We start from the raw sequence: 144,179 nt of genomic DNA on the forward strand, positions 1-144,179 counted from the left end.
AAGTAGAAAATGAAAGTAACATTTTCATTGGTTGTCAATTCCAACAATTCAGATGTGTTTTGTGAAGTAATTTACCTCACGGTATTTGGAGAGGTCTACAGGCTAAATGGCTAAATGGAATTTCAATGAAATTTGTGAGAATGGAAGGGATTGTTATGTAGTATGAGCTAATCTATATTTGGTGAGAGTGTCTCTAGTCGTTTTTCTGTAAATTACTTTCCCGCCTTTTTTTAGGACCGCTTTCCGGGAAGCGGCCCGGTTAGCGAACCTTAAGCGTCACGGTAGTCCACCATTTTGTGTTTCGGTCGCATTAAGATACAAGATGGAGGGCAAATAATGTTTAGAATGGGTAGAAGGGGTCATGGTAGACTTATCTTGACCCCCTAGGTTTTCTGAGCGTGGCTGAGGAGGCTTATATGTGCGGAAAAAAAAACTTTTTTTTAAAAAATTCCGCGAGGTTAGCTTTCGGTTAGCGAACCGGGTAGCGCTCCGGGGAGCGAATTTTGTGGAAAATTAGTGAAAAAAGTTAGAGAAAAATAATAATTGTGAGTGATCAGATGTAGGGTAGCTCTGAGAAGAGCTTTTGGGTTTATGGTACATTTAGGTACTTATAAGTAGGTACCAATGCACAGTCTTAAATTCAGAATGAAAATTCTGTTGCCCTCATCTGAGAAGTGAACTCCATCTCCTCTGTAGATATCTTGCATGTAGTAACGCAAGTTATTGTTGTACAGAGAGCCCATTCCATGGTCTCTCATGTAAGCTGAAACAGATTTGTTTACATGCTTCCTCGCTTTCTCAATTTGTGGACAAAATTGGTTGGACCACCTCCATTTCTGTCTTTGGCATATATTGGAATATACCAAGGCAGTTTGAGGAAAAAGTGCCATTAATTGCTCAAAGGTGTCCTTTAAAAGCATTTCCAGACCTACCCCTGTCAAAGTGCCCAAATCATTGCCTCCACAGTGCACTATTAACAGGTCAGGTTTTGGCAAATGCATAAAGGTTTTCATGGAAGAAAAAAAATATTAAAAAAAAAATTATCAATAAACATCTAAATATATTTTGGGATTTAAAGAAGAATACATTTTACAGCTACAGATGTTAGCTTTTAAAAAACCAATGAAATTCACAGAAAAAACCATAGGTTATAGACCATATATAGTTAGAAATTTGCATTTAAAAAACCATTGAAATTCAATGAAAAAACCATAGGTTATAGACCATATATAGTTAGGGATTTGCATTTACAAAACCTTATTTTACTCGCATAAAACCATTGAAATTCCATATATAGTTAGTTGCGCTAACTATATATCGCGCACCCGCAATCCACTGCTGATGATGTCACATATTACATCATTCATGACATGGTCAGTGACATCACTGATGACATCACTGATGACAACATCCAGTGACTGTATGTTTCTGTGAAGTTAAAATATGTCTTACATATTGAAGAATGAGTGGATGTATAAGTGTCTGGATGAAGGATTTAGTAGGTGCATGACTGACTGTATGAGTGAGTGATTAAATGTGTCTCACTGAGTGCATGGGTTAGTGACTAAACTGTCTTAATTTGTGCATCATTATGTCTGTTGTTCTGTAAACTGCTGCATGTGTTGATCAGTAGCTATATGAGTAACTATATGGATTATTGATTGGTTGCCCAAGTATTTGTATGGGAGACTGAGTGTGTGTGTGGGTGGCTGGGAGGTGTATGACTCTGTGCATAGATGTGTGAGCAGTTGATACACTAGATGTATGGGTTCAAAAGTGCATGTGGAAACAGCTGTATGGGCGGTTGACTGTGTGCATGAGTGTATTGGTGAGTGAATGGATATCTCAGTGCTACATGTCAAAGTAAGTACATATGTAAAACACAGTACATGCGAGAGTTGACATATATAAATTACTGTGTTTTAGAGCCAGTGAATGTGTGAGTGGCTGCCTGGATCATTGAAAACTTGTATCAGTGATTGTATAAGAGAGTAAATATGTGTTAGAATATGTTTCAATAAGTAAGGTGTGTATAACTGTATAGTTGACGAAATGGAGGTGTGATTGATTCTTTGCATGACTGTCTAGGTGTATGAGTAACTCCATGGATGAGTGACAATCTGTGAGTGTCTGTTTTCACTGAGTGTATCTAAGGTTATATCAGAGTCTGTAGAGGTTCATCGTATTAACACATGAATGATGTCATCTGTGATGTTGTCAGTGATGTCATTTGAGTTGTCATCAGTGATGTCATCAGTGATGTCACTGACCATGTCATGAATGATGTAATATGTGACATCATCAGCAGTGGATTGCGGGTGCGCGATATATAGTTAGCGCAACTAACTATATATGGAATTTCAATGGTTTTATGCGAGTAAAATAAGGTTTTGTAAATGCAAATCCCTAACTATATATGGTCTATAACCTATGGTTTTTTCATTGATATATATATATATATATATATATATATATATATATATATATATATATATATATATATATATATAATTCATGGAAAAAACCATAGGTTTGAGGCAGGTAATAGTTAGGAAAGATCATTTAAAAAACCTTAGAAATTCACTGAAAAAAACATAGGTTTTAGGGGTGTTATAGTTAGCTGGACATTTCACTCATACAAAACCATTGAAATTCCGCCGTTATAGTTAGCCGACTAAGTATAACTCGCGCGCCCGCAACACACTGCTGATGATGTCACATATTACATAATTCATGACATGGTCAGTGACATCACTGATGTCATCATGCACGTCACAATCAGATATACCTCATCATACACTAGTATAACCTTTGATCACTCACTGTAAAATACAGAGTGCCATATTAGCATATTTCCACATTTATTTTACTGATAAATATGCACTCATGACTGAAAGACTGACCCTTTTCACTCATATAAACACTCTTAGATGATAAACTATACACAACCTCCATATTAAAATGTGCACAATATGCCTCCCTGGCATTGTGGCGGGTGGTGCTGAGTGCACCGCCCGCCACAATGTTAGGGATGCAGGATTTGCCCGCCACTGTGGCGGGTGCATCCCAATGGCACACACGGGATCCCCGGCCTTATGGCGGGCGGTCCCGTTGGCTGAAATGTCCCTAATACTCCGCGAACAGGGAAGGAATCGCTAACAACACTTTCAACAGCTTACAGCCAATCAACATTAAGCTTGGGAAAGTCCTCCTTGGAACATGTCAGCAAATCAGATGTCCCTCCTACTCCGCAGAGCGAAATGAATGGCTGACAACACTTCTACTTTCAATAGTTCACAACCAACCAACATAAAGCTCAGGAAAGTCCTCCATACAACATGTAAGCCAATTAGATGTCCTTGCAACTCTCCGGAGCAGAAGTGAATTACAGAAAATACTTCTACTTTCAATATTCCGCACCCAAATGAACATTAAGCTTGTTGTTGGAACACCTTAGCCAATTAAACGTTAAATGTGTTCCACGCATACATACAGAACACGCCGCCCTACATATTAATAAATGTCCTGTAACAAAGTGACTGTATCCGTAACAAAAGTGAACACTGCCTAATAAAAAAACTTTATTACACAATATATGAAAGAAAAGCCGCAATAAGCTGCATTGTTGTTTTCCCGATATAATTTCCACAGCATACTGCAACCCCCTCCCAACATGAGTGAAGCCCTGGGACTGTGGGGGCCCCAGTGAACCCCAGCTATTATTTTTATTATATTTTCCACTGACTTCTTCTACGACTAACGTTTCCTATGGAAAAAAAATTAAACTCCAGCACAGTAACTGTTTCGATTACCAACATAGTGTGGTGAACTTCTAACCTCTGTGCTCACTTAAGTGTTCCATGAACTGTTACTATGGTAACAGGCAGTAAGCAGTTTGGGGGTAGGGTTGAAAAGTACTGGCTGTACAGAAACCATTATATTTACCCAGGATCCTCTAAATGACAGAAAGGAAAGCAAAGTAAAACAGAACACTGTGTACCAGATTTACAACCCCCTTGCGCCACTTTCGCGTCCAAGGCCCCTCCCTGCAAAATTGGAAGTGTGGGGGACTCAATGACCCCCCTCAAGCCCCAGGAACCACCACCCCCGGGGATTTGTGTATTGTGGGAAGCAGACTGCGTGGCCCTCCGCCTGGAGCCCTTGATGGCCCCGGGGACCGCCACGCCCCAGGGCCAGCTCCTGCAGTGTCCTGGGGTGCCTACCCCGGGACACTGCTGTTTGCTATGAGAGGGCGGGAGTCTTGCGGCTCCCGCCCTCCTTCACCAAACTTAGTTTGGATTTTGAAAGACAGAGCAGTGAAATCTGTTCTCCCTTTCAAAACCCAAACTAGATTGCTTTTCCACATGCAAGTTAGCATCTCCCCATGTGGAAAAGCAATGCCGGCTCCCAAAGGATGCGGGGAGCCGCGGGACTGTGGGAGAATTGTGGCTCCCCCCACGGTCCCCAACATTTTTTATAAGACCCAGGGGATAGGGTCCCCGGGGATATTAGAAATTACTGATAGGGGCTATTTTTTTAACTGTAAAATTAGAAGTCAAGCACCCAGCGCAGCGCGGCCCCCGCTGTGCACGCGCTGGATGCATGACTCATAATCTGTATGGTGCGCGACTCCAGCACCTTTGATGCACAACTTCTACGCATTTGGGAGCCGGCATTGCTTTTCCACATGGGGAGCTACTAACATGCAGCTCCCCATGTGGAAAAGCAATCTGATTTAGATTTTAAAAGAGAGAACAGATCTCCTTGCTATGAGAGGGTGGGATGGACACCCCAGGAGCCGGCCCTCCCACAATACATGAATCCCCGGGGAGTGGTGGTCCCCGGGGCATTGAAGACCTTAGAGCCCTCCCCCCAACCAATTTTTTTGTAGCCCCGTTGGGTAATGGGGCCCTCGAGAGGTCCAGGAGGGGGCCACGCAGTCACCCTCCCACAATACATAAAGCCCTGGACGGAGGTGGTCCCAGCGGCTTTGGGGACCACCATTTTTCTTTTTTTTTTTGCCTAGAGGAGTGACAATTTCGCCCCCGGTATTTAGCCCCTCCGGGGGGTAATTATAAAAAAAGCTCTGTTTTATTTTTTATGTTAGAGTACACGCACCTGCCGGGTCTTTTAAAAAAAAAGAAATTGTGGGCCCTGGGGGTCCGCCTGGGACCCCCTATAGAGGTCTAGAGGGTAAAAGTATTTCTACCTTGCCCAATTCTACGTTTTGCATACATATTCCACTGACTTCCTCAGCCTCGCTTCTACCGAGGCACAAAATGTCTGCCAACAGTTCCTGGTTCCGATGTTGACAACCACTTGACAGCCAATTAGCATTCAGAGCGTGATCGGAAAGGTACGCTTATGGTACAATGACAATCCGTGCCGACTCCGCGGATCCGCCGCGCCCATAGATATATAAATGACTTTAACTGTAATTTTCTCAGTAACTACTTAACAGATCGACACCATTTAAGCAAAAGGCACAAGTCTGAACTGAGGACTACCTCTCTGCCAAATTTGGCGTAATTCCGTTCAGCAGTTCGGGCTGCAGCTGTGGCTAAAGGTCCTATGGGAAATTGCATTGGGAAAACACGTTTTGGGACCCCCTTTTTTCTCAGCCCCCGCTTGACGAATCACCCCAAAACTTTCAGGAAAGGAGCCGAACTGAGCTGTCCAAAAGTTTGGACAATTTCGCAAAGATTCATCAATTGGCGCCAAAGGTATTGGCAATAGAATGTTGCGTATTTCCTATGGATAATAAGTCCTAACTATAACTAGCTACCGGCGACCACCAGTAGGATATATATATATATATATATATATATATATATATATATATATATATATATATATATATATATATATCGGGAACTTCGCTGCTTGCACCAGGAGACTGGAGGTGAAAGAAACGAACCGGACCCAAACAAGTATTTTTAGCGTGTATTTTATTTACTCTTCGTGCAACCTCTCGTCCGCCATGACGCGTTTCGGGCCCTGGAGCCCTTGATCACATACATATATATATATATATATATATATATATATATATATATATATATATATATATATATATATATATATATATATATATATATATATATATATATATATATATATATATATTATATATATATACACTGAAAAAACCATAGGTTTCACACCAGTTATAGTTAGCTGGAAATTTTACTGACATAAAACCATAGAAATTCCAACGTTATAGTTAGTTGGACTCACTATAACAAGCGTGCCTGCAATGCACTGCTGATGACGTCACATATTACATAACTCATGACATTGTCAGTGACATCACTCATGACATCACTGAAAATAACACTTTTCATTGGTTCAGAACAGTTTTGTTTTTCCAAATGATGAAAGCCCCCACCTTTTTTCCTCATTCTCACTTTGTACTTTGACTGAGGAAGACCTGTTTGCAGACCTATTTGTAGTGAGAAATGACTACAGTAGCAGCAGCAGCAGGAGCATCTCAACCACCACCACAACACCACAGTGGTGGTGAAGAAGAAGAAGAGGAGGAGGAGGAGGAGGAGGAGAGGCAGTTCCTGCCTGAAGATAATACCCCCTATAAACCAAAGGAGCACATTATCTGGGAGTTTTTTTAAATCCAAAGGGGCCTAAAGAAAGTTAATGCTCCAAAAGTTACATGTCTGATCTGTGGCACTGTACTTTCCAGGGGGAACCCTGCAAAAAAGTATTCATTTGGCAACAATACTATGATTCGCCATATGCAACGCAGGCACCCCAACAACTATGCTGCGGCAAAGGTCAGAGAACTGACAAGGAACCCTCCCCCATCTTCTCGCAGCACCTCCAAAAGTACACAACCCACTCCATCGGGTCCAGAGACAAGGGAGATGGTCCCAAATATCCAACCCCAGTTTGGAGATTTTAAAATTGTTTGTAAATTTTGCGGGACTACAATTTGCTATGGAGAGCAAAGTATCAATCTGATCAACCGTGCAGGAGGCAACCACAACTGCAAAAAGAAACCTTAATTTTTTCCTGATTTTTTTTGCTCCAGTTGAGCCGTTTACAATTCCCTGTTTTTTGTTTGTCCCCATAAAAATTACAAAAAAAATATTAAATTGTTCATAAAAGCCTAAAAAAAGTAAAACATGTTCCAAAAAACAATAAAAAAATATAAAACAACAAAAATAATTTAAAAAAACAGTTCTTTTTAGAACTACCTCCAATTTATAAAAAAATGCTACATTTTAAAAAAAATCTGTCATTCTTTTTTCCCCATGGTACGCTCCCCGGTACGCTCCGCGGTTCGCGTACCGGGCGCTCCCCCTGCGAAAATCGAAAAAAAAAATCGACGCCAAAGTTATTTCCAATAGATTGTTGTGGATTTCCTATGGAAAATGATCCTAACTATAACTACCTACTGGCGACCGCCAGTAGGAAATAGATATATATAAATATCAGCAGAAAATCGTCAATCATCCATCAGAAAGACGACAGCGGACCCAAACTTGAAAGTGCTATATTTTTATTGTGCTGAACCCCGCACCTCCGCCATGACGTGTTTCGAGCCCCAACGGCCCTTGATCACATCACATGACGTGTATATATATATATCCGCAAAAACTCCAAACACCACTTCCAGGTCAAACAACGTCAGACCGGCGAGGAAACATAGGAGACGGACCACCAAATGTGCTTCATAGGATCTTTTATTTGCAGAGAAGCCGGTAGGCAAGAGGGCACTACGCGTTTCGGGCTAGGAAAGCCCTTGTTCACATGCAAGTGAGCCAGTTTCAATTTTTTAATTTTATAAGCTGTGCACACCCAGTTAGCCCGCCCAGTCACATGGTGTAGGTTTTGCATAGACATAAAAGACATACTTCTCCTGCGAGGTACTGCATATCACATTTTTCCGTTTTTTTAAAAACATTTCATTACTACATATTATTACTACATATTATTTACATACAAAATGATATAAATATAATGAGATGTCACGTTTTTTTTAAAAAAGACCATAGGAAAAAAATGCAGATTTGCAAAACACGGTATCACATGATTAATTTCAGGATAAATCCTTATAGATAAAACCGTGAAAATGTCTGCATAATGTATTGACAGTGACTGGGAAATTGTAGGATTATTTAAGGTGCCAATATATACAATTTAGACTGGTTCCAAGCCTGCGTCTAGTGGAGTGTATTAAAGTGCATAGGGAAAAGAGGTAGATGAGAATAAAGTGCTGAATCCACATGTTGCAAAGTATCTTGTACAATAATTGCATAAATGCAAACAGTAAGTGATAGGACCATGTCCTTATATATATCTCATAAAATACTGTAAAAACAATAGATACTTGATAAAACTGCAATGTGTAAAATTCATTGTTGCTAAAAACACCCCGTGTAAAATACAGTGCTAAAAAGTGTACAAACATTTTTTGGGATAAAAAGTGTATACAAACTATTATACAGCAACATTTACAACATTTGAGGAAGGTGAAGAGTTACATCTATCAATAGTAGATTGGCCAACAAGGAACTTGACTGGCCAAATTCATAGCTAGTTATATCAGCACCATTGTAAATCATTTGGACTAGAGAATTTGGCCCACTAGATAACAGGGAACCTGACTATCTAGGGGAAAGAACATCAAGATTGCATAAATGTATTCAAGACTTAATATAACCGCTGAGGGACATATCAAAGAAAATGGCGAAGATCCTCAGTAATGTTAAGCCCATTTGGCCATTTACTGTCAAATTCAAGGATCATTCGTGATTCTAATTGTCTGAGTTTGAGCTCACGGTTGCCACCACGTCTTAGTTTGGGGATTGAGGCTATTACATAGTAAGATAAGCAATTAATATCCTTACTATGAGAGCTCAAAAAGTGACGTGTAACCGGGTATGCTGGATCTGAATGCAGAATGGCTCGGATATGCTGTAAAATTCTGACATGTACAGGTTGTATGGTGCTGCCTACATAATTGAGGCCACACGTACATGTCAGAACATATACTGCATATTCTGTTTTGCAGGTATGCTGGCCTTTAATGGGGATCTCAGTGTCATTAAAGGGGGTTTTGTAGTGTGTCTTATTATTTCCGAACTTGCATGCCCTACAAGTAGAGCATATCCGGAATCCCTCCTTAATAAGCCAGTTTTGTTTGCATTTGAGCTCAGGACTGCTTTGATCGAGCACAGCACCCATACTAAGAGCACGTCGGAAAGTAACCATGGGTTTATTAGGAAGCATATTTCCTAATACATTGTCCGTTAATACAATAGGCCAATGATGATTCATGATTTGTCTTATTTTATTTTGTTGGCTACTGTAGTTGGTGATAAACCTGGGACATTCCTGTTTGGTGGTATCTGTTGTCTCATCAGGTAAGTTAGTGGTTTCAGAAGGTGTGCTTAACAGGCTAGCCCGGGTTCTGTCTTGTGATTTTCCTAACGCTAGGTTAAACATTTTTTCTGTATAACCTCGGGCTTTCATACGACTGCGTAGGTCATTGACACACATCTTAAAATAATTAGTACTGCTACAGATTCTTTTCAGCCTGAGTATTTCACCATAGGGAATGCTTTGGATAGTATCCCTAGGGTGCAAACTAGAGGCATGAAGGGTGGTGTTGCCTGCAGTATTTTTGCGATGGAGAGTAGTTTGCATTCTGCTGTGTTCATCAATGTATACAGTTACATCCAAAAACTCTGCTTGTTTATTACTTATTTTAGACGTAAACCTGAGGTTGTATGGATTGTCATTGATAGCATTTATAAAAGCATGGGCTTCTGTTTCATCACCTTGCCAAACTAAAAAAATATCATCAATATAGCGAAGGTATCGGACAATTTTTTCTCGTACCCATACATGATGCGTGACGTTGAGGACCCGCTCCTCCCACCAGGCAACGTGCAAGCACGCATAGCTGGGGGAGAGCAGGCCCCCATAGCCACGCCCCTCAGTTGCTTCCAAATCTCTTTGCCAAATAAAAAATAGTTGTTGTACAAACACTACTCTATTAAGCCCAGAATCACTTTGTTGTGCTCATAGAAATCAATTGGCCGATGGCCCAGAAATGAGAAACTGCGTTGATACCATCTGTGTGTGAAATGCTGGTATATAATTGTTCAAAATCTAAAGTTATTAGTAGCATATCATTCTGCCATTCTAGATCTTCTATTTTAGCAAGAAAGTCTCCAGTGTCACGTACATAACTAGGCAGGCTGCTTACCCACTTTTGTAGAAAATAGTCCACATATTGGCCTACTCTTTCTCCACAGCTGTTGATCGCAGAGATGATCGGCCTACCCGGTACTGGTGATTGTCCTTTATGAACTTTGGGAATCAGGTACATAGTAGGTAAAGTGGGATGTTCATTGAGCATAAATTGATACTCTTCCTCTGAAATTAGGCCCCCTCTTCGATGTTTCTGTAGGAGTTTATTTAGATTTTCATTAGCCTTAGTGTATTCTTTATTTGTAGATTTCTTGTAACAAGCTGGATCCGAGATATATATATATATATATATATATATATATATATATATATATATATATATATATATATATATATATATATATATATATATATATATATATATATATATATATATATATATATATATATATATTCACAGAAAAAACCATAGGTTATAGTGGATATATAGTTAGGAATTTGCATTTACAAAACCTTGAAAATTCAATGAAAAAACCATAGGTTATAGGCCATATATAGTTAGGAATTAGCATTTACAAAACCTTATTTTACTCGCATAAAACCATTGAAATTCCATATATAGTTAGCTAACTATAAGCGCTAACTATATATCGCGCACCCGCAATCCACTGCTGATGATGTCACATATTACATCATTCATGACATGGTCAGTGACATCACTGATGACATCACTGATCACAACATCCAGTGATTGTATGTGTCTGTAAAGTTTAAATATGTTTCACATATTGAAGAATGAGTGGATGTATAAGTGTCTGGATGAAGAATTTAGTAGGTGCATGACTGACTGTATGAGTGAGTGATTAAATGTGTCTCACTGAGTACATGGGTTAGTGACTAAACTGTCTTAATTCGTGCATCAGTATGTTTGATGTTGTGTAAGCTGCTGCATGTGTTGATCAGTAGCTATAAGAGTGGCCATATGGGTTATTGATTGGTTGCCCAAATATTTGAATGGGAGGCTGAGTGTGTGTGTGGGTGGCTGGGAGGTGCGTGACTCTGTGCATAGATGTGTAAGCAGTTGATTCACTAGGAGTATGAGTTCAAGAGTGCATGTGGAAACAGCTATATGGGCGGTTGACTGTGCATGGGTGTGTTGGTGAGTGAATGGATTTCTCATTGCTACATGTGCAAGTAAGTACGTATGTAAAACACAATACATGTGAGAGTTGAGATATATAAATAACTGAACATAAGAGCCAGTGAATGTGTGAGTGGCTGTATCGATCACTGTGAGCTTGTATCAGGGATTATATAAGAGAGTAAATATGTGTTATTATATGTTTGAATAAGTAAGATGTGTATAACTGTATAGTTGAGGAAATGGAGGTGTGATTGATTCTTTGCATGACTGACTAGGTGTGTGAGTAACTCCATGGATGAGTGACAGTCTGTGAGTGTCTGTTTATACTGAGTGTATGTAAGGTTATATTAGAGTCTGAAGAGGTTCATTGTATTATCACATGAGTGATGTGATCAGTGATGACAAATGAGATGTCATCAGTGATGTCATTTGAGTTGTCATCAGTGATGTCATTTGAGATGTCATCATTGATATCATTTGAGTTGTCATCAGTGATGTCATTTGAGATGTCATCAGTGATGTCATCAGTGATGTCACTGACCATGTCATGAATGATGTAATATGTGACATCATCAGCAGTGGATTGCGGGTGCGCGATATATAGTTAGCGCTTATAGTTAGCTAACTATATATGGAATTTCAATGGTTTTATGCGAGTAAAATAAGGTTTTGTAAATGCTAATTCCTAACTATATATGGCCTATAACCTATGGTTTTTTCATTGAATTTTCAAGGTTTTGTAAATGCAAATTCCTAACTATATATCCACTATAACCTATGGTTTTTTCTGTGAATTTCATTGGTTTTTTAATAGCAAATATGAAAAGTTTTAAAATGTCAAGTACGTGATAGATAAAAACATTTTCGTATTTATGCACGCTGATGTGCTTTGAACGCTGCCCCCCCCCCTCCCCTCTTTTGCCTTAGTAGTACTCTCTCTTTGCAGATACAGAAGGGTAGTTAACGCAGGCCTTTACCCCCGTTGTAATCCGTCGTACCTCCTTGTCTCTCCATTTGATTGATTGTTGTCCAAGCATTTACTGTTTTAGAATTGGTTCTCTTTGGATCATTCTCTATTTACAAACAAGCACAAAGTCGCAATACTCTGTTTATTCTTTGCAGATAGTGAAAAATCGTGTAAAAAAATAAAAGTAATCGAGCAAAATCAGTAGGCCACTAATTGGATCTCTTTTTGACCTCGCTAAAATAGAAATATTAGGAACAACCCTTCTTGAGAAATACGAAAATAGTGAGATGAACTGAGCTCCACACCATGAGGGCTGCAAGACAGCTCGGCTCCATCACCCATCCCGCACAAAATAATGACAAACCCTATGCAAATATTAAAAATATAGACAACACACCAGCAAAGAAACAGGGTAAAACATTTTATTAAAAAACTATTTACATAACGTTGGTTTATAAGATGATGTCAGTAGTGGACCGATGTGTGAATAGATCGAAAACAGCACAAGGCTCCAAGATCCGGATAGCAAGCTCCTGGATGTTGGGTGCCATAGTTTAGAGTTCTGAATTTCAGCCTTTTTCAATGCCTGTGCTTTGTTGAATCAAAATGGCGGCTTGACACAAAGCTGACTCAAGCGTTGCTACTGATGCTATGCAGACCAAAACTGGTTTTCAGTTTGTACATTTTTCTAGATTTTTCAATCCAAGTTTGGTTGACTTTGTAGAACGATGGCTTCAGATTTTCAACATACGGTGTGGTGGCGCTCACTGGGAGGGGGCGCTTCGCTCCTGCCCCCTCCCCAAGTAAGATTTTCATACGTGAAAGTACGTTAATGGTTTTGGTCCCTGAGATGCTTCGATGTCACTACCATTCTCAAATAGCATAAGTTCTAGATGTTGGGTGCCATAGTTAAGAGTTCTGAGCAGCGCTTGTAACACTGTCTGAAGCTTATTTCCACCTACTGCAGCTTCACTATTCTCAAAGTAAGTGAGTGTCGTTTGTGGACCTGACTGCATTAGAAAACAATGTGATATGTTACCTTCCTAAACAGCTTGACGGAGGCCCCTGAGGGGCGCTGTGATGGCCATGGACTCGGAGAAGACGCTTGGCTCCGACACCCTCCCCAAGTCTTATAGCACTGGTGTAGCCTGAGATCGCCCCCGACATAGGCGGCCGGCTCCCGGGGTCCGGCGGTACTTTTTGCCTTTTGATGACTCTTCAATTCTGGACCTTGTCCCACAATCCGTTTGACCTGAAGACAAGCTGTAGTGGGGCGCCCCTTTATCGTTTTAGTTGCTATTCCGCCCGCTTTTGCTACACTGTGCCTCTTCCGCCATTCAGCTGTTTTCCGCCCGCTCTTGCGACTACAGCGTCTCGCTCACCATGTAGTTGAGATGCGCCCGCTCTTGCGGTGCAGCGATAGGCGGCTGCCACAGGACTCTCAAAATGGCGGCCGGCTCTTCGGTTTTGGGCCTGGTCCACTAAAATGGCCCTGGGACACCTTGGAACTCGGACGCTTGTCTGCTAGGGCTTGGGTCCCATTCTCGAAAAGCGTCCCCTCAGCCGTGAAGATTCTACAAAAGTCTTGGGGGCCTCCGACTCCCGCAGGCTTCTGGTGGGGAGCGGCTGCCATGATTGCTCGTGGAATGGCCACGACGGAGCTACGAGATGGTAGTGGTCTCATGCTGACGCCAGCTTTAGTCTGAAACATCCAGAAACACTGTAGACTACCAATTCGATCAGTTCCGGTAGCGCCCCAACATGACCCGGAAGAGAAGAACTTGCCCTCCCCTCTTTGACTGATGGTTCTTGTTGCCTGTCCCCTCTGTTGTCATTTAACAGAACTTTTTGGACTGCTGAAAGGGGTTGTGTTCTGAACGCTGGTTGGTGGAGACATTTAGACTATATTCTTGACCTACGTTGTCGCGTAATGCGTTTTATGACACGCCGCGTTAGCGCACCCGGAAGTGATCCGAGGCGCGGCGCGCAGCGCGTAACGTAAGCATAACAGGTCATGTGACTTGTTAATAAAACTTTTCATTGGTTCATTTTACTTTTGTTAATTTAATGATGAAAAGCTTGGTCATATGACCTAAAAATTACGCTTTTTATTATTTTCGAACAATATTTTTTTTTCAAACATATGTTATAATATTCCAAGCTAATGTACTTTCCCGGAAAATTTACAACTGTCTTGCAAGTAAAATATATTCCTTTTTCGAGAAAAAGGGCGTTTCTTCCTTCCATGACGGAGCCGTTGAGTAAAAGAGATTCGGCCTGCTGTCTTAGTCGCCGATACGCCTGATTATCAGATTCTTATCGATCACTTTATGTTGCAGACATGAAAAACACAACTGCCCTTGACCATTTATCTTTACTGCGTTCCTACATATTATACCTTTTATCCGTCATGTAATTGGACTGCTTTATTTCACTTGCCTTTTACTGATTCGAAAACAGTCACTAAAAGTAAAAACTTTACAAATGAAAATACTACTACCGTGTTTTGTTTTAAAAACCTTTATTGTGAAAATGTCAGTATACAAATACGGGCCTATAACCACGTGGGCCGGCCACGGAGCAAACTCAAATCGTATATGATGAGGAGACATTTACACTGTAGAAGAACGTAACGAGCGGGCCATTAGGTGACAAGAACAAAGGTGTCTAACAGTTGCGGAATCGGTGGACGTACATTTTGTAATTAAAATACGACAGGGCCACTTACAATAACATTTTCTAGATATACATTTGCGGGCAAAGAGTTACGAGTCCCATTTATACCGGCGCCATTTTGGGCGAGGCCGGGCAGGTCCAAGATATAGTCAAAATGTCTCCACCAACCATCGGCCAGACCAGAACCCCTTTCGGCCCTTTATGTTACAAGATGGTGTCTTCCATTCAGAAAATATTGGTGGCAGCATTTTGAAAGGAAACAGAAACAGCCGTTCTCCTAGTGAGTTTCACATTGTTACATTTAGGAAGAATGTTGAAGAGTAGTATGTGGAAAATCTGAAGCCATTTTTCTACAAACTCTCAATCAGACTTGGATGGAAAAAAAAACCTGAAGAATGTACAAACTGAAAACCAATTTTTGTCTGTATAGCACCAACAGTAACGCTTGAGTCAGCTTTGTGTCAAGCCGCCATTTTCATTCAATCAATAGCGTCCCCCTGCACACATTCAGGGACCTGGTCGTGTCTTCAGATGAAACGCATTGTAGGAAAAGAAGCAGAAAGGAAAAGGAAAAAAGTTCCGCCGGACCTAGTGAAGCTGCAGCAGGTGCAAATAAGCTTCAGACAGTCTTACAAGCACTGCTCAGAACTCTCAACTGAGGCACTCAACATCCAGGACTTGCCATTCGGATCTTGGCGCCTTGTATTTTTGTTTTGTTTTTGATGGAGGGGAAAGAACAAAAAACAGACATTGAAAAAGGCTCAACAGTGCAGGGCGCCTTGTGCTGGTTCCGACCTATTCACACATCGGTCCGCTACTGACATCACCTCATAAACCAACGGGGCACCCCACGCCGACTTTCGGCGCAGCATTGTAGGATGGCCACACCAGTGCGGCAATTTGCTGGACACCACCTCGGTGCCATCCAGATCTCGGCGCGTTCATTCATTCAATAGCGTCCCCCTGCACACATTCAGGGACCTGGTCGTGTCTTCAGAAGAAACGCATTGTAGGAAAAGAAGCACAAAGGAAAAGGCAACAAGTTCCGCCGGACCTAGTGAAGCTGCAGCAGGTGCAAATAAGCTTCAGACAGTTCTACAAGCACTTCTCAGAAATTTCAACTGAGGCACTCAACATCCAGGACTTGCCATTCGGATCTTGGCGCTTTGTATTTTTGTTTTGTTTTTGATGGAGGGGAAAGAACAAAAAACAGACATTGAAAAAGGCTCAACAGTGCAGGGCGCCTTGTGCTGGTTCCGACCTATTCACACATCGGTCCGCTACTGACATCACCTCATAAACCAACGGGGCACCCCACGCCGACTTCCGGCGCAGCATTGTAGGACGGCCACACCAGTGCAGCCACTTGCTGGACACCACCTCGGTGCCATCCGGATCTCAGCGCGTTCGAGTCACTGTGCCGGAAGAGTAACCGGAACTCAGCTGAACACGCCGTCTTTCGGCGCAGCATTGTAGGATGGCCACACCAGTACGGCAATTTGCTGGACACCACCTCGGCGCCATCCGGATCTCGGCGCGTTCGAGTCACTGTACCGCAACAGTGACCGCAATTCAGCTGGACACGCCGTCTTTCGGCGCAGCATTGTAGGATGGCCACACCAGTGCGGCAATTTGCTGGACACCACCTCGGTGCCATCCGGATCTCGGCGCGTTGTGCTGCCTTCGGCCTATTCGCACATCGGTCCGCTACTGACGCCGCCTCACGTGCCAACGGATTTTCTACGCTTTTTGTAGCCCTATGTCGCATAACAGGTCATGTGACTTGTTTATAAAACTTTTCATTGGTTCATTTTACTTTTGGTTTCCTAAAGATGGAAGGCTTGGTCATATGACCTAAAAATAACACTTTTCATTGGTTTAGAACATTTTTTTTTCCCAAACGATGAAAGCCCCACCTTGTTTCTGGATCATTCAGACTGAAGCTGGCGTCAGCATGAGAGCACCACCATCTCGTGGCTCCGTCGTGGTCATTCCGCGAGCAATCATGGCAGCCGCTCCCCACCGGAAGCCTGCGGGAGTCGGGGGCCCCCAAGACTTTTATACAATCTTCACGGCTGAGGGGACGCTTTTCGAGAATGGAGCCCAAGCCCTAGCAGGCAAGCGTCCGACTTCCAAGGTGTCCCAGGGCCATTTCAGTGGACCAGGCCCAAAACCGAAGAGCCGTCCGCCATTTTGACAGCCATGTGGCAGCCGCCTATCGCTGCACTGCAAGAGTGGGAGCAACTCCACAACATGGTGAGCGAGACGCTGTGGCCGCAAGAGCGAGCGCAACTCAGCTAGATGGCCGCCACCTGGGGAGACCCGTTCACGCCGCCTCAAACCCCCCCCCCCCCCCGGGCCGCCGCACGCCAATTTTCGGAGCAGCATTGTAGGATACCAAAACCAGTGCGGCAGTTTACTGGACATCACCTGGGTGCCTGTCGTACATGTTGTGTCAGCCATGTGACACTGGACACAGACCGCTACTGACGAGGCCTCCCCCCGCACCACCCGGGACGCCCCACGCTGTTTTTCTGTGCTGCATTGTAGGATCCCTAAACCAGTGCGGCACCCAGGCGACATCACCTGGGTGCCGTCCAGAACTCTGCACGTTGTGCTGCCTTGGGACTATTCGCACAGCAGACCGCTACTGACGAGGCCTCCCCCCGCCCCACCCGGGACGCCCCACGCCAATTTTCGGAGCAGCATTGTAGGATCCCTAAACCAGTGCGGCACCCAGGCGACATCACCTGGGTGCCGTCCAGAACTCTGCACGTTGTGCTGCCTTGGGACTATTCGCACAAAAGACAGCTTCTAACCATTGTTGCTTTTTGTGTTAATAAATGTTTAAATGTTTTTAGTTTTTGTTCTGTTCATTATCGTTAAAAGTTAATAAAGTTTTATAACCTTAATTTGTTGGAGTGTTATCTATTTTTTGAAAAACGGGTGAATGGGGCCTTGAATCGGGTTATTGTCATGTGTGGGCTTTGGAAGTGTGCTGCTGCAGGATCGGACATTTCAAACTCAAATGCACGTTCTTTTTCTTACCTTTCCGAAGCATGGAGCGCAATAGCAGGCAGAGAAAGGGTGATGCACGTGTTGAACACTACCTGACCTGGCAAGTTGCTGGCAGTGCCCCCCCGCCCGCTCCTGAAAGAGGGCACACACACACCGCCGCCCCGAGTACTTCACAAATCTTTAAAAGACCATGCGCTTGTTCATGAGGCTTAAATGGTTTATCACCTCTTCTAGAACCCCTACATCGACCCTCTGACGTTTCATGGAAAAATTACCATGTAACACAATACCAAGCCCTGTCAGCTGAAACCCCCAAGGAATCGTGGGGCATATTATCAAGGGGGTTTATCTCCGCTTTTTTGGCTTTAAAAACCATGAAAGCGGAGATAAAATTATTTCCCTATTATCAAGCTGTCGCTAACACCAGTTAGTGACACCTAAAAGGAGATAGCGACCATCTTGGGCCCGGCTTTGCATGTCAGTGATACTTATCACTAATGACATGCAAAGTGGCGTGCCAAGATGTTAGCGACTGGAAACAGTCCCTAACATCGCTACCTTCTATTACCAACTTTTGGAGATATTCGCGCTAAGCGCGAATATCTCCAAAATCTAACACCTGCCCTGAGCAGTTCTTAGCCATGTTATCCAATGGGAGGTGGATAACATGGCTAAGAGCATTTGCTCGATAATACATGAATATCGCTGACTTTTCTGCGATAATAGCAAGGTTTATCTGCGATAAAAATCGCCGATGTGCGGCGATAATTTTTGTCTCTAAACAAGTTATAGACAAAAATTATCGCTAGTTGTTCGTAATATGCCCCCGGGTTTTTGCTTGCAGAAATCGGGAGGCGGGAGACTAGCACTGAAATCAGTACTCACACGCCTGAATCAGGAGGATTGGCATGTCTGAATTCTCTACAGCTGGGGCCATAAACTACATCCGCAGGGGTAGGTGATAGCCTGGGACCAGCCTGGCATCTAAAATGGCTGCCGTGCACGACAAAATTGTGGCATTCGAAAAAAGGCAAGATGGCGCAGCCGCTGGAAGAGATATATCAACATATATCAGCCTCCTCAGCCACCCTCAGGAAACATAGGGGATTAGGATATGTCTCCCGCACCCCCTTATACCTAGTACTTTAATTAACGAAGCACAAAATGGCGAATTCCCGTTTCGCTACCAGTTTGCGGCCCAGTTCGCGGCCCGTGAAGCGCTTCTACCGTGAAAAATCATTTTTTTTTTATTTTCCCCACGGGACCCTTTAATAACCCCAACAACATTCCTAGGGGGTCAAGAGGGGGATACCTTGCCCCCTTTCATTAAATTCCCCCTTAGTTTTTCACCTTTTCTTCTCTCTCGATCCTACCGAGAGACAAGATGGCGGCCGCTCCGGACTGTCACGCAGCAAAAAAAAAAAAAAAGCTCACGCACAGCCGCTGGAAGAGATGTATCAACATATATCAGCCTCCTCACCCACCCTCAGGAAACATAGGGGATTAGGATACGTCTCCCGCACCCACTTATAACTAGTAATTTAATTTACGAAGCACAAAATGGCGAATTCCCGTTTCGCTACCAGTTCGCGGCCGCGCTTCTACCGTGAAAAATCATTTTTTTTTTATTTTCCCCACGGGACCCTTTAATAACCCCAACAACATTCCTAGGGGGTCAAGAGGGGGATACCTTGCCCCCTTTCATTAAATTCCCCCTTCGTTTTCCACCTCTTCTTCTCTCTCGATCCTACCGAGAGACAAGATGGCGTCCGCTCCGGACTGTTTAGAATGTTGACAGACACCGGAGAGCCAATCAGCTTTCTGCGCGCAAAGTTCCGATAAGCGAAAAGTAAGCGGACCGGATCGCTGCCCAGAGCGCTGTTACAGATATATATCTTGGTTTGAACGTTAATTTCTCAAAAACTACTGGAGCACATATATTGAGACCTAGCAAAGGCACATCGGGCTAACAGTCCCTACAATTTTGCCAAGTTTCGTGCAAATCCATTCAGCCGTTCGAGCTAAAAGTGAGTCCAACCGCCCTATGGAAAAATGAATGGGAAAAACGCGTTTTGGGACCCCCCTTTTTTCTCAGCCCCCCCTTGACGAAACCCCACCAAATTTTCAGGGGCTGCTCAGAAACAAAATGTGCCATTTTCCTGAAAATTTCAGCCGATTCCGTCCACAAACGCCAAAGTTATTAGACATAGAATTTTCAAAAGTCCCATAGGGAATTTATCCTAACTATATATACCTACTGGCGATAGCCAGTAGGTAATATATATATATATATATATATATATATATATATATATATATATATATATATATATATATATATATTTATATATATATATATATTTATGCACAGGATTCACCAAAAACAGCAGCTTCATGCAGAAAAAGACGAAGAGCGGACCCAAGGTTCCTTGTGCAATATCAAGTGACTTTATTTAGGTGCCCAGCAAGTCCGCCATTAAGCGTTTCGACCCCAACTCAGGTTTTTATTATTTATATTTATATGCACATATTACTCATTTAACACAAACTTCAAACATTTACTGTGTTTAGGAACATAAATTCCAGAATGGATCTTCGTGCAAGAGTAGAAAAAAATCAAGTACATCCACCTTTTTATGGGAAGACACATTCTCATAGTGTGCCCAGGTGAAACATGGGAAACTTTCACAAAGTTGAAACATATTTGTCCAGCCTTTTTATATTTGGAGTGTAAAATAGACATTCTTAAACAAGGCTTAAACTGTCACGCCTGCCAGTCCTCCGTTTAGACCGCGCTGCATTTCTGCACGCATGCGCGAGGGTACGAGTCGGAAATAAAGGCCTGACCTCCCCGCACTACGTGGCTTCGCGTTCTAGTGTTTGTTGTTCCTCGCGAGCACGTCACTTCCGTTCGAGCCGTGCCTGTTGTTTGGTTCCGTTCCGCATGATGGTTTCTCCTCTCTTTGACATCCGTTCCTGATTCTGCATTGCCGGCCACCGTTTGCTCGGTCCTCGGCTGTTTACCTGTACCCTGTTTGCTCCCAGTTTTCACCGCCCTGTAGTTTCTTTGAGTCCGAGGCGGCCTCCCTTGTTACTGTGCCTTCATTCGAAGCTGTCCCTCAGTGCAGAGCTGTCACGTTCCTGAGTTGGAGGTCCGTCTTCCCGACCCTCGTGGGGGCTCTCGGCAGGGGTATTCATGGTTCCGCCCGTCGGCCGGACACTTAGTAGTCCCGCCGGCCGGCTGGATTATGGAGCGTCTGTCTGGGTACCTCTGAAGGATTGTGGGAGACGTAGTCAGCCAGGTTCTTTTCTTTTTGTTATTTTCTTTTCTTTTTGGACTCACTGGTACTATTTGAGAAGACTGGCAACCGTTAGAGTACGTGGGAAAGAAGACCGGGTAAGGCGCTATTGCTGACATCGCCATCACTGACGGCTACAAAATCACCTGCAAGGACTGCACCGACTGACCAGGAGGAGGCATCGCCATCATCCATAAGAACACCCTCCAACTGACCATGCACTCAAACAACCCAATGACAACCATCTTGAACATGGACCTTGAAATGGTTATTATGTAATGTTTTAATTGAGTAATTGTTCTTTCATTTACTTGAGTTTAATTTCAGATTTTTATTTATATTTTGTATAGTATAATTAGTAATTGCTAATTTAGCAACGTGTTTAGTTTGTAAGGGAATAGGGTGAGAAATTATTTAGTTTTATTTATTAATTTTTGTTATTTAAATATTTCATTTTTAAATCATAATTTTTTTTATGAATATCTGTGCAACAGTAGGGATACCATTGGATGTCAGGGGTGTAACATTTACTATTCCCAATCCAGTCTTTGCAACAGAAGAAAAAGTGTTGGGCTCTCAAGGAGTACAATTTACTATTCCCAATCATTGCACTTCAGAGAGGTAACATTCACTATTCCAGTCTGTGCAGCAGTAGGGAAAGTGTTGGACTTAGGAGGGATAACATTTACTTGTCTCATTTTAGTCTGTGCAACAATAGGGAAAGCATTGGGCTACAGAGAGGTAAAATGTACTATTCCCGCTCCAGTCTATGCAACAATAGGGTTAATAGCTCACTTCATACACATAACATACATGAAACACAACACTAAGAATGTAATAAAGATCTTAATATAAACTTTATTAACTAACCAAAAAAATATAAAAATATAAAAAAACAATTAAACAATTAGCATCATTATTAACCAATTTAATAATCAATTATCAATCAAAACAAATTGGCAATTATGTATTGCTTAAGTAACTTACCACGCTATACCCCACAAAACCTAGCAGCCCATACTTAATGCCATAATCAATTGCTAATAAAATTTTAATTAATACATTAATATGTAATCATTAATCAATCTGTTCTTAATTAAGAATTATTTATTCATTACTTTGTTAATTACCAATTAACTTTTCACCCTATTTCGCTACAAACTCACCAACCTGCACAAATAACTTACAAAATATAATTACAAAATAATAATCAATTGTATAATAATAAAGGGTTCATAAATTGTTAATTAATTACTACTTAATTAACTTCCCACCCTGCACCCCTACAAACCCAGCAACCTACACCTGATAAATAACTTGGTAAATGATGTAGATAATTATTAATCAATTAAGTATTGATAATAAATGTATTATTATTATTAATTACTTAATTATACTTAAATGACTTCCTACCTTACAAACTCTACAAACCTAGCTACCCACTACAAGAGTTTAAATTACTCTTATAATTAAATCACTTAACTTTACAGTCTATATTTAAAAATAATATATATAGAACATAAAGATATTTAAAAAACAATATTTTTACAACTATATTATTGAAAAAAATATTTACAACAATGATATTCTTGAAAACTACGGGGTCTATTAGGATGGCGGTCTGAAGATCAGCCTGACCGCCATGGTAGCGGAATAGACTGCCCGGGAGGACAGCGGCATAACCGCCGGTCCAATTAGCATGCTCCGCAGTCGAAATCTGACCGCGGCGGAACGATCGCAGGCATTAACATTGCAGCGGTTGCTGCTGCCAGCAGCACCACTGCGATGTGAAAAGGAGCATGTCATGCATATCACTGCACTGCGTGGTAGGCACTGCACAGTGCCTGTCACCTGGTACAGGGACATAGTACCCCCCCAATGCACCCAAACACCCCCTCAACACATGGGCCCCCGGAGACATTCTCCGCATGCCTGTCCATGGCAGTCCCACCGCCGCGGAAAGGCTGGCTACCACCGGCATCATAATCAAGCCTGCGGAGCCTGGCCCTGCACCGGCACCATTGTAGCGTTCCAGTTCCGCCCGCTAGGCAGGCGTGCGGACTGGTACCGGCGGAAAAGTGGCGGTGGGAAATCTCACCGCCGCGGCCGTCACCACCATGCTAATGGGACAGGCGGTTTTCTGGTTTGCGTTTGTGGGCGGATGTCCGCCGCCTGTCTGGCAGGTGGCCACCACCGGCCCTGTGGCGGCCATCTGTCCGCCATACTGATAGACCCCTATATTAATAATCCCCCACAAAAAAAATCAATATTCTTGACTACTATATTTCTGCATTACGATATTGTTTTCACAATATTTTTTCTTGATATTTCTGCATCCAATATGTCTAACTCAATATTTTGTCCGAACACTACTTTCTATTACTTTAGGGAGCTTTCCAATGCAAATCATAATTTGCTTTGAAAAGTAAATCTCACCACAACAGTTTGCACTGGGTTTGCATCACGTTGGGTCTAAATCACATTTTGAGACCGCCTACCTTTTACCGTAATACTATTTTTAAAATATGACTTACATATTCTCAGTGTTTTCAGTCACAGGATGGGACTTCATAGCACTATAAATGTCACTATTCACCAGTGCACCAATCAGAATTTTGTTCTGTGGGTAGTTACACAAACAGAAATCTGCTATGATTGCATTAGCGAACTGAGCTTTCATAACATAAGGCAGTTGTTCCCAACAATCACTTTTATATAGTTTCCATATTTTTGTATGCACTTCAGCCTCTCAATGAACTGCAAAATATTAGGGCAATATGTATGACCAAGTCATGCACTGCAGCACAGCAAGTCACCTTGCTGTGCTGCACTGCGTGACAAAGAATGGGCAGGAATGCACCTCTTTTTCATAGCAATAGGTGCATTCCTGTCTTTTCCCCTGCACTGGCACTGTTTGGCTGCCTAGTGCCAATGCCGGCACCCTTGCCTGCGTTGCGTTTAGGATTGATTTTGTGCAGGCCCCTTTCTTCACTAAAACAATCCCCTGAGGATTTTTCCTCTTTCTATGTGTACTACTGAATGCAGCACACATAGAAAGAGGAGATAACTAGGAGAAATAAAGATATTTCTCCTTGTTACGCCTCACCTGCAAAGGTGTAGGTTTTTGGTTCTGGTAAATCTAGAAATACATCAAAATCAATGCATGTTGCGTGGGAACACTCATGCAACACCAATGGAAATGGCTCCATGGCGTATAGTAAACAATGCAGCATTTTGCACTGCATTGCTCAAGATTTAAGAAGCCACTCAGGACCGCATAAGATGGCCTGGCATGACTTCATGAATCTAATTTTTAATTTGTATCGCGCTTGCATGAGCAAAGCACAGGGGCTTGTAAATATGCCCCTTAGTATGAGGCTGTCACTGAGGCACCATCTTAAGTGCAGCTAAACAACTATATAAATGGTGGAGGCTGCAGCTGCCCAGATTAAGACACATGATGGAGGAAATGGGGAGAACACTTCTCTTTAGAAGAAGAAAACTTTCTGCAATAATACTTGAAAAGAAAAAGCTGTCAGACACAAATCCCCTACATGTTGCATATGCTAACAGTGACAACGGGAAGGAAATTTCTCTTACACCTATGAAAAGGGGCATTTAACCCACATATGCTGACTTTCAAACTCAGTCTAGAATTTGACTAGCACCAGTAAGTGACTTTTGTGGGAAAAAAAATGTTAAAAAATGTCTTATTTCAAAAATACTTAAAAATGATACCATCTCTACACATGCATTAGAGACTTCTAGAAAAAAACAAAACAACTGTCTCTTTGAGGAGAACCAATGAAATACGAAATACTGTTGTGCAGAAATATATATACATATATATATATATATATATATATATATATATATATATATATATATATATATATTACATACTGTCACCTTGTTTCTGTGTGCTTATGTTTTTTACCTAATTTTAATGTTATACATAAAATTCCTGAATTTGAGTGTCCATATTATGTTGCAGGCTTGTCTTCCTCCCATTTCACTCTCTAATAAGGAAGAGGGCTGGAGACAGAATTGTAAAGTTAAATTTGCTGTCGTCAGTTGGCAAACTATGAATTAAATCATATAAGAACTGTGCCACTGATCCTAGTATATTACTTTAAGATTTTTAGAGGGGCTATGATTGACAGATCTCTATCAGAATCACAAGCTTTCACCCCACTGTGGCAAGACAAATGGCTGCAAAATATATGTATGTCAAGAAACACTTGAGGGATTATAAAACGTAACATGTCACAGAAAATGTTGGAAACTGGTAATCAGGGCCATTTTCTTATGCAGTGTAGAGGAAGTATTGCATCTAGTTTAATATTGTGCTCAACTCTACAATGATATACCTTTTTTAAATCTAATTCCATGACATTAATCAGGGTATTAATCAGGGTATTTCATTAATTGACTTTGCATAGAAAAAAAAGAGTACAGAAATACGTGTCTCAAAAGTGTTATTCATAACAAAAAAACATTCAAAATCTTATGTTACGCATGAAGCACACAGATGATTATAATTTGCTCCGTTTTTTTGTAACAAACTCAGGGGCATATTATCAAGCCTGTGCGCTAAAATTATCGCCGCTTTATCGGCCGAAAACGGCCGATAAAGCGGCGATAATGGGCTTGATAATATGCTCTATGGAATTCCAATCGAAGCCCATGTTAGATGTCTTCACATCTAACATGTGCTTCGATTGGAATTCCATAGAGCATATTATCAAGCCCATTATCGCCGCTTTATCGGCCGTTTTCGGCCGATAAAGCGGCGATAATTTTAGCGCACAGGCTTGATAATATGCCACTCAGTTTTTTACTTTACATTTCTCATGCTATGTTTAAAACCCAGAGGTGTAAGGTCCATAGTTTTAAATGACTTGATAGACACAAAGCTTCTGTTTGCATCTATCCAATTTTCTAGTAATTTTCTAGAACACACAAAAACAAGTAAACAAGTTGAATGTCATATGCTTATTGAAGGTGAAGTCACAAAAAACGCTCTTGGGAAGAGTCACAGATGTTGGACTAAGTTGCTTGGTCTAATGTAGCAGGGTGATCAACACCAACGAATTAAAGGTTCAGTGGACACATTTTGGCAAAGGGTTATAAAAGGAATTATCAGGCCAAATGGGCAACCATAGTAATCAAACATGACAGGCACATGTGTGGCCTTTCTTTAAAAACTTCATAAACATTACCTGTAAAATTATGAATATTTTTAATAAAGCTGATTATAAGAACATAAACAAGTTAGTTATAAGCAAGAATTAATGTAAAGATGAGAAATTGAAGTTTTCCTACACATGACAAGGACTCTCCAGCGATTGTATAAATTCAACGCCAAAGCAAGATCATCTCTTCGCTTGGCTGAAGGAGATGATAATTGTAGTGAATACTTAGGGCCAGATTACGAGTTTGGTGGTTCGCGGACTGTCATATTGGTGGTGGTGCAGTGGTGGTTTTCATGGTAGTTCCACCCCCATGAAAACCGTGGCAGAGAGAAAATAAAGTGGGCCCTACAGGGCCCTCTTGTGCCTCCCGCCATGTGGATGCAGACAGGGGTGCATATCAAATGCCCTCCACCTTTGTGCATCCACACCAGATGCTGCACGGCAAGGAATTTACAGTCAATGCCATGAAGGAACTGTTTTGAGCATTCCCATTGCGGTGCTTGCCCATTTTTAGAGGCATCATCGCGGGAACGCCAAAACCCATCCCACCAGCCAGGAGGTAACTCAATCTAGCAGGTGGCCCGACCATGGCTTTAGTGCACTGGGAGCGTGGCAACGGTGTACCGCCCGCTCCTGCTTTGCCAAAGTCCTAATCGGGCCCTTAGAAGCTATTCTGGGGTATATTCTTGCTTTTCAGGGCTAACAAATGCTTTAAAAAAATTCAAGAAGGACATTTTTTATCTATGTGGGACTGTCTATGGGCGACCAAAAAATCTCCAAAGAGAAAAAGGTGAATTGGACTCCATGACCACAGAGTTCTTATAAGCGTCATATGTCTCTCCTTCTGTGGACTCCATGCTACTCATGGCGCATCAATAATTTCCTTAATCACATTTGCTGTTTTGATGTATGAAGTTGGAAATCACTTTTTTATACTATTGATACTAATGCTCAGAGCTGCCAGCTTTGCAAATAGCAGTTTACTGTGGCATGTGGTGCAGAAGCAACATGTACAATGTTAAACAAAATGAAGCTGAAAACATAATTTTCATACTATTTACATTTAGACATATATTTCATTACCTACTGCCCTTGCAGAAAATTGATACATTAAAACATCCTAGAATGTGTTTCTTTTTTGTTCGAGATTCATGAACAACTAATGTAACAGTTGCTCCAACGTGTTGGCAAATAGTAGAAATTTAGGGCTCCATTAGGATGACGGGCGGACTTTGCCCGGCCGTCATCCCATCGTAAATCGGGACCGCCCGCCTAAAGGGCGGGGGTTCCGACTTTGGCATTAGGATGCGCCCGCCACAGTGGCAGGGGCATTCCTCAAATTAACATTGTGGCGGGCCGTGCTCACTGCACCGCCCGCCACAATGTTAATGACAAATGCACGCATTCGCATAATCGAAGCGGCACCGCGCGGTGCCTGGTGCTGCGATTATGCAAATGCAGGGGGGTACAACAGGTACCCCCCGTGTGCCACCCCCCTTTGGCTGTCACTCTGGGGGCCCACAGGGGCCCCCCGAGTGAACACCGCATGCCTTTCCATGGCGGCATTGCCGCCACGGACAGGCATTGAAAAATGCCTATTCTAATATGGCTGGCGGTGTCTGATAGACACCGCCACCATGTTATCACTTTTCCGCCGCGGCCGCAAGGCGACCGGGGCGGAAAACAGGCGGGCAGTGTTTCCCAGCGCTGCGGTCCCCTCCGCCATTGTAATATGGTGGGGGGAATGCAGGGAAGGATGTCGGGCGGATTGCCTCCGCCAGGGTGGCGGTGGCCACCACTACCCTGGCGAAGGAAATCCGCCCGACATCCTAGTGGAGCCCCTAGTTGTACTAAAGTATTTTGCCTTTTCAAACACTGTGATTTACAAAACAAATGGCCTAGTGATAGTAAAATACATTTCAAATACGTACTAACCCAATTTTGCCATTAAGAAAATTGTTTCCAAATCATAGCAAGCATTGGCGGTGCCAATAGGTCTCACCGTATATTGGAGTTTAGTATATAAAAAGTATCAAAGAGTAGTGAAAGTATTAAAGACCCAGACCGCCGTAAAAGAAAGCCCAATGCCCCCTGGTACACCCAGTCCCTCACTGAAAGCCACCTCCAATGTAGGATCCTTGAAAGGAAATGGAGAAAAACTTACGACGAAGCCTCTAGACTACTCTACATCCTACAGAGGAAACTTTATCTCTCTGGCATTAAAGCGGCCAAAAAGGAGTACTTTACCAAAGCCATAGAGGAAGCCCAGCAAAAAACAACAAACAGTCTTCTCCATAGTTAAGTCCTTCACTCATCCCACTGCCCTCCTACCCGAAATTCCTCCATCCCAAACCTTATGCAATCAAATTGCTGATTTCTTTATAGATAAAATCGCCAACATTCAGAAGGATTTCCCTCAACCCCTTACCACCACCCATGATGCCGTCACAATTCCCTCCACTCTCGGCAGTTTCTCTCCAGTCTCTCTTCAACAAACTCATAAGGCTATCTTGGCCTGCAAATCGGGAGCCCCCACGGACTCATGCCCCCCTAGCATTCTTCACCATCTCATCGAGGCTGTAAATCCTACGATTAACGCCATCATCAACGAATCCCTCGAATCAGGCATCGTTCCCGATGACTGGAAAAAAGCCATAGTGAAGCCTCTAATGAAGAAGCAAAACAAATCCCCCACTGACCTCACTAACATGCGCCCAATTTCTCTACTACCCGCACTAGGCAAAATCACGGAGCAGCTAGTATACGGCGAGTTAAAAACCTTTGTAGAGAGCAATCACATTCTGCACCCCCAACAATCAGGGTTCCGTTCCGGCCACTCCACTGAAACCGCCTTGATTTAATTATCTGATTCTATCAAGTTCCTGCAGGATGAGGGGAGACAGGCTGTACTCATCCTGCTCGACTTAACAGCAACGTTCGACACCATCTCGCATGCCATTCTTATCAATAGAATGCGCGAGACTGGTGTGTCAGATACTGTGCTGACATGGATTACATCGTTCCTGTCCAATAGATCCCAAACGGTTTCGCTAGGCCCCTACCTCTCCAGAGAAAGACCAATCACATCAGGAGTCCCCCAGGGGTCCATACTTAGCCCTCTTTTTTTTAACATTTACATGGCCCCCCTCCTCGCAGTGATAGAATCCCACGGAATCCTCGTCACATCGTGTGCTGATGACACTCAGCTTGTCGTCACCATCGATAAAAAATGCACGGATGCAGCCCTTAAATTTAAGAATTGTCTCTCTGAGGTTTTTCTACGGCTGAATAGAAATCACCTCAGATGTAACAGTGCCAAGACTGAGATTATACCCTTAGGGAAAGACTTGTCCTTTTCCCCAAAAGACTGGTGGCCCAAAAACTCAGAAGCCCCGCCGAGTGCTGTTTCCTCGGCACGTAATCTAGGCATCCAATTCGACGCATCCCTCAGCTTTGATGATCATGTTCGCACCACTGCTGGGTGCTGTTTTAGCCTCATCAGAACACTGAAGAAATTCTTTGACTTCCTCCCCATCTCAGCCAGAAAATCAGTCGCGGTTGCTCTAATCCTCTCCCGACTTGATTATTGCAACGGACTAATGGCAGGAGTGAAGAAGTCCACCCTCAGGAAACTGCAAAGCGTTCAACACGCGGCGGCCAGACTCGTTCTTAAACTCCCAATAAGGTCCTCAGCCTCAGCAGCCCTTAACACCCTCCACTGGCTACCTCTTCACAAAAGAATTTTGTTTAAACTTCTGCTCACTGCATTCAAAGCCACTAGGAAAACAGGCCCCCTGTATTTCACTAAGCGCTTTATGCATTACAATCCCACGCGCTGCCTGAGATCCTCAGGAACCAACCTTGTCGTTATCCCAAGATTTAAGTTAAAAACGCAAGGGGGGAAAACCTTCTCTTTCCTAGCAGCAAGAGCTTGGAACAACCTCCCCGTTAATCTCAGGCTAGCTGATACTGAGAGCCACTTCAGGAAATTCTTGAAAACCTGGGTATTTCAGCAATCCGACTCCTCGGTTTTCACAGCCATCTGATTCATTCATCACTACGTTTCCTTTTTCTGCACGCTCAGCGCCAAGATGCTCCTTCCGGAGCGATAGCCGCGCTTTACAAAATCCTATAAATATCAAATATCAAACAAAGCCACAGAGCTTCTTTAGGTCAAAAGGGAAGTCAGACTGCAGTTATGATAAGGATAATTGCTAACAGATGCACATTTCTGTAAACTGGGGCCATCACATGCTACACAGTGTAATGGCCAAACTAAATACTCACAAGTGAAATCGCCAGAAGGAGAGAAGGGAGGGACTTTTACAACCCAACACCAATACAAAGGCTGCATTTTTAAATGGCAAAGCCAACAGCCAATAGAAAGCCGTTATTTTTTTAATATACATAGAATACAATACAACATGCCTTACAGACAGCGCAAGCCCCGTCTCAGCTCGAACTAAAAACAGGTTAGCTACACATACGGAAATGCAATTTGGAAAGGGCACGAAAGAGGCGTTCCTTCCAGATTTCAAGTCAGTTTGATACCTATCAACGGTTTACTACTATAGTTCCAGTTGCTAACCACTGATCAGTTTACCTACTCTGAATTTCGGGGTGGTTGGGGGGGGTTCTCTTGAGAATCTGGATGAAAGCATCAGGGGGAATTAGCAGCTGTCCAGGGGCTTTTTTTCAAATCAAATCTAAGTATAATGTGCATTTACTGCCATCCAGTCCTGAAGATGTATATGCCCTTTTGCCTCAGAGCAGAAACGACATGACTGTCATTACTGTCTGTAGATCATGTTACCACTAAAACAAACTTGGGCAATTTCCCAATTCCAGTTAGAACATCCGCACAGTCCTTTTGATCTGAAATTGATCATAAAGGGGCCTAAAAATCACTAAGCAAAGTCTGTGAAGACTACACAGAAGGTGGACATGTGCTGGTGGGTAATTAAGATTCGGGTAGGGTTTCTTCAGGGTTGCACTGGCTTCATGTCCACCTTGTCATTCAGTCAGTACCATGTGTTTATTTAGACATTAGTCTTTAAAATATGTACAGAATACAAAACATTTGCATAAAATGAACTATTACTTAAAAAGTATAAAATCGTTCCAGCTAAAATCATGTCTAGAACCACGACTCTTAACTTAAAATTCCATTGGATATGTACACCAATAAAATGCTCAAACATTTTCTAAAAATGAATTCACAGACAACAGAAATTGTCCCAGAGCACAGGATACATCTAAAAATCATGTGTCCTAGTACATTGACCACTTGCCACCTTTCTCTAATCTTGTACTTTTGTAAAATTGGTTTCAGAAATCATTTTTATTTGCGTAGAAACCACAAGCAATCTAGTAAAATGTGCAAACGCCTTTCATATTAAGACCACATTTACACATTTTCTTCTCATCCAAAAAAGGGCCCTGCACTTGAGAAACTTTCTCAGTGACCAATTTATGTTAAGTCCGTGATCCATGTCATCCACTGACACATATTCAGTCAAGAAATGCCTTCTCAGCTTAGACACCATAGCATTTAAAATCAGACTTTGATGAAGATTCATATTGTATTCAGCCAGTTAGTGGCATCAGGCCAGGATTTTTCTATTTCTGGAACAGCATGTTTTTCACCTTCCTGTTCATCTGTAGCCTAAAGAAGGCAAACACTTGAAACTGCTGGAACATGGGCCAACTAAAAATTCATGTGGTCCACCACACTCAGCAGAGTAGAAGGAAGATGGATGAACTTTGATAGGGCTGGTAGGGTTTCTCAATTGGGCAAGTCATTTGGTGCAGAGAAATTGATTTAATCAACTAGTGTCTAGATTGCCTTTCGTCATTCTGACACAGATAAAATGTGTACCATAATACTGTCCTACAACAGCCCCCTATACTTAAAGTGCCGTGAATGTTAAGATTTGTTGCATTTAGGGCCACAATAAAACTGAGGGCCCACTTTAAAGTTTGGCTGACAGTTTACATCATCACAAATGTGAGGGTTATCCAGTGCACCTTATTACAAGTGCATTATATATCCATACTAATATAATAAAGAGAAAGCCCAAACCTTTGAGGCGGGTAATCTCAGGAACCACAGCACCAATCACAACACCCAATATAGCAATAGAAAGGGCAGTTGCAGCAGAAGGATATAGGCTATGCAGACGCCCACCATATACATTTAAAAGGAAAAAGAACCGTGCCATCAAAGTAGTCCCCTGTGGGCATGTCTGCGTTGTGCTGTGGGCGTGTGCTGGGGGCGTGACAAACGCTGGGGGCTTAGCAACGCCACCACCCTTCTGGACAACCTGGCCAATCTCGGACTCAAACAACTTGTGGACACCCCCACCCATGTCGCCGGACACACGCTTGACCCTATCTTCACATCCAGCAAGCACATCTCCTTCCATCACACCACAGTTCTCCACTGGACGGACCACAGCTGCGTTCACTTCAGGTACAAAACCTCCCTAACCCACAATCGCCCTCAACCTATTCCTCGGAGAAACTGGAACAAAATCACCTCCAACCAACTCCTCACATCACTCAACCAAAACCCTCCCACCCTCCCATTGGACCCAAACCAAGCAGCCACTAAACTCAAGCAATGGATCACCCATAGTGCTGACGAATTAGCACCCCTGAAAAAGCACCAGATCAATTCAACCAGCAAAAAGGCTCCCTGGTTCAATCATGACCTTAAAAAATCCAAGAAACTATGCCGCACTCTGGAGAAGATATGGAGAAAAAACCCAACCTCAGACAACATGGCCTCCCTCAAGTCAGCCACCCGCATACACCACCAACTGATCCGATCCGCTAAGAAATCAGCATTCAAGGATCGTCTCGACAACAACACTCATAACAACAAGGAACTCTTCAACATCGTCAAAGAATTCACCAACCCCACCGCAGCATCTAACGACATCACTCCCTCCCAAGACCTCTGCAACGCATTATCCTCCTTCTTCTACAACAAAATTGCTGACATCCACAACAGCTTCGAGAATTCTCCAAGCGATCAACCCTCCCCACACCCCCCTGATCCTACTCCGCCAACTAACAACCTCAGAGCCTGGAACCCAATCACCACTGAAGACACCATTCGCCTCATGAACTCAATCCACTCTGGCTCGCCCACTGATCCTTGCCCCCACCACATCTTCAACAAAGCTGACTCCATCATCGCCCCACATCTCCGTGATGTCATCAACTGCTCGTTCAACTCTGCCACCTTTCCAGAAAGCTGGAAACACGCCGAACTCAGCGCCCTTCTGAAGAAACCCACAGCAGACCCCTCTGAACTTAAAAACTACCGACCCATATCCCTCCTCCCATTCCCGGCCAAAGTCATAGAGAAAGCCGTCAACAGCCAGCTCGCCGCCTTCCTTGAATCCAACAACTCCCTTGATCCATCTCAATCTGGATTTCGAGCCAAACACAGCACCGAAACCGCCCTCATTGCAGCGACCGACGACATCCGAGCACTCCTGGACAACGGAGAAACAGTGGCCCTCATCCTACTTGACCTTTCCGCTACTTTCGACACAGTCTGCCACAGCACCCTTATACATCGACTCAGCAACATCGGCATACAAGGAAAAGCCTTGGACTGGATCATCTCATTCCTCAGTGGGAGAACTCAGAGTCCGACTTCCCCCATTTTATTCAGAGGCCACCGAAGTCATCTGCGGCGTACCTCAAGGATCCTCACTCAGTCCCACCCTCTTCAACGTCTACATGAGTCCTCTCGCCTCCATCGCACGTCAACACAACCTCAACATCATCTCTTACGCCGACAACACCCAGCTAATCCTCTCCCTCACCAAAGACCCCAACACCGCCAAAACCAATCTTCACGAAGGCATGAAAGAAGTAGCCGAATGGATGAAACATAGCCGCCTAAAACTCAACTCTGATAAAACGGAGGTACTCATCCTAGGTTCTTCCCCATCAGCTTGGGACGACTCCTGGTGGCCTTCCGCACTGGGCGCAGCACCCACACCCACAGACCATGCACGTAACCTTGGCTTCATCCTAGACTCCTCTCTCTCGATGTCCTGACAAGTCAACGCCGTCTCGTCTTCCTGCTTCAACGTACTTCGCATTCTCAAAAAGATCTTCCGCTGGATCCCCCTCGAGACAAGAAAGACTGTCACCCGCGCACTGGTCATGAGTTGACTGGATTACGGTAATACACTTTATGCCGGAATCACAACAAAATTACAGAAAAAACTCCAGCGCATCCAAAACGCGTCAGCGAGACTCATATTAGACATCCCGCGCCAAGATCACATCACCAGACATCTAAAAGACCTCCACTGGCTTCCCGTTAACAAAAGAATTACTTTCAGCCTTCTCACCCACGCTCACAAAGCCCTCTACAATCTAGGACCCGAATGCCTCAACACTCGACTGTCCTTCTACAAACCCACCCGTCAACTTAGATCGTCCAATCATGCCCTCGCCACAGTCCCGCGCATCCAGAAATCCACCATGGGTGGCAGATCCTTCTCCTACCTGGCTTCCAAGACATGGAACTCACTCCCCACTCACCTCCGCCTTACTCAGAACCACATCTCCTTCAGAAAAGAATTTAAAACCTGGCTTTTCGACAAATAATGAACCCCTTCCCCTAGCGCCTTGAGACCCTCTGGGTGAGTAGTGCGCTTTATAAATGTCAGAACTTGAACTTGAACTAGGTACGTTCCACCCTTCATGCCATGTCTCATATTGTGTGCTAATCCCACCCTGCTCCCTTTAAATACCCCTGCATCCCATAATCATAACCCACCATTACTCCTTAAAATACCCCAAAACCCTTAAACACTAACCCATCTTAACCCTATAAATATACCCTGTACCCCAAAAACCAAACCTATCCCTAAACCCTAAAATACCCCTGTACCCAAAGAACTCAAACCTAGCCCTGAACCCTATAAATACCCCTGTACCTCAAAACCCAAACCTAGCCCTGAACCCTATAAATACCCCTGTACCTCAAAACCCAAACCTACCCCTGAACCCTAAAAATACCCCTGTACCCCAAAACCCAAACCTAGCCCTGAACCCCAAAAATACCACTATACCCCAAAGCCCAAACCTAGCCCTGAACCTTAAAATACCCCTGTACCCCAAAACCCAAACCTAGCCATGAACCCTTAAAATACCCCTGTACCCCAAAACCCAAACCTACCCCTGAACCCTAAAAATACCCCTTTACCCCAAAACCCAAACCTAACCCTGAACCCTAAAAATAACACTGTACCCCAAAACTATATCTGAACCCTTAAAACACCCAAACACCCCAAAACATATACCTCAGTACCCCAAAACATAGACCCCTATACCCATACTTACCATATCCAAACATTAAAAAAAACATGCTTTTACCACTCATGCATTTACGACGAATTTAATTGTAAATGTATGCGTGGTAAAAGCATATAAAATGTAATGCCATGCGTTATAAAGGCATTGCGGAGTCATGGTACTTTCGTAATGAAAGTATGCGGAGTGATGGTATGCGGAAAGAAAGTGGCGGAATAATGGGGGTTTACCCTCCCCCGGTAAGTACATTGGTGGCACCAGCAACATACTCATATTTTTCACCACCCATTTGAAGGGCAACATAGATCAGTTCTGATGACTTAATAAATCCCAAAAGTTTTTAAGATGGCATTCAAGCACCCCACCTGTTGAAGTTTTATCAAAAATCGCATTTTGTGCAGAGATTTGTAACACCACAGTGCTGGGGTTTAGTTCCACTACTCATTTGACCAGGTCCCAGCAGTATGTACTCCTGTCTACCGAAAAGCGATGTAATCCTCAAACAAAATGGAAGCTGGACTGACTAAACTGACAGTCATACTATATGCATACTGATCCTCCCCCTTGACTCCATGTATGGTCAAAAGAGGTAGCTACACCAATATGCATTCTTTCCAGTAAAATGTGTAGAATTGGCCGTGAGGTGACAATTAACTATAGGACAGACCTCTAATAAGAAAACCTGCTTGCTATGTAATCTCGATCTACAGTGAACAACACTGGCCTCACAACATTCTAGTCAGCTTTATTTAATAAAAGTCAGATTGGTGTTAATTGTTGCCTTCGTTCCTAGCATCTAGAATTCAGTATACACACATTCTTGTTGTACATAGCCTCCTTACATCCTCATTGGCACATGAAATCACAGTAGATGTTGGAACACCCAGGATAACGTGCTGCATCACTAAACACTCATAAGGTGCCAAAGGCAAGATCTATTGGCTGTGACAATGCTTGTTTTGTAAGCACTGGGACAGTATGTGAATTGCCCAGAATCACAGAATATTGAGGCGACATGTCACATACTCTCCCAATAAATTTTAATGACAAATAAACCTCTGTATGAATTATTGCCGGCTTCTCTAAATTACACAAATTGCTTTATTAATGTTTACAAACTCGCTAAAAGAGTTAGGCTGGATTCATTCTCTGGGTGCTTAAACCTCGTTCTGCTCTCAGTGTCCCCGTCAGTCACATCTCATGTTGCCTTTCCCTGCAAAGGTGTCGTCTTTTCAGCAGGGCCCATCCCCCAGTCTGGGAGTTTCCTGTTCAGGTGATTCCAGCGCACTGGCCTCTTGACGGGCTAATGTCCCCATTGTTATGCGGGAAGGTGCATTTGCATACCTGCGCCTGGCCATCCTGAAACCTTACAGTTTTTTTTCTTTAGGCAGCCTGTATTATCATTCCAAGGGGCAGAGGAAAGGCTATTCAAATCGGGTAAAGTGATTTCCCTTTGAGCAGACTTGCAAAGTCGTTTTTCAAACCATTCATTTCAGGGACTCTGTTTTAAAAAAAATCACGTTTCAAGTAAGCGCGGAATGTTCAGTAAAGTCCAAAACATTATGCAACGCAAATTTCCAACAAATCGTACATTACTGCTCCTGATTTCTCCCTCGTAGGAGTCGGGGATGCTTCAAAACCCCTAGTAATACCACTGCAATTTAAACTCAGCACTAGTACAAGTTGTGGAGGGTAGCTATGCGCTTAATAAAAACGAAACACAATTTATTACTGGTGTGTACATGGGACAATTGTTTTCTGTGCCCCACACGAACTGTTTCAAGGTGAAAGTGCAAATGATAAATACCAAGTTCTGTCCTTTTCTTGCAAACACGCTTCCTTCATACCAATGTAAACTCTAATCTCATTTAAACGCAAAGGGCACACATATCTCATCCCAAGAATTTTTACTGGCAGAATTTTAATCAGGAAAAGAATGGGGGAAACATACATTTTGCACATTACCTCATCCCTCAGTTCTAAGTGCAAAACTGAGAACAGTGAGCACATTACTCATCAGTAATTACCATGCCCCTCGCGTGATTTATTTATAACTTTTTTTTATGCAGCATGCCTCTTATTGAAGTGGCATATTTGTGCACTTTGCAAACAACAAGACAAAGCAACAGTATTTGCTCTTAGATTAGCCCTCACATTAAAATAAGAGCAATAGGTTTAACCATTGGTTAAATTGATATGATTTCAAAATGAGTGCTGTGCACTTCAAGAATAGAATATTCTCTTTCTCCCTAAATGATATGTGTTTAGGATTGTCCAAACTATGAAGTGTGTTTATATGTAAAGTGCAGGGATGAGGGGACAACGGGCACAACGGATGCAATAGTGGCCAGCCTGACAGCCAGTACCCCAGCGCCATGGTGTCTGCTGCATCTTACGAAGCACTACCAAGTATCCATGTGGCAATGTAGAGTGCAAACCTAGAGCAATTGAGCTTTCAGCAAGGGTGGGAGCCCTACCTAACGATCCTGGATCAGTTACACTGAATCAGGAGGTTTGTGGATGGTGCATCCCATCATGTGTAGAAGTGGTGTTCTCTGAAGAGATGTCAGGAGTGTGTGCTCCACAGAAGGCCACCAGTAACACCCTTAACCCCTTCGATGCTCATGGCGGAACGGTTCCGTCATGAGCGTCGGTTGGCCTGTGCTCATGACTGAACCGTTCCGTCATGAGCCCGTTGGCTCATTAGAACGTTCAGCACAGCGCAGGAATCTGCGCCGCGCTGATGTGGTTAAATACTCAGAGGTTACTGTGTTTTTTTTCAGTCAAAGCAGGCAATAGGAACAGTACTCTTAGGTGATTTTCCATTGTTGATGCTTTCAACACTAATGGATGCAGTGAGACACCTGGCTAGAAAATGCAGAGCGGTGTGCCTTGAGCGCTCCTGAAATTTCAAGAGTGGCTTGAAATGCAGAAAAAAGAATGGTCTGAAGTGATGTAAGTCAGAGGATATGAAAGAGACACAGCACAGTTGGCCATGCACATACAGTCTAGTGAAACCTAGGCTATTGCGGAGACAGGATAAGACCACTTGAAAATGAAAGAAGCCCACGCTGGGATGAAAAGCCTGAGGGTGGGATGCTATCTACAGGGTGGCTTTAGAGCGGTGCAGTTGGTGAAGCCACACCTGGCGCTGAGCTCTGGGGCTTTGTTTAGAAATTAGGTATGAGCTTAAAAGCACCTGCTGCAGAGTTCTTTGTGTGTACATCAGTTTTCAGGCAACAATAAAAATGTCAAGATAACTGGTGATTAATCTTTCTGCTGGAGAGAGTTCAGAGTTTTTTCTAGTGGTAGTTTTGATTCATCTGAAAGTAGAGCAGAGGGTTAATATTGGGGGTGGGCATAACTCGCGTAATTAGTGTAGCGTAATCAAGCGGAATTATCTGAAAATGCTGTGAGATTAAGCATAATTACGCAAAAAGAGTAATTCTACGTTTATTGCTATTTCATAATATAAAAATACACCCTTGTGTCCAAAAATGAGCATAAGAAATCTTTTTATGTTAAGAAATAGTGCTAAATACAACAGAACACGAATAGAAAAGGAAAGGAGTGATCATGCTTGCGAAATGTGCTCCTGGGGTAGGTTTTTCAAAACATTTACCTCCCCCGTATTTGGCACTATTTCTTATTGCCAAATGCCCCCCAAACAGCCGTAACGGGCATGAACAGGCATTTTGTTCTAAGCAGTAGCGCTAAATGTGCTGTTGCAGTTGGATTTTCCCTCCAACTTACTCCCAGCTTCTAGCGCTAAATTCCATTTTGGACGCAAGGATGCATTTTACATTGAGAAATAACACTAAATGCATCAGAACACAAATAGCAAGCTCAATCAGCCACTTGCACTCACTAAATGTGTTCTCCTGGTAGAATTGTTTTTCCCCAAATTACTCTTAGTTACGGGAGCAGGTGTAATTGCATTATTATCGGTATTTCTACGTCAAAGAGTACCTACCAAAAAAATGGATTACAAAAATTACTCTGATTAGCATGATAAAAATTATGCCCAGGCCTAGTTAATATGCCTACTGCAAAGAACGTGTTCCATGCAGACAAAAGGATTGTATTTTATATGAGTTGCTCAGTGGATAACTGCTCTTGTTGCAGAGATCGTTTTCTTACTTGCAGTTCATAAATTACTATCTTAAATAGCACAGTGACCAATGAACTTTCATCAGAGATGCATGCAAACTGTATGGTATAGGTTAGAAAGTTATGTTTTCCCCCAGACTTTCATTATCCTATTATTGCTAAAATTGGTTTGTTTGGATAGTAGTACATTTGGATTAGAAAATCGTATCCAAACCACTGTGGTATGTTTTAAATCCTGAGTTTGTGTGTGTCCAGAAAAAACACTCAATATATGACATGCGATTCCTACACCTCGTAATACTTAGTGTCTTTTGTAGCGTGTGATGTATAAGGCTCTGACAACCTAAACTGGTATGAGTAGCAGAATAAAACAAATGCATGTGAGAGAGGGGCTATGGAGAGATGAGGGGCACATTTGAAGGGTTGTAGTGAGGTCATCCATGCAGAAGGAGGTCATGGGGTGGGGGCACCAAAAAGACTGTTGCACCAGGCACAACCAGCACTGAAGTCAACTCTGGCTGGCTAGTCCACCAGAGGATGGTCAGTCTTTGAGTGAATTGACTTTGTCATAGCGCAAAAAGACAAGGCTCTGAACACTGGGCCTGAATAGTCCTCTAAGTTCTTTGCAAAACATGATCAGAATCATTTACTTTATATCACAGTGCAGTGCACCATCATTCTTGAATTGAACATGGCAATAGTGAAGTGTTCCAACTCAAATAGATTCAAAAAATGCTCATAAAACCAAAAGAAATTTCAGACACAAAAATACTAAATTCAATAGACACTTTATCTAAACAGCACCAAAGCGAGCAGAGGATCATAGCATTGCCAGCGTGTTTTTAGCGGCTCACCTGCTTTCCAACTAGGCGTGACCTTCAACTTCTCGGCGCACCCACTTCGCGGGTGCCCCATCGCCTGCATTGAGGAGGGAACAACTTCTGCTGCTGGGAAGACCACTGAAGCGGTAAGGAGCAAGCGGAACCGGGCGTGTGGCTGCAGCGGGGCTGCGAGCGTGCAGGGACTTCAATTCCCAGAAGTCCCTGCGAGACCGACGGAGAGCTTCCGGTCCGCTCTCCCTGCTGGCCCGCCCCCCGCCCTCCTGAGGCTTCAAATTAACATCACACTCCCGCAGCGCGGGACGCAGCCCGGGCTAAGACTGGGCAAAGACAGGGCCGTTTTAGGCCGTTAGAGACCGTGTAAGACCGGACCGGGCCTCTTCTCTTGGCTTTTCTATTTTTAGCCTCCGCAGCTAGTACACCCGAATTCTTTGTTTATATATTTATTGAAATTTCTTTCCCCACAATGTCTTCACGAGAAACCCGGAGCAAGGCAACTAAGACCTCTAAAAAAGCAACAGGCACCTTAGATGATTTTATCACTAGGACCAGCCTCTCCATTGATAATGAAATAACTAAACTCCAGCGTAAAGTATCAATCGAACTCGAATGTGCTAGGAGGCTCTCAACTGAACTTGCGCTCAAGAAAAAATCCTCCTTAGGCAGCATTGCTACCTCCAAAACTCCTGAACGCACTTCCGGCCCAAAACCAATTATAGCCCTAGCCGAGGTGCACTCGATAGTAGAGGCACCAATTCCTCCTATCAATCACGATCCACATGGGCCTCCGGCTAGGGGCGAGCCAGGAAGCCCACTAGAGTTGATTGTCTTAAAAGAGAGTGTTGAGGTCCTTTCACACGGGGCGCCCTGCAAGTCACCAGCAGAGACGATGCCTAATATGAGTCCTTCACTTATTTGTAGGTTGCCAGTTGAGACAGAGTCTACTAAAAATAAATCACCCATCAAGATACCTTCCAAGCACAAACGAAAGCGCAAACATCTCACCGCATTTGCTAGGAAAAAAGCAAAAGTAGCACTAAGCCATAACATTAAGGGGGGTACACCAAACATGCCTACTGTAACACCTGAGATCCCTGTACATGATGTAGCGCTAGTAACTGCAGAAAATACCAACATCAGCATAGATGAGCAAATCTCTATTGCTATGTCTGATCATCTAGTTAGTGAGGGGCAAAGAGTCTCTTGTGATATGGTAGATCAAGATGGCGGAAGGGAAGAATTTTTAAAAATAGTGTGGGAGACGCTCAAGAGGCTACTAAAACCACTAGAAGTTAGGTTAACTGGTATTGAGAACCAGCTTCTGGAAGTAGAGAAAAGTGTTATCACTCTCTCAAGCATAAGTCTCAACTATACCGAAGCGCCCACAGCTACCCAGCAAGCTTCAGTCTGTGCCCCGGGTACATCAACGAATCTACATACTAACCCATTGGATGTGCAGCAAAAAAAGGTGGGGGTAGCAAGCAATTCAAATATTAACCAATCAACTAGCACTAAATCTCAATTGAATCCAATCCCCTCAACTTCTTCAGTTGCTAATACCACTAACAAACCCATGCAGAAAAATCAGGTTCACACAAATACTTCCCAACTGCCAATTTCTTCTTCTTCTCACTCGTTTAACCAGAGTGTATTAGCTCCAAGTAAACCTCAATCCAATCCCTCTGTTCACCCATATGTTACCTCTGCAGGCATTCAATCTCAGCCTGACAAATCCTTTTCAAACACCACCCATAAGCCAAACCACCAGGTTAGTCACACCCTCAATAATTTTAGAGGAGGGTATATAGATTTGCCACCAGACGCTAGTCCATTTGTAGCTGTCCTCACAGGGGTGCCAGAATTGGATAGTCAATACGTAGAAAATTTTCAATCGCTAAAAAATAAAGTGATTTTTTGGCTAAATAAATATAAACCCATTCCTAACCAGACGAAAAGTAAGATCCTTATGGTTAGGAGGGTCCCTTGGGTAGGGCCTACGGCCAAAACAACCACGGGTGATTGTATTGTCATATCCTTTGAAGAACCCCAGAGTGCCGAACAAATCTGCAATTGGAAATCATACGGTGTGAATCCTCCTATTGAAGCCAGACCCTTATCTTTTTTTTACCCTCCACCCAGAACTATTCATCATGGCCCAAGGTGGAACCCTGTCAACCAGTGCTATGGCAGTGCTCCAAATTTGGCTAGACATGGTGACTATAATATGTGGTCTGGCGCCCCAAATTTGGCCAGATATGGTGACTACAATATGTGGTCTGGCATTCCCACCTTCAATAGATTTAGTTGTCTAGATGCTGTGGATTGACTTGCCACTATGCCTGACTGTATCCATGAATTATATGATATCTTCTGCAGATCGGGCAAAGGCAATTCTAAACCTAAAGATGCCCCACAATTGCACGATGACCAGACTAATAGGAATTTGACGCACAGGATCACTCCAGATCTCCAGGAAATGGAATCATCTTATAAAGCTGGAAATGTTTGTACAATTGAGTGTGGACATAATGGGAGATTAGTTAATACAGCTAAAGTAAACGCAAAGGCTCCAGAGAAAAATATAATGAATATGCAGGTAGATGGCTTATCTAACCAGTGTGTAGTCAACCCTCCCCCTGACAATCAGAGTACTGCTCCTTGTTTACTCATTCTATCATGGAACATCGCAGGTGTCTGTAAGAACTTAAAAGACCCTGAGTGGGCAAACTATATTGACACCTGTGACATTTGCCTACTACAAGAAACTTGGGCTTTAGAAATTCCTCACCGGGTAGGATATAAAACCTACGGTATCAAGGCAGCTCAGTCTGATAGAGGAAGACCATCAGGGGGCCTATTGATTTGGCTAAAAATCACCCTGGTTATGCGGGTTGATGTTGTTGATACAGGTTCTCCGGATATTTTAATCTTAAGGGTTGTACCATCATGTGGAAAAGAATGTTACATCGTTAATGTCTACAATAGACCGACCAGTCACTCCAAGGTGTCAACAACACTAGAAGCCCTGGATCTCCTACTGAAAAATGTAATTGGAGATACCCCGGTCATCTTGGGAGGGGACTTGAATTGTAACTTCGAACCTGTCTTGGGAATCTCTGATGCGTTCGAAGAAGAGGACATTGCGTATAACATCCCCCAGCTTGAAACCACCAAACCTGTTAAATACTCAACATTGACCAGCCAACTATTAAGACTTACTGCAGACCACGGCCTCAGAGCAGGTAATGGCCGACTCCCATCGGACCTGCAAAAACTCCCTACCTTCTCGAAAGCTAAAAGCAACTTAGACTTCATACTTGTCTCTGTTAGCATCTGGCACTTTTTGATTGATCTGAAAGTAGCAAGCAGCAGGGGGGAAAGTGATCACTACCCCGTGGAACTTTACATCAATATGAATATGGTTAGTGACATCAGTTTATCCTTAACTGAATTCCATGTCAGCATATGTGAGGACGTCCACATAAACAACAATAGACGTGCTGTAAGATGGCCACGTGTTTTGGCGGATGGGAATGCCTTAGCACTGGTGTATTCTCTTTTTGACCAAACATTTGCACACATAGCTGACCACGCCTTCCTTCCGGATCATTTTGAATATTTTACCGCTCTACACAAAGTCTTCTTTTCCGAATTAAAAATGCATCTATCAAAAATGCCGAGAAAGAAGCAGCAAAACTCAAGAGTGGCCAATCACGGAAAGCTATGGTATGACCACCTGTGTAGAACTGCAAAATCAAATCTATTATTTGCCATTAAAAACAAGTCAAAAGATGAAGTAAAACTTGCAAGGGTGGAATACAAACGCACACTAGAAGTGTCCAAAAAACTTTGGGAGGAATCGATCTGGGCCGAAATGCTAACCGCTGCGAAAACTAATGACAATGTTGGCTTCTGGAGGCTAGTGGCTAATGGGGGTCATGCTGGGAGAGCTGTGAAGGATGTATTCCTGGACGAGATGACCTGGGTAACTCACTTTTCAAATTTGTACAAACAATACGATAGTGACAGCCAATGGAGCTTAAGATCCCCTCCTCCCATCGAACCTCTCAACTTCACATTGGAAGAGACAGTAAGGGCGATCAACGAACTTAAAAACTCTAAAGCCCCCGGTCCGGATAAAATACCGGGGGATCTTTACAAACATGAAGTTGACGTCTGGGCCCCCTATGTGAACCGTCTGTTCAATGTTTTATCCTCAAACTGTAATTTTCCAGACAGTTGGCGGGCAGCGGAGGTTGTGCTAATTTTTAAAAAGGGAGATAGACAGGTACCCTCTAACTACAGACCAATTAGTCTGATGGACACGCTCCAAAAATTATACGCTAAACACCTGTTATACAGGATCAATGACTGGCTTGAATCCTCGAACATTATCTCCAAATTTCAAGCTGGTTTTAGGAGTAAGACCAGCACAACAGACCAAATTTTTCGATTTTGTTGTTTGATTTGGAAATATGTACAACTGAAAAAAGGTCACCTTTATGTAGCTTTCGTTGACCTGAGGGCTGCATTTGATTTAGTCCCACGCAGCCTACTTTGGAAAACCCTACAAGAAATAGGTTTACCAGGATGCCTCTTAGCCCAAATAGTTGCGCTGCATGCTGATAACTTTGCAAATATCAGGTGGGGCCCAAATGGCGAGCTGTCACGTAACATTCCCATAGAACGTGGGGTTCGCCAGGGATGTGTCCTGGCCCCTACCCTGTTCTCTTTGTTTATTAATGATGTCCCAGATTATCTAAATGCTTGTGTTAATGATTCGCCGCAGCTCAATGGAGTCAGGGTGCCTGCGCTGCTTTTTGCAGACGACACTATCCTCTTATCGCAAACAAAAAAGGGGCTTCAGACACTCCTTAACTCCTTCGGCTGCTATTGCCAGACAAAGGGCTTGGAAATCAATGCAAATAAAACCAAATGCATGTCATTAAATCCCAGTATACCAGACAGAGGGTTCTTGACCCTGAGTAGCCAAAAACTAGATACTGTGGACAACTTTTCCTATTTGGGTGTTGTACTTGACTCCAAACAAAGTTGGAAACCCCAAATTGAGAAAAGTAAGATAACATATGCCCAAAATGTCAAACCAATCCTTTGCAGAATGAATTCTAGTACAAGCAAAAGCGTAACCCCGGTTTTAGAACTTTTTAAATTTAAAATACAATCTGCTGTGCTATATGGAGCAGAGATATGGGGCCCATGGTCAAAGAATAGCTTTCAAACACTGGACAATAAATTCATGCGGGCTTCTGTAAGGGTTCCTAACAGTACACCCCTTTTACCACTCCAACTTGACCTAAACTTTAGAAGAACAGACCACCTAGTTATCTTAAGGCCATTATTATTCTGGGTTAGGCTTTGGACTACCCCAGAGTTGATAGATTATAGAAATGGTCTGCAAGAATTAATGTCTCTTGATTCTTTTAACTCTATCCACTGGTTAATGCACATTAAAAAATGGCTTACACTCCTGGGCCTACATTCAATGTGGGAGACTCCAGATAAAATGCCTACTTTTTCTAAACTAGTAGTCAAGCGAGCTTTCTGGACCCACATGAGTAGAGAACTAGTGGATGGAAGTAGTGCTGGCTCCGCAGTTCAGGCTTTTTTATTATTCAAGGATGAGTTCTGCTTTGAAACATTCCTGGACGAGATAGAGCCACCCATTGCAAAAACCCTTTACCTAAAGTTTAGATATGGGATACTTATGCTGAATTACAATACCGACAGATGGGCACAAAAAAGATTGGGAGCTTCAACTGTCAAAACGCAGTGTTGCCCTATGTGCTCCAATGACTGCTTTGAGAATGAGGTTCACATGTTTTTTGTTTGTAACGCATACATGCAACCTAGAAAGAAATGGTTGAAACCAATGTGTAACCTCTTAGGAACTAGATCCTGTTCAATAGCTTTTAGGATCATGAAAAGTAATCCAACACAGTTCATTGTATTTAGTATAAGTAAATTTCTACATTCTGTCTACATAATTCGCAAAAAACAAGGTCATTGTCTCTGAGTTGGAAAAGTGTATATGTTTACATAACCCTTATATTTGTAACATTTTTTAACATAACTTTTTAAAAAAAAATTTTTTCCTTGAAATGAAATATACTGCATGATTGTTCCTAAAGAATGAATTGTAAAAGTTATTCCCTCCCCAATACTTTTTAAATATTGCTATTCTAATGTTTGATTTTTATGTATGTATGTGACTTTTATGGTCAAATTGGCCGAAATAAAGTAATAATAATAATAATAAATTCAATAGCAGCATCATTTAAATAAGTTTTTATGTAGAGAAAAGTTTAATTTACATTTAAAAGATATGGATAAATAAATGATTATGGAGCTTTCCCTTTGAAATGTGCATCCTTTCTGCTGCTAGTATTTGCTTCTGGTGAGCAATGTGTGTTTAAATGCAAAGTGTGTTTAGGACTGCAGTACCACCTCCTGCCTACAGGGGCAGAGCGAGCAAAAATATAAACACACTTGATGAAACACAGGTCCCCACAAGGCAATTTTTTCAAAAGTTGTAAAAATTGACACAGATGTTCCTGAAGTCATTTTTAATCATTTAGAAGACATTACCTTGTGGGGACCTGGGTTCAGGTCCCCACAGTGCAATCAAGTCCCCACAGCGTGAGTGTGTTATCATGCCCAAGTCCCCACAAAGATAGTAACACAAACACACAGCGAGCCCCCCACACACACAGAGCCACACACACACAGCCACACACACACACACACAGAGCCACACACACACAGACACAGAGACACACACAGAGCCACACACACACAGAGCCACACACCCACAGACCGACCCACACACAGAGCCACACACACACAGAGCCACACACACACACACACACAGAGCCGGACACACACACACACAGCCACACACACACACAGCCACACACACAGAGCCACACACACACACAGCCACACACACAGAGCCACACACACACACAGAGCCAGACACGCACGCACAGCCACACACACACACGGAGACAGACACACACAGCCACACACACACACACAGCGCCAGACACACACACAGACAGCCACACACAGAGCCAGACACACACAGCCACACACACACACACAGACACACACACACAGAGCCACATACACAGAGACACACACACAGGCACAGAGCCAGACACATACACACACACACACACACACAGCCAGACACCCAAACACAGCCATACACACACACAGCCACACACACAGAGCCACACACTCACAGCCACACACACAGAGCCACACACACACACACAGAGCCAGACACACACACACAGCCACACACACACACACAGAGCCAGACACACACAGCCACACACACACACACAGCGCCAGACACACACACAGCCAGCCACACACACAGCCAGACACACACAGCCACACACACAGAGCCACATAAACAGAGACACACAAACAGGCAGTTTTGATGTATCATTCCGCCTCCACTTCAGTGATTGCATTGAACTGCTTGAGGCCTGCTTTACAACTATATTCCTCACCGTCAGCTGGCTCTGGCTACCTCTGGAGTGTAACGCGACTGGTGCTCATATAAAGAGCTCCGATATTTTCGGATCGAGTTCGCCTATATAAAACTGCAAAAAAAAAGTGTGGTGCCCATTCACTGCTTGTGCGTGTGCTAGCATCAAAACAAGCATTCTGGAAACATGTGCTTGTTAATGTTCTTGTATGGCTAGCTGCTGTTGCTGCATACTCCGTCACGTCGCCAACAGGCGGGTTAGTAGAAACAGCACATCAACCGGGAAATGTTCAGTCTGGAGGACACACGCGAGTGTTGCTGCGCACTTCGACATGTGCCCGATGCCTGTAAACACTGCAAGCTCTGTCGCGGGGTGAGCTCGCGTGCTCGGAGCACGTTTTGTGGTTCCTGGAGCAGGTCTAAATCCCTTCCTTTCTGCAGCGTGCATCCTAGACCCCAGCTGCCCACAGCAGAGGAATGTCGTCACGGGGGTGAGCCCCTGGCTCCCCCCGGCTCCACGGGCTGATGGTAATGCCGGGTGACACTAGATAAACAGTTAACTTGGGCTGCAGAGATGGAGTTAATTATCCAGTGAGCTGCACTGAAAGCTGCCCCACCGGGGGCGAATTATTTGCTGCTAGATCAGAAGATGGAAGGGAGGTTGGGGGAAGGGGAGGAAGTGATGCAGATTCGTAGAGAAGTATTAAGAAGAGAGCGAGAGAAGAAAGAAGGAGAGAGAATGTAGAAAAGAAGGAAATTTAAATATAAGGGAGGAACCAAGAAAATAAAAGAACATAGGTAGTCAGATAAGGACTACAGAAGAAAGGTCGGATGAGAAAAGAAGGAATACAAAAAGTAGTAACAATGAAAGAGATATGTAACAGTGCCAGATTAAGACGGGCAGAGACAGACAAATGAAAACAGCAGAGAAGGGCGGGGGTTATCCTTTACACTGCGTATATATTGACAAAATGCGTAGCAACATTTTTTTTTATGGGAACTTGTAAACCGCAGACTTGGGGGAAAAACACGTTTTTCGTGTATTCAACCTGCTGTCCAGGTTTGTTCAGCATATTCTTTGTTCTTTTTTTTTTTTACGATACTCGAAATACTTATTCCCCCACCGCAGTTAACTTTACTGGTTGGGAAAACTGTAGATAAATGTGCCTTTTAGTATTAAATCTTTTTATTGAAAGCCAATACACCGACCAGTGCTTTTGGAGCTACAGGCCGCACAGCGACCAATCAGTTGCTGCATCATCATCAACGTAAGTGCCATACAGTGTATGTTAAACACGGCATGTCGCCTACAACCCATCTGGGCCGGCCGCGTTTGAAAGACTGGGAATCATTCGGTCGCAACAACAATGCATACAGTATATGAACCCCCCCCCATCCCTCCCTGCCCATCCCCCACATATCAGTGGTGGTGGCCAGAGCAGCACGGAGGGAGCCCTAGTTCTGGGGTGCTTTTTTGCGAGGCTTTGTCTTTGGCTCTGGTATTGGTGTGTCAGCAAGATGCAGCAGCCGCAGGTACCGGGGACAGCTCAATTCCCTGAATTCCCCAGTAAGAAGTGTCAGAAATGGCCGCCAGAGGTCTGCAAATTCGTCCCCTCTGCCCGCCGTGGTCAATGAAAGCTTCTCCATACCCAGGATGGACCAGAGTCTGTGCAGCCAGCCTGTTTGCGCCGGCGGTTGAGGGTCTCTCCATTGGGCCACAATGTTTTGCACAGCTGCCCCTAACGCAAGCGCTATCAGCCTCCCTCGCATAGATTTCAGGGGGTACATCAATGCGTTGGGTAATCCCAGTATTACATAGGCAGGGAATTGGGGGAGCTGGGTGTCCAAATGGAGATCTACTAGGTCTAGGATGGTGGTCCAGTATTGCTGCAGCCGTTCACAACTCCACAGCAGGTGTTCTAGTGTGCCTAACCCTCAACAACCTCTCCAACAGCGGTCGCTGACTTGGGGATCCCAACGGTGTATGCGTTCCGGTGTGTGATACCAGTAGGTAGCCACTTTCGTGAGTGTCTTAGTGAGGCCTGTGTGGTAGGCTGAGTGACGGGCCCTGTGATAGATCCCCTCCCACTCTTTGCGTGTGAGCTGCCTGCCCAGGTCTTTGTCCCACCTGGCCTGCCCTGCACTATAGGTGTATATGTTTGTGAGCAGCAGGTGCTGGTATGTGTCCGAGAGCAGTTTCTTCTCCGACGTGCGTGTCAGTAGCCATTTTTCATAGGGTGTAAGAAAACGCTGCGCTCCCGGTTTGATCGTCGGCTGTAAGACCCAGTGCCGGACCTGTAGATAGGACATGCGATCGGTTTCTGGTATGCCATAGGCCTCCTTCACCTTAGGGAAAGGGAGGATGCCCTGAAGGTCAAACATATGGCCTATCTCCCGACAGGGCGTGGTTCGCCAAGTCGCAAATGCCTGTGGATCTAGGCCCGGGGTAAACTCCGGGTTATCGAATATCGGTGTTAGCGGGGAAGGAAAGGAAGTGAGGTCCCTCCGGACCGCCACTTTGTCCCACACGTCCATGACCGTGCCAGTGATATATGACGCATATAGATTAGGGGGCCTATGGCGCTGCGGTAAGAAGGGCACACCCTGGAGTGTACGGCCAGCCACTGCCTGGTCTTGAAAAAGCCAATGCTTGCTGGACTCCAGCTGGTACCACTCCACAAGCATGCGTAATTGTGCCACCTGAAAGTACAGGGTGAGGTTGGGCAGTCCTATCCCTCCATGCGCCGGGGGAAGCGTGGCGATCAGGTGCTTAAAGCGGGAGTGGCGACCATTCCAAACAAAGCGAGATAAATCAGCCTGTGTTTTCTGGAGCCGTAGCGTCGGGGGTGCCTGAGGAAGTAGCGAACAGCAGGGCCCCGGAAAGGTAGCGTGCTGGGGGCAATATGCTACGTTTATAGGTGCTAAAGGGGAATCAGGGCAGGGAGCCACGCAGACCTGCAACTGTTCTGGTCGCCATCTTGGCCACGCCCCCCTAAATGTGCATTTTAATGGTAACCCAAAACTTGTGCTTCTAGTAACATTTTGCCATTAGCAATCTCAGGCTGCCCCTTTCCCCGGGTCATTACGGTACTGCTGGTCTCTAATCAATCCTAATGTGATGGCAATTGGAGTCCCTGGTGAAGCCTTCTGGGGTTTCCTGTAATGGCTATACCATATTTTCGTGGACCCTCTCCTTTAACCTGAGATGCGAGAGGGGCAGACCCTTTCCCGCTCCTGATTACTTCAAGATGTGGGGGCTGCGGCGGACAGAAGGATAATGACACGTGGCGAGCCAGATTATTGACATGTGACCAAAGAAATTGAGAGAGTGAAGGGTTAAAACAAAGTGGAGAAGAAAGAACAAGCCCCCTCGTTGCCGGGGTAACCCTCAGAGTTGGCGCCAATCCCAGCTCAGCTTGGTGCTGACGTCGACGGACTCTTGGCCCGGTGAAGGCAAACAAAATGCTCTCTCGGCTCCCGGGCCGGCAGCGGTGATTGGGAGCACACAGCGCACGTTCAAAGTGATATGCGCGACAAAAAAATCTGCATTTCAAAGCCACTCTATAACACGCTGCATAGGCAGGCACATGCACGGCCCCGGGAGTCTCCCTCGCATGGGGCTGACTCACTCCTGCTGCAGCGGAAGGAGGGACAGGGACGTCCACATGAAGGCAGCGTGATCCCTAAATGATGCCCATTCAAAGAGCCCTTGGGACAGCGAGCCTACAGCGTGTCTTGCTCACGCTGCCTGCACGCCTTTTGTCTGTAAGCCCCGTCCTATTCAGACCGGGGGCGTGTTTTTCACTGACAACGTCACAGGTAGAACAAAACTAAAAAACACGCCCCCCAATTCGAAAAGGACGGGGCTTACAACCAAAGAATGACGTAACTGAGACCTCTTCTCCAATGGCTGGATGCCGTTTAGGAGTCCAGCCAATGGAGAAGAGGGGCGTGGTTAACCCTCGCTACTCAGAGTCATTAAATCTCGCCAGCATGTGCGCAGCCTATGCTAGCCTAGACCTAAAAATCCAATCAGTAGCACTGGAGCTATGCAATTTCAGAGATGTATTGGTAGTTATAGCACCTAAAAGCCAGTTAAGCTGTTTGGAATCAACGTGATGTTTTTTTTTATAGTTGTCATTATATTATGATGAAATATAATTTATTTTTTATTAATTCTTCATGGTCGTTTTATATTTTTGTATAACGTTTTTAAGAATGTATTATAAATGTGTTTTTATGTGAATGATCATTAATTGGTCAAATAAAATCACTACTATTTATATGCATCATAATGAATCCTGGATGGAAATATTGGCAAGATATATTTGTGCGATGCGAGGAAAAGAATCCAAAATTGAATCCCTAGTTTTATGACGTTTCAGTAATGTATATTTTGAAGTTTCTCTGGATGCTGTGTTTCGATGACAGAGAAACAAAAATCGGCAATAGCGCAATTAGAAAAAGTCCATAGATTTCATTGTGTATGACCAAAGATTTTATAGCTTGGTGTAAGATTAAGATGGAGAAGCCTTAGGTGTCAACGGTTACTGTGCTGTTATAAAACTGTCGAAAACACATACACTGGTACTCTCAATTTCAAATTAAAGAAGTGCAGGTACTTAGGGGCCGATTAGGATGGGGGGAAGCCCGCCACCGCCGGCCAGGAGGTGGCAGTCCTTCCGCCATCAGACAGCAAATTAACCACAGCCCAATTAGGATGACAGTGGGTACTGAGGCAGAAGCAAAGTCCGTCTGCCACTTCACCGCCAAAGGCAATCGTACCGATTGCCTGGCGGATAGTTCAGGGTGCCTAAAATGGTGGCGGTGCTTAGCAGCAGGGGCGGATTGGCAAGGCGGGCATTCGGGAATGGGCCGAAGGGCCGGTGCCTCAGTGCCCTCTGTGGGCCGTTTTTTTCTCCCCTGTCCCAGTCCACAGAGAGTGGACTAGGAAAGGGGAGAAAAAAAAACGGCCCACAGAGTGCACGAGACAGACAGAGAAAATGAAAGCAGCCTCGCTGTGGCCGGACAGCGATTGTCAGCTGTGGCCTCCTTCACCCCTGCCCTGCCAAGCAAACAAGCTGAGGCTGGGCTGGGGAGGGGTGATTGTTGGCAAGAATCGGCCTCCCTGGGGGCCAGGTGTTTCTCAGGCCTTTGAGCCATTTTCACCTCGGCCCCCCTGGGGCCCATGCAGCCCAGAAACTGTGTTAGTCTTAGCACCTCGCCCACAGCCCTTCACATTCAGGGCATAGTGGGCGAGAAAGAATGGGTCTTGCTGTGGGGGCCAGGTGATGTTTGGAATTTAATTTTATTTATTTATTTATGCAATTTTATATAGCGCTGACTTTACCCGAAGGTGTCAGAGCGCTTCACACTAGGAACAGCAATAATACATGAGAAGAAAATTATAAGTGGACAAATTACAAAAGCAAACGTTAAGTTACATGAATCAAAAGTGACAATAGTGAGCAACCAAAATACAAGAGGAGCAAACGATACATTACAGGAGGAAAAAGTTACATGTGTGCAGGTTACAAAAGCTTACAAAATACAAGTAGAGGTATAATACTGCAATAAATGGCAGACACTCCAGCAAAGAACAAACGTTACATAGGCAATGGTGGCACTTGTGCAAGTATCTAAAGCACACAAAAGTGAGAGGTAGCATACAGTGTGAAACCAGAGAAAAGTGATGTGTGCAAGTTACAAAAGGGTACCATACACAGGTACAAGGGTAATACTACAGTAAATGGTAAACACTCAAACTGCCAGAACACACTGGGAAGGCACTTCCCATGCACCAGCTTCACCTCAGCCTCCCCCCTGGCTACCTGGCTACCTTGGATGACCCAGAAAGCTGTGTTTTGTGCTCCCCTGCCAGGACATTTTCCCAAGGCATGGAGGGCTGATTAATTTACTAATTGCAGGGGCCTTACCTCTGTTCATGTGCTCCTGAGCTGAAGGTCTAGGGAGGGCTGAGTAGGTTAGTAATAGCAGGGGCTTTTGCTGCTTTTCAGGTGCTCCTGTGCTGGAGGGCTGGAATAATTTTGTGACAGAAAGGGGCCTTGCTATTTTTTTTAGTTGCTCAGCATGTAGGCCATTGGCACCTTTGCCCTGTGTCCTGTGCAAGAACAGTATCCTCCCACTTTCATTCCTTGTCTGTGCAAATGGTGTTTCATGAAAGGGCACGCCCCTTGAATGTGTGCCACGCCCCTTAAATATGGGCCACGCCTCTTGAATGTGGGCCACTTTTTTCGTCAGTGCCCGGGCCGAATTGTGATCCCAATCCGACCCTGCTTAGCAGGCACTGTCCACCACATGAATATGTTGTCAAGAAACGGCCTTTCCATGGCGGCGATGCCGCCATGGAAAGGCTGGCAGGGATTGTGTTTGGGGGCCCGTTGTGGGCCCCCCTTGTTTTGGGGGGGAGGTGTTGCTGCACTGGGCTTTCCCTGCACTACGTGGCACTACTTTGCTTTGTTTGCAACACTGTATATCGTGTTTATCCCACCCATTTTGCTTCGATTGAAATGCTTAAATGGACTAGTGAGTCTTTCTTCTGTCTAGGTGCAGATCACAAACAAGAATATAATTCAGATGTGTTTGATTGCACTAGATGAATTCCTCACAGCAAGAAAAGGTGGTACTTCACGATTCAGTTATGTTTATACGGCTACACAGACTGTCAAGGGTCGGTGATACTTTACTCATGAGAGTTGTAGTTTCTCAATCAAAGCATTGTGGATCTGTAGTTCTTTGAGTTTTGTGATGTTTATTAAGTTGTTTCAAACTTTGTTATAGCTGATATGTATAAAAAAGCGAGGAAGAGAATGCAAACACATTTTGCCTCCATGTACTTAATAGACCTGAGAATTATTTTCCATGATTGCTAGAAAATTTCGATTCTTTGGAGACATCCAGGATGCGGGGAATGAGATTTTGATATCAAATTTTGATTATGATCAATTTAATAATTTATCTCATTCGTCATTTTTGGACCGTTTTTATCTGTCATTGAGTAAAAGACAACCCCACATAGGTTAGACAAACCCCATTAACTGACGCCACTCTGAAGAACCACTTACAACTGATAAAGTTTTAAGAGTTTTATATAAGGTTAATTTGAATGCGATACAATCCACTCAGGATAAAATCTCAAAGTATACAAAATACAAAATCAGTTACAATATCAGCCACTTAAGCTTCGATGTGTAGTGGTTCCTTCTGCGTCATCTGCAGTAAGATAAAATCATCAAGTTAATCTGTCCCTACTCTATACTACGTGACAACCCTACTTCGCAAGTTTCTTCCCTAAAAAGGTGTCAGCAGTTTGACTCCCAAAGAAGTTCAAACTCTCTTAGCCTCTAAAGGAAATCTTAAGTTTCAGAAGCAGTACCCTATCTGCCTACCCATCCGCTCTCTCTAAGGGTCCTCGGCCTACTGCTCCCTTGCGCTCTGATGTCTCAGCGCATCTGCTCAAGGCATCTACACTTGTCTTCGCTCTCGCCTTAGCCTAATGCTAATTGCTCTGCTGATGGCTCTGCTCTCCTCCCCGGGGTGCTGTCCCTAAAATACACAATCACCGTGTGAGTGGAACGCCCCTTGACGCCCACCACGGACTTTCCCCGATGATGTCAACTTCCTGCTTCTTCCATTGGTCCACTCCTTGCGTCGTCCGTTAAGTTGACCCTTCTCCTTTAGATGTCATCTTCATCATCTCATCGTCGACTTTTATTGACTCTTTCAGATCGAATATCATGTGAACTTAGACAAGGCTTTAACCTATCTGTACAACTTTCTAACCTTCTAGATCCTGTGAATGGTCTTGTCAAAACATAGTCCACCTCAAAAGTGTCTCTCCTCACGTTCGAGCAATAAGCTCCGTCCGGCATTGTCACCTTAAATCTAACAAGTGCTAGACTTCTTGGCTCTCACGTCCACATCAAGCTATTTACGACTTTTACAAGCCCACTAAATTTCATACATTTGACTATGCTCCTGCGAACTCTTGGTCAGTCAGGTTACAATCACAAATGACCTAAGCTCTTCCAGCATTCCTACAGAAACCCTCTACACAGTATAACCTTTGGCATACATTCATATATTCGTACTTTAGCAAAAGTCTTAGTTATACTTTGAATACGTTCTACATCAAATATATGTAATACATAGAATACGACTGCATAGAATATAACTTATGCATTTTCCTTGATTACATTGTCACGTACGTTCTCTACATTACTCCACGTTATATTCCTCCACGTCTATGTCTTTCCACGTTATATTTCTCGCCGCTTCTCCAATTTAAAGTTACACACGTATACGAATTCTACTGTGCACGTTCTACATTTCGTAAACACTTCTACACATTTCTATATTTACCCATCATGTATACGGGCCTTCTAAATCTAATGCATTTTTAACATGTGAATACATTTACATTTCCTATACCATATTATCACGTTAATTGGCTTTTATGCTATAATTGCCAACTTTACATTACGATATGCGTTTCATTCCTACGTTTATAACATATACATCTAAATATGGCTACGATATACTTTATTTTCAAATTGCGCTCTCTCAGTTCCCCCCTTTGATGACTTTTAGGAGTCATCACTAAAAGCAATTTGAATACATCTTTTATACAGAACTCGTTACATCAGTTCCTCTTTTCATCGATTCAAGTGTTCTCAGACTTTTATACTGTTGATCTTGTAGAACAGCTAGTCTCCTTTCCTGGTCTCTCATCGATCTCTGTAACTTGTTCGACCTATACCACTTAAACAATTTTACTAATCCTAATAATGTAATTATACAAATCAAAACTATTAATACAGGCTTAAATATATACCAAACTATACTTTTGCCAAGATTAGCAAACCAACTTCCAACCTTTCCCACTCCATTTCCTACTTTTTCCCAAACATTTACTTTTGATAAATCTTCAATTTCTTGATGAATCTGTGTAATGTTCCGTATGACTTTCTCAAGTGGTTTTGAATTATCAGGAATATAAGTACAACATTCCTGAACTTTCAAAGCTTTACAAACTCCGCCTTCCTTTGCTAATATCACATCTAAAGCAAGTCTGTTCTGTAAAACCATTGCTCTAATCGACTGCATTTCCCCTTCTACTAACATTAATGATCTTGCAGTACTAGCAGACAATCTATCCACGACTGTCGCCAACCTTCTAATCTTAACATCGTTAAGAATCAAACCTAACAACGGAAACATCGCTCCAAATACATCTCCTACTACTTCTACATCTCCTACTTCCCTTTTCGTTCTCCTCGAAGCCTTTCCTTCTATGATCGCTAAATCCTTTGCATGATATATTTTGGGGAAGACAATTGCCAAGTAACACGAACCATACCAATTGTCTGGAAGTTTTACATAGGCATTTCTCCCACATACAAAATACACATTCGGAATAGCTTGCATCCCTTTCATAAAATCTTTCGTGTAGTACTCTAGTTTAAAAGAGTGCTCGCAACTAACTTCACCTACAAATTCACTCTCATAATACGTTTTGCTTCGGGCTAAACATAACTTTCCTTTCTGCGTTCTATCCAATGCTATTGGACCATTGCTACCTTTCTTTTTATGTGCCTTCTCTTCTTCTGTCCAGTCTATTTTCCATTGTCCTGACATTTTTAGAATCTTCTGCCGTCTGCATCGGTCATCTACTTGTGCTATAAACCTTTTCTCTACTTCTGATACTTTGCAAGTCAAATTATTTCTACGTGCATATGATGTATCTAATGTGACCCAAGGAAGAAAGAATTTAGCCAGTCTATCCTCCTTTTTGTAATAGTCCCACTTATTCATTTGCTTATAATTTGGAACTTCAGGCAGTACCGAATCATAATTTGAAAAGTAGTACTCAAATCCTTCTCTACCATAAAATATACTAAGCAGTAAACTACATGTTATCCCATAAGTCAATGGGAGATGGTGATATCTAATGCCTTCGTCTACAGAAGCCGGCAATTGCATACAGACGTAGCAATCTTTGGCCTCCATGGCATCGATATACTCATACAATAATTTGGCATATGCATTTGACCTAAAGTTTCCCTGTGATTCGTCTATATGTAATCTACGAGCTTCATCTGTAAGTAACGCCTTTTCACGTATAACAGTGCTCTCCTCCTTCTTTCCCACAAGAGCAGGTTTCAAGGTCGTTACAATTTTTACATTCGCTATTCTTTTATCATTCTCATCTCCTGTCAGGTAAGATATCGTTACTACTATGATTATGAGGAATATCACTATTGCTATAAGTGTACCTACTATACATCTAGCTTTTCTGTTTGGGTTGCCGTTCTCCATGTTATCAAAACAGCGTACCTCGTTCTCTAGCGAAAATTCTCTTTCCAGTCTTTTGGTTGCTTGTTTGCTTTCACAGTCTTTAAAGTGCTTTTTATCAACAGGTATCTTTTTCACCACAATGTCTTTTCTCTTCTTAGCAACAGACAACTCTAGCCCTTCTCCGTCCTCTAAATGTAATCCCTAAGTTTTTTCTTCTTTCCACTCGGCGCTAGGTTATCTTCTTCTTTATAGCCTACGTACAAAAGTCTTTTATGCATCAACAATTATTTTCGGACCTGCAGCTTTCACAACAATTATTAACAGTTCAAAGCGAATAACTTTTTCTTCTTCTTCTGTCATTTGCTGACCAGCTGTTGGAAACTGTAATCTTTTTAGCACTAGATCTTGAATTTTACTCAAACGTGGGGGTATGGGAAGTGTGAAAGTCAGTAACCCCTCAGTCTCGAGTCCAGGCGCCAACATCCATATCTCCACTGCCACAAATGGATCGAGATCGATTACTTTCACACTCTTCACTCTCCCAGATTTCTGTCCCCAATACATCTGCTAGATAAGTCCACTCTGGGGTGGCGTACCTCCTGCAGGGCACACGTACCCTTCTCGATCTTCGTGGACTCTCCGTTCCTGAATCTGTCGTCTCTTCCTCCTGATCCGATCCCTCAGCGATCGGGGCAAGAGTTCTTTCCTTCTTCCTTTCCGAACTTGGCCTTTTCCTTCTCTCCGGCCAACTGGCTTCTTCACTCTTTTTCTTTCCGCTCCTTGTTCTAGGACCTGTCTCTTGGTCACTCTCAGTTTGCTCGATATCTGTGTCGGACTCCCAATTACTTTCTTCTCCTGAGGCGACTTCGGTCCCACTAGTGTCCTGACCTTCGTCGTCCTGTTCCAACACAGTTTCAGTTTCTTCGATCACCTCCACAGCTTGGCTTTCCCCCTCTATGGCTTCTCCGCTTCCTGTCGGATTTCCGTCCGAGAGAGGAGCTGTGTCTTCTGGAGGTGTTGGCACTCTTCGGGTGTGTGAGGCATGTATCCAGTTTGGCAGACCTCCACACTTCACTGCGGTATTCGTTACAAGTATGACTTGAAACGGTCCTCGCCAACGCACGTCTAAGCAGTTCTTCCTGACATGCTTCTTCACCAGGACCCAGTCTCCTGGACTCAGGTCATGGCACAAGTCTTGTACTGATGGAACCTCTGCAGCCTGGACCTGGAGGGACACAGAATTAACGGCATCAGATAGTCCCTTGCAGTAGTCCAAGATCAAATCGTCTGTGATGTTCACTAGCGCTGCAGTCGGAACCGATGGCAATCTCATAGCTCTCCCCATTAGCACTTCGTGTGGAGAGAGGCCTGTTCTTCTATCAGGTGTGCTACGTATGCTCATAAGAACTACTGGAAGTGCGTCTGGCCAACTCAGGGATGTCGATGAACAAACTTTAGCCAGTCTGGACTTGATAGTACTGTTAATTTGCTCTACAATCCCTGAAGCTTCTGGTCGATAGCTGCAGTGTAACTTCTGATCGATATTCAAAGCTGAACACAGCATCTTCACCACTTCGCTATTAAAATGAGTTCCTCTGTCCGATTCCAAAGAGGATGGCACCCCAAACCTCGGTATCAACTCCCTAAGTAACAATTTTGCTACTGTAAGTGTATCGCACCTACGTGTAGGGTAAGCCTCAACCCATCTAGAAAATATGCAGACAATCACTAACACGTATCTGAGTCTGTTGCATGGAGGCATTTCTATGAAGTCAATCTGCATCCTATTGAAAGGCCCCCCAGACCTTCCTATGTGACTCAAGGTAACTGGTGTTCTTTTTCCCACATTTAGTTGCTGACAGATCGTACATCGCTGACACACTGCTTCTGCCGCTACTCTAAACTTAGGATTGAACCATGTTTGTCTGAATACTCTCACCATAGCATCTCTTCCTATGTGTGCTGATCCATGCAATTTCCTTGCCTTTGGACTAATGAGTTCATTTGGTAAAACTGCCCTTCCGTCGGCAGAAACCCAAAAGTTCATCTCACTTTTCCCGCAACCTGCTGTTTCCCAGCTCCTTTTCTCCTCATCTGGTGCATTTTCCTGTACTGCTCTCAATTCATCCCACGTATCTACAGTATCTAGTAACATAGTCAATTCAGTTATTTCCTGGATTCCCCCCACTTTTGCATCAGTGTGAGAATATCCCTGCTCTGCGCAGTAACGCGCTACTTCATCTGCGTATCTGTTTCCAAGTGATACAAAATCCACATTTTTTGTATGCGCTACACATTTGACCACGGCTATGGCCATAGGTTTTTGCAAAGCCTCTAACAGTAGTTTCACGAATTCTCCATTCCTAATAGGAGAACCCGAGGAGGTCATGTAACCTCTTTGAGACCATAACTGCCCATAATCGTGAACTACCCCGAAACCGTACTGGCTATCGGTGTATATGGTGACTCGAAGTCTGTCACCCGCTAAGCAAGCGCGAGTCAAAGCCACAATTTCAGCTACCTGTGCGGAGTGTACTCCTTCCAGGCAAGCGGCTTCTATAACTCTGGTAATCGTGCATACTGCATAAGCTGCTCTCAGCTGACCGACATCGCTTCTTACGCATGAACCATCGACGAAGAAAATTTCGTCTGGGTCTGTCAATGGCTCATCTACGATATCAGGTCTTGGTTTGGTACATAGTTCAGTCACATCGAGGCAGTCATGATCTGTACAATTTTCATCGTCCACTTCATTCGGAAGTGGCATCAAAGTTGCAGGATTCAAGACAGAGCATCTCTTTAGGGTCACATTCTCGGCAGCCAGTATGACTTGCTCGTAGCGTGTGAGCCTGCTATTCGTCAGATGCTGAGTCTTCGTCCTGGTCATTAACAGTTCTACAGAATGTGGTACATACACTTCTAACTGATGACCCATAACTACGCTTTCAGATCGTTCAATGCTGACACCCGTTGCAGCTACGGATTTGAGACATCCGGGCAACGCTGCGGCTACTGGATCTAATGTAGCCGAAAAGTACGCCACTGGCCTGCGCGCATCCCCATGGACCTGAGCTAAAACTGCTAAAGCGCATCCCTCTCTTTCGCAGCAGTAAAGCAAAAATGGTTTGGTGTAATCTGGCATTCCTAAAGCCGGGGCACGACATAAGTCCTCCCTCAGCTGCAAAAACGCCATCAAACACTCTTTGTCCCATGGTACCGGATCACTTACTCCTTTGTGCGTCAGTTGTAACAACGGTTTGGCCTTCAGTGAAAAGTTTGCTATCCACTGTCGACAATAACCAACCATGCCTAGAAACATCCTGACTTCTCTTTGTGTCGTAGGCGCGTTCATTTTCATAATCGCCTCTATTCTGTCTGGAGACACCTTCCGCTTTCCCTTTTCAATCCTATGGCCCAAGTATTGCACCTCAGTCTTACAATATTGCAATTTACTTGGAGACACCTTGTGTCCGTTCTCGGCCAAGTGATTCAACAAAGTGATGGTGTCTTCTCTGCAAGCTTCCTCAGTTTCTGACGCAACTAGGAGGTCGTCTATGTACTGGACCAGAACTGACTTCTTGGGCAGTACTAGACTCTCAAGATTTCGTTTCAATAACTGGTTAAAGATCGACGGGCTTTCTGTATACCCCTGAGGGATACGACACCATGTTAAGACGCGATCTTCCAGCTTGAAAGCGAAAAGATACTGGCTCTCTTCGTCTAACGGTATCGAAAAGAAAGCCTGGCACAAATCTATCACGGTAAACCATTCAGCTTGGAACGGTATCTGAAACAATATCACTGACGGATTCGGTACCACTGGACAACATGAGACAACAATGTTATTAATCTTTCGAAGATCCTGCACTATTCTGTATTTTCCACTAGGCTTCTGCAAACCCATGATCGGGGAGTTACATGGACTACCGACGATCTCTTTCAGTATTCCCTGCTTAATCATGGATTCAATCACAGGCTTTATTCCTGCAATCGTCTCTGGCGTTAGCTTATACTGTGGTGTTCTTGGATACTCAGCATGGGGTCTTACCAAGATTTTTACCGGTTCTACTCCTTTGATCAATTCTATTTCTTCCCCAGTAAAATCCCATACCTCAGCTGAGACTTTCTCCCTCAAGTCCTGCGGAAGCTCCTCCACTGTTAAGGTAGGATATAGTTCCACACACTCCCTTGAGTTTACGACTTTAAAATCTGCATCCTCATCATTGGTCTGCACTTCTACTCCTTCTGGTGTGCAATGTATCGTGCAATTCAGTTTGCACAGCAAATCTCTCCCTAGTAAACACACAGGACTAGAATCGCAGATCACAAACTGATGTTCGTCACTGTAATTCCCTATCCTTACCGACACTGGTTCGGTCAAAGGATTCGTCATCCTTTTGTTCGCGACTCCTACCACCTGAACCGTTTCTCCTGACATTGGCAGACCCGGGACGACCGCAGATCTCAGCGTGGATCGAGTGGCCCCCGTATCCACCAAAAAGGTTGTAGGACATCCCGCTATTTCAGCCTCTACGTATGGTCCTCTCTGATCTACCTCCAAAGCGGCTCCTAGAGTACAATCTTCCTCCCTATTCGCCCGCCGCCCTGTAAGAGGATCAACATAGTAGCATTCCTCTCCTCCTACAAACAATGGCATCTGTCTGTAGGTTTTCCCTCCGTTTGAGATGCGAGGTGGTTGAGGAAACGGGGCTCGAGGAGTCTGAGTCCCCCCTTTGACAAACCTGCCCTTCGGGACTGTGGCTCCCTTAACCACGTTGTTCTGAACCTCTTCCTCCTCCTGCTCTAATTCTCCTGACTCAACATTGTAAGGACACTCGCGTCGCCAGTGTCCCACCTCATTACACTGATGGCATCTCGTCGTCTTTTTCAGTGTCGCGATATCCATTCTCGGTCTCGGTCTTTCTTCCTCATCTCTGCTCTGATTATTCTGTTTCTTTGCTTGCGTTCCTGTTCCCTGTTGCCGCTGTTTATCCTTTCCAGCAGCTTGCATTTGCACTAGCATTAACTTTTCTTTAAGCTTCTTTGCCTTAGAGTCTATCTCGTCACTACAGTACCTTGCGTATCTCAGAATCTCGTCTAACGGTTTGTTCTGCCAACAGATCAGATGCTGCTGGATCATTAGGCATATTTCTGGTCTCAATCCGAGGACAAACTTTGAAACAAACTGTCCTATATCCTTGGGATCCATCACATCTAACCCGCTGTATTGCTTGAATGCTTTCAGCAATCGCTCGTAAAACTCATGAACTGTCTCTTTCGGCTCCTGAGTAGTTCGATCTATCTTTACCCAGTCTATGTCTTGCACCGGCACTTTCTCCTTTAGCCATGTTATTACCCTCTCGTATTTTTCCATGACTCTAACTGATGGACCATTTGTCCGAATATTTCTCGGCGGCTCGCAAGTAGGCCATTCAACACTGAGCTTGCATGCCGTCCACAAGTCTCCGGGTACTACGATATCGAACAGTGTGTTCAAATCGATCCACAGTACCTTCGAGATCTTCACGAATCTTTCTACCTGTTTATACCACTCGACGGGATTATCTCTAAGCTATGGGAAGGAATTGGTAAATGCCGCCAAATCCCCCCTACTCCAGGGCACATGAACGTAGCTTCCATTCGCGATTTCTCGCAAAGGGAAGGCTTCCATTCGCATCAAGCCTGCGTCCTGGGAATCCTCAAGCACACTCCGTCTAACGGAGCCCTTTCTGGACCATCTTTCCTCCCATCTATCCAGATCTCTCCATATTCTGATACTTAGGATCAGTTCCCTTATGTGTACCTTCAGCGCGATCGTTCTGCGATCATCCAAATCCTGATCCGTGCAAGTTAGCCTATGGTTACTCTGTAAAGCCTTAGTTCGTGACAGGTCTACCATGTACCTGTTTGCCAAATTAGATAAGTTCTCATGAGCTGACCTCGCTCTTCGAGTAATATCTTTGGATAGGAACAGTATCTCATCTGGTGTATACGAGGCTAGTCTCTCTAATGGCACTGTACCATCAATCAATTCATCCAGATCTGCCTTCAAACTCATTACGTCAAGCCGTTTCAGCATCTCAGTTCTGTGTTCTTCTCTCATATCCCTCTCACCTCCACTATGCGCCCTACGCCTGAGCACAGGTGAGTTGTGAGGAGTCTTCCTCTCTTCTCTTCGTTCCCACCCCTCTAGATCCCAAGCCTTTCCATCTTCGCGCGGGGTATGGTGGAATAATGCTCCGTCCCCCAACCCTACGTTCCGATTTTTAGGCTCGGTTTCTCCAGATGTGAGATAGGATCCACCGTTCTGTTCTAACCCATTATAACTTGCTTGTTGTCTGGTGTCGCTTAATAAAATGAAAGGCCCTCGCCGGTCTTCCGTGTTCCCGTGATCTCTTTCGTGATCACCGGATGCATGGCGAGACATTTCGCGACCCCCTAGGTTCTCATGACTCCGTCCACTATCACCGGATGCATGTCGAGACGCTTCGCGACTCTCCATGTTTCCGCGATTCCAATGTCTCACATCCTCACCTGGGGCATGGTGTGTGCACCTAAAGGTATTCCGGTACTCCTGTGTCCTACGTTCCCCTTCACTGAAGGTGACGTGAGGCACTTCGCCACACCCTGCACTTCTGTCTTCGCACATTGGCCTATTGCTGTTATCAGTAGGATAAGTATCTCTTCTGCTCTCTTGGCTTCCTCTCTCCCACTCGGGACTGCTTTCGCCAGCTCCACAATGAGAGAGAATCCTGTTATCCTGCTCTCTCCACTCGGATCCCGTTTCTAAACTTCTATTCCGAGCTTCTTCGGCAGCGTCCCATTCTCTCAGGTATTCCCTTAATTCCTTATGGGTTTTCGGTTTAGGACCCCTCAAATCCATTGGTCCTCTTCGACCTCCCTGTTCTACCCTGGGACCCGTTGCAGAATCTAATGGGGTACTTCGACTTATTGGTGCTCGTATTTGCCTGTGGGGATTCATTGTGGCATTCCTATTCTCCACTTCTGCTCTTTCATTGTCCCATCGTGCCTGTTCCTCCTGCTGGACCCCTTCCGGGTTATAGATTGACACAATAGGGCCTATGGTGACCGGAACCTGCAAGGCGTCCGGCATTTGGTACGACCTAGCGCATTGCGTCTCTGGCACCTTCTGGACCACAAATCTTCCCACTACTCTCTGTTCAGGACTAGTTTGGGGTATCTCCTCAGCCTTAGTAGCGTCCCACTCGGTTACTGGGATCGACTTATATTCCCCCCACCTAGCTCCGTCCGTTTGCGGTAATATGGGACTCGCAAGTTCACCGCTGTATGGAGGCGGTCTATCCGTTAACAACCTTTCTATTAGATCCTCCTCCTGTTCGCTTTCCTCATCTTCTTGTTCTAGAGGTTTCCTTTCTCCCGTAGCCTCTATCATGGTGAACAGTTTGTCCGCTTCTATCTTCTGCACCCTCCATTTCTTAGCTTCCTCATCCCATTTAGCATCCTGCACTGCCTTTACCGATCTTCTCACTCTTTCTTGGCGCCTCTTTACGCCCCTTTCGTGTGCTGTTCTAAACCACACACCAAGAGCTTCAAATTGTGTTGGCCTCGGTAGAGGTCTCATTGAAAGCATCGTCGCTTTTAGTTGGTTCAACACCTCTAATTTAAACGTTCCAAATCTCGGAAACGCCAGTTCTTTTTGCCCTTCAGTTAGGCTATGCCACTCGGAGATCCATAATATCGAATGTAAGCCTACGTTGGCTGCCATATGATATGCTGGTGTGCCTTCTGGTGGAGCTTCTTCTCCGACATATAAGTTTCTCCTTTTTCTTTTAAAGATTTTTCCTAAACCCTTGAAACACTTCATTTTGTTCACGTACGATATTTCTTAATTATTTGCGTCTTGATAACAACCACCAATCCCTGTACGACTCTCGCTAGTCAGCCTATCTCAGCACGGTTCTATGCCAACCGACCAATCTCAGCGCGGCTCTACGCTGACGTCACTTCTTTCTTCAGCAGCTTCCCTCGCTTCTCAACTCGTTTCACGATTTCACATGCGTTTTCATTCATACATCGAAAAATGACTACTTCCGTCCAAGCGATCACTTTTCTCTGACTGTACGGCCACAGTCTAACTGTAATTGCTACCTCAACTGGCACAGCGTCTTTCCTCTTACGGTCGGACACTTGCCTTAACTGATAGGTTACTTACACACAGTAAACGTACGACCAGCGTCCGCTACTCATTCACTCACACATACGCTCCCCCTATCATCGGTCTGTCGGGAAATCAATGGTACCTCATGACCCCCTTTCAATGGTAGACAAATTACTCTGGGTGTTCGATACACCCGAACCACTTAAGTCCTCTGGACATAAGATTTCATCCGGTTGCGCGCGCTCACAACCTTCCCCCAATCACACTACAGGCATTCAACTCCGCTTGACATTACAACACAGGAACAACATGAAACACCGCAATCTTACAACGCATGACCCTTATACTCACTCTCGACCGATTCTGCTGCTTTTCTCTCGATGCACCGTCAGCACCGTCTTCGGCTGCAATTCTTCTTCTGGTCGTCGATGGCTAGGGACCTTGGGGTAAACTAAACCTGGCCTAGGTCGTCTTCCTCAAGAAGATAACCATCCTCTGCTACCAACTGCGGGGAATGAGATTTTGATATCAAATTTTGATTATGATCAATTTAATAATTTATCTCATTCGTCATTTTGGACCGTTTTTATCTGTCATTGAGTAAAAGACAACCCCACATAGGTTAGACAAACCCCATTAACTGACGCCACTCTGAAGAACCACTTACAACTGATAAAGTTTTAAGAGTTTTATATAAGGTTAATTTGAATGCGATACAATCCACTCAGGATAAAATCTCAAAGTATACAAAATACAAAATCAGTTACAATATCAGCCACTTAAGCTTCGATGTGTAGTGGTTCCTTCTGCGTCATCTGCAGTAAGATAAAATCATCAAGTTAATCTGTCCCTACTCTATACTACGTGACAACCCTACTTCGCAAGTTTCTTCCCTAAAAAGGTGTCAGCAGTTTGACTCCCAAAGAAGTTCAAACTCTCTTAGCCTCTAAAGGAAATCTTAAGTTTCAGAAGCAGTACCCTATCTGCCTACCCATCCGCTCTCTCTAAGGGTCCTCGGCCTACTGCTCCCTTGCGCTCTGATGTCTCAGCGCATCTGCTCAAGGCATCTACACTTGTCTTCGCTCTCGCCTTAGCCTAATGCTAATTGCTCTGCTGATGGCTCTGCTCTCCTCCCCGGGGTGCTGTCCCTAAAATACACAATCACCGTGTGAGTGGAACGCCCCTTGACGCCCACCACGGACTTTCCCCGATGATGTCAACTTCCTGCTTCTTCCATTGGTCCACTCCTTGCGTCGTCCGTTAAGTTGACCCTTCTCCTTTAGATGTCATCTTCATCATCTCATCGTCGACTTTTATTGACTCTTTCAGATCGAATATCATGTGAACTTAGACAAGGCTTTAACCTATCTGTACAACTTTCTAACCTTCTAGATCCTGTGAATGGTCTTGTCAAAACATAGTCCACCTCAAAAGTGTCTCTCCTCACGTTCGAGCAATAAGCTCCGTCCGGCATTGTCACCTTAAATCTAACAAGTGCTAGACTTCTTGGCTCTCACGTCCACATCAAGCTATTTACGACTTTTACAAGCCCACTAAATTTCATACATTTGACTATGCTCCTGCGAACTCTTGGTCAGTCAGGTTACAATCACAAATGACCTAAGCTCTTCCAGCATTCCTACAGAAACCCTCTACACAGTATAACCTTTGGCATACATTCATATATTCGTACTTTAGCAAAAGTCTTAGTTATACTTTGAATACGTTCTACATCAAATATATGTAATACATAGAATACGACTGCATAGAATATAACTTATGCATTTTCCTTGATTACATTGTCACGTACGTTCTCTACATTACTCCACGTTATATTCCTCCACGTCTATGTCTTTCCACGTTATATTTCTCGCCGCTTCTCCAATTTAAAGTTACACACGTATACGAATTCTACTGTGCACGTTCTACATTTCGTAAACACTTCTACACATTTCTATATTTACCCATCATGTATACGGGCCTTCTAAATCTAATGCATTTTTAACATGTGAATACATTTACATTTCCTATACCATATTATCACGTTAATTGGCTTTTATGCTATAATTGCCAACTTTACATTACGATATGCGTTTCATTCCTACGTTTATAACATATACATCTAAATATGGCTACGATATACTTTATTTTCAAATTGCGCTCTCTCCAGGACGTATCTATGTATGTTTGTGGCATTTGCATAGCGTGAAACTAGCTGAAAGACAGTGGCATACTAGATCAAAATGGGGAAAGTCTGGAGCACAAACTCGAGTGCGAGGGACAAAGTTTGTAAAAAGCTGTGTGATAGTTCAGAGTGCCAAAATCTATGACTAACAGCAAGCAACACTTTAGTACGTTCAGCTATTGTAGCAGGGCATACTTTTCCAGACTCTAGGCGTTGCTTTGACAAATCACCATAACATGTTTCATTTCAATCAAATTAAATGAAAACTGTTCCTCCCAGAATGCAATGATTTGCTAAGGAAAAGCTCATACTTGAATACATGGCGTCCTGAGCCCTTATTCGTGGGAGGGTGCTAAATCAGTGGCAATCCCTGGTGAAGAAAATGCTTTACTATCATTCAGAGGTGTAGAATTAAGTCTGATTTCGAATTTTCTGCTACTAAGTGTGGCATTCCCTACATATATTGACTTCCTGCACGTTTTATTATTGAAGGAGTTTAGTTATGACAACCATTTTTCCATTTGTCACAGGTCAGTAAGTTATTACCACACATAACTTCCATTAAGATCCCTATATAAATCAGGATCTTGAATCGACAAGCAGTCATACACCCACCATGTTACTTTCCCCCCCTCAGGCAAACTAGAACGTGAGAAAGGTTCTTCATAGAAAGTTTCATTCTTTGGAAGTGAGACTGTCCATGCGAGGAAGCCATTGAAAGGCAATTAGAATTGCATCTTTCTCTCTTAGCGTTGTCCCTCCCCAAGCACGCCTGAATATTTTATAGCGGCCATAATAACCCAAGGCACTTGAGGTGTAGGTTTCTGGCACTAAAAGTCAGCCTTCTCATTCCAGAACCTTTAATGAATGATCCATCATGGAGTGACAGGCTGTTCAAGCCTTTCTTGGGAGATGCTGTTATTTACTGCAAGCTGCTGTAGTTCTAGGCAGGATTACTTTCTATGCCTATGGTATGGCTAAGGGACACTTTCATGTAATTGAAAGTCATTTCACATTAACTTGACATGTGCTTGCACATGCTCTTGAGTGGACATTTTGGACATGGCTCTATCCGTTCCTGAATATTAAACTACTGGAAAAGATAATTAGCACTGCAGCTTGGAAATTTTGTTTAGTTTATGCTTTCTAAATATAAAAACATACGTGGATGACAAAATATTTTCAGGATTTACATTTCTCCCAGCAAAGGTAAGTCAGCTATTGTTAAGCCCTAAAGAGGTACTCAGTAAACAGCACTGCCCACTATGTGTAATCTTTCTCTGAATTAAAACATCGTTTTGTTCTTACCAGTATTATTTGCCTCAATGACAGGTTTAAAACAATGCTTGGTAACCTCCCCCTGCTCCTCTCCAATCTCATTTATGCATTGACATCAGTAGCTCTGGATCCCTTTCTCTGGTGGCCCCGCCTGCTTTTCTTTGCTGAGTTGTAGTGCACCTCCTGCCCTTACTTGACTCCCTACTATCCATGACAGTTTTGAAATCTAGTGCACATATTGCAAGGCTTTACAAATCGATTGTTGCAAAACAATATATAAATATGGCCATACCTTGCCTGTGTTTGCCTTGTACTGAAATAATGATTTTGCATTTATCTGTATGCAATGTTAAAGTTTAGAAATTAATTGCAGAGTTTGTGATAGAACTGATTGTGCAGCCCTGATGCTGTCAACGTACTTCAGGATCGGACGCAGTTTGGGTGCGCCTGGACATGTAAGGGCATATTTATTAAGATATCACCCAGCCCAGCAAGTCACCAAGCTGCTCTAGGAAGTAGGGAAAGGGCCGGAATGAGCCATACCTAACGATATATGGTGCACTCCTGTCATTTCCGAGCTCCGATGCACAATGTGCTGCCTAACAGCAATGCTGGCACCCTAGCACCATGGTGCAAGGGTGCTTGCATTGTAAGAAGGATTGTTTTTGTGCAGGAAGGGACACCTCTGAGCACAAAACAATCCTGCGAGGCGTTTTCATTTTTCCATGTGTGCTGCACAATCAGGCACACATAGAAAGAGGAAGTAACAAGGAGATACGCCTGATCTGGGGCATTCCCAGGTCTACCACTGATAGTAAATCTGGGAAAGTGACAAAATCCATGGGTGGACGTGTGGTACTGGAGCAGGAATCAATTTGTTTAAAACAGTTTATCATCTCGATCTCACTCAAACAGGGTTGACCCCCGCTCAGTGTGGAGTTTATGTTTCTCTCTGCAACAGAAAGTAATTTACCATTGTGCATGAGAAGATCAGGAGCTATGCATCACATAATTTAAGATCACAGTAGCTATTCTAAGTTCAGTCAATAATGAGAGCTAAGTATACAATTTAAGGGTTTTATTTTGATTAAAAGTTTAGTAAATGGTCTTTATTCAGTTAGTTAAACTATATCAGTCAATTAACGGACTTCTTATTGGCACGGCGAACACGCCATGGCCTGGAGATCCGAATGGTTCTACCTAATACTGCTGGATGGGGCAGCTCTTCTAAAAGAAACTCCCTTATATGTGGAAGCATATTTAACTTTCCGGACAAGAGACTAATTAGTCTACCTCTCCAGGAGCAGTACTTATAGGAACCCCTTCCAGGTTGTTGGAATTATCACTAGAATTAAGAGACTACTTGACACTGACCTCAGCCCTGAAGAAGTCGTGTGGTAATCTCCTGTAACAGCGATGAAACACGTGTTGACTAAGAATCCCTATTCTAAGAATGGGGCAAAAATGGTGTTAGTAGGAACCCATAAAGAGTTCACATTCAAGAGGAAAGAGTGAGATAGAGCATGAAGCAGAAATTCAATCGCTAATTGTCAGCTGTATTTTCCATAAAGAGAATTTCATGAAATTCAGTAGAGTCTCAGCAGATAAGACACAATTATCATGTAGTAGCAGTAGCAAACTGCAATTACCAATAGGTTCAGAAGAGGATGGTAAATCAGCATTGAGCCTTCAGCATTAAGCTGTTAGAGTTCATCTTCTGTGTAGAAAAGTGTATGGAGTAAAGATCTGGAAAAAAGTGTTATCCTACTCTAGAAACATGCACTAATATTAACAGTCGAAAAGAAATATTGCAGTCCGAGTTGTATCTTCTTCTCCTCTCATCTAATCAGTTTTAGGTATTCTTTTGAGAATAATTCCCTCTTCCTCTTCCTTTACCACGATTCGCACAATTGACTTCATAAAGTTATCGTGAAGTATGAAACAAAATGTAAATTGTTTCCACATCTGAGGTCTTTTGATTCCAGCTCATCTTTCCAACGAGCATAACTACATTCCTAACCTTCTAATAACACACATTGTATATTAGTTAACAATGGGCTATGTGAAATAGAAACCTCAGCTGTAGTGAAGTATTATTTGGCACCACATCTTTTCACTATCAAATGAGAAAAATATGTTAAAAGGGTAAATATTTCTTATTGATGCAATGTATATTGTGTGAACTAATATATTCTTTTTTAAAAAATATATTTTATTAAGAACCAGTATCAGCATAAGACAATACACTTACCATAAAGACATTGAATAAAGTATATACATTTGGATTCAGTAAAAAAAATGAAATAACCAATAACAGATATAATGTGCGAGAATTAAAAAGAAATCAGAAAACAGAAGAGCAAATGTGTTGACGGGGATTACAAAAGCAATAACATAACTAGACAAAGTCTCCTTTAACTCAGCCAATTCCACTAGGAAATAAACCTTCTTTCCAAATAGAGATTGGGCGCCAAAGTTCCTCGCCACGAAGTTTTGTTTTAAATCCCCTGGTGGCAAATATTGCAGATTCATAATTAAAGACAGCAAGAAAACGAACTAACCACATTTGAAAGCTAGGGGGAAGATTATCCTTCCAACGAGCAGATAAAATTAATCTCAGTACAGCTGTACCTATAAATAATAATCTTTGTTCTGATTTAGTTAAATTTGGGGAGCTATCATATCCCAGAACATATAGGGTGTCAGATTCAGGAAGTTTATGATGGAAAACTTTCTCCCAAAATGAAGCAATCATATTTTTTATAAGAAGAAGTTTGGGGCAGCTGCTAAACATATGAGCTAATGTCGCTGGGCCTTGTGAGCAGCGTGGGCATAGATCAGTCTCCCTTTTACCCCACACGAATAGTTTAGCCGGGGTAAAAAATAAATCATATATTGTTTTATACAATTGTGCCCTTAAACTGCTAGCCATAAACAAATTATTGCTCATATCAAGTACTTTATCTATATCAATATCGGGGTTATTTAATTTTACCGCCCATTTAGTTTCTGTTTTCTCGATATCATCATTAATATTTGTTAGAAGAATATCATAGAATGTCCTATCCTAGGTTTTGAGAGCATGCTTCTATTAGGTCGTTCTTCTGGAGACTGATTAAGTCCCTTTTTGCTTTTAATTTTGCATGAAGTTGGGCAAATTTGAGAAAGTCCCCTTCAGGAAGACCAAATTTTGTTTTTAGATCTTGAAATGTAGTATGTGGGCCATTTACCCAAACATCTTTAACTGTTCTTATGCCCAATTTTTGCCATTTCTTAGCCGTATGATCAAAATCGAGACCCGAAGTAATAGTGGATTGGAGTAGGGGCGTGTACCGGTTAATTTTGCCAATCTGCATATGTTTAAGTATCTGATTCCAAATTAGCCAGGCACTTTTAATGATTTCACCCTTAAGTTGTTTATAGTGGGTATATTCAGTTTTTCTTAATAAAAGGCCATTGGCTTCTTGCCCAAGTACCAATTCATAAATTGTAGGGATTGTGGTGTTAGTAGTACCAGAGACAGACGGTGATTCTAGAATCATTGGTTTTAAATGTTTTAAAAAATCTGCCCAATGATACAGGATAATATTCGGTGCTGTAAGCCCACCTCTATTGAACGGAATGGATAGATAAGACAGTGACCGTCTGATTTTCCCATGTTGCCAGACAAATATTTAGAAGTGAGCTTGTTGATTAACATAATTATCTTAGGATCTACAATTAAAGGGATTGATCGAAAAAGATATAGGCATCTCGGTAGTATATTCATTTTCAAATAATTCACCCTACCAATAATGGAAAGATATAAACCATTTACCCTGTCCAGATCTGCCTTAATCTTATCTATAAGTGGATCAAAGTTGTTTTTAACTGAAGTCTTAGTATTAGTAGATAGGATCACACCAAGATACGCAGCAGTTTTTGCTCTTCTTGTATCTAAGCATACAGTGTTGTCTGTGCACAATACAATGGTTTTTCCCCTATTCAGAGAATAACCTGAGTAGTTGCCATATTGCAGAGAGAGCTGTTTAATTTCGTGCAGCGCTTCTATCGGGTGAGTTGTTAATACCGCGATGTCATCAGCGTATGCCAAAACTTTAGTTTCATATTGATTACATAGGATAGGCTTGATAATATTATTTTCTAACAATTTTAGGATAAGGGGGTTAATATAAAGGGCGAAAAGTAAAGGTGAACAGTGACACCCTTGTCTTGTGCCTCTTGTAATGTTAATAAAACCGGATTCCAAACCTAATAATGAAATTCTTGCTTTAGGTTGATGATACATGGATTTTATAGATTTAAGAAATTTGGGGCTGAAATTAAGACGTGCCATGGCAACCCACAAAAAGTTCCGTGAAACACGATCAAAGGCTTTCTCAGCGTCAAGCAGGATCATAGACATCTGGCCCCCCGTGACAGACATGGCATCAAATAGGGCAATAGCCCGGCGGATATGGTCGGTGGTCCCTTTACCCGGAACGAAGCCATGCTGCCACGGAGAGACCAGGTGCCCAATGATCCCCCTGAGTCTGAGAGCCATCACTTTGGCATATAATTTGGAGTCCAAATTTATCAATGAAATGGGGCGATACGAAGTCAGCTGCTCGGGTGATTTTCCCTTTTTAGGAAATACTATAATACTAGCCTCATCCCAAGAACGTAGGGGAATGCCATTGTACTGAACACTCAAAAATAAATCCAATAATAGGGGGCTTAGTTGGAAACTAAGAGTTTTATAAATTTCAATTGGCAATTTGTCAGGGCCTGCTGCTTTACCAGAAGATAAAAGTGATAGGGCTGCAACAACTTCATCCAATGTGATCTCGGCTTCAAGTTCTTCTCTCATCGCATCGTCTAATAAGCTGGTGGCTCCCGAATTATTAGTAAAGCCAGCCAGGAAGGTATCAATATCTTCTTCCGAATTAGTCACTTCTTCAGAGTATATGTTTTGATAATATCGTTGGAATTGTAGGATAATATCTGTCGGCTGGACGTAAGTCCGTCCACCATCTACAATAGTGGTAATATTATTAGAAACATTTTTTTGACGTGTTCGTAATGCCAATTGTTTACCTATTTTTTCCCCACTTTCGTAAACCTTCTTTCTATAGGCTCTATAAGTTTGAGCGGCTTTTTGGCTTAGATCAGTATTAAGTTCAGCTTTTAAAACCGCAACCCGAAGCCATTGATTATTGGAATCTTTGCCCTGTTCAATCAGGGAGGTGTGCTCTAATTCAGCTTTAATCAATTCAGACAACTTTGTTTCATAAAAATGTCTAGTTTTGGTTCGTGCGGCATATTGAAAACTGTAGATCTCTCCTCTTGAGGCAGATTTGTATGAATCCCAAACTACGTTTCTAGACGCACTGAAACGATTTATATTGAAAAACTCTTCAGTCCATTTTTTAATGTGTGAAATGAATTCAGTATTGGAGAGTAATTTCCTGTCAAATGACCAGGATCGTTGTTGAGTAGAAAGAGGAGTGATTGTAACTGCAAGGATTAATGCATTATGGTCTGAAATTATTCTTGGATTTTTTTTTATATTTGATTGTGAAATGAGCTCTCCAGTAGCAAATATGTAGTCGATTCGAACCTGTTTTTGATGCGGATTAGAGAAGTAGGTAAATCCTAGATCGTATGGATTGTTGTGTAACCACATATCAGTTAAGCCAAGATTAACTATAAGCCTCCTAACAGCTTTGTATACTCTGGATTTACGTCCTCGGTATTTTGTTTTGGAGGAGATGTTAGATAATGGTGGTATTAATGAGATATTAAGATCGCCACACAAAACTAGCGGGCCCTGCCAAGTAGGCAATTCGATCTCTAATTCTTCAAAGATTGTGGGATCATCTTGATTTGAGCCATATACCGTGCAAATGGTTATACCACAAGCGAGTTTAGCAATAGCCCATCTGCCATGGGGATCTGAAAGGTGTCGTACCCTTGGTCCAAGATTGTTTTTCGCAAGTATTGCTACCCCCTTATATTCGAGGATTGTGTGGAGACAGCCGATAGATTGTACCCATTCATATTTAACCACGATTTTTTTGATCCATGGCACATGAGTCTCTTGGAGACAGAGTACATCTACTGGAGTTAGTTTAAGCAGCTCAGCCAAGCGTCTTCGCTTATCCCCTGTTAATAGCCCTCCAACATTCCAAGTTTGGATATTTAATCTACCCATTGTTTATAGGAAATGGTTGTAGCATCGCCTCAAGCATATAAAAGTTTATTATACAACAATTATCTAAATCTGTTACTGTTCTATTTGGTACCCTTTTAAGTGTTTCTTTAGCTGAAAAACCTGGTTCTTTTTTTTCCTTTTGTGTTTTCACCACCCTAGGTGGCCCTCCAGTGTCCCCCCCTAGCAACCCCAACACCCTTCCCCTGAACCCCCCCCATTCAGTGGGCAATCAGACTCACACAGAGTCTGAGTGATGTAGTCACGGCATAGTATCTAAGGTACCGCTTTAAAAGGTATTTGACTCATAGAATTACAAAAAAGAAAAGAAAGAAGGATTGAGAGAAGAGAGAAGGATAGAGGCGGATCGTTTACACAATATAAGTGATATACTAAAAGTGATAGACCCCGGTAGAAATGCAGATATTAATACATATGAAACATCATCTAAGGGTGTATTAAGCCATTAGTTAAATTATAAAAGGCAAACGGCTTTTTTTCATACAATCACTACATATCTACAGAGAACAAGAAAGTTTTCAATTTCATTCGTATTCTAAAGATTTTAAGAGATCTGATTTAGGTAAGCCTTTGCTTTGATTTCTGATTGAAAAAATTTTGTAAGGCCGCCGTGTACAAATTTTAACTTTGCGGGGTTATTGAGATATGCTTGTGCACCTTTATCTTGAAACGGTTTGATCAGAGGTCGAAGCCGCCAACGTCTTTCCACAGTAACGTGGCAGAAGTCTGGTCTTGAAAAATATGCAAAGTCATTATACTGCACTTTGTGGTCAGGCCTAGCTTTATCGGCAACAATCTGTCTTACCAAAAAATTCCCCAAAAAAAACAAAATAGCTCTTGGATATATGCCCGGTTTCATAGGGATATTAAATGGCATCTGGTGGGCTCGTTGAACCTCTGCATTCAAGTTCCAATCTTTGAGGGCGGGAAGGGACTCTTCTAGCAGTTTAACCACGAAAGCTCAGGTATCGCCCCCCTCAAGTTTCTCCGGGACGCCTAAAATACGAAGATTGTTCCGACGTTGCCGGTTTTCAAACTCCTCCAGCTTCCACTTGATATCTACAAGCTCAGCATCTTGAAGTTTAGTACGCTCAGCATTCAGCATAGTTTCTTTCTCATTAGTCACAACCCTGGCCTCCATCTCAGTGACTCTTTCACCTATCAGAGTACATTATTTAGAGAGTTTTCTAACAACCTCTTGCATTTTTCGAAGTGCAGCTCGAGATCTCTTACTATCTTGAGCAGTCTCCTCTCTATGAGCTGCTATGGCCTGCAGAATAGTCTCTACAGCTGATTGAGAAACCTCTGGATTTGCTGAGGCATTTGATGTTGCATCTGATTGTGGAGGTAAGTTAGGAACCGTATGATTATCCTTAGAGCCCTTTTCCAATATCCTAGTGGTGGCTTTAGTTCTGGCTCTGATCGTGTTAATGTTAGAGTCTTGCTCATCTGTGCTTTCACCATAGGAACTGAGCGGTGGTTCAGATTCTTCAGAGCCCTCCAAGGAATCAGTTTCATCCGACCACTCCTCCTGAACAATTAAACCATTCTCATCAGAGAAAGAGTCAAATTCACTAGGTTCCTTCTCCTTCTCTTCAGATAAATGATTCTTTAAAGTGCTTTCCCCTGTTGCTATTTGACTTAATGAATTGGCCTGATCTAGCAAATCTGAGACCGCACAGTCAGCAGTCTGTTGTAAAGGGGGTGCAATTGAAAGTTCAGTAAGTGTTGTATGGACCCTACTAGGAGACAGTTGACTGGGTTGGACCGTCCCTGGTGGGGTTGAATCTATTTGTACCCCCAAAACATTTTCCCCAGCCCCTGAAAAAGACATACAATGTCGCACTGGCTCTAAGACCTGATTTGCACTAATCGGGATCTCCAATATATCAGAGAGAGGAGTCTGAGCAGACTCATCGATGTTAATTACAGTTTTGATGTTCACTGAGGAAGGTTGTAATTCAGGAGTTGCACAGGTTTCTGCACATGAGTTTTCATAGGATTGTCCCAATTCCGCGGTGGTGGTGGTGGTGGAGGTGGGAGATAAGGTAGGAGTATCTTTTGTCGTGTTTCTCTTGTTGGAGCCACTCAGAAGACCTTTCTTGAGAAATAAATTTAATACCGTGCCACCAGTTGAATTTAGTTTCCTACGGGCGGCGTGGAGATCCTGTCTTGCTGTTAAATCCGATGTAGCCTGCTGGCTTCGCGTCTTAGATTTGCCAGAGTTAGTTGGTAAGCGTGTTCCTTCATCTTCGTCAAGCAGCTCCTCGAGTTGCTCATGCTGCTGGCATTCAGCTTCCTTGCGAAGAATCCTGCCTTAGCAACCCGTGCTCTAGTTGCTGCGGCAGATGCAGAAGACTTTGCCAGCATGTTTTTAGCCAAACCCGGGTCTATGTCGGGTATTTTCTTCACACTCCGTGGTTTTATTATTTGGATCACGAAAGCCACTCCACCAAATTCCGCTGTAGCCAAATCAGAGCTGCAGTCAGCAAAGGAATCCGCTGCTACAATGTTTCCACAATCTTCGAAGTCGGAACGAAGTTGATCCTGAAGCGGAGTCGGAGTCGGAACCCCACCCTGCAGCACCGAGTGCGAGAAATAAACTGCAGCTGCGGCTGGGAGAGTCGGGGAGAACGCTTGCGGCACTGCGGTGAAGATGAGCGAGGCTCCCAGGATAGTGGAGGACTGGAGCCGCTCGCAGGGAACGTAGACTTCGAAAAGAAGCATAAGGATCTCTCTTGGCTCGAACAGTTCAGCGCCAGTAGGTTACCCAGTTAACTAGTTTGCAGTCGGGCAGGAAAAGTTAACCGCAATCCTTCAATCCTTCAGCATGTTAGTTTTTCAAGCGGAGCTCAGACACAGCGCTGCTTACACGGTCTACGGACAGACCGCCATCTTGCCCCGTGAACTAATATATTCAACGATAAAGTGTTTCTAGCAAACATTTTCAAATCGCTATTATTAATCAGAAACATTCTGCAGTGTTATGTTAAGTTTTCATTAAAGGTATATAAGGGCAAGGTACATTTTTATGCATTTATACATGTTACAGCTCATTTGAATAAGCCACTAGTAAAGCAAAGCTGCTTTAGGCATTTTGAGGCCTAGTACTATAGTTATAGCTACTTACTGCATTTTACATATTTTAAATGTTGTATCAGTTCAATATAAATTGCACACACGCATATACCATGTGACTAACTATTATGTTTGCATTTAATAAAAATCTCTTTCAATCTGATGGTTATCATAACCATCACACTTTTGGGTGAAATTCCATTCAGAGGGTACTCTCATCATCAGTTGAGTCTTGTCTTTTCCTTTTCAGACTTTTGAATTGTAATGATTTTCTATACTCATCACTAAGACAGTCATTTAATGCTAATTCTTCTTCTATTCACTTATTCATTTTTTTTGCATTTTCCTCTATTAATGCAGTATCTGCAGTCTTTAACTAATGCAAGTAAGAAAAGAAAACAAAGCCCCATGATTAGTATTGGCAGAAAACAGCTTCCAGGACTGTTGACAGTTTTCTAATCTTTTCGGCATTGATATGACACCTACAGGTGGTGTAATTACACCAAACATGTCTCCCACGTACTAAGTTCCATCTTCTGAACTACAGGTGTGTCTGTGTGCTGGTGTCATTGTTAATGCATCTATACTGTATACATGATACTGTAGTGCGGTTTAACAGGGCTCGTGCACAAGAGCTTTCATTTTACATGTTCACGTTTAAACTTTACATCTTTTTAGACAAGTGAATTTAACATTCTTTGCATGTATATGATAACATACTCAGAAAGTGTTATGCTTGAAAGCACATTTCTTTGTAAGGATTTTATCACAACACTGTACATTATGTTCATGGATAAAGTTCACTGAGCATGCTGCCCTGCGTATTGTTGTTGTCCATTCGAAGGCAGCTCCGAGTCACAAATACAAACAATGAATAAGGAAATATCTCAGATGCAGTGCAAACGAGGCCAGTTTATATTATATAAACTGGTTCTGACATTTAGCTTGTGAGAGGAACACTTCCAGGGATTATCCTGGATGTCCGCCTGTGGCTGATTACCAGCCCTGCTAACCTCTACCACCATCCTGAAAAGGACAGAGACCTGTTCCACACCAGACTGGCTTCCTGGTACATTACCCATACAGGTAAATGGGGAGTTAAGTTTCTCCAACAGATTTGGCAGAATGCCTTTTTAGGGTAGGTAGGGTTTTCATTATGATATATTTGCATATAATCACTGAAAAGTTATAATGGTTGAATTATTCATCTCACCATTCTTATAATACTGGAAATATGCCTGGTTTCCTTCTATTAATAATTGCAGCACATGTATTTTACACAAGAATCCAATTGCTCCAATAAATGTTTCAAATGCCAATGTTCCTATTTGTGGTGTCTCCCTTTGGGCATACCTAAGGTTACCACAAAATGGTAGATCTGTGTCCAAAATTTCCTTGCTGGAGTCAGAGTGGTCATATTCTAAGGTTGCAAACACCATTCGGTACTCTGTCAGGGGTCCCAATGGTACTCTGTGAGCTAGTCAGGAATTGGGCCAACATACTCTGATGCTATGCGAGGACTAAGTTCTCATATTTTGACGCATATTTTGTCGAACCGCGCAGTCTTACTTGATTAGTAGGAACCATACAACAATACATCTTAGGAAATAATATAGCTAAGTAGCAAAAACCCTCCCAATCAGTAGGTAACTGAAAGAAAGCATCTTGTCCACAAACAAAATAAACTCCTGGGGGCATATTTAGAAAATTTGAAGTGCAGGACAGCGCAGGAAGTCAACTTGCTGCACTGTCCGGAGTCACATGGAAAGGGCAAAAATACGCTATGTACATCCAATACAGCACATTCCTGTCCGTTTCCCGTGACTAGTGTCTTTTTGGCAGCCTAGCGCCAAGGCAGGTACCCTTGCACCATGGTGCAAGGGTGCCTGCATTGCATGCAGGATTGCTTTTGTGCAGGAAGGTGCAAATTCATGCCCTTAAAAAATCCTCTTTCTATGTGTGCTGCAGAATGCTCTCCTGGGGAGGTGTAGCTTTTTGGTGCATTCCCAGGTTTACAAGTTCTTGTAAATTTAGGAAAGTGTCAAAATCCATGAAAGTTGCATTGGAACAATTACGCAACACTCATGAAAATGGTCCCTGGCGTAGTGTAATACAACGCAGCGATTTGGGCTGCAATACATTACTAGAGATTTATGAAGCCACGCAGGGCCATGCAAGGTGGCCTTGCGTGGCTTCGTAAATCTCATTTTATATTTCTGTTGCTCTTGCACCACGTTGCGTGGTGCACGAGCGATGCAGTGGAGCTCATAAATATGTGTCTCTTGTACGGCAGTTTCTTCTCCTTGCAAAATTTGCCATGTACCCTCCATCAATTCAAATGTGTCTTAACAACTACTAATTCCCACATGTCTGGTTCTTGTGTGTGTTCTTCTTTTGGGAACATCAATATTTCCTTTTAGTCTTCACATTTCAGCTTTGGGTAAACCATCTCCTCCTTACATTTGTCTTCTTCCTTCTTCCAAACATTTTTTGAAACATCATTTTCTCTATCCTTACTATGCGGAATGCTTTTGTTCCTTTCCTCTTAAGTGATAGTAAAGACTTTCCCTAGTGGTCTCATCAAACAGGTTAGGTTATTTTGGTAAGCCTTGACACTGTCAATTACTATAGACTGTCTAAAAAAATACCAAGCTGTGTCCATCTTTTCTGCTTGTGGGTGTAAATGAATGCTTTGCACTAACGGTACTCTGGAAAGTATTAAATTATGGTTAGAATAAAAATATTAAAAATGTGCTCACCTATATACAAATGAAAGCAATATACTACATGAAACTGCGTAGGACAATGGAATGTGATGGTATGTAACCACTTCTGCTGTTGATGGCGATTAGTGGGTGCAGACATAAGCCTCTTGCTTTCATAGCTTGTGTGTATTCTCTCACTAATCCAGAATAAACATTTGGTGTATAATAATCTCTCTTGTCCCTTGCACATGATGCTTTTAATTGCTCCTTATCAGTGGGGTGTGCAAATGTCATTTTGCATTAGTGGACCTAATCTCTCTATCGGGAGTAAAATGGAACTGTGCTAATACTATTGTAATCATTAATACTGTTATTACGGAAATCAAACATAATAATTTTGCATCTATTTCTAAAGCAATACATGCTTGTCTACTATCAGACAGTTTTAAGCAAAGTGTACAGCAACAGCTTAGGAGTTCAAGTCAGAGTTTTCTCCAGCTACTCTCCTTGCAAAATGTTTGTTCAAATAGTTTCTTTTTACAAAGTCTCTTTAAATTCCAAATCTGCATATAGACAACCTTAACCCTACTCCATACTCTTTTAAAACATTATGCCTACTCTTCTATTGCAACCCAGGTAAGTCTTCTGAAAACAAAAAGGAATTTTTCCTTTCAGTCTTTTGTCTTTTACCACTTTTTCAAATTGTTCTAATCTTTTGAGTGTCTCTCAATATTTTCCAGAAATCTTCATCTAACAGCTTTATCCTATTTTTTTATTTAAGTAATGTCATAGAGGTTCAATAGTTCAGATTTCACATCACACAGTTCATCCAATGATACATTTAGTACTTTATTCACGTAGTAACTCCATTCAGGTGCAGAATACATTTGACAAGGCACTCTTGCTCTCTTTGATCTTCTCAGTTTTTATTGATCTTCATTTCTGTCACTTTGACTCTGTCTCCTCAGTAATTGTTTGAGGTATTCAATCAACAGATACACTTGTTCTTAATCTCACTGGATTACTGTTTTGTGACCATTCAGCTTTACGGACAACTCTTCTCGTTTCAGTGCTTGTTTCTTCACCCTGTTTCTCTATTCGTACTGATGCTGTCTCAGTAGTTCTCTCAGTATGATGTTTAGTCTCTTCTTCTTTGTTAGAGACCTCAAATAAACTCTGCGAAATGATATGAACTTGATTTGGTGTAATAATTTGCAGTTCTACCGCCCTTTCTTCTCCTTCTTGCTATTGTGATCTTTGTGTCACTGCTCTTTGTTGAGGTTCAGCTTGAGTGCTCTTAATCCGGGATCGGAGAACACAATTTCCTTATATTGATTTCTTACTTTTTTGTGTGTGAAGCATGTACCCACCTTGGTACTCCAGCGCTCTTAACAGCAGTGTTAGTGACAAAGGTCACTTGGAAGGGGACTTTCCATCTCAGTTCCAAACAAGTCTTCCCAACGTGCTTCTTTATCACAACCTTATCTCCCCGATTGAGGTTGTGGCACTGTTCGTGATACTTATCTAGTGTGGCAGCTGCAGCCTGGTGAGAGACAGAACACATCACTTCAGCTGATCCCTTGCAGTAATTGAGTAGCATATCATATGTGATGCTAACAAGTGCATTTGCAGGTACAGCAGGCAATCTCATTGCTCATCCCATAAGGATCTCATGGGGCGATAATCCACTCCTCCTATCTGGAAAACTTTGGAGACTCATCAGCTCTAGAGGCAAAGTATCAGGCCATTTCACTGATGTTGAATCACAAACTTTAGCCAAACGAGATTTTATGGTTCAGTTGACCTGTTCTACAATCCCAGAAGCTTCAGGTCAATAGCTACAATGCAAACTTTGTTCAGTCTATAATGCCGAACACAACAGTCTCAGAAACTTGTTGTAAAAGAGTGCCCCTCGATCTGATTCCATACAAACCGGCATATGGTACTTTGGTATTAATTCACGTAATAACAGTTTTGGTACAGTGAGACTGTCATTTCTTTTGGTTGGATAGATATCCACCCATCGCAAGAAGATGCACACTATGACCAGAACATATCTCAACCCATTGCAAACAGGCATCTCATTAAAGTCCATTTGCATTCTGTTGAAATGACCGCCTGATCTCCCTATGTACATCAGAGCAACATGATTTATTTTCCCTACATTCATTTGTTTACATATCACACTGGTACAATTCTTCTGCAAGTATTCTAAATCTGGGGCTAAACCCGTTCTGCCTAAATAGCCTTACCATTTTACTCTCCTTAAATATGTGTGCCCATGGAAGTGTAATATCATTGGAAACAACAAACTATTAGGTAACACTGCTCTCCCTTCAGCTGACATGCAAATGTCATTTGTGTTTTTATCACACTCAGCTCTGTTCAAATCTTGCTTTTCTGCTTCTGAAACCTTTTTAGTTATTTCCATATGTCAGCTACTGGCATCTGCATAGAAAATACAGTGTCCTCCTCAGATGTACAAGCAAATGTTCAGTTAAATGTGCAGGCCACTTGTGCACAATACTGTACAACCTCATCGGCATACTTGTTCCGACTGCAGTGTTACCATTTCCACTTCAGTGAGCTGCACATTTAACCACTGCAATTTCATTAGGTAACTTTGTGGTCCTAAAAGGTTTCTTATATGGTTAGCATTATGTATGGATGTACTAGAAGGGGTCATAACCCTCTCTGTGATCATAATTGCCCAATATCATGGACAACAGCAAAGCCAAACTGACTATCTGTAAATATAGTCCCTCTTAAATGGGCCGTCAATATGCAAGCTCTTGTAAGGGCAATTAATTCTGCAACTTGTGCTGATGTAATACCTCAAAACCATGAAGTTTCCACAATATCATTAACTGTGCAAACAGCGTAAACTAGTCTCATGATACCTTCATTATTGCTCAAGCATGAGCCATCAACAAATATTATATATTCACACTCATTCAAAGGTTCATATTTAATGTTTGGTCTTGGCTTTGTGCATAAATCAGTGACATCTAGACAAGCATGTTTAATTTCATCACAGGCTTTCTCATTTACAGGCAACACACTTGATGGATTTAAAATCTGACAATACTTCAAAGTCACATTACCGGCAAATAGGTTATGCTGCTCATACTTTGTAAGTCCATTATGATTCATGGATTGGGTTTTGTTTGGGTCAACAAACTTTCCACAGAGTGTGAGACCATTAGATTTACAGGATGTTCCTTCACTATGCTCTCACTCTCACTCCTCTCCATGCTAACACCAACAGCTGCAACTGCTTAAAGGCAGCCAAGGAGAGACAATGGTTGTCGAGAAGTAAGCCACATGATTTCTCCATGCATTTGGGTGAGCACTGAGAGAGTGCATCCCTTCCTCTCACTGCAAAACAATGTAAACATCTTAATGTAATCTGGCATTCCTAGTGTCGAGGCACAAAAGATACTTTCTGTCAGCTCTAGAAAAGCTTTCAAACAATTGTCGTCCCATGGAAGCAGATCAGGCACATCTTTGTGTGTCAGCCTCAGTAAAGCCTTAGCCACCAGGGAAAGGTTTACTATCCACTGTCTACAGTAGCCAACCATTCATAAAAACATCCTGAACTCTGTGTTCGGGTTAGATTCATATTAAGAATTGCTTTCACCCTATGTGTGGACACCTTTCATACTCATTTCTCAATGTTGTGTCCCAGGTACTGAAATTCTTTTTGGCAATATTGCAATATTCCTGGGGACACCTTATGTCCAATCTCAGCCAGGTTATTCAATAGTGCAATCGTATCCTGCTTACAGGTTTCTTGTGTCTCTGATGCCAGAAATAGGTCATCTATATATTGCACGAGTACTGATTTATAGAGCATCTATAATAATTTAAATTCTTTTTCACGATCTATTTAAAGATGGAAGGACTCTGTGTATACCCTTGTGGGACTCTGCACCACATCAAAACTCTCTAGGAGAACACAAAAGAAAAAGGTTAGTGACTATACTTATGTATTGCAAAAAGAAGAATTGGTGGACAGAATGCAAAACAGTGTCATACATTCACCCCAGTACAGATAGCTGGGCTTGAATCCATAATTCTTTTGCTCCCCATGCCATTCCAGTTTGAACCCAGCTATATGCCCAGCATTCTTGATCCTATGCCCAATAGGAACAGTCCAGTTCGAACTACCAGGCCAGGTCCTCCCTGGACTGGAGACAAGCATCCTAGGACCAGTTTTGGGGTTAGGATAACTTGACTGCGGTGGCATGGAGAGAATGGGACCCACGTCTGGGAATACCCGTCACACTCGGGGTGACAAATGCAAAAAGAACAATTGATGGACAGAATGCAGAACAGTGTCATACATTCACCCCAGTACAGAGGGCTGGGCCTATATCCATAGTTTTTTTTTCTCCCCATCCCATTCCAGTTTGAACCCAGCCATATGCAAATCAGTCTTGACATTGTGTCCAATGGGAACAGTCCAGCCCGAAATGCCAGGCCAGGTCCTCCCTGGACTGGAAACAAGCATCCTAGGGCCAATTTCAGTGTTTCACTCCTCATCAGCCGGGATAGCTTGACTCCAGTGGCATGGAGGGCACGGGACCCACCGCTGGGCATACCTGTCCCACTCGGGGTGGCAAATGCAAAAAGAACAATTGATGGACAGAATGGGCTTTCACCCCTTATCAGCCGGCATTGCTTGACTCTAGTGGCACAGAGAGCATTGCATATAGCTCGGTTCAAACTGGGATGGCTTGGTGAGCAAAATAATGATGGATTAAACCCAGATATTTTTGACTGGGATGAATAGTTGCATTGTTCAGAATTCCGTCCATCATTTGTTCCTTTTATACTTATGTAATGGCACTGAGTAAAAAGCGTGACAAAGATCAATAACAGTGAACCATTTTGCAGAGCACGGAATCTGAAAACGTATCGTGGCTGGATTCGGTACCACTGGACAACAAGTAACAACATTGCTATATATTTTTCGGAGGTCCTTCACAATCTGATATTTGCTGTTGGGTTTCTGTAAACCCCTCACCAGAGAGTTGCATGTACTCCCAAACAATTCTCTCAAAATCCCCTTGCTCAGCATGTCATCAATTACAAACATTATACCTGCAACTGTCTCTGGTGGCATATTGTATGATGGTGTTCTTGGATACATTCTGTTTTATTTTAATGTGACTCCACACCTTTGATTAGTTTCATATCTTTTCTTGTGAAATCCTATACTTCTGGGTTTGCTGTGTCTTTCAAATCAGGAGGTAACTTCTCAACTGTTCTCACTTGGAACAAACCCACAGCTGAATCTTGTTGAGCCATTTTAAACTCAACATCCGCATCATGGGTCTGAAACTCTTCGCTGTCCACTGTGCATTAAATTGTGAAATTTACTTTACACAACAAATCTCTTCCTTACAGGTTTACAGGACATGAGTGACAGATTACAAAATTGGTGTTTCTCTTCAAATGAGCCTATTTTTACTGGGTCATTCTCTGAAACTGGGTTTGTGATCTGTTTATGTGAAACTCCTACATCTTGGATCTTCTTTCCCGAGAGGGGTAGGTCTGGGACATCCGCTGTTCTTACAGTTGATCTGGTAGCTCCAGCATCAATCAAAAATGTTACTGGATGGCCATTCACCTCACGGTCCACAAATTGAACACTCTGGTCTACCTCTAAAACTGTGCCAATGTAATCTTTCTCCCCGCTCAGGCACCATAATTAGGAATTGGTGCAGCCAAAATCATCATTATCAAATACAGGAAATCGTTGGAATGGGTCCTGATTTTGGTTCTGAAATGGGTTCAGATTTGCTTTTGGTAACTGGTATAAATTAAATTGGGGGTATCCCATATTTTGTAGGACCATCTGGGCTTGTGGGACCTTTTGCTACATTGGTACTTGCATCTGCTCAACTTGCAAATTTTGCATTTGTAATTGATTTCCTCCCTACAGTTGTACATTTCTCTTTACTCTGTCAGGATTAATTCTACACTCCCTCTTCCAATGCCTGATCTTGTTACAATATTGACAAGGATTCATTTTCTTCAGAGTTGAAACCTCCATACTAGAATTTGGATCAACTGGAACACCTATACCTCTACCAAATCCTCCTTGAGTACCTTACACTCTTGCTTGTGCAGCAACACCTTGCATTCCACCTTCATTTCCTGCAAAAGACTGGTTCTGAAACCCTCTCTGAGCAAACTTTGTCTGGACCAACATCAACTTCTCCTTAAGTTTTCTCTGCTTTATTTGCGGTTCATCACCACAGTATTTTGCATATCTCAGTATTTCATCCAACGATTAAGTCTGCAAGTAGATCACACTATGCTGGATGTGCATACTAATCTCTGGTCTCAACCTAATAGTAAATTGAGATACAAAGAATCCCATATCACTGGGTTAGGATACTCTCTCCCACTGTGCTGTTGAAACACCTGTAACAATCTCTCATAGTAATCATGAACTGATTGCTTTGGTTCTTGTAAAGTTCTTTTGCTCTTCACCCAATCATTGTATTTTGAAGGCACCTTGCCTTTCAGGAAAGTAATCACTGCTCCTTACATCTCAGTAACTACCGGAGATGATGCATTAGTGCATATCTCTCTTGTTGGCTCTTCATGTGGCCATTGTACATCAACCTTACATTCATCCCAAAGATAATTTGGCACTACAGTGTCATAAAACATATTTAAATAAATCCACAACACCTTTGAGATTTTGACAAATCTGTCAACCTGTGTGTACCATTGCACGGGCTTGTCTCTCAATTTTGGAAAATTGTTCGTACATGCTGAAAGATCACCTCTGCTCCATGGTACATGGACACACATGGCACTCATTATGGGGGCACATGCATCAAGCTATTTTGCAATCGCTAACGTTGCGAATCACAAAACTTGCCCGTTTGCAATCGCAAAATAGCCTAATGCAATGCATGAAGCAAATTCGCAGAATTGTCCTTAAAATCACAAAAAATTAGCGATTACCTAAATACTTATTCGTAATTAGCGATTCGGTAATTGTTAATCGCAAATTGGGAACCGCAAACCCTATCCATGAAAAAGTTACAAATTGCGATTCTGCAAAAAATCGCAATTTGCATTTCTTAAATAAGAACAAATCAAACCAGGTGGTAACCATTTTAAAGTGGACAAATCAGGTGCTAATCATCACCAAAACTACTTAAACAGTCCCAGAAGGCATCAGAATGTTTCTCAATGGCAGCGCTCCACGTCATGGCGAGGAGAATGAGGCTACGAGCAGCAGCACAGAGAAGAAGGTGGATACAGGAGCGCATTTTCAGAGTGCGCGTTACTTTGCTAGGGCAGACAGAGGAAGAAATATATGATAAATATAGGCTGAATGCAGACATTATCTATGATCTCATAGCTGAACTAGATCCACTACTGCGGCATCGGACTCGCAGGATACATGCCATCCCCACTCATTTGCAGGTCCTAGGTTTTCTGCACCTCCTAGCGTCAGGTAGCTTCCAGGGAGTAATTGCTGCAGCTGGAGCTGTCTCTCATAGTACCCTATCGCGCTTTTTTAAAAACTCATTCCTTGATTTCATGTTGCAGAGGATAACCCACCACACAAGGTTCACAACACCATAGGAATTGCAGCAAACTAAATTTGATTTCTAGCAGGTAGCCGATTTTCCTCACGTAATTGGTTGCATTGATGGGGCGCATGAAGCCATTTGTCCCCCCTCAATGAATGAGTACATTTACAGGAACATAAAATCATACAATTTATTGAACATACAAGTCATCTGCAATTCCCAAAACATCATCACAGACATAGTCACTAGTTACCCTGGCAGTACACATGACTCCTACATCTTCAGACATAGTGGCATACACAGATGTCTCCTTGCGGGTGCATTTGGAGAAGGATATTTGCTCGGTAAACAGATGTAACACTGTTTTGCAGACTCTTCTGCCATGGTGACACATAGCAGAGAGTAATGTTTCTTTTTTTACTTCCTGTAGGTGCTAGCGCATACGCTGTGATCTCCTTTATACTGACACCATAACTAAATCCACTACCCCAAGTGAGCAGTGATATAATGATGCACATATCTCCACACATAACGTGATTGAGAGGACATTTGGTTTACCGAAATCTAGGTTACGCTGCTTCCACAGAACTGGTGGTGCATTGCAGTACAGGCCAGATACCTGCTGCAAAATTGTTGCCACATGTGCCATGTTACACAACATACCCACTAATTGAGGCATACCCCTGGAACACTCTGACAGCGAGCCCGACGAAGACAATCAGCCAAGACAACCACCAAAAGCGGCATGCGGTCCAAGGGCAGCAGAGGGGAGACAGAGACGTGCATAAATCATTCAACATTTCTTTTAAGGTGGGTAATGTTGAGACAACACACTACATGCTCATCTGTTTAATGTGACAAAATATGGTTGTGTTAAAGCACACATACCAGGTGCATACAAGTTTTATAAAAATAAATGAGATAATATGACATTGCAATGGTACTTAACTGGCAGTACATACAATGTTCCTGCTACTGGTTACCTCACCAGATTTGTAAGTGTCCAGGTATTCACTTTTTGTGGCCACACACTCCAGGGGGCCTCTCTGTTGGCTCTGCCACATCCCTTGTGGAGCCTTCTCTGCCACTGTTGCTCTGAGCACTGCCCCCCTGACAGTTGTAATTGGTGCCAGTAGGCTACTGAGGCTGGAGACCTCCTCACGCCCCCCCCCTCCCAGAACATTGTTGCCACCAACTGAAGTAGTCTGGAGCTGCTCCACCTCACTGGTGACCTGGATAAGGCACCTCGCCACGCCCCGCAGCAATGGCTCATCTCAACTTGCATCCCGACAGCACGACAGGACAGCTGAGCTGTTGTTGTGCTCAGCCTACTGATCGCCCTGGTGTAAGCATCTAGGCGCACCATCAAATTATGATGCCTCCTACGATGTGATGCCTGGCTATCCTGCATCACCCTGCATAAGTCATGCATTGCTTTGGTGACATTAGCAAAGTTTTAATTGCTAGCTCTATGTCCTTTCACAACAGCAGTGGTGAGCTCCTTTAGGCTTTCACGGATGTCCCCTATGTTGCTGCATTAACCTCATGTTTTTGCATTGTAGACGCTGGACCTTGAGCATCTTCCCCTCCAGCCCACTCCAGGCAGCAGCCCCATCGTCTCCAGCAGTCATGAGTGCCCTGATTAGATTTGATTTATAATTTGTAGAGCGCAACAATTATCCTAAGGCATCAAGGCGCTAGAGACCGACCGTCCCGAAAAAGAGGTGGAGAGGAGAAGAAAACCGGATACATGCTAGTCCAAAAAGAGCCAGGTCTTAAGAGCTTTTCGGAATGGAAGCAGAAGGGGAATAGATCTGAGGGCCAGGGGAAGGGGGTTCCAAAGTTTACTCGCTGCCACCGAGAATGCTCTGTCCCCCCACTTCCTCTTTTTGGTTCTTGGTACCACCAATTACATTTCGAGCGAAGATCGCAGGGGTCTACTGGGGGAATACAAACTGAACATTGTTTTTAATCTTGACGGGTAGGGGAGATGCACTGACTTGTGAACCATACATAGTGACTTGAAGCGAATACGTTTTTCGATAGGGAGCCAGTGCAGAGAATCTAGTCCCTTCCTGGCGGATTGTTTCCTGGGAATGTCCAGAGCGAGTCTTGCTAGTGGATTCTGAAGCACCTGGAGTTTATACTGCATAGACCAATTTGCGACCAAATACAGTGAGTTGCAGTTGTCGAGTCCGGACATTTTTTAAGGCTAGTGCTACCTGTATTCGTGCTGGTCGTTGGATGAAAGGAAATATTTTTTTTGGCATCCTTATGAGCCAGGAGCAGGTCGAGATGGTACGGTTCACTTGGATACCAAAATTAAGCTCAGTATCGAACAGAACTCCAAGGTTCTTAGCCTTCTGGCTCGGGAAAGGACAGCATCCTAAGGATTGAGGCCAGCACTTACTGTTCCACTTTGAAGTCCCTGATCCAAATAACATTACTTCTGTTTTCTCCCCATTAAGTTTCAAAAAGTTAGCAGACATCCATTCTGCCACTTTGGACATGCATCCGAGTATATTTTCTGCCGTTTGAGCATGGACCTTTGGGGATAGAAACCATAATCTGTGTGTCATCTGCATATTACACTACCTCCAGTCCGAGTGAGTGAATCACGATTGCGAGGGGTGCCATGTAAAGATTAAAGAGAGTAGGGCTCAGAGACGATTCCTGCATAACTCCACAGGATAGAAGAAAGGAGTCTTATTGAAAAGCTTGTAATTTCACCCTTTGGGAACTCCCTGTTATAAATGAGGACAGGAGGGCTAGTGCTTGATGCGAGACACCAAGACTCTGGAGTCTTGCCTGCAGCAAAGTAGGTGAGATGGTGTAAAATGCTGCTGACAGATCCAGGAGAATCAGCACTACCCCCTATCCATCATCCACAGTACGTCTGATGTATTTAGTGGCTGATATTAAAGGTGTTTCTCTCCCTTGATGTTTTCTGAATCCATACTGGGAATCATTAAACCATGATTGTTGTTCTGCTGTTTCCATGAGCTGCTTATTGATATGCAGCTCCAAGATTTTAGCTGGAACTGGAAGCAAAGATATGGGACGGTAGTTCTTGGTTCTTGCAGTCTCCTGGATCTAGATTGTTTTTTTTAGGAGCGGCCTAATAATGGCTTGTTTCCTACGGTGTGGATAGATTCCGGATCGGATCACATTATTCATGAGTTTGCAGAGGGGTTCTGCTATGGTGTTTGCTGCCATATGGAGTACTACTGGAGGACAGGCCTCCATGGGTGAACCAGCATGCGTTCTCAAAAGGTATTGTGCAACAAGTGGATACAAGTGATCAGAGAATATTGAGAGACCCCTATTCTCGCTTCAGGGCTCCAAAAGCGCCTCAGTAAGGCTGATGGATACCAGAGTTTTAGTGGAAGATTCAGGGTAAAGATCAAAACCAGTTTAGACTGAAAGTAAATGACCAGTTGATCGCAGAATGCTTGTGATGTCTACGCTTCAGCTGTAAGTTGGGAGGATGAAAGCTATTGTTCCAGCTTAAATAACTCCTTTATATTTTCAATTTTGTATGTGCAGTATTTGTTTTTTCTTTGCCCTGAACCATTGCCTGCGGAAATGTAAAGCCCTGCACCGCATTGGTACCTCTAGTGGTGTTGTGTGTGCATAGTCAGCCTGTTGTGTCGGAGTGTCAGGTTGGCTCGCCTCCTCACTTTCCAAATCTGGCAGTAGTGGGACTTTTCTCCTGCGTCGAGTGGGCGCAGGTATGGGTGATGATGATGGCACTTCTGTTTCCAGTTCAGACTGTGCATCATGATACTGTGTGTCATGGACATCACCCACATCACTATCCTGTGCAGCTGCATCTATGATGTTAAACAGTGCAAGGTCAGTATTTTTTGGTGTACATGTATAGGACATTGTGCATGCTGAGGGTAGACTACGACAGGGCTACACTCTGTGGCCTTCCCAAATACACCCTGGCTCCACTAAGGGCATCACTGAACGCTGCAGCCGGACTTGTCCCAGGTGCCAAACATAATGAGCACATATCCCCAGGCCTAAAATCTCTCAAATGGTTACCCAACGAAGCTCGGATTCAGTTAAAGATTGCCGTTCTGATGCACAAAGCCCTGCATTTCAAAACTCCCAGGTACCTAGTGCAAAATCTAGAATTATCCAGTGGTGGGAGAGCATCAAGAAGCTCTAACACTTTCCTCCTGAAACCACTCATCCTTAGCAAAAAGAGACCTTGTCACCGAGCCTTCTCTGGCGCGGCCCCAAAGATATGGAACTCTCTTCCATTGGAAGTACGCAGAATCTCCTCAACGACTGCTTTCAAACTGGATGCCAAAAGATTCCTAATGGACAAATTCCGACCTTAATCTGGACTAGGTCCACTGGCTCGATATCATTGATCCTACAACTACTGTTCCATCATGTGATGCTGCTCTTCTTTACCGCATTGTGTGCCCCCCTCGTAGCCCGCTATATACCTGTTTATTATGGTACTCTCCTTTGTGTCATTTGCCTGTGAATCATGCATTTATTCATGTTGTGTATTCTTACTTGATGTCGATATTGGGCTAATGACCTTCCGTCCACCCTTTTGTAAAGCGCTCTGCTATCCTTCGGGATCTTGTTCATGCTATATAAAACTTTATAAATAAATAAAATAAATAAATAAATGCCATTGTCTAATAAAGTTATTTGGTTACACACGAAATCTACTTTAGTCACTTCCTTGGTGTACTCTAATGCACTAAATCTGTTTTGATACCTCCTTGCCTTTCCCTTAGATTTTCTGTATACTACTACCATATGCATTTGGGTGTTGCAAGTAAAATGTGGACTGGATTTGCTACACTAAGCATGATCTGAATTGGGGCTATTTTTGTAAGATTAACCAATAAATGATAATTTGCATTGATCTTACCTTGTGAGGTACCAGCCTGTTCTGAGGTGTCTATCCGTGTAGTGCCAACAACTGTTTCCGGCTGCAGTGTTGATTTAACCATGTCCTCCAGGGGTGTGTTGGCAGGTTCCGCAGATGGTCCTCCTCCTGTTTTTTTGGCATCGGCAAGTCTTGCAGCCACTCTTTCTTTTGCTCGGCTGCGCAGTCATATCAGTGCTTGCGCAGGTCAGATATTAAGCACTGTGTGACTCCCACTTCATTGACCTTAGATTGGATTCCCACCGAAATCTTCCTTTTTACAGACTCTGCGACCTGCAGTGATAGCTTTCCAAATAATTTGTTGTGGCTCTGCACCACTTCCTCAATGAGGATTTCAAGTTCTTTTTCGTTGAAATTCAGCTTCCTTTTGGCCCCTTCACCTTTCTTATCCCCTGTTTTAGAAGCCATGCTGGTGTTTTCCCACAGATTCTGCTCCCAGCTTATTTCTGCTCAGCTCCAACAGTCCGCCTACTCCTCTGACACTCTCAGTGAACAGGTGTGAGCAATCCCAGATTCACTTCCTGGTCGTGATGTCATCCAAATTCAGGCATTTGTGTGAATCGCTATTTGCGATTCAGTAATTGCGGACTTTCTATTTGCTAATCGTAATAGCGCAATTACTATTTGCAACTGCGATTATTACCAAATTGCTAAATTATAGCGAATTTGGGGGGCGTGGCCAAGATGGCGGGCTGAGCGGACGTGGTTGTCCTCGGCTCCCCAGCCCGAGCCCAACTCAGCCTTCTCTGCGCTGCAGCGAACCTCGGCACACAGCCTCCTTACACCTGCGGGGTGTCCAGTGACCGTGGGCAGCCCGATCGGCCACAGACACCGAGTGGCGGGCGGCATTGACGCGACCGGCACACCGGCCGGGAGCGAGGGCGGCCTAGGCCAAGGCGGCATTGAGGCAGCGGTGACCGGCGGATACGGCGGATCGGCCCAGCCGGGCACGGTGCGAGCGGAGGCCTACGCCTGCGGCCCCTGAGGTGCGGTGCTGCGGGTGGCCGTGACGGGGCCCCAGTGGCGGGGAGGCGGCGGCGGCCCAGCACCCGGCCGCGCGGCGCCAACTTGAGGCCCCGGCTCCGGGCCTTAGCAGACATCTCCAGACCCCCCAGACAGTTTTGTAGGGGGGTCTGTTGTGTTTTACTGGCGTATCGGCTGACCTGCAGGCCCCTGGGACCGAGTAATAAGCAGCGGGTGCCAGCAGCGGCAAAGAGGGGCGCCCGCCCGACTCCCCGATCGGCGGGCTGCCGCAGGCGAGGCCCCGGCTTCGGGCCTAGTGGTGGAAGTGTGGCCCTGTGGACGTGTGCAGCCCGGGAGGGGCCAGACCGGAAGACGCCCAGCGGACGCCGGGGAGCTCCGGTCCAGGAGAGGGCTCTCCCGGTGGCGCCCCGACCCCCACGACGTCGAGCCCTGACTGGAACTGAAGACCCGAGGTAAGCCCGCGCTCCCCCGGGGCCGCGCAGCATTGGACTAAGGGGGCAGAACAGTTGGAAGGAGGCCCCGGGGGGGTCGGGTGGGTCTGCGCAGCAGAGCTACAGGGCGACAAGTTGACACGGCGGCCTGTTGAGGCCTTGGCGGTTGGGCCCCCTGGCCACGTGGGTCCCCGACCCCTGGTCTGGGTCACGCTGGGCAGCGAGCGGAGAGCCCACTATATGCGGAGCCGGCAGAGCGGGCCGGGCCCCACGAAGCTGGTGAGAGGCGACCGGCTCCCCCCGGCAGGAGTTTGGAAGGAGGGAAGGGTCCTGGTGCTGCTGCTTAGCGCCCCTGCACGCCGGGTCTGGTGGTAGAGCCCTCGGGGCACCGGCGGCCCTGCCAAGGGTAGATCGAGCTGCAGTCCTCGGGGGGCGAAGGGATCGAGCCCCTGGAGAAGAGAGTGCTGAAGAGACGGAGCAAGCGAGGGCAGGGGCCGGCGAGCCCAGCAGGGAGGCTGACTCGGAGACGTCCGTGGGGGAGGCCTGATGGCCGCAGAGTCATTGCCAGTAGGCCCACACTGGACGCAAGTAGATACGAGTGTGCTCCCTCACCGAGGTGGTCCGGGATATAGATTTGAGACCGTGGAAGACATGGCTAACGCAAGTCGCAGAACCAACCGCACCATAACCAACATGCTGGCGAAATCTACTTCCAAGGGAGGGAAGACGCAGACGCCCCCCTCTACTCCGGCCGCCACAGGCGCACAGCAACAAGAGGAGCAGGAGGCTCCCATCACACGCACCTTCTTGGAGGCGCTGTTCAATACTCTTAGAGAGGACTTTCAGACTCTCAAGCAAGACATCGCTGGGGAACAGCAGGAGCTACGCCGAGACTTGGATGGCTTATGCGAGAGGGTTGCGGCGGTGGAAGAGTCCAGCCATGCCCGCAGCGACGAGCTAACGCACCTGCAACAAGAGGTCTTCCGCCTCCAGGAGCAGCAGATAGGCCTTCAGGCCCACGCGGAGGACCTGGAGAACCACTCTCGAAGTAACAATATACGGGTCCGGAATGTACCACAGGGCGCCGAGGGGAACAGTGTCACCGGCTATCTGCAGGCCCTCTTTCGTGCGGTGCTGGGGGAAGCGGAGGACTTCCCTGTCCACATAGATCGTGCCCACAGGGTGGGCCTACCCAGGCGGGCACCAGCACCACCACCCGACATTCTGGCCTACCTTCCTGATTTCCCGTTAAAGGAGCGGATTCTCCAAGAGGCCCGGCGACAGCAACCTTTGCAGTTTCGAGGAGTGAGTGTGTCATTGTATCAAGATCTGTCAGCCATCACGTTGCAGAAGAGACGAGAATTTAGAGTGGTGACCACCTTTCTGCGCGAGAAGGAAGTACTGCATTCTTGGGGCCTCCCATTCTGAATCATTTTTAAATGGCAAGGGAAGCTTCACCAACTTCGCTCCCTCAGAGACACCTGCTCCCTTTTGAACATTGACCTGCCGGATCCCTCGGACTCAGAGGATGGACTGTCACGTGGTTCTGTGGAGGGGTCGGCGCAGCGGGGCCAGGGCGACTGGCAGAGGGCCAGACGTCGACGCGGGGCTCGGCTGAAACCGGACCCAGAGACGATTGCACAGGAACAGGCTGCGGCAGTGCAGGAAGTGGAGCGAGACACCACGGTTGCCCCGTAAGCAGCACGAGAGGGCCACTGCTCATGCCTCGCATTGATTTGGGGGGTTTGGGGGGCCGGGAGAAGGCCGCCACTGCCACGTTACCCACGGACAATCTTCTACGGACCTGTGACGTTTCACAGGCCCGGGACTATGGACCGTTCCAATGGGCTCCAAGTTGGGGTTTCACGGAGGGGGGGAGGTGGGGAGGGCAGTTGGGTGAGGGTGGGGGGAGGACCTGGGGGTGTTTGTTTTGGAGTAGGGGGGGCAGTTGTTTGGGGGGAGGGGGAGGGGGGGGACCTTCTTGTCCGCTGGCGCCACGAGATGGTGCTGACTGTTTATCCTTTAGGCCACTGACCCGCACTGACCAGAAGCGAGCTCGTGCCCCGAACCCAGGCTGATGTATCACTTAACCATACTTTCCCTGAATGTTAGGGGACTCAACAGCCCAAACAAGCGCAAGGTGATCCTTTCCTTCCTAGAGCGCTCGCGAGCTGACACCTGTCTCCTGCAGGAGACGCATTTACTGTCCAAAGATCTTCATAGACTTCGGTCCCGGGCCTTTGCTGAGCAGCTGTTCTCGTCCGCCTCTAAGAAGGTAGCAGGCGTGGCTATATTGGTGGCGAGGTCCTTTAGGGAGAGGGTGCTGCAGAAGGAAGCGGAGATCAAGGGCAGGCTACTACTCCATCGCTTCCAAGTGGCGGGGCAGACGCTACTAATTGGCTCTGTGTACGCGCCCAACGAGGGTCAGGAGAGGTTCCTACGCACGGCACTAGAGGCAGCCACAGCCAACACACACCAACACCTGCTGCTGGGGGGGGGGACCTTAATTTAGTGTTTCATAATGTCACTGATCGCTCCAGCCAGAGGGTGGGCCAGGTGGGAGCCTTGTCAACAGAGGGGCACGCCCATCTCACAGACCTGGGACTGATCGATTTGTGGAGGCACTTGCACCCTCACGACACGGACTACACCCACTATTCCGCAGCCCATAAGACCTACGCACGGCTGGACTACCTGCTTTGCTCGACTCTCCTCGCGGCGCGCGCTCAGGGAGTTGAGATACACCCAGCCTCGCTCTCGGACCACTTCCCGGTTTCGGCAACCTTCCTGGTGCCTGATACACCGAGCCCGCAACGACACTGGCGCCTCCGTGACGGCCTGCTGCGTAGCCCTTCCACAGTGGAAAAGATTAAGACGGCCATCGCCCACTTTCTCCAACACAATGCTAACGGGGACACTTCCAAAGCTACTCAATGGGTTGCGCTCAAAGCAGTCCTTCGAGACGAATTTATCTCTCTGGCGGCAGCCGACAATAGGGAGCGCGCGCAGAAAAGAGCTGACCTCTCGCAACGAGTCCGGGAATTGGAGCAGTTGCATCAGCGCACCGGGGCAGCCAGGGCGTGGCGCCAACTGTGCGCCGAGCGGAATATGCTAGCTGCGCTAGACCAGGATGTCGCGGAATTTGCCGCGCTTCGTCTGAAGCATGCCTACTACACTGGGGGGGACCAATGCGGGAAATTGTTGGCATGTAGGTTGCGGGAACAAAGGCAACACCGGCATGTCCAGGCCATCCAGCCCACTCAAGGGGATCTGCTCACAGACAGCCCTGACATCGCGGCGGCATTTGGGGCTTTTTACACCGCTTTGTACGAGGCAGACGAGCTAGACTGGCAGCACGGCAGCGATTACCTCGATGGGGCGACTCTCCCGTCCTTAACTGAGGCTCAATCCCAGTTCCTTGACAGGCGCATTGGCCTGGAAGAAGTCATCTCTGTGATTTCCCGCCTCAAACTGGGGAAATCACCGGGCCCCGATGGCTACTCGGTGGCTTTCTACAAAACGTTCTGCCAGCAGGTGGCCCCCCTGTTACGGGACCTGTTCAATACCTTCGACAAAACCGGGACTATCCCCCCCGAAATGCTGGAGGCAGCGATATCAGTGATACCTAAGGCCGGGAGGGATCCCTCCCGCTGTAGCTCCTACAGGCCCATTTCTCTATTAAACGTGGACCTGAAGTTATATACAGGTATCATTGCGAGCCGGCTGGCTCCCTATATGCAGCAACTAATCGATCCCGACCAGGCCGGTTTCATCCCTCAGCGGCAAACGAGCGATAACACCAGACGAGCTCTCCACCTTATAGAGGCTGGTTCACGCACAAGACCGGGGTGTATGCTGCTTACCATCGACGCCGAGAAGGCATTCGATAGGGTGCACTGGCCCTATCTCGAGCAGACTCTTCGGAGATTCGGCCTCGGGGAGACAACCTGCACCCGGATCTTTAATTGCTATCGCCAACCCATGGCGACGGTGCGGGTCAACGGGCATACCTCACCGCGTTTTCCGATTGGCAGGGGGACCAGGCAGGGTTGCCCGCTCTCCCCCCTCTTGTTTGCGCTCTACATGGAGCCAATGGCGCACAGAGTCAGGCACCATCCTCGCATCCGGGGCATCCCCTTTGGGGGGGACACGCACAAGATTAGCCTGTACGCTGACGACGTCTTGCTTTCTCTGATGGACCCTATGCAATCCCTGCGGGCCCTGTTGGTGGAACTACACTCCTTTGCGCGAGCCTCCGGCTTTAAAATCAACGTTGACAAGTCAGTAGCTATGAATGTGTCCCTGCCCGCCGACGTTCTGGCGGACGCCAAATCCGAATTTGACCTGCAGTGGTCAGCCTCCACAGTTTCATACCTGGGAGTCCTTTTGGTGCTGACAGTGCCGGGAATGGCCGACGCTAATTATACCAAACTGAGCACGCAAATCAGTGAGACGCTGCGAAAGTGGAACCGTCTCTCTCTCTCCTGGCTCAGACGCGTGGCGGCAGTTAAGATGACGCTTCTGCCGCAGATTCTCTATGTCTTTCAAACCCTTCCGCTACGCCAGCCGACGGGTTGGCTGCAGAAGACCCAAGCGGACTTGTCCCGCTACGTCTGGAGCGGGCGCCGTCCCCTCTTTAAACAGCGGATAGCGTCTCTCCCACCGGCACATGGGGGCGTTGGTCTGCCGGACCTCACCTTATACTTCCAAGCAGCACAGCTGCGCACACTGGTAGAATGGTACCAACTTGAATCCAGCAGACACTGGCTCTTTCAAGACCAGGCGGTGGCTGGCCTCCCGCTCCAAAGCATACCCTTCCTACCGAGGTGTCACAGGCCCCCTAATCTGTACGCGTCATATATAACGAGTACAGTGATGAAGGTTTGGGATCGGGTGGCTGTGCGGAATGAACTTACCTCATTCCCTTCCCCGTTGACACCCATATTTGGGAACCCCGATTTCACGCCGGGCCTAGATCCACAGGCTTTCAAAGCCTGGAGACTCACTCCCTGCCGGGAGGTAGGACATATGTTCAACCTGGAGGGGGTCCTCTCCTTCCAGAAAGTGAGAGAAGACTACGGGATACAAGAGGCGGACCGACTCGCTTACCTGCAGGTCCGGCACTGGGTCCTACACTCATCTGTTCGACCGGGCGCGCAACGGTTTCTCACGCCCTATGAGAAATGTCTCCTCATGCGCACTTCGGAGAAGAAACTGCTTTCGGATCTATACCGACACCTACTCCTTCCACACATTCACACCTATCACCCGGGGAGGGCCAGATGGGAGGAGGACCTTGGGAGGCAACTCACTTGGAAGGAATGGGAAGGAATCTACCATAGAGCCAGACACTCGGCCTACCATACTGGCCTCACGGAGACCCTGACTAAAGTAGCCATGTATTGGTAACACACCCCGGAGCGCATACATCGATGGGACCCTAGGGCCAGTGATCGCTGCTGGAGAGGGTGCGGGGAACGGGGCACACTTGAACACCTGCTCTGGAGCTGCGAGAAGCTGCGACAATATTGGTCCACCATCCTGGATCTCATAGACGCACACCTAGATACCCAGCTGCCTCGATTCCCTGCGTATGTGATCCTGGGCCTGCCAAATCCACTGATGTATCCCCTGAAGTCCATGAGAGGGAGGTTGATTGCCATAGCGCTGGGTGCTGCGGTACAAAATATTGTGGCGCGCTGGAGGGATCCTCAACCCCCCATACACCTTGGCTGGCTCCATAGACTCTGGAGGGTGCTGGGGATGGAGAAGCTGTCCCTGACTGCGGCGGGGAGGGGGGAGGAGTTTGCTGACCTTTGGCGGCTGTTCCTAACTCTGCTCACAGGGGAATTTCGAGAATTGAGCTGCCCCCGCTACCTGCGGCTGCTGCGCCTAGCCGATACTCCTATCCCGGAACCCAAGGTCAAGACTCAGCGGCGCACACTTCAGGGCGGGAGAGTTCGGGTACCAGCCCTCTAGACCAGTTGTAACGAAGGGGACCGGGCCAGCTTTACTTAGCGGACAAGAAGAGGGGGGGAGCAGGATTGGGGGGGCTGTTTGGGCTTGTTGAGGGTTAATTGTACTGCATGGATCACTACTGCTTCCGACTCATGCCAGACTTACTTGACGCGGACGGCCCGACTGGGTTCTAGGCGGCTTGCTGTGTTTAACTATACAGAATGATACTTAGGCCCGCCTGGAGTTTCCTTAACCACTGTATATGGGTGACCGATGCCTTCACATGCATGAGTCGGAATGTTCTGTTGCTCTGAATAAAAACATTTAATACTAAATTATAGCGAATTTATTGATGCATTCACTTTTGCAATTCCCAAATAGTGTTTACTTAAAAATTGCAATTTAGGAATCACAAAAATTATGCTTGATGCATGTGGCCCTATCTCCCCCTATGAAGAGGGAGTAAGTAAGTAACTAACATGAGAGGAGATGGTTAGGAGATTTGAGATAGTTGGGAAAAAGAGTCAGCAAGAAGAGTTGCGAAGGCTGGCCAACAGTTTGGGAGAAATGTATGGGGCTCAGTGCATGTTGCTGAGGCCCTAAGTAGAGAGTGGTGAGAGAATGTGTAGGCATCTAGACCTTGCAGTTCAGGATTGACTGGTTGCTGGGAGGGAGAGCAAGAGTCTTTTGTGGTTAGGGGTAGGGAAGTGTGTTTGATGTTGGGAAATGTCGGGACTGATGATATGTAATTGGCCAGTTCTGTATAACTGTTTCCTGTTACTCAGCCTTGAGTTTAACAGTGACACTACCCACTATTGCATCAATTTACTATTGCACCACATTTTTCTTATTAACTCCAATTTCTTCTCCTTAATGAAAAATGAATGTCCAATATAACATTTGAATGTATAATTTCACTAAGACCTTTGTACCTTTACACTGTATCTAAGAAATGAATGTAAAAACTTCACACAGCCTTAATTAACATTTTTCTTTTAGCGAAGAGTTAGTTAGCAACATTCATAAAATCAGTGTACCCTGATAAACAATTTAGCTTATCCCTCACTGGAACGTTAGTGCTCTTTTTCGTAAAAAGGGATTAAACTCTTGTTTCTCACCTTTGCTCTGTAATAAAGGGCAGCATAATAAATATGTGATGAAATGCATTCTGCATACTCTGAACAATGTAACAATTAAACAAATTACGATCATATAATTAATTGTGTAGATCTATTGTTGAACTGATTTATGGATTCATAAAGCCTCCTGGACAGACTGTACCTATGCAAAGAGATTGACTCAATGACTAGTGCTGTAGGTTATATACAATGGTACAGAAGGACCGAAATCAGAAACCATGCAGATCCCACAAGGGCTAGCAGAACAAAACCTTAGTTCAGGAGACAGGTTTTTCAAATTAACAACATCTGTACTTAGAAGCTCATCGGCATGTCACTCTATATAGCTTCTTCATAAAATAATTTAAAACTGAGGTTTGGGGCCATTAAACATGTATATACGGTATACAGTCAAAATATCAAATTCAAAATATCGAATTACATTTAAATCGACTTCAAAATATAGAATGGACTAAATATAGGCAACAAAAATATCGAATTTAAGGTAAGTAATTAAATATCGATTTTTATAAATATAGAATGTTAAAATATCGAAGTAGATAATATAGGTATTCAAATATATCGAATTTTTTATAATATCGATTTTTTTTAAGTGTTTTCTATGTTAGTATATGTGTGAAAAGTGTCTTTTTTATTATAATCTATTTTAATTAATGAATTGTATGTTATTTAATTTTTGCGTAATTTAATTCTGTAACAGGTTGTGGGTTTATGGGGGAATAGCGTGGGAAGTAATTTATTTTGTAATTAATTAAATATTTTAATTTATTTATTGGTATTTATTTTGAATTAATTGTTAACTGTTAATTATTTTTAATTTTTAATTAGTTCATTTTTAATTGGTAATTAATTTGTATTAATAGGTAATGAATTTTAATAATTAATATGTATTTGATTTTTTTAATTGATTCATTATTATATTATATTATATTATATTACATTGGTAATTACTTTTAATTCATTTTTCATTGGTATTGATATTTTATTTATTTGTTATTAATATATTAAATATTTACTTTCTCTACTGTTGTACTCTCTGGAATAGGAATAGTAATTTCAACCCCTACGCTATCCAACTATTTCCCTACTGTTGCACTCTCTGGAGTGGGAATAGTAATTTTTACCCCTACGCTATCCAACGTTTTCCCTACTGTTGCAATCTCTGGAGTGGGAATAGTAATTTTAACCCCTACGCTATCCAACGTTTTCCCTACTGTTGCACTCTCTGATATTTTGATATTTTGATATTTGTGGGTATTTGTAAAGCGCAAACTTTCGCTCCGGAAGGAGCATCTTGGCGCTGAGCATGCGTGTGGGAGATAGGTGGTGAAAGATCTAAATAGCTGCCAATACATAGGTATCTGATTGCTGATATACCCATGTCTTCAGTTGTTTCCTGAAGAGACTCTCAGTCTCGATCAGTCTGAGATTTACGGGCAAGTTGTTCCAAGCCCTTTCTGCCAGGACTGTGAAGGTTTTTCCACCCCTGGCTTTGTACTTGAACCTCGGGATCTACGTGAGGTTGGCCCCTGAGGATCTCAGACATCGCACAGGGTTGTAATGAGTGAAGCGATTGACAAGGTAATGAGGACCTGTATTTTTCAGGGATTTGAACACTGTAAGTAAAAGTTTAAAAAGAATTCTCTTATGAAGTGGCAACCAGTAGAGGGAGTTCAATGCTGCTGAGGCCGAAGATTTTCTGGGAATTTTCAACACTAATCTTGCAGCCGCGTGCTGTATACTTTTCAACTTCTTAAGGGTGGACTTTTTCACTCCTGCCATTAATCCATTGCAGTAATCGAGTCGGGAGAGTATTAGTGCTACCACGACTGATTTCCTAGCGGTGATGGGGAGGAAGTCAAAGAATTTCTTTAGAGATTTAATTAGTCCAAAGCAGCAACCAGCCGTAATCCTGACGTGATCGTCAAAGGAAAGGGATGCATCAAATTGCACGCCCAGGTTGCGCGCAGAAGACACCACACTAGGCGGGCCTCTGAGTCTTTGGGCCACCAATCTTTCGGGCAGAAGGATTCATTTTTACCCAGTGGTATGATTTCGGTTTTCCCACTGTTGTATCTCAAGTGGTTTTTATTCAGCCACTGGAATACCTCGGTGAGACAATTCCGAAATCGCAGCTCTGTATCCATGCAGTTTTTGTCAATGGAGACGACAAGTTGGGTGTCGTCAGCATATGACGTGACAAGGATCCCATGGGACTCTATCACAGAGAGGAGGGGTGCCATATAGATGTTAAAAAGAAGTGGGCTTAATATGGACCCCTGCGGTACACCCGATGTAATGGGTTTTTGGCTGGATAGGTAGGGACCCAAGGACACAGATTGGGACCTATTGGACAAGAACGATTTTACCCATGCCAAAGCTGTGTCTGTCACGCCAATCTCTCGCATTCTATCAATCAGGATGACATGAGAGTGGGAATAGTAATTTTAACCCCTACGCTATCCAACGCTTTCCCTACTGTTGCACTCACTGGAGTGGGAATAGTAATTTTTACCCCTACGCTATCCTACGCTTTCCCTACTGTTGCACTCACTTGAGTGGGAATAGTAATTTTTACCCCTACGCTATCCAACGCTGTCCCTACTGTTGCACTCACTGGAGTGGTAATAGTAAATGTTACCCTTCTGCTATCCTACGGTAAGAATATTGTATATTTTGTATTAATATTATGTTAAGATATATTGAATGCTTATTGTCTTGAAAGAGTAATCTTTTGTTATATACTTGAAGGAAACAAATCTTCTTGTTATATTTTGATGAATTTCCATGATGAATTTTTGGATTAATTTCATATGAAGCATGATGTCACTCTTTCTCTGTGTCTTGCGGTTTGCCTCAAGATTTGCACTGTTTGTTTATTTGTAAATATGACATTGTACATTGTACCATAGGACACTAGCCGATCCACGGCTTTATTCCAATGTGAGAATGCACAAATGAATTAAATAAGACCCCTGTACGGATAGAACACCCTTCCAATATGGCGCCCATAGAGGCAAAAGGGGTAAAGTCCTATGTTTATGTCAATGTTCATTAACTTCTATATTTAATGGGACGTCTGAAATTGACGAGTGACACACTGACGAAGGCTCACGCTGAAACGCGTCTGTGCTTTTTTGTTCCCTAAAATTAAATCGCTGGTTAACTCTTGGATTATGAGTGCTGCCTCTTTCTTGTGAGACTGAGAAGAGTCCTGAGCGAAATATATATATATATATATATATATATATATATATATATATATATATGTTTTAAAAAATAAAATTGTATGTTTTTTTATAACTTAAACTAATTATTTAATAATTGTAAGGTTATTTAAGTATTTTTAAGTATATTTTAGTTATTTATTTTTTATTATTTCATTAATTTAAAATTATTTTCAAGACGTTAAAAAAAATCGATATTTTGACTAACTATAATTTTTAAAACAATATTTTTGATTCAATATTTTAGTACTTACCTGTTTGTAGATAGGAATTTGATATTTTTGTATTTTAACCTCAATATTTTTGTAATTCGATATTAGTGTAATCGATATTATGTCAGTGATCCGTATATACATTGGTTGCCGTAGCAGGCTATACCAGCCATTAATGGCCCGCTTTAGCATTCATCGAGGGCCTTTAACAAGGAAGCGGGACTTTAATTCCTGTATAGCCCAGCTACGGAAGGCTATAAGGCTATTAGAATATTCTGCCACTGGAGGGTAGAATGTTCTAACAAATAAAACAAGGGCCTCACAATCCCCTCGGGCTCGTTGAGGCCTTTTTAGCCACAGCAACAACTGTGAACTACAATATTGGAATGTTGGAGCTCCGGTCTTCTATCGGCCATTAGAAGCCCCGAGCACTCCATTATTTTCAATGGAGCTCCAACGTTCCAATGTTCTAATTAGTGATATTATTGTTTACATGAAAAGATTGGCCAGACTTTTTTGAATGTCTTGCATAAAATCAACAGCTTTAGCAGTCTGACAGGGATTATGCACTCAACAAAAAAGAAAGAACATACACCAAAGCAGACTTTACTGTTTACCATCATGCTGCTATTTGATTGGCAGTTAGTTGTGTTGGTCCATCAAAATAGTGCTTCTATTGCAATGCATGGATGATGAATAGGCCATGCAATATAAGGAAGGCACAGGTATGCACGGTCAGCTGGCAAGAACTATATGTCTTAAAATCTTCCACTAAAATCAACTCCCCTAAAACCAAAACTTTTCACGTGACACACTCTTACTTTAATTATGATCTTTATATAAGTCTCTAAATGTCAGGTCACAAAGTTGGTCTTACGGTCTGCTTCACTAGTTCTTGCTGGCAGACTATGCCAGTAGTTTTCTATATCTAAACTCTGTGTGGCTTAAATTTATCAGTACTGTTGTGCAGATGCCTGCCAGATGTGGGTTAAGGATGCTTAGACTTTTGTGCACCTTCATATATACTGAACCCCATGAGGGGGTTCACTTGTGGACTTTTTTAATGTAACATAGCAGAAATAGCAGGAATGTCAAGGGATTTTCTGTTTTTTATGCAACCTGTCTATTGTGGGCTCTTGCAACAAGATACATTCATGGGCTCAGTTATTTGACCACATTTGCATGACAGAAGTACTGGGGAAGTTGAGGTTAGAGATTTGTTCCATATCACACATTTTCTTGAATGCAGAATTTATATTAATGTCCCCTGGTTTTAGAAGTCATCTCTTCCACAGAACCACACCATTCATGTAAAATCCTGTCCATCAATGCAAACGGGCTACTGAATAAACAGAAGTACGGCTCGCTTTTGAAATGGGCAATGGCCCTGAATCCCCAGGTTGTCTTCTTACAGGAAACACCCCTAAAGACCAACTCGCCAAAGTTGTTTTTGCCAAGATACTTCTCGTATGGGTTTTTTTCCTCAGCTGGGGTTGCCCAGAGGGGAGTTGCTATTTATCTCGCAAAGAGTCTTCCTTGGGAGGTCATACAGGTGCAAAGAGACTCTATAGGCAGATGGCTCTGGGTAGCAGTAAAACTGTTGGGGAAAGTATTAAACTTTGTTAATTACTATGGCCCAATATTCGATGACATTTCTGCCCTGACGGGAATCAGTGAAATCTTAAGGGGCACTCCAGGACAAATTGTGATAGGAGGCGATTTTAATTATATACAAGATTTAAAAAGGGATACTTCTAACAAGAGCAAGAAGCAACTAAAGCCAAAAACAAAAGGGGTGCTGGAAGCTTTTATGATAGAATATCAACTGCGAGACTCATGGCGCTCCCTAAATCCCAATACTGAGTCCTACACGTGCTACTCTAATAGATTCCACACTGCCTCTAGAATAGATTTTTTTTTAACTTCCAGGTCTCTTCAAATTGGTAATGCATTAATAGGTTGCAACCCTTTCTCAGATCATGGGAGGATTGAAATGGAACTGATGCTAGAAGGTACAAAAAGAGAACGCCCCAGGTGGCAGATGGATCGTACCCTTTTACAGAACATGGAGTGGGTAGAGGGCTTCAAAGAATGGATCAATGAATTTTTCTTAGTTAATAAAGATTCAGCGGAACCTTTTTCTATATGGGGAGCATTTAAAGCTGCAGCCCGGGGGCAAATGATAGCATTTTCCTGCAATAAGGCAAACGTTCGTAAGGAACAAATTGCCGTCCTTCAAAGTGCCGCTGAGAAAGAACATGCGCTAAAACTTAATCAAATGCCCAATAAATGGGAAGAAGCGAAGTCATTGCTTAGGGATTTCTTCACCCTGGAAGAGATAAATAGCTCGAAGGCCTTTCAGCAAAAGCTTTATGAGGATAGTCAATTGATGGGAAAGCTTTTGGCTAATTCAATTAGAAAAAAACAAGAATCTTCCATTATTCTAAAAATTCAAGATCCTCAGGGAGTAATAGAGACTCGTAGCGAGGGAATTGCGAAAGTATTCCTTGAGCATTACGAGAGAATATACTCCACAGATATTCAGGTGGAGGGAACATTAATCAAGGATTATTTCGAAAGCTTAGATATTCCCAAAATCTCAGATTTTAGGAGGAATCAATTAAGCAGTGAAATAAGCATACTGGAAATTCAAACTAGTATAAAAACAACAGCAGGAGCAAAAGTTTCAGGCGTGGATGGGTTCCCGATTGAATTTTATAAGGTATTTTTAAAGGAACTGGAGGGTCCCTTGAAAAATGTATTTAACTATATCAGAAGAGGTGGCAAGGTTCCCTCTGAGTTTAAAGAAACTACAATTATCAGCTTTGTTAAAAAAGATAAGAATCCAGAGGAGGCAAATTCTTACAGACCAATCAGTCTACTGAATTCGGACTACAAGGTGTTTATGAAAATCTGGGCCCAAAGATTTGTGTCTGCAGCACAGGAGGTAATACATCAAGATCAGACAGGGTTTATAGCCGGTAGATCAATGGCAGCGAACACAGAATATTTGATACAGGCTTTAGATTTTTTTAATATTAATTCAACTCCTGCATGCATCTTGATGATCGATGCAGAAAAAGCATTTGATTTAGTTAACTGGTCAGCGTTATTTTTTTCCTTGGGTTGTTTTGGATTTCCGGCCTCGATTATTAGTATGCTACAGAACATTTATGAAGGGGCAACAGCTCAGGTTATAGTCAACACCAGGCAAGCAGGGAAGATTAAAATAAATCGTGGGACTAGGCAAGGTTGCCCTCTATCTCCCCTGCTTTTTACCTTTTTCATTGAACCGCTGGTGATAAAAATAAGGAACAATGAAGCAATAATACCCCCTATTGTCGGAATGTCAAAATTAAAATTATTTGCTGATGATATTGTTTTGTATTTAGCTCCAGAAAAAGAAAATATTCTACATCTTATGAAAGAGTTTAAGGACTACGAAAAGATTAGGGGGTATAAGATCAATGAGAAGAAAACGGAAGTTCTTATTTTAAATTCCAATCTAGATTTTCTTCCACCAAACCTCCAGTCTCAAGCAGAAAAACGGGATCCAATAAGATATCTAGGAATTTATGTGACTAGAGACTATCAAGATCTTTTTGGGCTGAATTATACTAAGATGAAGAACAAAATTAAGAACATGCTGGAACAGTGGGATTCCTTGCCCCTGACTTTGATCGGTAGAGTTGCTTTGATTAAGATGAACATACTCCCCTTGGTTTTATTCCTTTTTAGTAATATTCCAATAAAAGTCAACATGGCCTATTTCAAGGAACTCGATTCTATGATGAGTAGATTTATCTGGAATAAAAAAGCCTCAAGAGTTAAGCTCTCGGTGGTACAACTTACTGTAAAGCAGGGCGGACTGGCTCTCCCCCATTTTAAAACATATTACGAAGCAGCCCTTTTCGATATAGTGGCAGGACTATTAAGGACCAGACAGTCTAGAGACAATTTCTTTCTTGATAAAATGCTTGAGGAAGCAGGCTCTCAAATTTTTTTCTTTTTAAAAACTGCAAAGCTGCCCAAGAAAACAAGATATAAGACACTACTAGTGTACTCCTCAAGATTACGACTTTTGTTTAAAAAATGCGGCTCAGATGGTACCAGTTTTTTGAAATTACTGGAATGTGGTAAAATAGGACTCAAGATTTCTCAGAACCATCTGCTACAATGGGAATTAGCTGGTTTTTGTGAAATTAGACATTTACTCTCCCAACACAAGGTAATTAGTTGGCAAACAGTTGTAGATAGAGCATATCCTAGGCGGCTTATGTTTTTTGATTATTTACAACTGGTTTATCTGATAAGAAAAGAGATAGGGGGCTCTGATACTCCACAAAATGCCTTGTTAGCAGCCTTATACCGGGAAAAACATAAGGGTATAGGATACTGGTATAAAAGGCTACTTCCTCCAGGACCTCCTCAGGCAATTCTTAAACATCTAGATAAAATAAGCCTCACGACACAATGCGTTTTGTCAGAAAAAGACTGGGAAGTAATATGCCAGCAAGGATATAAAACTCTCCGGGCAGCCAATTTTAAACGAATGTCCTTTCTCTCCCGCTGGATGGTATATTACACCCCGGAGGCCTTGCAGAGAATATTCCCTGGCTACGAGAATAAATGCTTTAGATGCAAAACAAATGGTCAGGGCGGCTGGCATCATGTGTTTTTCTCTTGTCCAAAGCTAGAATCTTTTTGGAAGGGGATTTTTACTGACATGGAATTGGCAACAGGTAAAACACTGCTACGTGAAGCAGAAGTGGCCCTTTTTGGCATTTGTAAAGATAGGTATAGGTTTAATAACTCAGAAGAAGCATTTATTTTTATTTCTACTACTGTAGCACGGTCCATGATTTTACAAAATTGGAAATCTGAGGTAATCCCATGTCAATTAAAATGGGTCAATAAAATGAAAAGAACATGTGCATTTGAGAGAGCTTATGCTGGCAGGGTGGGTGCGATCAAAAGATTTGAAAAGTATTGGAAATATTTTGAGAAGCTGAAATTTATAAAAGGAAATTGATATTTCACTAGCTGCTATCGCACTTTTTTGCACTTATTCGGATATTTTGCATTTTATTACAGCAGCACTTTAATAATTGTAATAAAAACTTTGCTGCTTTTTTTTTTTTTTTTGATGGGTTTTGCCATACTAATATTTGATGAACCATTCAGCAACACTGATGTATATTTTTGCACTGTCACTTTAGAATTAGATTTTTTTTTATATAGGATGTTTCTGTACTTGAATTAATAGGGCTATCGGAACTAGAGTAGAAACTCGAATGTCCTTTTCTTAGCCCTCTATGTAATTTGTCAACTGTGCGGGTTCGAGCACTAGCACTTTAATATTGCTATAGCACTTTTGAAATTACAAATTAGCAGCTCATTGCAGTTTTCTTCTGCTCTTATATTTGATAAGTTATAAAATAATTTAGTTAATTTTGATTAATACTTCATTAGTGGTAGTTTATCGTTTAACTTTCTATGATTCTGCTTTTTATACTTTAGAGAAGGGCAAAGATACCCTCGGGGTGTTAAAATGCTTTGTTTGTGTACAATGTAATATGGAATTTGATGTATTGGATTAATTGCTTTCCTTTTACCACTTTGCACTAGCACTTTAAGATTGACTTAATTTATTCGATAGAAGTAATGTATAGGTCTGGTTTGTCTCATGTTTATTGTATGAAAAATTGTATCTAAAGTTGAAAAATCAAATGTACCAATAACACCCTACTGTCTTGTTCAATAAAAAAAAAAAAAAAAAAAAAAAAAAAAAGAACCACATCCTCAGCACCCAATGCAATTGTGTACTATGAGGAGATTGGTTCAGATGCACTCACCTATCAGGTTACCCTTTGACCCATTGAGACACCTGCTCATTCATCATTTGCTCATTCTTTCATCTATCTCTACAGTCACTCACCCATTCATCAGTTCCTAAACTTCTCTATTCACCCAATCATCCAGCCATGTATTTACTTATTAATCTTTTGAGGTACTCCACCCTTCATGTATGTATTCTTTTATCCATTCATCCATCAATATAAATACCCATGAATGTACTCACTCACACATTTCTTTATGTATGCAGTCACTTATATATGTATTCAATCATCCTTTCTCATTCTGAGAGTGACCCATTCATCGACTGGCCCAACCAACAGATAGAAATTCTGCAATCAATGAAATAACTTTGTTTAAAAGAAAAAACATACTCTTTTACCTTGCCAGTGCTTGTTTTGCTTGCAATCCACTGTCAATTCTTCCTTTCCTTTATCTTTGTTATCTTTCAGAGGCATCAATCCCCTTATTGCTTCAGGCCTATCAATATTTACAAAAGTGCCCAAGAGACCAAGGACCTCCTTTAAAGTCTGGTAGGTGACCCACCAGCCCACCAGGTCAGTCAAGGGTACTGCATCTACTCCAGTCTCCTTTAAAAAATTCTCTTTAGGCACCAAAAGATCCAAAATGTTCAGTGAGGGTGATCTTTGTTCTAAAGTGGTCGAATTACATACCCATGGTCCACTCTTGGAATTCTGTCCCTGGTTCGAACGTGTGGGAGCCGGAGCAACAGCGGCTGGTTCAATTGAGTTCACTGCATGCAGCCCAGGCAGGCTGTGCTCGATGATGCTCACATGCAGCCATGCAACCGCAGCAACCTGAGGTTCCTCGTGACTCCTCCTGGCAGGGTTAGTCCTTGTTCCGCCCCGCAGTGGGGGGAAGGTGGTGGGAAGTTCCTGATACTGATCCCTTGTATCCTTGTCGGTGAGTAGAGGCTCCCACAGCTGCCTCACTCCTCCAGTGACATTCTTGGACACTGCACACTTTTTATTAATTCCGATGACCCCCTCTGGCTTATGGGGTCACCATATTTCTACTGGACACAGGCATTGAATCGATCGGCACAGCAGATGCCTGCATGGTGGCCCCTCCTGTCATACTGGGTCTCCGTCTCTTCACCGCACAAGGGCTGGGACCCACTCTGCATGGCAATCCATCCAGGGCAGACCATTCTGGCATCCAGGGTAGCTAAGCTTTCACTGCACAAGGACTACTGCCTGATTGGCATGGTAATGATTACAGTTTACTTTGTGTTAGAGCAAACACATGACGGATTGAATGCTGACAAATCGAACATTCTCCCAAGGTTAAAATATCAAGGGTAAATCCATCGTTCTTTTGTCCACTACGCCACTCCAGCTTGGACTCAGCCATATGCAAGTCACTCTTGACCCTGTGCCTCATGGGAACAGTCCAGACCGAACTGCCAGGCCACGTCCTCCCTGGACAGGAAACAATGGCTGGGTCTAAACTGGGTTGGCATTGTGAGCAAAAAAACAATGGATTTAACCCAGATCTCTTGACTGGGTGTGAATGTATGATTTATTTAGCATTCCGTTCATCATTTGTTTGCTTCACCCTAAGTGGGATTGGTATGCCCAGACATTGATCCCTTGCTCACTGTGCCGCTGGATTCAAGCTAGCCTGGCTGATGAAGGGTAATACCCAGAAACCGGTCCCAGGATGCTTGTTTCTGGTCCAGGGAGGACCTGGCTTGGCAGTTCGGACTGAACTGTTCCCATGAGGCACAGGACCAAGACTGATTTGCGTATGGCTGGGTCTAAACTGGGGTGGCTTGGTGAGCAAAAGAACGATTGATTTAACCCAGATCTCTTGACTGGGTGTGACTGTATGATTTATTCAACATTCCGTCCATCATTTGTTTGCGTAGCACTTTTCACCCTAAGTGGGATGGGTATGTCCAGACATGGGTCCCTTGCTCACTGTGCCACTGCATTCAAACTAGCCTGGCTGATGAAGGGTAATACCCAGAAAACGGTCCCAGGATGCTTGTTTCCAGTCCCGAGAGAACCTGGCTTGCCAGTTCGGTATGGACTGTTCCCATGAGGCAGAGGGTCAAGACTGATTTGCATGTGGCTGGGTCTAAATTGGGGTGGCATGGTGAGCAAAAGATCTCTTGACTGGGAGTGAATGCATGATTTATTCAGCATTCCATCCATCATTTGTTTGTGTTACAGTTTACTTTGTGGTGGCCCCTCCTGGCTTACGGCAAGTTGCCTATTGAGTCCTGCAAAAAAAGCAAAGACCTGATTGGTACAGCAGCCGTTTCCTCACACCTCATTCAGGGAACACTCAACCTAATTTCCCACTGGATCTCACTCTTTCCAACGCTCCCCTCTTCCTCACAGGGCACAATGGTCTTTGCAAGTATGGAGGCGCTGGTGATCCAGACTCCAGGGCAGGAGGTCCTGGACAGCAGAGGCCAAAAGGGACAAAGGGGATGCCCAAACCGCTGTATCCAACACAGGAGGGGTTAACATTTGAACCTTCAGGCTCCTGCCACAACCTGAGTCCCCAAGTTTCAGGGTGCCTCAGGTGGGGCTGGGGCACCCAAAATAAAACAAAAAGCAAAAAAAGGTACTTTGTGCAAAGCTGCAACAGCACACAGAGTGGAGCAGCATTCCTACTGATATGATATTCCCTTATTTGGGCACCCAATAATGCTGAGCATCCTATATTGCACTATGAGGGCTTAAATATGTATATTGTTTTTTCGTGGTGCCCCAAGGAGATAAAGGTAGTATGCTACAAAATTAGGGCAACCCAATAACCCCTTGTGAGTTTGGGTAATAGAATCATCTAAAGTAACTGGACAGCAACAGGATCATTTAAAAAATGTTTTACACTTAATAATATTTAAGCATCTGTTGACTAAATTGCATTGAACTAAATCATGAGAAGCAATCATAATTGACTGTCAGGAACAATGGAGCCAAACCAAAAACAAATGAAAATGAAAAAAAACAGCTGTTTAAGGGTGAAGATTTACCAAATCACTCTGTAAGTTTACATCAATTGAATAGGGGTGTAAGAAAGCGATAAAACACACATCTACCCAGTGTGTAGTTTATCCACAATGTATGCTTGACCACTTGTGAGTTGGTTGTATGTCACCTTCACTCTCCAAAGGGAACAATCTACAGAATGTATCATTATTCACTGAAAAAACCATAGGTTTCACACCAGTTATAGTTAGCTGGAAATTTTACTGACATAAAACCATTGAAATTCCCACGTTATAGTTAGTTGGACTCACTATAACTTGCGCGCCTGCAATGCACTGCTCATGACGTCACATATTACATCACTCATGACATGGTCAGTGACATCACTCATGACATCACTGATGACACCATCCAGTGAATCTTTCTGAAAAATAAATATGTTTTATATATGTATATGAAAAAGGACGATGGAAGAATAAATGTTTAAATAAGTGTCTTAATGGATATTTAAAAAAAAAATAATTGGTTAACTGGCTTATTAACTGTATCTTAGTGAATACATATATTAACGAGTAATGTTTAAATATTTAAATATATGTATCAGTGTTTCACTTAGTGTATAAGTGGCTGCATGGGTTGGTGAGTAGCTACTTGTGTGTGTTTATGGGTTATTAGATTTTTTTTAATATCAGTATGAGTGTCTGTATGGTTTGGTGGGGGTGTTACTTAGCACATAGATGCATCAATGACTGACTCACTGTTTGTATGTGTTTTGAAGACAGCATATGTGCAGGACTGTATGGGTGGATGAGTGTGCATATGTGTGTGTTAGTGAGTGAATGACTGTCTCACTAGTGTCTTTATCAGTAACTACAAATGTTTTAATCTAGTATATGTGAGTATTGATGTATATGAGTGAGTATATGTGAGAGCGAGAGATTGAAAGAGTTCTAGTTTAAATAAGTATGTGTTTCTATAAGTGATTGTTTAAGAGTGTAAGTATGTGTAAGTTTCCTTAGAAGTAGGGTGGTAGTGTGTGTATAGCTGTATATGCAAATAAATGGATGTTCAATAGTTTATTTGCATGTGTGATTATGTGTGTGAGTAACTTTTGGATGACTGTCGGTGTGTAACAGGATGTATAGGTGTATCACTACATATGATGAGTGAGTATATGTATGCGTGACTATATAGAACTGTTGGTGAATGAGTGGATGTGTATCTAGATGGTGGAATTACTGAATTGGTTGTTGTAACTGGTATGGGTATCTCCATTTTTATGAAAATGTTAGTTTCTATTTTTAAATATGTGTTTCAAGGGTTACATTACACTGAAAGGAGGCCTGTCACTCTGTCACAAGGATGGTGTCATCAGTGATGTCATGAGTGATGTCACTGACCATGTCATGAGTGATGTAATATGTGACGTCATCAGCAGTGCATTGGAGGCCCGCAAGTTATAGTGAGTCCAACTAACTATAACGTGGGAATTTCAATGGTTTTATGTCAGTAAAATTTCCAGCTAACTATAACTGGTGTGAAACCTATGGTTTTTTCAGTGAATTTAATAGGTTTTTTAAATGCTAATAACTAACTATAACTGGTGTGAAACCTATGGTTTTTTCAGTGAATTTCATAGGTTTTTTAAATGTTAATTCCTAATTATAATTGGTGTGAAACCTATGGTTTTGTCAGTGAATTTCAAAGGTTTTTTAAATGCTAATTCCTAACTATAACTGCTGTGAAACCTATGTTTTTTTCTGTGAATATATATATATATATATATATATATATATATATATATATGCAAAGAAGTCCTTCCCAAATTGAAAAGGCGGAGACCAGCACGGGGACAGGTAGGAAGCCTTTATTCAAACAATGTTCCACCAATATTCCACCAAGGCGAATGCATTTCGGCGTCTTGAGCCTTCGTCAGCGCCGTGGAAATAATGGGAAAGAGGAAGTGAGTCTGCACCTTTGGATGTCCTGCCGCAGCTTGATAGGCTGCCGTTGCTCCTCCCCCTTGAAGGGCTCCACCACAGGTAGTTTGTACTGTCGGTACTCAAACTACAGGACCCAGAATGCAAAGCTTTACCTCGTGGTCCCGTGGCGTGGATGATACCAGGAGATGCCGTTTACCAGGATGGTGCGCTCTCACTGTCCAGTGTTTCCCATCATGGCAAAGAAAAAGCCTCCTTATGTCCCCACCGCACAACCACATTGCCCAGATGTCTCTTTCGCGGGGGCCTGCCGCGCGTGCAGCTAACCCAATGCAGGGAACAATGTCCATGACACCGCGTCCATTTCATCCGGATACTGTGGTGAGCCCGACCGTGTCAATCCATGACCAGGTACAGAAAGCCGAAGCGTTGCCAGCAGCTCGTCGGGCCTCTTGCTGTGCGGGGGTCTCCCAACACGCCACTGGCAGGCGCGTAATTAAATGCAAAGAAGTCCTTCCCAAATTGAAAAGGCGGAGACCAGCACGGGGACAGGTAGGAAGCCTTTATTCAAACAATGTTCCACCAATATTCCACCAAGGCGAATGCATTTCGGCGTCTTGAGCCTTCGTCAGCGCCGTGGAAATAATGGGAAAGAGGAAGTGAGTCTGCACCTTTGGATGTCCTGCCGCAGCTTGATAGGCTGCCGTTGCTCCTCCCCCTTGAAGGGCTCCACCACAGGTAGTTTGTACTGTCGGTACTCAAACTACAGGACCCAGAATGCAAAGCTTTACCTCGTGGTCCCGTGGCGTGGATGATACCAGGAAATGTTAATTCCTAATTATAATTGGTGTGAAACCTATGGTTTTGTCAGTGAATTTCAAAGGTTTTTTAAATGCTAATTCCTAACTATAACTGCTGTGAAACCTATGTTTTTTTCTGTGAATATATATATATATATACATATATATATATATATATATATATATATATATATATATATATATATATATATATATATATATATATATATATATATATATATATATATATATATATATATATATATATATATATATATCCAAACCTCACCAGAGTCCCAAAAGTGAAGGAGACCAGCCTGGAAGTTGAACAATAAATGCAGGTTTATGAACAGCACACTGGCAGCAGGAGACGAGGGGAAAGCTCCTCCAAAGTTAATGAAACCAGACGCGTTTCGGGAGTAATCAGCTCCCTTCTTCTGTGGTTTTGTTTGCATTGAAAGAGCCTCGCTGCAGTCTTTAAATTAATGCGGGCACCTGCCCCTGGGAAGGGGGCGTGGCCGACCATAGGCCTCATGGGTGCTGTAGTCCAACAAAGATGAATCCCAAGTGGGTGTGCAGCTCGGTTCAAGGTGAGCAAAAAATAAATCCCCAGTGGGTTGGAGAAGTTGCCAGGCGTCCTACTGTCTTCTTTTGTTGCTGAAAATAGCATCGCGGCGAACACGCACTGGCATAGTGCTCGCCTTCCTTCCATCCTTTCTCTGTCAAGCCCCGCCGGAGCTGACAAGGTCCGTGGAACCACGGGCGGTCTCCTCCGCGGCCGGGAACGACCGCTACTATCCAAACCTCACCAGAGTCCCAAAAGTGAAGGAGACCAGCCTGGAAGTTGAACAATAAATGCAGGTTTATTAACAGCACACTGGCAGCAGGACACGAGGGGAAAGCTCCTCCAAAGTTAATGAAACCAGACGCGTTTCAGGAGTAACCAGCTCCCTTCTTCTGTGGTTTTGTTTGCAATTGAAAGAGCCTCGCTGCAGTCTTTAAATTAATGTGGGGCAACTGCCCCTGGGAAGGGGGCGTGGCCGACCATTGGCCTCATGGGTGCTGTAGTCCAACAAAGATGAATCCCAAGTGGGTGTGCAGCTTGGTTCAAGGTGAGCAAAAAATAAATCCCCAGTGGGTTGGAGAAGTTGCCAGGCGTCCTACTGTCTTGTTTTGTTGCTGAAAATAGCATCGCGGCGAACACGCACTGGCATAGTGCTCGCCTTCCTTCCATCCTTTCTCTGTCAAGCCCCGCCAGAGCTGACAAGGTCCGTGGAACCACGGGCGGCCTCCTCCGTGGCCAGGAACGACCGCTACTATCCAAACCTCACCAGAGTCCCAAAAGTGAAGGAGACCAGCCTGGAAGTTGAACAATAAATGCAGGTTTATTAACAGCACACTGGCAGCAGGACACGAGGGGAAAGCTCCTCCAAAGTTAATGAAACCAGACGCGTTTCGGGAGTAACCAGCTCCCTTCTTCTGTGGTTTTGTTTGCATTGAAAGAGCCTCGCTGCAGTCTTTAAATTAATGCGGGCACCTGCCCCTGGGAAGGGGGCGTGGCCGACCATCGGCCTCATGGGTGCTGTAGTCCAACAAAGATGAATCCCAAGTGGGTGTGCAGCTCGGTTCAAGGTGAGCAAAAAATAAATCCCCAGTGGGTTGGAGAAGTTGCCAGGCGTCCTACTGTCTTGTTTTGTTGCTGAAAATAGCATCGCGGCAAACACGCACTGGCATAGTGCTCGCCTTCCTTCCATCCTTTCTCTGTCAAGCCCCGCCGGAGCTGACAAGGTCCGTGGAACCACGGGCGGTCTCCTCCTCGGCCGGGAACGACCGCTACTATCCAAACCTCACCAGAGTCCCAAAAGTGAAGGAGACCAGCCTGGAAGTTGAACAATAAATGCAGGTTTATTAACAGCACACTGGCAGCAGGACACGAGGGGAAAGCTCCTCCAAAGTTAATGAAACCAGACGAGTTTCGGGAGTAACCAGCTCCCTTCTTCTGTGGATTTGTTTGCATTGAAAGAGCCTCGCTGCAGTCTTTAAATTAATGCGGGGCACCTGCCCCTGGGAAGGGGGCGTGGCTGACCATCAGCCTCATGGGTGCTGTAGTCCAACAAAGATGAATCCCAAGTGGGTGTGCAGCTCGGTTCAAGGTGAGCAAAAAATAAATCCCCAGTGGGTTGGAGAAGCTGCCAGGCGTCCTACTGTCTTGTTTTGTTGCTGAAAATAGCATCGCGGCGAACACGCACTGGCATAGTGCTCGCCTTCCTTCCATCCTTTCTCTGTCAAGCCCCGCCGGAGCTGACAAGGTCCGTGGAACCACGGGCGGTCTCCTCCGCGGCCGGGAACGACCGCTACTATCCAAACCTCACCAGAGTCCCAAAAGTGAAGGAGACCAGCCTGGAAGTTGGACAATAAATGCAGGTTTATTAACAGCACACTGGCAGCAGCACACAAGGGGAAAGCTCCTCCAAAGTTAATGAAACCAGACGCGTTTCGGGAGTAACCAGCTCCCTTCTTCTGTGGTTTTGTTTGCATTGAAAGAGCCTCGCTGCAGTCTTTAAATTAATGCGGGCACCTGCCCCTGGGAAGGGGGCGTGGCCGACCATCGGCCTCATGGGTGCTGTAGTCCAACAAAGATGAATCCCAAGTGGGTGTGCAGCTCGGTTCAAGGTGAGCAAAAAATAAATCCCCAGTGGGTTGGAGAAGTTGCCAGGCGTCCTACTGTCTTCTTTTGTTGCTGAAAATAGCATTGCGGCAAACACGCACTGGCATAGTGCTCGCCTTCCTTCCATCCTTTCTTTGTCAAGCCCCGCCGGAGCTGACAAGGTCCGTGGAACCACTGGCGGTCTCCTCCGCGGCCGGGAACGACCGCTACTATCCAAACCTCACCAGTCCCAAAAGTGAAGGAGACCAGCCTGGAAGTTGAACAATAAATGCAGGTTTATTAACAGCACACTGGCAGCAGGACACGAGGGGAAAGTTCCTCCAAAGTTAATGAAACCAGACGCGTTTCGGGAGTAACCAGGTCCCTTCTTCTGTGGATTTGTTTGCATTGAAAGAGCCTCGCTGCAGTCTTTAAATTAATGTGGGGCACCTGCCCCTGGGAAGGGGGCGTGGCCGACCATCGGCCTCATGGGTGCTGTAGTCCAACAAAGATGAATCCCAAGTGGGTGTGCAGCTCGGTTCAAGGTGAGCAAAAAATAAATCCCCAGTGGGTTGGAGAAGTTGCCAGGCGTCATACGGTCTTGTTTTGTTGCTGAAAATAGCGTCGCAGCAAACACGCACTGGCATAGTGCTCGCCTTCCTTCCATCCTTTCTCTGTCAAGCCCCGCCGGAGCTGACAAGGTCCGTGGAACCACTGGCGGTCTCCTCCGCGGCCGGGAACGACCGCTACTATCCAAACCTCACCAGAGTCCCAAAAGTGAAGGAGACCAGCCTGGAAGTTGAACAATAAATGAAGGTTTATTAACAGCACACTGGCAGCAGGACACGAGGGGAAAGCTCCTCCAAAGTTAATGAAACCAGACGCGTTTCGGGAGTAACCAGCTCCCTTCTTCTGTGGATTGGTTTGCATTGAAAGAGCCTCGCTGCAGTCTTTAAATTAATGCGGGGCACCTGCCCCTGGGAAGGGGGCGTGGCCGACCATCGGCCTCATCGGTGCTGTAGTCCAACAAAGATGAATCCCAAGTGGGTGTGCAGCTCGGTTCAAGGTGAGCAAAAAATAAATCCCCAGTGGGTTGGAGAAGTTGCCAGGCATCCTACTGTCTTGTTTTGTTGCTGAAAATAGCATCGCGGCGAACACGCACTGGCATAGTGCTCGCCTTCCTTCCATCCTTTAACTGTCAAGCCCCGCCGGAGCTGACAAGGTCTGTGGAACCACGGGCGGTCTCCTCCGCGGCCGGGAACGACTGCTACTATCCAAACCTCACCAGAGTCCCAAAAGTGAAGGAGACCAGCCTGGAAGTTGAACAATAAATGCAGGTTTATTAACAGCACACTGGCAGCAGGACACGAGGGGAAAGCTCCTCCAAAGTTAATGAAACCAGACTTGTTTCGGGAGTAACCAGCTCCCTTCTTCTGTGGTTTTGTTTGCATTGAAAGAGCCTCGCTGCAGTCTTTAAATTGTTGCGGGGCACTTGCCCCTGGGAAGGGGGCGTGGCCGACCATCGGCCTCATGGGTGCTGTAGTCCAACAAAGAAGAATCCCAAGTGGGTGTGCAGCTCGGTTCAAGGTGAGCAAAAAATAAATCCCCAGTGGGTTGGAGAAGTTGCCAGGCGTCCTACTCTCTTGTTTTGTTGCTGAAAATAGCATCGCGGCGAACACGCACTGGCATAGTGCTCGCTTCCTTCCATCCTTTCTCTGTCAAGCCCTGCCGGAGCTGACAAGGTCCGTGGAACCACGGGCGGTCTCCTCCGCGGCCGGGAACGACTGCTACTATCCAAACCTCACCAGAGTCCCAAAAGTGAAGGAGACCAGCCTGGAAGTTGAAGAATAAATGCAGGTTTATTAACAGCACACTGGCAGCAGGACACGAGGGGAAAGCTCCTCCAAAGTTAATGAAACCAGACGTGTTTCGGGTGTTCTCCCGCAAAAAGCTTTGTAATAGCGACGCAGTGAAATCTTTGAGATTTCACTGCGTCACTTTTAGGATGCTGTTGCGTCAAAATCTTGCGCCTGCTTTACAGCAGGTGTTAGACTGACGCAAGACCTTTCACATGGTGCTTTTTCCATGTGAAAGGACACATTACTGGAGTTGCGTCACTTTTGTGACGCACTCCAGCAATGCGTTACTTGGAATGTCATAAGGAGTGCGCACAGAAAAGTGACGCATCGCACCAGTGGTGTAAAAAAATGTGCCTCGTTGCGTTATATTTAAAAAGTGACGTATCTAGGTAGATGGGTCACTTTTTAAAATCAAGCGCCACATTATATCTGCGTGAGGTATAATGCATGCAGAGGGGGTATTCCCCCGCAAAAAGCTTTGTAATAGCGACGCAGTGAAATCTTTGAGATTTCACTGCGTCACTTTTAGGATGCTGTTGCGGCCTTTAAATATAGTGCAACGAGGCACATTTTATTACACTGCTGGTGCGATGCGTCACTTTTCTGTGCGCACTCCTTATGACATTCCAGATGTGTCATATTTAATGTATGACGAATCATGTTGCAAGGAGTTACAGATACGTCAGTATTTCTGACATATCTGTAAACATGAAAGTGACGCGAGGCAGGCGCAAGATTTTGATGCAACAGCATCCTAAAAGTGACGCAGAGAAATCTCATAGATTTCAGTACGTCGTTATTACCAAGCTTTTTGCGAGGGATTGCCCCCTCTGCATACATTATACCTGATGCAGATATAATGTGGCGCAGAGTTTTAAAAAGTGACCCATGTACCTAGATGCGTCACTTTTTAAAAATAGCGTCAGGTATAATGCATGCAGAGGGGGTGTTCCCCTGCAAAAAGCTTGGTAATAATGACGCAGTGCGTCACTTTTAGGATGCGGTTGCGTCAAAATCTTGCGCCTGCTTCACAGCAAACCTTTCACATGGTGCTTTTTCCATGTGAAAGGACACATTACTGGAGTTGCGTCACTTTTGTGACGCACTCCAGCAATGCGTTACTTTTGTGTTTACAGATACGTCAGAAATACTGACATATCTGTAACTCCTTGCGAATTGATTAGTCATATATTAAATATGACATATCTGGAATGTCATAAGGAGTGCGTCCAGAAAAGTGACGCATCGCTGTTTTCACGTAGCGATGCGTCACTTTTCAGAAATGAGGCCTCCAGTTTATTCACTGTGTCATAACTTTCTTTTCTAACACTCACCTTCTTTCATTCCTCCTACTTCACTTCCTTTCACCTCTCATACCTTTCTGTTCTTTCTTACTCATTCTCCTTTCAATTATCAATGCACTATATTTCACTTACTCTTCATTTTTTTAAGAATATAGCTCTTTGATGAGAATTGGAGGTAGTTCTGAAAAGAACTTTTGGTTTTCTTCTTTTAACTGAACAGGAACAAAAACAGGGAATGGAAACTGCTCAACAGGAGCAAAAAGAAAACAAAAAAATTAGGGGTGGGAAGGGCAGCGATGGTTCTCCAATGCTCGAACCATGAGCAGGACACTTTGCTCCCCATAGGTGAGGAGTTGATTGCAGTATCTGCATTTGACGACCCCATGGTTAAATGCAGGTTGAATGTTTGGCACCTGCTCCTGCGATTGCTCTCTCCCAGAAGAAGTTGCTCCTCCGGTTGATGTAGAGGCCCCATCTCTGGGAACCTCTTGTGCCAGAGCCCTGACACTTTCCCGGGCAAAATTCTGGGGGTGCCTCCTCTCCACATGTCGAATCATGGTAAAGTTCCCAAAAGAGTACTTTTTTGGGGGGTTACCCCGTGACAGGACCTGTTTGCAGATCCTGCACTCCACTTTTGGTGCATTCACCTTTTTCTGGTCTGCTGGAAACTTAAAAAATTTCCAAATGAAATGCTCTTTCACCTTTGGTTGAGGAGGCTCTTCATCGATGAATTCAGGCTCATCTTCACTGCTGGATGGTCTGGCAGCCATGATTAACCAAGAAATAAGCAAGAGCAAAAAGGCAGGTCTTTCAGTCACAAAAGTGAAAGAAGAAGTGAAGGAAATGGGTGGGGATTTCATTCATTGTAAAAAAAAACTGTTAGCAACCAATGAAAAGTGTTATTTTAGGGTCACATGATCCGACGCGTTTACGCTGCGCGCTCCGGAGCACTTCCGGTGCGTTTACGCAGCGCGATCGTAGGCGCTTCCGGGGCGCAAACGTGGCGCGATCGTAGGCGCTTTTGCGTGCGTTTACACGCCGCGAACGTAGCCGCTTCCGAGGGCACTTACGTTGCGCGCCGAAGTGACGTCATCAAACTTTTACAGAAATGCATAATCATTTTCCTTATTAAAAAAAACTAATTTTATTTGTATGGTACGAAATGTTTTGCATTATTATTACCTTTTCATTCATATTTTTTTGCACGAACGACAGTAGCGCTCTGGGTGCGCTTTCAGATGAGCTCACGGAAAAGCTTACCGGAGAGCTTAGCTGAAAGCTTCCCGGAGCGCGCACCCAGAGCGCAAAAGAAAAAAATTATATACAAAAAATGAATACTTTAAAAAAAACAGCAAATTGTAAAAAAAAAAAAAAAAGGTTAGAAACTCGATATACAAAGGAATTAGCATTTTAAAAACCTATGAAATTCAATGAAAAAACCATAGGTTTCACACCAGTTATAGTTAGGAATTAGCATTTAAAAAACCTATCAAATTCACTGAAAAAACCATAGGTTTAACACCAGTTATAGTTAGCTGGAAATTTTACTGATATAAAACCATTGAAATTCCCACGTTATAGTTAGATGGACTCACTATAACTTGCGCGTGGAATGCACTGCTGATGACGTCACATATTACATCACTCATGACATGGTCAGTGACATCACTCATGACATCACTGATGACATCATCCTTGAGACAGAGTGACAGACCTCCTTTCAGTGTAATGTAACCCATGAAACACATATTCAAAAATAGAAATTAACATTTTCAAAAAAATGGAGATACACATAAAAGTTACAACAACCAATTCAATAATTCCACCATCTATATACACATCCACTCATTCACCAACAGTTCTATATAGTCACTCATACATATACTCACTCATCATATGTAGTGATACACCTATACATCCTGTTACACACCAACAGTCATCCAAAAGTTACTCTCACACATACTCACACATGCAAGTAAACTATTGAACATCCATTTATTTGCATATACATCTAACCACACACTACCACCTTACTTCTAAGGAAACTTACACATACTTACTCTCTTAAACAATCACTTATAGAAACACATACTTATTTAAACAGGAACTCTTACAATCTCTTACTCTCACATATACTCACTTATATACATCAATATTCACATATACTTGATTAAAACATATGTAGTTACTGATAAAGACACTAGTGAGACAGTCATTCACGCAGTAACACACACATATACACACTCATCCACCCATACAGTCCTGCACATATGCTGTCTTCAAAACACATACAAAGAGAGAGTCAGTCATTCATGCATCTATGTGATAAGTAATACCCCCACCAAACCATACAAACACTCATACTGATACTAAAAAAAATCTAATAACCCATATACCTACACATGTAGCTACTCACCAACCCATGCAGCCACTTATAAACAAAGTGAAACACTAATACATATATTTAAATATTTAAACATTACTCACTAATATATGTATTCACTAACATACACTTAATAAGCCAGTTAACCAATCAATTTTTTTTTAAAAACCATCCATTTAGACACTTATTTAAACATTTATTCTTCCATCAACTTTTACATATACATATATAAAATATATTTATTTTTCAGAAAGACACACATTCACTGGATGGTGTCATCAGTGATGTCATGAGTGATGTCACTGACCATGTCATGAGTGATGTAATATGTGACGTCATCAGCAGTGCATTCCACGCGCAAGTTATAGTGAGTCCATCTAACTATAAAGTGGGAATTTCAATGGTTTTATATCAGTAAAATTTCCAGCTAACTATAACTGGTGTTAAACCTATGGTTTTTTCAGTGAATTTGATAGGTTTTTTAAATGCTAATTCCTAACTATAACTGGTGTGAAACCTATGGTTTTTTCATTGAATATATATATATATATATATATATATATATATATATATATATATATATATATATATATATATATATATATATATATATATATATATATATATATATATATATATATATATATATATATATATATATATATATATATATATATATATATATATAATTTCTATGGCAAAATGAAACCCCTCATTCTGTTCCTTTTCAAATTAAATGTATAAAAGTGTTACCACTTTATTCCAATCAAGATGACTTCAGGTGTGCCATACTTTTGTCATAAGTAAGACTGTTAGCGTTCTAGTTGTTCTTTAGAACACTCTGGGACATTCTGTCATTGGGGTATAGTTGGGCTATATCTGGCTGATATTTGGGCTACATTTGGGCTCTTTTGTCTCTGGTGGCCATCTTGGGAGACTGCATATCAGAATTGTTTTAATGAAATATAAGAGGATTTGAGAAGTCATTCAAAACGTGCCCTAATTTTTCTTTCTTCAGCACTAATCATGATTTCTATGGCAAAATGAACCCCCTCATTTTGTTCCTTTGCAAATTAAATATTTTAAGTGTTAACACTTTATTCCAATCAAGATGACTTCAGGTGTGACCGTATGTTTCTGTGAAGTTTAAATATGTTTTACATATTGAAGAATGAGTGGATGTATAAGTGTCTGGATGAAAGATTAAGTAGGTGCGTGACTGACTGTAGGAGTGAGTGATTAAATGTGTCTTTCTGAATGCAAGGGTTAGTGACTAAACTGTCTGAATGTGTGTATCATTATGTTTTTTGTTGTATAACCCGTTGCATTTGCTGATCAGTAGCTATATGAGTGGTCCAACTAACTATATATGCGAATTTCAATGGTTTTGTATGAGTAAAATAAGGTTTTGTAAATGCTAATTCTTAACTATATATGGTCTCAAACCTATGGTTTTTTTCATTGAATTTTCAAGGTTTTGTAAATGTTAATTTTTAACTATATATGGTCTCAAACCTATGGTTTTTTCAGTGAATTTCAATGGTTTTTTAATAGAAAATATCTATAGCTGTAATATATATTCTTCATAATAATGTATACTATATTTTCTATGTATGTATGTAATACTTTTTTTTAATGTTTAATATTCTTTTTTTTTGCCCCGGTGCGCTCCCGGAGTGCGCACTGGGGAGTGCACCGGTAAGCGCAATTTCGTGGAGCGTCCCGGTGCGCGCTCTGGTGAGTGCCCCGTTAGCGCTATTGCCGCGATCGAAAACAACATTGTGATGCGTCGCGTAAGCGTGACGTATCGCGTAGCCGCGTGATGCGTCTTATGGCGCGTCGCGTAAACCTAAATTACTCAAAATCCACTGGAGCACATATCTTGAGACATAGCAAAGGCACATCGGGCTACCAGTCCCTACAATTTTGCCAAGTTTGGTGGAAATCCATTCAGCCGTTCGGGCTAAAAGTGAGTTCGACCGCCCTATAGAAATTAACATGGGAAAAACATGTTTTGGGACCCCCCTTTTATCTCCGACCCGCTTGATGAATCCCCCCCAAACTTTCAGGGAAGGACCGGAGCTCAACGAGGCAAATTTGAGGAAATTTTCAAGCAGATTCGTCAACCGGCGCCAAAGTTATTCCAAATAGAATTTTGAGATTTTGCATTGAAAAAAATCCTAACTATAACTACCTACTGGCGACCGCCAGTAGGATATATATATATATATATATATATATATATATATATATATATATATTTCAACACAAGAAAGAGCCCAACTCCGTCTTACTTGCAGGAAAGGACTTTAATGGTCTGCGCCACAGCAATACATCCACTCCTTTCACCTAACGCGTTTCGACGGTCCTGCCGCCTTATTCACAGGTGAGTGGTTAATATAGTCCCAGTGGTCATGTGGTCTGTTTAAAATACTGCAGAGCCCACAATGCATCATGTGCGGATTTGCCAAAACGTGTCTTTCAACATGATGCTTGTCTTTCAAAAGCACAATGCCAGTGTCTGCTGCAGCGCTGCGCGATGTTCCTGAAACGCGGTGTCAATAGGGAGAAGAATCGCCTCTCCCCTCTCCCTTTCTCAGCTGCCACGCACCAAATTGCAGCGGAAGTCCAAGAAGCTGGTGTGGCAGTTCGAGCGGATCGTGCCTCCTCCGTAAACATTTCCCAAGGTTCTCCATTTTACCGGAGGCTGTCGACCCATGCAGGGCGGGCTCTGGATAACAGGAACGGAGAATCCTGTAGTTTTAAAGTTCAACACAAGAAAGAGCCCAACTCCGTCTTACTTGCAGGAAAGGACTTTAATGGTCTGCGCCACAGCAATACATCCACTCCTTTCACCTAACGCGTTTCGACGGTCCTGCCGCCTTATTCACAGGTGAGTGGTTAATATAGTCCCAGTGGTCATGTGGTCTGTTTAAAATACTGCAGAGCCCACAATGCATCATGTGCGGATTTGCCAAAACGTGTCTTTCAACATGATGCTTGTCTTTCAAAAGCACAATGCCAGTGTCTGCTGCAGCGCTGCGCGATGTTCCTGAAACGCGGTGTCAATAGGGAGAAGAATCGCCTCTCCCCTCTCCCTTTCTCAGCTGCCACGCACCAAATTGCAGCGGAAGTCCAAGAAGCTGGTGTGGCAGTTCGAGCGGATCGTGCCTCCTCCGTAAACATTTCCCAAGGTTCTCCATTTTACCGGAGGCTGTCGACCCATGCAGGGCGGGCTCTGGATAACAGGAACGGAGAATCCTGTAGTTTTAAAGTTCAACACAAGAAAGAGCCCAACTCCGTCTTACTTGCAGGAAAGGACTTTAATGGTCTGCGCCACAGCAATACATCCACTCCTTTCACCTAACGCGTTTCGACGGTCCTGCCGCCTTATTCACAGGTGAGTGGTTAATATAGTCCCAGTGGTCATGTGGTCTGTTTAAAATACTGCAGAGCCCACAATGCATCATGTGCGGATTTGCCAAAACGTGTCTTTCAACATGATGCTTGTCTTTCAAAAGCACAATGCCAGTGTCTGCTGCAGCGCTGCGCGATGTTCCTGAAACGCGGTGTCAATAGGGAGAAGAATCGCCTCTCCCCTCTCCCTTTCTCAGCTGCCACGCACCAAACTGCAGCGGAAGTCCAAGAAGCTGGTGTGGCAGTTCGAGCGGATCGTGCCTCCTCCGTAAACATTTCCCAAGGTTCTCCATTTTACCGGAGGCTGTCGACCCATGCAGGGCGGGCTCTGGATAACAGGAACGGAGAATCCTGTAGTTTTAAAGTTCAACACAAGAAAGAGCCCAACTCCGTCTTACTTGCAGGAAAGGACTTTAATGGTCTGCGCCACAGCAATACATCCACTCCTTTCATCTAACGCGTTTCGACGGTCCTGCCGCCTTATTCACAGGTGAGTGGTTAATATAGTCCCAGTGGTCATGTGGTCTGTTTAAAATACTGCAGAGCCCACAATGCATCATGTGCGGATTTGCCAAAACGTGTCTTTCAACATGATGCTTGTCTTTCAAAAGCACAATGCCAGTGTCTGCTGCAGCGCTGCGCGATGTTCCTGAAACGCGGTGTCAATAGGGAGAAGAATCGCCTCTCCCCTCTCCCTTTCTCAGCTGCCACGCACCAAATTGCAGCGGAAGTCCAAGAAGCTGGTGTGGCAGTTCGAGCGGATCGTGCCTCCTCCGTAAACATTTCCCAAGGTTCTCCATTTTACCGGAGGCTGTCGACCCATGCAGGGCGGGCTCTGGATAACAGGAACGGAGAATCCTGTAGTTTTAAAGTTCAACACAAGAAAGAGCCCAACTCCGTCTTACTTGCAGGAAAGGACTTTAATGGTCTGCGCCACAGCAATACATCCACTCCTTTCACCTAACGCGTTTCGACGGTCCTGCCGCCTTATTCACAGGTGAGTGGTTAATATAGTCCCAGTGGTCATGTGGTCTGTTTAAAATACTGCAGAGCCCACAATGCATCATGTGCGGATTTGCCAAAACGTGTCTTTCAACATGATGCTTGTCTTTCAAAAGCACAATGCCAGTGTCTGCTGCAGCGCTGCGCGATGTTCCTGAAACGCGGTGTCAATAGGGAGAAGAATCGCCTCTCCCCTCTCCCTTTCTCAGCTGCCACGCACCAAATTGCAGCGGAAGTCCAAGAAGCTGGTGTGGCAGTTCGAGCGGATCGTGCCTCCTCCGTAAACATTTCCCAAGGTTCTCCATTTTACCGGAGGCTGTCGACCCATGCAGGGCGGGCTCTGGATAACAGGAACGGAGAATCCTGTAGTTTTAAAGTTCAACACAAGAAAGAGCCCAACTCCGTCTTACTTGCAGGAAAGGACTTTAATGGTCTGCGCCACAGCAATACATCCACTCCTTTCACCTAACACGTTTCGACGGTCCTGCCGCCTTTTTCACAGGTGAGTGGTTAATATAGTCCCAGTGGTCATGTGGTCTGTTTAAAATACTGCAGAGCCCACAATGCATCATGTGCGGATTTGCCAAAACGTGTCTTTCAACATGATGCTTGTCTTTCAAAAGCACAATGCCAGTGTCTGCTGCAGCGCTGCGCGATGTTCCTGAAACGCGGTGTCAATAGGGAGAAGAATCGCCTCTCCCCTCTCCCTTTCTCAGCTGCCACGCACCAAATTGCAGCGGAAGTCCAAGAAGCTGGTGTGGCAGTTCGAGCGGATCGTGCCTCCTCCGTAAACATTTCCCAAGGTTCTCCATTTTACCGGAGGCTGTCGACCCATGCAGGGCGGGCTCTGGATAACAGGAACGGAGAATCCTGTAGTTTTAAAGTTCAACACAAGAAAGAGCCCAACTCCGTCTTACTTGCAGGAAAGGACTTTAATGGTCTGCGCCACAGCAATACATCCACTCCTTTCACCTAACGCGTTTCGACGGTCCTGCCGCCTTATTCACAGGTGAGTGGTTAATATAGTCCCAGTGGTCATGTGGTCTGTTTAAAATTCTGCAGAGCCCACAATGCATCATGTGCGGATTTGCCAAAACGTGTCTTTCAACATGATGCTTGTCTTTCAAAAGCACAATGCCAGTGTCTGCTGCAGCGCTGCGCGATGTTCCTGAAACGCGGTGTCAATAGGGAGAAGAATCGCCTCTCCCCTCTCCCTTTCTCAGCTGCCACGCACCAAATTGCAGCGGAAGTCCAAGAAGCTGGTGTGGCAGTTCGAGCGGATCGTGCCTCCTCCGTAAACATTTCCCAAGGTTCTCCATTTTACCGGAGGCTGTCGACCCATGCAGGGCGGGCTCTGGATAACAGGAACGGAGAATCCTGTAGTTTTAAAGTTCAACACAAGAAAGAGCCCAACTCCGTCTTACTTGCAGGAAAGGACTTTAATGGTCTGCGCCACAGCAATACATCCACTCCTTTCACCTAACGCGTTTCGACGGTCCTGCCGCCTTATTCACAGGTGAGTGGTTAATATAGTCCCAGTGGTCATGTGGTCTGTTTAAAATACTGCAGAGCCCACAATGCATCATGTGCGGATTTGCCAAAACGTGTCTTTCAACATGATGCTTGTCTTTCAAAAGCACAATGCCAGTGTCTGCTGCAGCGCTGCGCGATGTTCCTGAAACGCGGTGTCAATAGGGAGAAGAATCGCCTCTCCCCTCTCCCTTTCTCAGCTGCCACGCACCAAATTGCAGCGGAAGTCCAAGAAGCTGGTGTGGCAGTTCGAGCGGATCGTGCCTCCTCCGTAAACATTTCCCAAGGTTCTCCATTTTACCGGAGGCTGTCGACCCATGCAGGGCGGGCTCTGGATAACAGGAACGGAGAATCCTGTAGTTTTAAAGTTCAACACAAGAAAGAGCCCAACTCCGTCTTACTTGCAGGAAAGGACTTTAATGGTCTGCGCCACAGCAATACATCCACTCCTTTCACCTAACGCGTTTCGACGGTCCTGCCGCCTTATTCACAGGTGAGTGGTTAATATAGTCCCAGTGGTCATGTGGTCTGTTTAAAATACTGCAGAGCCCACAATGCATCATGTGCGGATTTGCCAAAACGTGTCTTTCAACATGATGCTTGTCTTTCAAAAGCACAATGCCAGTGTCTGCTGCAGCGCTGCGCGATGTTCCTGAAACGCGGTGTCAATAGGGAGAAGAATCGCCTCTCCCCTCTCCCTTTCTCAGCTGCCACGCACCAAATTGCAGCGGAAGTCCAAGAAGCTGGTGTGGCAGTTCGAGCGGATCGTGCCTCCTCCGTAAACATTTCCCAAGGTTCTCCATTTTACCGGAGGCTGTCGACCCATGCAGGGCGGGCTCTGGATAACAGGAACGGAGAATCCTGTAGTTTTAAAGTTCAACACAAGAAAGAGCCCAACTCCGTCTTACTTGCAGGAAAGGACTTTAATGGTCTGCGCCACAGCAATACATCCACTCCTTTCACCTAACGCGTTTCGACGGTCCTGCCGCCTTATTCACAGGTGAGTGGTTAATATAGTCCCAGTGGTCATGTGGTCTGTTTAAAATACTGCAGAGCCCACAATGCATCATGTGCGGATTTGCCAAAACGTGTCTTTCAACATGATGCTTGTCTTTCAAAAGCACAATGCCAGTGTCTGCTGCAGCGCTGCGCGATGTTCCTGAAACGCGGTGTCAATAGGGAGAAGAATCGCCTCTCCCCTCTCCCTTTCTCAGCTGCCACGCACCAAATTGCAGCGGAAGTCCAAGAAGCTGGTGTGGCAGTTCGAGCGGATCGTGCCTCCTCCGTAAACATTTCCCAAGGTTCTCCATTTTACCGGAGGCTGTCGACCCATGCAGGGCGGGCTCTGGATAACAGGAACGGAGAATCCTGTAGTTTTAAAGTTCAACACAAGAAAGAGCCCAACTCCGTCTTACTTGCAGGAAAGGACTTTAATGGTCTGCGCCACAGCAATACATCAACTCCTTTCACCTAACGCGTTTCGACGGTCCTGCCGCCTTATTCACAGGTGAGTGGTTAATATAGTCCCAGTGGTCATGTGGTCTGTTTAAAATACTGCAGAGCCCACAATGCATCATGTGCGGATTTGCCAAAACGTGTCTTTCAACATGATGCTTGTCTTTCAAAAGCACAATGCCAGTGTCTGCTGCAGCGCTGCGCGATGTTCCTGAAACGCGGTGTCAATAGGGAGAAGAATCGCCTCTCCCCTCTCCCTTTCTCAGCTGCCACGCACCAAATTGCAGCGGAAGTCCAAGAAGCTGGTGTGGCAGTTCGAGCGGATCATGCCTCCTCCGTAAACATTTCCCAAGGTTCTCCATTTTACCGGAGGCTGTCGACCCATGCAGGGCGGGCTCTGGATAACAGGAACGGAGAATCCTGTAGTTTTAAAGTTCAACACAAGAAAGAGCCCAACTCCGTCTTACTTGCAGGAAAGGACTTTAATGGTCTGCGCCACAGCAATACATCCACTCCTTTCACCTAACGCGTTTCGACGGTCCTGCCGCCTTATTCACAGGTGAGTGGTTAATATAGTCCCAGTGGTCATGTGGTCTGTTTAAAATACTGCAGAGCCCACAATGCATCATGTGCGGATTTGCCAAAACGTGTCTTTCAACATGATGCTTGTCTTTCAAAAGCACAATGCCAGTGTCTGCTGCAGCGCTGCGCGATGTTCCTGAAACGCGGTGTCAATAGGGAGAAGAATCGCCTCTCCCCTCTCCCTTTCTCAGCTGCCACGCACCAAATTGCAGCGGAAGTCCAAGAAGCTGGTGTGGCAGTTCGAGCGGATCGTGCCTCCTCCGTAAACATTTCCCAAGGTTCTCCATTTTACCGGAGGCTGTCGACCCATGCAGGGCGGGCTCTGGATAACAGGAACGGAGAATCCTGTAGTTTTAAAGTTCAACACAAGAAAGAGCCCAACTCCGTCTTACTTGCAGGAAAGGACTTTAATGGTCTGCGCCACAGCAATACATCCACTCCTTTCACCTAACGCGTTTCGACGGTCCTGCCGCCTTATTCACAGGTGAGTGGTTAATATGGTCCCAGTGGTCATGTGGTCTGTTTAAAATACTGCAGAGCCCACAATGCATCATGTGCGGATTTGCCAAAACGTGTCTTTCAACATGATGCTTGTCTTTCAAAAGCACAATGCCAGTGTCTGCTGCAGCGCTGCGCGATGTTCCTGAAACGCGGTGTCAATAGGGAGAAGAATCGCCTCTCCCCTCTCCCTTTCTCAGCTGCCACGCACCAAATTGCAGCGGAAGTCCAAGAAGCTGGTGTGGCAGTTCGAGCGGATCGTGCCTCCTCCGTAAACATTTCCCAAGGTTCTCCATTTTACCGGAGGCTGTCGACCCATGCAGGGCGGGCTCTGGATAACAGGAACGGAGAATCCTGTAGTTTTAAAGTTCAACACAAGAAAGAGCCCAACTCCGTCTTACTTGCAGGAAAGGACTTTAATGGTCTGCGCCACAGCAATACATCCACTCCTTTCACCTAACGCGTTTCGACGGTCCTGCCGCCTTATTCACAGGTGAGTGGTTAATATAGTCCCAGTGGTCATGTGGTCTGTTTAAAATACTGCAGAGCCCACAATGCATCATGTGCGGATTTGCCAAAACGTGTCTTTCAACATGATGCTTGTCTTTCAAAAGCACAATGCCAGTGTCTGCTGCAGCGCTGCGCGATGTTCCTGAAACGCGGTGTCAATAGGGAGAAGAATCGCCTCTCCCCTCTCCCTTTCTCAGCTGCCACGCACCAAATTGCAGCGGAAGTCCAAGAAGCTGGTGTGGCAGTTCGAGCGGATCGTGCCTCCTCCGTAAACATTTCCCAAGGTTCTCCATTTTACCGGAGGCTGTCGACCCATGCAGGGCGGGCTCTGGATAACAGGAACGGAGAATCCTGTAGTTTTAAAGTTCAACACAAGAAAGAGCCCAACTCCGTCTTACTTGCAGGAAAGGACTTTAATGGTCTGCGCCACAGCAATACATCCACTCCTTTCACCTAACGCGTTTCGACGGTCCTGCCGCCTTATTCACAGGTGAGTGGTTAATATAGTCCCAGTGGTCATGTGGTCTGTTTAAAATACTGCAGAGCCCACAATGCATCATGTGCGGATTTGCCAAAACGTGTCTTTCAACATGATGCTTGTCTTTCAAAAGCACAATGCCAGTGTCTGCTGCAGCGCTGCGCGATGTTCCTGAAACGCGGTGTCAATAGGGAGAAGAATCGCCTCTCCCCTCTCCCTTTCTCAGCTGCCACGCACCAAATTGCAGCGGAAGTCCAAGAAGCTGGTGTGGCAGTTCGAGCGGATCGTGCCTCCTCCGTAAACATTTCCCAAGGTTCTCCATTTTACCGGAGGCTGTCGACCCATGCAGGGCGGGCTCTGGATAACAGGAACGGAGAATCCTGTAGTTTTAAAGTTCAACACAAGAAAGAGCCCAACTCCGTCTTACTTGCAGGAAAGGACTTTAATGGTCTGCGCCACAGCAATACATCAACTCCTTTCACCTAACGCGTTTCGACGGTCCTGCCGCCTTATTCACAGGTGAGTGGTTAATATAGTCCCAGTGGTCATGTGGTCTGTTTAAAATACTGCAGAGCCCACAATGCATCATGTGCGGATTTGCCAAAACGTGTCTTTCAACATGATGCTTGTCTTTCAAAAGCACAATGCCAGTGTCTGCTGCAGCGCTGCGCGATGTTCCTGAAACGCGGTGTCAATAGGGAGAAGAATCGCCTCTCCCCTCTCCCTTTCTCAGCTGCCACGCACCAAATTGCAGCGGAAGTCCAAGAAGCTGGTGTGGCAGTTCGAGCGGATCGTGCCTCCTCCGTAAACATTTCCCAAGGTTCTCCATTTTACCGGAGGCTGTCGACCCATGCAGGGCGGGCTCTGGATAACAGGAACGGAGAATCCTGTAGTTTTAAAGTTCAACACAAGAAAGAGCCCAACTCCGTCTTACTTGCAGGAAAGGACTTTAATGGTCTGCGCCACAGCAATACATCCACTCCTTTCACCTAACGCGTTTCGACGGTCCTGCCGCCTTATTCACAGGTGAGTGGTTAATATAGTCCCAGTGGTCATGTGGTCTGTTTAAAATACTGCAGAGCCCACAATGCATCATGTGCGGATTTGCCAAAACGTGTCTTTCAACATGATGCTTGTCTTTCAAAAGCACAATGCCAGTGTCTGCTGCAGCGCTGCGCGATGTTCCTGAAACGCGGTGTCAATAGGGAGAAGAATCGCCTCTCCCCTCTCCCTTTCTCAGCTGCCACGCACCAAATTGCAGCGGAAGTCCAAGAAGCTGGTGTGGCAGTTCGAGCGGATCGTGCCTCCTCCGTAAACATTTCCCAAGGTTCTCCATTTTACCGGAGGCTGTCGACCCATGCAGGGCGGGCTCTGGATAACAGGAACGGAGAATCCTGTAGTTTTAAAGTTCAACACAAGAAAGAGCCCAACTCCGTCTTACTTGCAGGAAAGGACTTTAATGGTCTGCGCCACAGCAATACATCCACTCCTTTCACCTAACGCGTTTCGACGGTCCTGCCGCCTTATTCACAGGTGAGTGGTTAATATAGTCCCAGTGGTCATGTGGTCTGTTTAAAATACTGCAGAGCCCACAATGCATCATGTGCGGATTTGCCAAAACGTGTCTTTCAACATGATGCTTGTCTTTCAAAAGCACAATGCCAGTGTCTGCTGCAGCGCTGCGCGATGTTCCTGAAACGCGGTGTCAATAGGGAGAAGAATCGCCTCTCCCCTCTCCCTTTCTCAGCTGCCACGCACCAAATTGCAGCGGAAGTCCAAGAAGCTGGTGTGGCAGTTCGAGCGGATCGTGCCTCCTCCGTAAACATTTCCCAAGGTTCTCCATTTTACCGGAGGCTGTCGACCCATGCAGGGCGGGCTCTGGATAACAGGAACGGAGAATCCTGTAGTTTTAAAGTTCAACACAAGACTTGTGTTGAACTTTAAAACTACAGGATTCTCCGTTCCTGTTATCCAGAGCCCGCCCTGCATGGGTCGACAGCCTCCGGTAAAATGGAGAACCTTGGGAAATGTTTACGGAGGAGGCACGATCCGCTCGAACTGCCACACCAGCTTCTTGGACTTCCGCTGCAATTTGGTGCGTGGCAGCTGAGAAAGGGAGAGGGGAGAGGCGATTCTTCTCCCTATTGACACCGCGTTTCAGGAACATCGCGCAGCGCTGCAGCAGACACTGGCATTGTGCTTTTGAAAGACAAGCATCATGTTGAAAGACACGTTTTGGCAAATCCGCACATGATGCATTGTGGGCTCTGCAGTATTTTAAACAGACCACATGACCACTGGGACTATATTAACCACTCACCTGTGAATAAGGCGGCAGGACCGTCGAAACGCGTTAGGTGAAAGGAGTGGATGTATTGCTGTGGCGCAGACCATTAAAGTCCTTTCCTGCAAGTAAGACGGAGTTGGGCTCTTTCTTGTGTTGAACTTTAAAACTACAGGATTCTCCGTTCCTGTTATCCAGAGCCCGCCCTGCATGGGTCGACAGCCTCCGGTAAAATGGAGAACCTTGGGAAATGTTTACGGAGGAGGCACGATCCGCTCGAACTGCCACACCAGCTTCTTGGACTTCCGCTGCAATTTGGTGCGTGGCAGCTGAGAAAGGGAGAGGGGAGAGGCGATTCTTCTCCCTATTGACACCGCGTTTCAGGAACATCGCGCAGCGCTGCAGCAGACACTGGCATTGTGCTTTTGAAAGACAAGCATCATGTTGAAAGACAGGTTTTGGCAAATCCGCATATGATGCATTGTGGGCTCTGCAGTATTTTAAACAGACCACATGACCACTGGGACTATATTAACCACTCACCTGTGAATAAGGCGGCAGGACCGTCGAAACGCGTTAGGTGAAAGGAGTGGATGTATTGCTGTGGCGCAGACCATTAAAGTCCTTTCCTGCAAGTAAGACGGAGTTGGGCTCTTTCTTGTGTTGAACTTTAAAACTACAGGATTCTCCGTTCCTGTTATCCAGAGCCCGCCCTGCATGGGTCGACAGCCTCCGGTAAAATGGAGAACCTTGGGAAATGTTTACGGAGGAGGCACGATCCGCTCGAACTGCCACACCAGCTTCTTGGACTTCCGCTGCAATTTGGTGCGTGGCAGCTGAGAAAGGGAGAGGGGAGAGGCGATTCTTCTCCCTATTGACACCGCGTTTCAGGAACATCGCGCAGCGCTGCAGCAGACACTGGCATTGTGCTTTTGAAAGACAAGCATCATGTTGAAAGACACGTTTTGGCAAATCCGCACATGATGCATTGTGGGCTCTGCAGTATTTTAAACAGACCACATGACCACTGGGACTATATTAACCACTCACCTGTGAATAAGGCGGCAGGACCGTCGAAACGCGTTAGGTGAAAGGAGTGGATGTATTGCTGTGGCGCAGACCATTAAAGTCCTTTCCTGCAAGTAAGACGGAGTTGGGCTCTTTCTTGTGTTGAACTTTAAAACTACAGGATTCTCCGTTCCTGTTATCCAGAGCCCGCCCTGCATGGGTCGACAGCCTCCGGTAAAATGGAGAACCTTGGGAAATGTTTACGGAGGAGGCACGATCCGCTCGAACTGCCACACCAGCTTCTTGGACTTCCGCTGCAATTTGGTGCGTGGCAGCTGAGAAAGGGAGAGGGGAGAGGCGATTCTTCTCCCTATTGACACCGCGTTTCAGGAACATCGCGCAGCGCTGCAGCAGACACTGGCATTGTGCTTTTGAAAGACAAGCATCATGTTGAAAGACACGTTTTGGCAAATCCGCACATGATGCATTGTGGGCTCTGCAGTATTTTAAACAGACCGCATGACCACTGGGACTATATTAACCACTCACCTGTGAATAAGGCGGCAGGACCGTAGAAACGCGTTAGGTGAAAGGAGTGGATGTATTGCTGTGGCGCAGACCATTAAAGTCCTTTCCTGCAAGTAAGACGGAGTTGGGCTCTTTCTTGTGTTGAACTTTAAAACTACAGGATTCTCCGTTCCTGTTATCCAGAGCCCGCCCTGCATGGGTCGACAGCCTCCGGTAAAATGGAGAACCTTGGGAAATGTTTACGGAGGAGGCACGATCCGCTCGAACTGCCACACCAGCTTCTTGGACTTCCGCTGCAATTTGGTGCGTGGCAGCTGAGAAAGGGAGAGGGGAGAGGCGATTCTTCTCCCTATTGACACCGCGTTTCAGGAACATCGCGCAGCGCTGCAGCAGACACTGGCATTGTGCTTTTGAAAGACAAGCATCATGTTGAAAGACACGTTTTGGCAAATCCGCACATGATGCATTGTGGGCTCTGCAGTATTTTAAACAGACCACATGACCACTGGGACTATATTAACCACTCACCTGTGAATAAGGCGGCAGGACCGTCGAAACGCGTTAGGTGAAAGGAGTGGATGTATTGCTGTAGCGCAGACCATTAAAGTCCTTTCCTGCAAGTAAGACGGAGTTGGGCTCTTTCTTGTGTTGAACTTTAAAACTACAGGATTCTCCGTTCCTGTTATCCAGAGCCCGCCCTGCATGGGTCGACAGCCTCCGGTAAAATGGAGAACCTTGGGAAATGTTTACGGAGGAGGCACGATCCGCTCGAACTGCCACACCAGCTTCTTGGACTTCCGCTGCAATTTGGTGCGTGGCAGCTGAGAAAGGGAGAGGGGAGAGGCGATTCTTCTCCCTATTGACACCGAGTTTCAGGAACATCGCGCAGCGCTGCAGCAGACACTGGCATTGTGCTTTTGAAAGACAAGCATCATGTTGAAAGACACGTTTTGGCAAATCCGCACATGATGCATTGTGGGCTCTGCAGTATTTTAAACAGACCACATGACCACTGGGACTATATTAACCACTCACCTGTGAATAAGGCGGCAGGACCGTCGAAACGCGTTAGGTGAAAGGAGTGGATGTATTGCTGTGGCGCAGACCATTAAAGTCCTTTCCTGCAAGTAAGACGGAGTTGGGCTCTTTCTTGTGTTGAACTTTAAAACTACAGGATTCTCCGTTCCTGTTATCCAGAGCCCGCCCTGCATGGGTCGACAGCCTCCGGTAAAATGGAGAACCTTGGGAAATGTTTACGGAGGAGGCACGATCCGCTCGAACTGCCACACCAGCTTCTTGGACTTCCGCTGCAATTTGGTGCGTGGCAGCTGAGAAAGGGAGAGGGGAGAGGCGATTCTTCTCCCTATTGACACCGCGTTTCAGGAACATCGCGCAGCGCTGCAGCAGACACTGGCATTGTGCTTTTGAAAGACAAGCATCATGTTGAAAGACACGTTTTGGCAAATCCGCACATGATGCATTGTGGGCTCTGCAGTATTTTAAACAGACCACATGACCACTGGGACTATATTAACCACTCACCTGTGAATAAGGCGGCAGGACCGTCGAAACGCGTTAGGTGAAAGGAGTGGATGTATTGCTGTGGCGCAGACCATTAAAGTCCTTTCCTGCAAGTAAGACGGAGTTGGGCTCTTTCTTGTGTTGAACTTTAAAACTACAGGATTCTCCGTTCCTGTTATCCAGAGCCCGCCCTGCATGGGTCGACAGCCTCCGGTAAAATGGAGAACCTTGGGAAATGTTTACGGAGGAGGCACGATCCGCTCGAACTGCCACACCAGCTTCTTAGACTTCCGCTGCAATTTGGTGCGTGGCAGCTGAGAAAGGGAGAGGGGAGAGGCGATTCTTCTCCCTATTGACACCGCGTTTCAGGAACATCGCGCAGCGCTGCAGCAGACACTGGCATTGTGCTTTTGAAAGACAAGCATCATGTTGAAAGACACGTTTTGGCAAATCCGCACATGATGCATTGTGGGCTCTGCAGTATTTTAAACAGACCACATGACCACTGGGACTATATTAACCACTCACCTGTGAATAAGGCGGCAGGACCGTCGAAACGCGTTAGGTGAAAGGAGTGGATGTATTGCTGTGGCGCAGACCATTAAAGTCCTTTCCTGCAAGTAAGACGGAGTTGGGCTCTTTCTTGTGTTGAACTTTAAAACTACAGGATTCTCCGTTCCTGTTATCCAGAGCCCGCCCTGCATGGGTCGACAGCCTCCGGTAAAATGGAGAACCTTGGGAAATGTTTACGGAGGAGGCACGATCCGCTCGAACTGCCACACCAGCTTCTTGGACTTCCGCTGCAATTTGGTGCGTGGCAGCTGAGAAAGGGAGAGGGGAGAGGCGATTCTTCTCCCTATTGACACCGCGTTTCAGGAACATCGCGCAGCGCTGCAGCAGACACTGGCATTGTGCTTTTGAAAGACAAGCATCATGTTGAAAGACACGTTTTGGCAAATCCGCACATGATGCATTGTGGGCTCTGCAGTATTTTAAACAGACCACATGACCACTGGGACTATATTAACCACTCACCTGTGAATAAGGCGGCAGGACCGTCGAAACGCGTTAGGTGAAAGGAGTGGATGTATTGCTGTGGCGCAGACCATTAAAGTCCTTTCCTGCAAGTAAGACGGAGTTGGGCTCTTTCTTGTGTTGAACTTTAAAACTACAGGATTCTCCGTTCCTGTTATCCAGAGCCCGCCCTGCATGGGTCGACAGCCTCCGGTAAAATGGAGAACCTTGGGAAATGTTTACGGAGGAGGCACGATCCGCTCGAACTGCCACACCAGCTTCTTGGACTTCCGCTGCAATTTGGTGCGTGGCAGCTGAGAAAGGGAGAGGGGAGAGGCGATTCTTCTCCCTATTGACACCGCGTTTCAGGAACATCGCGCAGCGCTGCAGCAGACACTGGCATTGTGCTTTTGAAAGACAAGCATCATGTTGAAAGACACGTTTTGGCAAATCCGCACATGATGCATTGTGGGCTCTGCAGTATTTTAAACAGACCACATGACCACTGGAACTATATTAACCACTCACCTGTGAATAAGGCGGCAGGACCGTCGAAACGCGTTAGGTGAAAGGAGTGGATGTATTGCTGTGGCGCAGACCATTAAAGTCCTTTCCTGCAAGTAAGACGGAGTTGGGCTCTTTCTTGTGTTGAACTTTAAAACTACAGGATTCTCCGTTCCTGTTATCCAGAGCCCGCCCTGCATGGGTCGACAGCCTCCGGTAAAATGGAGAACCTTGGGAAATGTTTACGGAGGAGGCACGATCCGCTCGAACTGCCACACCAGCTTCTTGGACTTCCGCTGCAATTTGGTGCGTGGCAGCTGAGAAAGGGAGAGGGGAGAGGCGATTCTTCTCCCTATTGACACCGCGTTTCAGGAACATCGCGCAGCGCTGCAGCAGACACTGGCATTGTGCTTTTGAAAGACAAGCATCATGTTGAAAGACACGTTTTGGCAAATCCGCACATGATGCATTGTGGGCTCTGCAGTATTTTAAACAGACCACATGACCACTGGGACTATATTAACCACTCACCTGTGAATAAGGCGGCAGGACCGTCGAAACGCGTTAGGTGAAAGGAGTGGATGTATTGCTGTGGCGCAGACCATTAAAGTCCTTTCCTGCAAGTAAGACGGAGTTGGGCTCTTTCTTGTGTTGAACTTTAAAACTACAGGATTCTCCGTTCCTGTTATCCAGAGCCCGCCCTGCATGGGTCGACAGCCTCCGGTATAATGGAGAACCTTGGGAAATGTTTACGGAGGAGGCACGATCCGCTCGAACTGCCACACCAGCTTCTTGGACTTCCGCTGCAATTTGGTGCGTGGCAGCTGAGAAAGGGAGAGGGGAGAGGCGATTCTTCTCCCTATTGACACCGCGTTTCAGGAACATCGCGCAGCGCTGCAGCAGACACTGGCATTGTGCTTTTGAAAGACAAGCATCATGTTGAAAGACACGTTTTGGCAAATCCGCACATGATGCATTGTGGGCTCTGCAGTATTTTAAACAGACCACATGACCACTGGGACTATATTAACCACTCACCTGTGAATAAGGCGGCAGGACCGTCGAAACGCGTTAGGTGAAAGGAGTGGATGTATTGCTGTGGCGCAGACCATTAAAGTCCTTTCCTGCAAGTAAGACGGAGTTGGGCTCTTTCTTGTGTTGAACTTTAAAACTACAGGATTCTCCGTTCCTGTTATCCAGAGCCCGCCCTGCATGGGTCGACAGCCTCCGGTAAAATGGAGAACCTTGGGAAATGTTTACGGAGGAGGCACGATCCGCTCGAACTGCCACACCAGCTTCTTGGACTTCCGCTGCAATTTGGTGCGTGGCAGCTGAGAAAGGGAGAGGGGAGAGGCGATTCTTCTCCCTATTGACACCGCGTTTCAGGAACATCGCGCAGCGCTGCAGCAGACACTGGCATTGTGCTTTTGAAAGACAAGCATCATGTTGAAAGA

This window comes from Lissotriton vulgaris, chromosome 3_1 (genome assembly GCF_964263255.1).
Source record: "Lissotriton vulgaris chromosome 3_1, aLisVul1.2, whole genome shotgun sequence".
Classification (NCBI taxonomy): domain Eukaryota; kingdom Metazoa; phylum Chordata; class Amphibia; order Caudata; family Salamandridae; genus Lissotriton; species Lissotriton vulgaris.